The 143,946-nt window shown below is 45.5% G+C and overlaps 1 protein-coding gene across 1 annotated transcript; it reads left to right on the forward strand.

The window, feature by feature from the left end:
* Nucleotides 1–21,328: 21,328 nt before the first annotated feature.
* ETNK2 (ethanolamine kinase 2) lies at nt 21,329–108,432 on the forward strand. The gene is made up of 8 exons (XM_040424007.1): nt 21,329–21,636; nt 63,532–63,791; nt 74,572–74,703; nt 97,091–97,233; nt 97,314–97,397; nt 99,746–99,906; nt 104,538–104,611; nt 108,345–108,432. The coding sequence occupies exons 1-8, from the start codon at nt 21,472–21,474 to the stop codon at nt 108,415–108,417; spliced, it is 1,092 nt and encodes a 363-aa protein (XP_040279941.1). The 5' UTR covers nt 21,329–21,471; the 3' UTR covers nt 108,418–108,432.
* Nucleotides 108,433–143,946: the final 35,514 nt, after the last annotated feature.

The raw sequence follows: 143,946 nt of genomic DNA on the forward strand, positions 1-143,946 counted from the left end.
GATCCTGGCTTCGTCTGTCTACCCTTCTGGTTCCTGACCTCTGGCTTCGCAAAGACTCTGCTCGGTTTCACCATCCGTTTGGACTTTTGCTTTACAGCTTTATTTTCAATAAAGCCTTCTATTTTCACTTATCTCTTGTTGTACGTCTGGTTCATGGTTCCGTGACATTAGGACCAAGCCATGAATTCTGACGGTACAGGGCCATCCTCGCTACCCACGCTGGTTGCCAGACTTGATCAGCAGGATCACCTGTTGGGTCGGTTCGCTGTGGCGTTGCAAACCCTGCTTGAACGCACGGCTCATTTCGCTCCCATTGCCGATGGGTCGGTTGTCGCTCCTGGGCTCGCTCCTACTGCTGCTCCGGTTGTTGCGCCAGAGTCTACCCCGACACCTGTTGTTGCACCTGCGGTGTTTCGGGGTATGACCGGTTCTGCCCCTCTTCCACAGCGCTTTGGGGGAGAGCCAACTCAGTGCCGAGGTTTCCTTAACCAGGTGGGCATTTATTTCGAGTTGCTGCCACATGCCTTTCCTACTGAGAGATCAAAGGTGGGCTTCTTGATCTCGCTGCTCTCGGACAAGGCCTTGGCCTGGGCCAGCCCTTTATGGGAGAACAACAATCCGGTGGTTGCCGAGTTTTCCGGTTTTGTTGCTTCTCTTCGGAAGGTATTCGATGTGCCGGCTCGTGCTGCCTCTGCTGCGAAGCTCCTTATGTCCATCAGACAGGGTTCACGATCCGTAGCTGAATACGCCATTGAGTTTCGTACCCTGGCAGCAGAGGTGGGCTGGAATAATGAGGCTCTGGTCGCTGCTTTCTCTCATGGTCTCTCGGATGCCTTGAAGGATGAGGTTGCAGCTAAGGACCTACCAGTTGAGCTCGAGTCTCTTATTTCTTTCCTGATTTTGATTGACACCAGACTCAGGGAGAGACCTTCCTTTAAGGAGAACCTGCGGAGGTCTTCTAACAGATTGGTGCCTACGTTTGCTGTCCCACCCGTGCCTCCCTCTCCTCCCACGCCTCCTGGGGATGACTTGTCTGGGGGTGAACCCATGCAGCTGGGGTTTGCTCGCCTGTCCGAGGGGGAGAGGGCACTCCGGAGACGTGAGGGCCGATGCATGTACTGTGGTCTCGGTGGGCATTTTCGGTTGGCATGTCCGAACCGTCCGGGAAACGCTCGTACCCTGAGATCCTGTCGGGGGCAGATCTTGGGTGGAGTCTCCTCGTCCCCGGTTTCCCGTGTTGACAAACCACTGATCACTGTTGTCCTCTCCTGGGTCGGGGGCTCGGTGACGACCCAGGCGTTGGTGGACTCTGGTGCTGGTGGTTTGTTCATTGATAGTGTGTTCGCTGCCGCCAATTCCATTCCTCTGCAGGCTCGAGGTTCCCCACTGGCTCTTGAGGCGATAGACGGCAGACCCCTTCTGCCGCCACACGTGACTCATGAGACCCTTCCAGTGGGGATAGCCATTGGTGCCGTTCACAGAGAGTCGGTCTGCCTCCAGGTTATTTCGTCTCCACACTACTCGGTGGTCTTGGGGTACCCCTGGCTCCAGAAGCATAATCCGACTTTCGATTGGAGATCGGTCGAGATCCTCTCGTGGTCACCGCAGTGTGGGGCTAGTTGCATCCATGGGTCTGTCAAGTTGCTGTGTACTTCCTCGGACTCTCTGTTGCCTCCTGAATACGAGGAGTACCGGGATGTATTCGATAAGGTGCGCGCGGTTGCCCTACCTCCGCACCGCCCATACGATTGTGCCATAGAGTTACAATCTGGTGCCGTTCCTCCTCGTGGCAAAGTCTATCCACTGTCGGTAGCGGAGAATGAGGCCATGGAGGAGTACGTGAGGGAGGCGCTTTCACGCGGACACATTCGCAAATCTTCGTCCCCGGCAGGGGCTGGATTTTTCTTTGTGAAAAAGAAGGGCGGTGAGTTGAGGCCTTGCATCGATTACAGGGGTCTCAATCGCATCACGATCAAGAACGCTTACCCGATACCCTTGATTTCCGAGCTGTTCGATCGCCTTAAAGGGGCCACGGTCTTTACCAAACTCGACCTGAGGGCGGCATATAACCTGGTAAGGATCAAGGCGGGCGATGAGTGGAAGACCGCGTTTAACACCAGGACCGGTCATTACGAATCCTTGGTTATGCCCTTTGGGTTGTGCAATGCGCCCGCAGTCTTTCAGGAATTCATCAACGATGTTTTCCGTGACCTGTTGCAGCAGTGTGTGGTAGTCTATTTGGATGACATCTTGGTATATTCTGAATCCATGGAGGCCCACATTCTGGATGTCAGACGAGTGTTGCAACGGTTACGAGAGAACAAGCTGTTCGGTAAGCTTGAGAAATGCGAATTTCACCGATCCCAGGTAACCTTCTTAGGTTACATCATTTCCGCTGAGGGGTTCTCCATGGATCCTGAGAAGGTTTCGGCTGTCTTACAGTGGCCCCAGCCCAGTGGTCTTCGTTCCCTGCAGCGCTTTTTGGGCTTCGCCAATTATTATCGGAAGTTCATCAGGGACTTTTCCATGCTGGCCAAGCCTCTCACGGATCTGACCAGGAAGGGCAGTAATTCCCAGGTCTGGCCGCTCGAGGCCATCCGAGCTTTTGAGGCCCTAAAGTCCGCCTTTGTGTCGGCTCCGATTCTGTCGCATCCCAACCCTGGGTTGCCCTTTGTCCTCGAGGTGGACGCGTCTGAGACGGGAGTAGGCGCCCTTCTGTCTCAGCGTAGAACACCAGAGGGTCCTCTGCTTCCTTGTGGGTTTTACTCCCGGAAACTGTCTTCCGCGGAGTGCAACTATCAGATTGGTGACAGGGAGTTATTGGCCATCGTGCAGGCCCTTAAAGAATGGAGGCACTTGCTCGAGGGTTCGGTGGTTCCGGTTCTCATCCTGACGGACCACAAGAATCTGACCTACCTTTCTGAGGCCAAGAGATTGACACCACGTCAGGCCAGATGGGCTCTGTTCTTGTCACGTTTTAATTACGTGGTCTCCTACCTACCCGGTTCCAAGAACATCAGGGCGGATGCCTTATCACGGCAGTACTCCGAGCTGTCCAGGGAGGAGTCGATTCCGACTTCGGTCATACCTCCGAATCAGATCCTGGCCGCCATTCGCACCAGCCTGACCTCTCCCCTGGGTGAGCAGATTTTGGCGGCTCAATCTGGTGCTCCCTCTGGGAGACCCAACGGCAGATGTTTTGTGCCTGAGGAGTTGCGCACTCGGTTGTTGCGAACCTACCATAACTCCAAGACCGCGGGGCATCCTGGAAAGAATCAGCTGTCCTGGGCTGTTTCACGTCTGTTCTGGTGGCCTTCCCTACGTTCCGACATCGCCGCATATGTAGCGGCATGCTCCGTTTGTGCCCAGAGTAAGTCCCCTCGGCACCTTCCGTTGGGCCTTCTGCAACCCATAGCCACCGGGGAGCGCCCATGGTCACACCTGGGGATGGATTTCATTGTGGACCTCCCTGCATCCCGAGGCCATACGGTCATTCTCATGATTGTGGATCGGTTTTCCAAAATGTGCCACTGTGTTCCTCTCAAGAAGTTACCCTCTGCACAAGAGTTGGCCACGATTTTTGCCAGGGAGGTCTTCCGGTTGCACGGTTTGCCTAAGGAGATTGTGTCGGATCGGGGGAGTCAGTTTGTGTCCAGGTTCTGGCGCGCCTTTTGCTCCCAGTTGGGGATTCATCTCTCCTTCTCCTCGGCCTACCACCCTCAGTCCAATGGGGCCGCAGAACGATCCAATCAGGCCTTGGAGCAATTCCTTCGTTGCTATGTCTCCGATCACCAAGACAATTGGGTTGACCTCCTGCCTTGGGCTGAGTTTGCCAGGAACACGGCGGTGAACTCTTCCTCTGGGACGTCTCCCTTCATGGCCAATTATGGGTTCCAACCTGCCGTGTTACCGGAGGTATTCTCTCCCCAGGATATTCCGGCTGTGGAGGATCACCTTTCCGTCCTACGTGCTTCTTGGGTACAGATCCAGAAGTCCCTTGAGGTCTCTGCGCAGCGCCAGAGATTCCAGGCTGATCGCAGACGAGCGCCTGCTCCTTCCTACCAGGTCGGAGACCGTGTATGGTTGTCCACCCGCAACCTCAACCTTCGAGTGCCCACTCCCAAGCTGGCGCCTCGCTTTGTTGGTCCCTTCCGAGTGCTTCGCAGGGTAAACCCGGTAGCCTATGCCCTTGCGCTTCCTCCTGGCATGCGGATCTCCAACGTGTTTCATGTCTCCCTGTTGAAGCCACTGGTGTGTAATCGTTTCACTTCCTCGGTTCCTCGGCCTCGTCCGGTCCAAGTGGGCAATCGTGAGGAATATGAGGTGAGCAATATCCTGGACTTACGCCTGGTCCGCGGTCGGTTGCAGTTTTTGGTCCATTGGCGTGGTTATGGTCCAGAGGAGCGTTCCTGGGTTCCCTCCGCAGATGTCCATGCTCCTGCCTTGCTCCGAGCCTTCCACGCACGCTTCCCTCAGAAACCGTTTTGTGCTCCGCGGAGGAGGGGCCCTTGAGGGGGAGGTACTGTCATGGTCTTACCTGCTTGCTGCTCTCCTTCGTTTGACATGTGCTGGCGGCCATCTTGGGTCCTGGGTTTCTTGTAGCCTTCCACCCTGCGGCTCCTCCTTCCCCTGGGAGGAGCTGGATGCCTAGCTCATATATATAGGAGGTCTGTGGCTTCAGTTCCTTGCTTGGTCCTCTTGTGTTCACATGCTTCTAAGACTGCTGCTGCTTCTGGTTCCTGATCCTGGCTTCGTCTGACTACCCTGCTGGTTCCTGATCCTGGCTTCGTCTGACTACCCTGCTGGTTCCTGATCCTGGCTTCGTCTGACTACCCTGCTGGTTCCTGATCCTGGCTTCGTCTGTCTACCCTTCTGGTTCCTGACCTCTGGCTTCGCAAAGACTCTGCTCGGTTTCACCATCCGTTTGGACTTTTGCTTTACAGCTTTATTTTCAATAAAGCCTTCTATTTTCACTTATCTCTTGTTGTACGTCTGGTTCATGGTTCCGTGACAGGGGGACCAGGCAGGGGTGCCAGTTATCACCCTTACTATTCGTTATTGCTATTGAACTATTGGCTGCGGAGGTGGGGGGAAAATTGTCACTATATGCAGATAATATGCTTTTATTCTTGGATGATGTGAATATCTCTGTGGTTAGGGTAATGGAGATCATAGATCAGTTTGGGAAATACTCGGGACTGACTATTAATTGGACCAAATCTGCATTAATGTTGATGTCCTCTCAGGAGGATAGGAGATGTGTAGAGAATATCCCGATCCCGTGTAGATACCTTTAAATATCTGGGCATATGAATTACTCGCAATGTACATGACTATAACACCTCTAATATTTACCCATTGTTAGAGAAAATGAAGCAGAAGGTAAATACATAGGTTAAATTACCTCTTTCAGTAATGGGGCTGCCAATTTAGCCAAAATGATTTTAATGCCACAATTATTATATGTCTTGCACAATGCACCAGTGTGGCTCCCAAAGTGTCTGTTCCATAAAATTAATGGTATATTTAGAGATTTAATATGGAAAAAGAAGAATTCCAGAATAGCACTATCAAAGTTACAACTGCCTAAAACAGAGGGAGGAATATCCTTGCCTAATCCATGGGTATATTATATATTGGCACAATTGCAGCATATGCAGGGATGGGGATAGAGGATGGAAGCAATGCCTTTCAGTGCATAAGAATGATTGTGCAATCCTTAGTATCAGAAAAATCTCTCGTAGGGGCACTGGAGTCACATAGACTTCGTTTGCGTTCTCCTGGATTACCTACCTTACTCCTTATACATAAAGTATGGTGGAAGGTGAGAGAATTATTGGGGATAATTGGATGTACGAAATATACTCCTATTTGGAGGAATGCACAGTTATGGGAGATTTTTAAGCTGGAAGGATTTGATAATTGGGAAAGAGCTGGGATTACTAAAATATCACAACTGTATTTAGAAGGGACTCTTAAATCTTTTCAACAACTGCAGACAGAGTTCCAATTACCAAACCGGGTGTGTTCTACCAGTACTTACAGCTGAGGCATGCCCTGCAGAGTCAGGAACCAGGAAGCCCATGCCAGTGATTGTTCACTGGTGCAAGCCATGGCGTATGCCACTTTATTGGATAAGGAACTGCATAATCCGCTTGCCGGTCTTAGGGGTAAATGGGAGAAAGACATGGGGGAGATAACAGATGAGCAGTGGAGGGATTTTTTAGGGGCAGTGCCCACAATATCTATGAGTGTGGCGCATATGCGCTTACAATTGTTTCTATTACACCGTGTATATAAGACACCATGGCTCATGTTTAAGATGGGTCTGCGAGCGGACTCTAAATGTCCAAGGTGTACTGCCCCAGAAGAAGACTTGATTCATATGTTCTGGTCATGTACGGAGCTGGAGCATTTCTGGAATGCAATGTATAAGCAAATAGAAGAAAGTTATGAAGTTACGGTACCAAAGGTTCCACTAGTGGGGTATCTTGGGTATGTAGAATATTTGACAGTCTCTATAGATCATAAGTTGGCTATTGCTAAATTATTATATGTTACACGTAAATCAGTTTTATGACCATTAGGCCTCATGCACACAACTGAATGTGTTTTGTGTTCCACAAATCATGGATGCGCGAAACAAGGATATCGGATGTATGCGTCCTGCATTTTCCCGTTCTGCACATCCTGCCTTACTTTAAAAATCCTATTGTCCGCAAAATGGACAAGAATAATACATGTTCTATTTTTTTTTTGTGAACGTATATATAGCCGCACTGATATGGACAGCCAACTGATGATTTCCTTGTTTTTTAAGGCCCCATAGAAAGAATGGGTCCATATGCAATCTGCAAATAATGCAGATCGAATGTTGACCAAAAATATGGTAGTGTGCATGGTACCTTAAATGATTCTGTAAAATCCCTCATCTTCACATGTAGCGCACAGTCTTTATATATTATATCATATCTTGTGGTGTCTGTACTGATTCATCCTGTCATATATCCTACAGCATGAAGACCATGAAGACTGGACCTGCGATTGGCACTGGGCTGAAGAAAAACAACATCTGGAACACACTTGGTGAGAGAGGACACTGGTCCTGGAGCTCACAGATCAACGCTGGATGACTGTGAGTATGTGTACAGGCATTTGATCCAGGGACTATATTCCCACTGCCATATTTGCAGTCAGGAAGGAGTGTTTTTCCCCTTAGATCAGGACAGATTGGCAAATGTCATAAAGGGGTTTTTCTCACCTTCCTATGGAGCAACGCAGTTGCCCTTCCCCCAATTCAGCCATTCCCCTAATCAAAAGTACAATTTGGCCAACCTTCTGTGGACAGATTTTTTAGTCATTGATTCAGGGACTAATCTGACTGCCATGCGTGGAGTCGGGAAGGAATTTTTCCTCATGTGAAGCTGATGGCTGAGGCTCAGTGAGGTTTTTTCGCCTTCCTCTGGATTAATAATATCTGATCCAGGGAAATAGTCTGACTGCCCTAAGCGGAGTCGGGAAGGAATTTTTCCCCATACAGGTTTTTTTTTCGCCTTCCCCTGAATCAATAAAAGTCAATGGATCTAACATATCCTTGACTTTGATTTGGAGTTTACACCAAATCATCTGTCCCATCATTAATAAAATTATAAATGAAATAAAATTCTCTATTCCCCCTATATTGTTGTGTGCCTGGTTTTATTTCCACTGACGAGCCATGTGCTGCTCAGGGCTGTATTTCACTGGTCTTACTTTCTGTAAGTAAAAAGAGAACATAAGAGTTCATAGTGAAGAAGAATAATATCCATACAGAATTGTCTGTCTCTTCATAATGGAGACACATGAACAAAGTGGAAGAGAAGATCTTCATAAATTATTCCTGCCTTTCAAATATGGAGAGTAAATATCAGAGTCGCTATCTAGAACACACTAGCCTTGCTAGGGTCTCAAAAGATCTGGGCCCAATCCCCAGTGCATACGGCCCAATTCTCTAAGTCGACTATCTCCACCCCCCTCCCCACACAGTCAATGGCGGATCATAATAGGGGTGTTTGGGTCAACAGCCCCGGGCCCTATGTCTCTTTGGGGCCCATTGCACCCACATGTTCTTGCAAACAATCAGAAAGGGGATAGAGAACTCACTGCGTTGTGCCGCGTTCTGCACAGAGACCAAGACAAGACCAGGCAGTGAGGAGGAATCCATCTAATGAAAGCACAGCTAACTTTTCTGCCTGCTGCTTTGCCGTGCAAGGCCTGTCACTCCCAGAGCAGCAAGGCATGCAGTGTCCCTACTCGTGATCGTGGGCACCACAAACTAGTTTGATTGTGTTTAATTGTCATATATTATGCCTGTATGCTGTACTTCATCTCATGTCATATTCTCCCATGTCACTATGTGATTCTATATGTAAGATCCTTTATACAGGCCTAGTTGGGGTGCACTACACTAGTTTCTCCACTAGATGGGGCAGTGTTACAGTGTATATATAGCTTAGCTTAGGCCTAGTTAGGCAGTGTTTAGACTAGTCTAGTCAGTGTGCAGCCATAATGTAGCTGCCTGCTGGAGGGAGGCCTCCTGCCTCTCTGCTCTCTCCCTGTTGGCTCCACAGTCCAGGGTTAAAGCCTACAAGATTCAGCCTAGAGGTGAGAAATCTACTTCTATAGCTCGCTCCTCCCGGGTGACCAGTGACAAGCTGAAAACAGCAAGTATTCAAGGGGATTAGTGTATTTTATTCAAGTCAAAGGATAACATACTCAAAGGCTTCTCAGGCACCTTTGGAATTAGGTGTAGGACACAGCTTCCGACATCCACACCTCCAGTTTAAATCCTGAGGACAGTTAGGCCAACTATCAAAAAGCACTGGAAATAGAGGTTCAAGGAATCTGAAAACCACCTTTAATTCAGGTTAGAATAAGGCGAGAGTTAATACCAGCCTAAGACTGTTATACTTCAAAAGCCTAGTCTGAAGCAGTAGCTTTCATATATATAAAAGACAAAGAGCCTGTTTTATCTGAGGACTTACAATATCCTACCCCCGTATGCATGAGAGACTGTATTTCATATCTGGATGTACTAGAGACTGTTTAATACTTGGATGTAACCATTATTAGGAGCAACATTCAGTAAAAGTTATAAGCTGGATTGCACCATCCTTGTCTCAGTCTCCAATTCCTCAGTTAACACTACAGTAAATGGTTGTACCACCATAAAAGGTACTGGCGTCACGACTACAAGGGACCATGCCATAGGCACATTAATACAGACCATCAAGGGCACCTCAAACCACCATCTGGCCTTAGTCCCTTACACCAGAGTGTGCCCCAGAGAATTCCTGTGCCGTTCTCATTACTTGTGCAGGCCTGCCCAGGGACGACATAACCGTGAGTAACCAGAACTGTATTTACCTTGGCCCACCTAATGCTCACACCGTGACCTCACATATAATTCCCCTGTTGGTCTGGCATACTGCAGGCACACAGTGCTCAGCTGGGTCATGCAGCCCGGGAAGACAACATAACAACCAGTCAGCCACAGAGACAGAGGAGGCGGAAACTAACCTTGCTTGCTCAAGCAGAACATATGAGCACACTTCCAGGCCCCCGGCCCCCTTCTTGGCTGGTGGGATTCAGCAATGACAGATACAAGAATACTAGCTAAGGCCTTGTTCACATCTGTGTTGCACTTTCCAATCTTTTGATTTGTCAGAAAAACTGAATTTTAAAAAGTGTCAGTTTTATGCCCCATTTGTTTGAATGTGTGCTTTAGTACATCCATTATGCTCCACTCTGTCATGTAAACACTATTTATGGCGGAAGAAAAAGTCCTGTCTGCAGGACTTTTCTTTCCGTCAAAAATAATGGAAGCATGACAGAATGGAGCTTTCTTTTTTTATATAAATGAATGACACATACAAACAGGGCCAGATTTATCATTCCTCTGACAGCTCACTCCACTTTCACATATGGCTAAAGTCAGTTTTAGCCAAGTCAGATTTATGATCGGCCCTTTAAGACTGTAATAAATGTGGTTTGACGGTAGCAGTTTATCCGTCAGTAAGCAGCTTTACAAAAGTCACACGTCTTTACGAAAAAGTCGCATGTTCTATTAAAAAGTCTCATAAGATACGCATGGTCCGCACTGGAGTGAAATTGCGCATTTTTTTGCGACTTTTTAAATAGTCCCAATAGTAAATCTGCCTAGAGATTAATTTACATAAGAAAACACGCCCACTTTCCAAAAACTGGCGAGCATAGTGCAGAGCAGAAAAAAGTCGCAAATTTGTGCACAGTTTTAGCGATTGCGCAAAAAGTTGCGACTTTTTCACTCCATTATTCTGACTTGAGCTAATGATAAATCTGGCCCAATGTGTTCTGTTTGCATCTGTCAATTGTTGGATCCACATAATGATTCCTTTTTTTCCCCCTTTTTTTTATTCTTCTGACAGACCAGAAGCAAGAAAAGCTCAAGGCAGATGTGAATAAGACCTTAAATGATTAAGTGATTCCATTAGGTCACTCTGCACAATTCCCATTAAATACTGTGGAGTATGTCATCTGGGTCTAAGGGTGGCTGCAGACAATGTGGATTACGTTAGTTTTTTCTGCGCAGATTTTGTGCGGAAAAACCACAGCGTAAGGGCTTGTTCAAACGACCGTTGCCCCTCCGTTGCTTTATTGCGGCCCGCATAAGGCAGGTCACCAATACACGGGGCACAGGCCGTGTGCATTCCACATCACAGATGCGGACCCATTTACTTGAATGGGTCCGCAAATCTTGAGATGCGGTGCGCAACGGAACCCTACGGAAGCACTACAGAGTGCTTCCGGGGGTTCCGTTCCGTGCCTCCGCACCGCAAAAAGATAGAACTTGCTCTATCTTTTTGCGGAACGGACGGATTGCGGACCCCATTCAAGTAAATGGGGTCGCAATCTGCATGCGGCAGCCCCATGGCCGTTGCCCGTGCATTGCGGACTTCAATTTGTGGTCCACAGCACGGGCACGGAGGGGCAACGGTCGTGTGAACAAGCCCTAATACAGTACAAGCAAAGTGAATGAGATTTGACAAACCTCCTGTACCCTTCACTTTTTTTTTAGGGGAAAACCACTCCACATGCAGGTCAATTTCCACACCTGGTTTTCCCCATAAACTTCAATGGAGTTATTAATATAAACAGAACAAATGCACGAAAATCCACAACAAAAAGTGATGAAAAACACTCAAAAACCCCACCAAAAATGCAATAAATGGTGAGGATTTATGTATGTTTTTTGTGCAGTTTTAGTGCAGATTTCTTGCAGATTATATAGGTCAATTATGTTATTTCACATTAATACAAATATTTGAAATATTTCTCTACAGATGTCTGAATATCACAAAGGGGCAAGGCGCCATCGGATTGAAGAAGTTGTAAGTACATGCTAGTGTACCAGCGTGACAGCGTGCAGTATACATTTTTCTTTATAATGTTATAGTATAATGTCAACTTTGCATCATCCACCACTGTCTCACTGTATACTGTGGGCCCCACACCGTACAATGCCACCATGTGGGCCCCATACCGTACAATGCCACCATGTGGGCCCCATACCGTACAATGCCACCATGTGGGCCCCATACCGTACAATGCCACCATGTGGGCCCCATACCGTACAATGCCACCATTTGGGCCCCATACCGTACAATGCCACCATGTGGGCCCCATACCGTACAATGCCACCATTTGGGCCCCATACCGTACAATGCCACCATGCGGGCCTCATACCGTACAATGTCACCATGTGGGCCCCATACCGTATAATGCCACCATGTGGGCCCAAAACCGTATAATGTCACCATGTGGGCCCCATACCATATAATGTCACCATGTGGGCCCCATACCGTATAATGTCACCATGTGGGCCCCATACCGTATAATGTCACCATGTGGGCCCCATACCGTATAATGTCACCATGTGGGCCCCATACCGTATAATGTCACCATGTGGGCCCCATACCGTATAATGCCACCATGTGGGCCCCATACCGTATAATGCCACCATGTGGGCCCCAAACCGTATAATGTCACCATTTGGGCCCAATACCGTACAATGCCACTATTTGGGCCCCATACCGTATAATGTCACCATGTGGGCCCCATACCGTATAATGTCACCATGTGGGCCCCATACCGTATAATGCCACCATGTGGGCCCCAAACCGTATAATGTCACCATGTGGGCCCCAAACCGTATAATGTCACCATTTGGGCCCAATACCGTACAATGCCACCATTTGGGCCCCATACCGTATAATGTCACCATGTGGGCCCCATACCGTATAATGTCACCTTGTAGGCAATGACCATACAATATTATCATCTTTTTGACCCTATTCTTTTATAACTTCCAAATTTAGATTATTAACTACACTGCTCAAAAAAATAAAGGGAATACAAAGATAACACATCCTAGATCTGAATTAATTAAATATTCTTCTGAAATACTTTGTTCTTTACATAGTTGAATGTGCTGACAACAAAATCACACAAAAATAAAAAAATGGAAATCAAAATTTTTTAACCCATGGAGGTCTGGATTTGGAGTCACCCTCAAAATTAAAGTGGAAAAACACACTACAGGCTGATCCAACTTTGATGTAATGTCCTTAAAAAAGTCAAAATGAGGCTCAGTAGTGTGTGTGGCCTCCACGTGCCTTTATGACCTCCCTACAACGCCTGTGCATGCTCCTGATGAGGTGGCGGACGGTCTCCTGAGGGATCTCCTCCCAGACCTGGACTAAAGCATCTGCCAACTCCTGGACAGTCTGTGGTGCAACGTGATGTTGGTGGATAGAGCGAGACATGATGTCCCAGATGTGCTCAATTGGATTCAGGTCTGGGGAATGGGCGGGCCAGTCCATAGCATCAATGCCTTCGTCTTGCAGGAACTGCTGACACACTCCAGCCACATGAGGTCTAGCATTGTCTTGCATGAGGAGGAACCCAGGGCCAACCGCACCAGCATATGGTCTCATAAGGGGTCTGAGGATCTCATCTCGGTACCTAATAGCAGTCAGGCTACCTCTGGCGAGCACATGGAGGGCTGTGCGGCCCTCCCAAGAAATGCCACCCCACACCATTAATGACCCAATGCCAAACCGGTCATGCTGGAGGATGTTGCAGGCAGCAGAACATTCTCCACGGCATCTCCAGACTCTGTCACGTCTGTCACATGTGCTCAGTGTGAACCTGCTTTCATCTGTGAAGAGCACAGGGCGCCAGTGGCGAATTTGCCAATCTTGGTGTTTTCTGGCAAATGCCAAACGTCCTGCACGGTGTTGGGCTGTAAGCACAACCCCCACCTGTGGACGTTGGACCCTCATATCACCCTCATGGAGTCTGTTTCTGACCGTTTGAGCAGACACATGCACATTTGTGGCCTGCTGGAGGTCATTTTGCAGGGCTCTGGCAGTGCTCCTCCTATTCCTCCTTGCACAAAGGCGGAGGTAGCGGTCCTGCTGCTGGGTTGTTGCCCTCCTACGGCCTCCTCCACGTCTCCTGATGTACTGGCCTGTCTCCTGGTAGCGCCTCCATGCTCTGGACACTACGCTGACAGACACAGCAAACCTTGCCACAGCTCGCATTGATGTGCCATCCTGGATAAGCTGCACTACCTGAGCCATTTGTGTGGGTTGTAGACTCCGTCTCATGCTACCACTAGAGTGAAAGCACCGCCAGCATTCAAAAGTGACCAAAACATCAGCCAGGAAGCATAGGAACTGAGAAGTGGTCAGGTCACCACCTGCAGAACCACTCTTTTATTGGGGGTGTCTTGCTAATTGCCTATAATTTCCACCTGTTGTCTATCCCATTTGCACAACAGCATGTGAAATTGATTGTCACTCAGTGTTGCTTCCTAAGTGGACAGTTTGATTTCACAGAAGTGTGATTGACTTGGAGTTACATTGTGTTGTTTAATTGTTCCCTTTATTTTTTTGAGCAGTGTATATATATTCTTATCGTGATAAAATTTCTAATATGGTTATCATCGATATTGGACAACCTCCATAGTATACTCATCAACTTGTATTTTCATAAAACAGTCATTCTTTTTATATATAATTTTTTTTTTTTATAGTCGGCATCTTCTTCAACAACCAATTCAAAGGCAACAACCCCTAGGCCCTCACCAGCCAGGACCCATTCTTCTGGTGAAAGCCAGTGTTCACCACGGGGAGGTGGAGGTGTTATGGACCTGGACCGGACTGAAGTAAGAAAATTTCAATATACTTATATTATTTTCTAAATTTCATTTTTTAACCCAATATATTTTTTTGTTAAAGAAAACTTCTACACGATCCGCCAGACAGGATCCCCCAGTCCCCTCCAGAGGCCGTGGCGGTCGGGGATGTGTAAGTATCATATACTTTGGTTTTTAAAATTAAATTCCTTTGGTAGATTATCTAATTTCTTTCTTTTTTTTTTCAAGGTTTCCGCAGTCTCCACCAGGGAAGATAGGGAGTTTGTCATTCCCAGAAGTGAGAACAAACTACTTATCCAACTGGTGGAGGCACGTCCCTCACTATAGGACCCCTCCGACCGCCAACATGCAGACCATCATCTCACCCAGCGGCTCTGGAGGGATATTGCCGAAGCATTCTTCACTGGCTGGGAGGATCTCTCTGCAGCGGATAAAAAAGAATGTGGTAAGTACAACTATAAGTCATGTATAAGGTAAACCTACTCAACAATAAAATACATTACACTAACCCTTTTTTTTAATTTTTCAACAGTGGACAAGGTTATCACTCGGTGGCGGTCAATCCGGGACCGCTTCAAGAGAGAGTATAATAGGGAGGTTCACGCCCCGAGTTGTTCAGGAGCCAGCCGACAGAAGCCCTACGCTCATAATGCGGCGCTGGGGTTTCTTCGTCCGACGCTGGGCCTTCGAAGGTAAATTATTATTATTTCAAGTTTATTTTTTTTAAATGATTTGTCTTTATTGACCTTGTTTCCTGAAAGGTTTGTTTGAGACAAAGGATTCTCCCACCTTTATCTCATTCAACATCGTTCAGTCTAAAGGGACAATAGACCTTGACTTCTGTCTGTAATAGGATTTGTGAGTTAAAGGATTCTATGACAACTTTATCTCACTTGTCCTATTATGGTCAAAAGTTTCAAGAAATCAAGACTTCTGTCTTGAACGTTGTGCGAGACAAAGGAAATTCTTATTTCTTTATCTCATTCAACAAAAGGTCATAAAGGAACAATAGACCTTGACTTCTGTCTGTAATAGGATTTGTGAGACAAAGGATTCTATGACAACTTTATCTCACTTGTCCTATTATGGTCAACAGTTACAATAGATCCAGAATTATCTCTTGACAAGGTTGTGTGAGACAAATCATTCTCTGATTCAGTTATCTAATTTGTCAAGCAAAGGTCACAAGGGACAATAGATCAGGTCTGGCAAATGGATCTCCAGCTGATGAAAAATTTAAAAATTTCCACATTGCGCTGCTGTATGATGGTAGTTTCAAGGAATGTATGGGCATGGCTTGAAATAGAGTTTTGCATCAGCTGAAGGAAGAGACACATGTTTGCCATTCCAATTAATAATTCCTTCTTCATAAAACGATTATTTATAAAAATGAAGCAAGCTCTGACCTATAGTAGCATACAAATTTTTGGCCCCATCTAGTCTGCCCAATATTCAGAATACTATGAATATCCCCTGGCCCTATCTTATATGAAGGATGGCCTTATGCCTATCCCATGCATGCTTAAACTCCTTCACTGTATTTGCAGCTACCACTTCTGCAGGAAGGCTATTCCATGCATCCACTACTCTCTAAAATTCTTGATATTAAATTTAAATATTTGTTGCTCATTTTAAACTATGTCCTCTTATAGCAGTTTATGTAAAATTTTCTCTCCTCTTTTCATTCTTTATTTCATTAATGTATTTTAAAGCTTCCATCATTTCCCCTCTGTCTCGTCTTTCCTTCCAAACTATACGTGTTGAAATAGTTTATGATTTTTTACTAATTTAATGCACTAGTTTTAGTAGCTCTTCTCGTAACTATCTCCTAAGTATATGGACGTTTCTCTCATGCAGCCATCTACATTATGAAGTAGAAAATGTTATTAGATACTGTATTTTTGACTAAAAGGCCTTTATGTATTTTTTTTCTCTCTGCAGAACTGCCAGCAGCACTCGGGAGCCTGAACCCTCTCTTGAAGCGGCCCCCGGACCGGCCGCCACCACCAGCCCTCCTGTCCCTCATTCACCTGTTCAGGTCAATCCTGGTCCCCTACCTGGTCCCTCTTTTCAGCGTACGCTCTCAACTTGGCGACAAAAGGTGAGAGCTACGCTGAATAGCAGGAGATCTGGTAGGAGCCGTCGGGAAGACTATGGGGACCTTGTAGAGATCGTTTCCGATGCTCTGGAAGGTTTTGCAGAAGAGATGCGTCGAGTTTTGGAAGACTTGGCACGCCGAGTGGAGGGGGCGGAGTCGGCACGTCAACTCTCCGAAAACAAATATTACCTGCAAACCTTTGTCTCCCGAATGAACCAAATGAATCCCGAACAGGTGCATGAGTTCCGTAATTTGATGGAGAATGGGTCGTGGGACCGCCCCCCGCTCACTACCTACCCCCCACCCACTACCTACCCCCCAACCCATGCGTATCAACATGGGCACAGTCAACCTTCCCATTTTCAACATCCTTCCCTTTCCCAACCCCCCGAGCATGGGTACAATCTACCATCTTTTTCTTCAACTTCCTCTCCTCCTCACTATTACGCTCCTACTTCTTTCCCCACTCATTCTTCGTCCCATGCTCGGGAACAATCAACTCCCGACCCTTCCACTCTCCACACCCCAAGAAGTATTAATCCTGCATGCTTTCCCACGGCCCGTCATTTTCAGTCCTCAACTGAAGACAGGGGGGCTACTGCTGCCGGTCCAGGACGGTCCACACCGCAATGCTCCACCTCCCCTCAACGTTTTTCCAATCTTTAAAATTATATTTTATGTTCAAAAATTGTTTTCTTTATTATTTAAAAAGTTAAAATATTTTATATGTTTTTATTGTATCTCATACACAATGTTCACTACAGCTGTGGGTAAAGTAAAATTCTTAAAATTACAAAAACAAAATAATTATATTTGGGTTATTAGAAAAATTATTTTGCCTCCACCTGTAGTACTGAAGGTATTAAATAAATTGCTAGAGTATAATCAATAACGGGCTTTCAAAAAGCTGTTTATTGAGCATATTCTAGCTCAGTGAGTGAAATTGGACCGGCACTCAAAACACCCAGAGAAATGTGGATCCAAACTTATTTATTTAAGTACAATAAAATAAATCGAGTGTGTATATTGACATCGAAAATACAATTTTATCGATAGAATATCGATTATATAAAAAATCGACTACAATAAATCAATCCAATAAAATCGAATAGGTTAAAATACATACATAAAATACAAATAAAATGCAATATCCTTAATCGATAGATACTCGATTTTTCTGGAGACCTAGGTGTTTTTCTCAATTAAAGTCCCAGTACAATAAACCCATATATATGGGTGAATCCCAATGGAAATAGTCAAAGCTGTGTCCCAGTGGAAGTAATCAAAGCTGTGTCCTCAGAGCTTTATGTAAGGAACATAATTTTACCTTTTCAGGCCTGCATAATTGATAAATGTAACCAGCTTTCACGATTAAATGTATATTTTTAGTTACTCACAACCTTTGGCGCTGATCGAGAGGTTCCTGTGCGTGAACTCGACTGCTATTTCTACATGGCCATGTATTGAAACCAACTACACAAGGAAAAATTTTTGTTTGACTCACGAAAACCTACAGACGAACCAAGTCCTGTGATATTTTGTGACGAGATCCTGAGAGCTGCTGCAGAGGGAAACCAATACTGCTGGACTGGGATGTGAATGGTGGGACGCCACCTGAAATAATTCCCATGCAAAGAACCTCTCGATCAGCGCCAAAGGTTGTGAGTAACTAAAAATATACGTTTAATCGTGAAAGCTGGTCACACATTTGGAAGGCTTCGTCCCCTACTACAACAAATGGAAGGGGAGGTCCCTGGCAACGGTCTTGCAGGCGGTAATCCAAATTGCTTGGAATACAGGAGGCGTCCCATAGAGGAGGTTTTGAAAGCCATGGAGTCATTGATCCGACCGTATGCTCCAATATCCACAGCAACAAATCGATATTCTGCATCTGCAATTGCTATTAAAATAATAGAGAAATATTTTTTATAATTAAAATATTCTGATCCACTTCCTGACGGCTTAACAATCCGTATATGTTTGCCATCCACTGCTCCTACACAATTCGGGAATTGGCAGGTTTGCATAAACTTGTCCGCTATTTGAAGCCATCGTTCAGTTGTTGGATGCGGGATATAGTCTTCATGCAATAATGCCCCCAGTGCACGGCAAGTATCCTTTACTATTCCACAGAGTGTCGAAATTCCAATACGATATTGGTAATGTAATGACGTAAGGGTTTCTCCGGTAGCAAGAAACCTAAACCCCCCAAAAAAATATATATATTTAAAAAAATAAATAAATATATATATATATATATATATAAATATACAATATATAAAATGTTTTTTTTTTTTTTTTACCTTATTGTCACCATTAGCCTCTCTGATATGGTGAAATGGGCCTTCTGATTCGGGTATCCTGCCTTTCAATGGTTGAAGTAATGCGCTGCAGAAGCTGGTCATAACTCTCAACTGTCATGCGCATATAATTGTAAAAGTTTTCAGGATTTGAACGCAACTCCAAATAAAGAACAGAAAAAACACCTCTGGTCATCCTTTTTGAACTTATTGGGTGTATCCAATACCGATGTCTTCTTCTTTCCCGGTCTCGTCTCATCCATCTCGCTTTCAGAATTTGAAACCTCAGTCGGAGACGCAAGTGTGCAGGCAACATGCTTCCAATACACAATGAGTCTGAATAGAGGTGTACTTGGTTCTAATACATTAAAGTGGGAGGACTTTGTGAGGCATACCTACAATGACCATGAATAGAGGTGTACCTGGTTCTAATACATTAAAGTGGGAGGACTTTGTGAGGCATACCTACAATGACCATAAATAGAGGTGTACCTGGTTCTAATACATTAAAGTGGGAGGACTTTGTGAGGCATACCTACAATGACCATGAATAGAGGTGCACCTGGTTCTAATACATTAAAGTGGGAGGACTTTGTGAGGCATACCTACAATGACCATGAATAGAGGTGTACCTGGTTCTAATACATTAAAGTGGGAGGACTTTGTGAGGCATACCTACAATGACCATGAATAGAGGTGTACCTGGTTCTAATACATTAAAGTGGGAGGACTTTGTGAGGCATACCTACAATGACCATGAATAGAGGTGTACCTGGTTCTAATACATTAAAGTGGGAGGACTGTGTGAGGCATACCTACAATGACCATGAATAGAGGTGTACCTGGTTCTAATACATTAAAGTGGGAGGACTTTGTGAGGCATACCTACAATGACCACGAATAGAGGTGTACCTGGTTCTAATACATTAAAGTGGGAGGACTTTGTGAGGCATACCTACAATGACCATGAATAGAGGTGTACCTGGTTCTAATACATTAAAGTGGGAGGACTGTGTGAGGCATACCTACAATGACCATGAATAGAGGTGTACCTGGTTCTAATACATTAAAGTGGGAGGACTTTGTGAGGCATACCTACAATGACCACGAATAGAGGTGTACCTGGTTCTAATACATTAAAGTGGGAGGACTTTGTGAGGCATACCTACAATGACCATGAATAGAGGTGTACCTGGTTCTAATTCATTAAAGTGGGAGGACTTTGTGAGGCATACCTACAATGACCATGAATAGAGGTGTACCTGGTTCTAATACATTAAAGTGGGAGGACTTTGTGAGGCACACCTACAATGACCATGAATAGAGGTGTACCTGGTTCTAATACATTAAAGTGGGAGGACTTTGTGAGGCACACCTACAATGACCATGAATAGAGGTGTACCTGGTTCTAATACATTAAAGTGGGAGGACTTTGTGAGGCACACCTACAATGACCATGAATAGAGGTGTACCTGCTTTTTTTTAATTATTTTTTTTAAGTGGGAGGCCTTTAGGAGGCACACCTTAACACCTTTAATAGAAAAACGGATCCGCTGAGCGCATGCCAAAACGGATGCAGACGCAATGGACGGAGCCGTTTTACAAGCGGATCAGTTCGAACGGATCCGCATAATAGGTCAACGTTTGCAACCGTCTATCAAATCCTTCTGACGGATCCGTTTAAAGCGGATCCGCTTAACGCAAGTGTGAAAGTAGCCTAAGGGGGCGGGTTATTGTGGAAATCACTGTTGATGAGACGGGGTACTGTGGAGGTCACTAATAAAGGGGCAGCCACTGTGGAGGTCTCTGTTAAGGGGGCAGGCCGCTGTGGAGGTCACTGTTAAAGGGGCGGGGTACTGTGGATGTCACTGTTATAGTGGATACTGTCAATATCTTTTAACGACACACACAAACATTAAAGGGAATCTGTCACCTGGTTTGACCATATTAAGCTCTCACCATTGCCATGTGTAATAAAATACCTTACCTTATGCTAGCAAAATGAAAGCATGAATATAAGAAAGAAGACCACTGCAGGAGATAAGGTATTTTATTACACATGGCAATGGTGAGAGCTTAATATGGTCAAACCAGGTGACAGATTCCCTTTCAATGAAATAGATGAACTATACCCGTGCGAAGCCGGGTCCTTCTGCTAGTACAAAATGTAATTGTTATTAAATATCTTATTATGTGTTTTTATTAGCACATACTTAATAACGATTATATTTCATACATACTTTTGGTTGTTGGTGCTGTTTTTGTAGGCGTTATATATGGCATTGGTTGGCACCATTATGACACACATTTAGGTTTCTGCCAATTGGACAGGTTATATCCCGTTATTTATGTGCACAGTATGGCGACAATGGTTAGGTGTATAATATGGCAGCATCTGTGGTGACAATTGTGACCCCTTCAAAATCCAGCAAACAATCCTGTGGCAAATCAGTCTTCTCACACCCATTTGGTTAGCAGTATAAGCTTTGAGGGTGAGGGCTGTTTCTTGGCCCTAATGTTTCAGGATGGAAGCTGTAGTGATGTCAGCCAAACACAAGGGGGCGCCACTTGGGTGACGACTGACAACTACAAATAACTATGACTCAATCTTTGGACTTTGTAAACTGAGTAAAGTGTATTGCACATAGCTGCCAGAAGGGGGAGCTCTGTCGTATCTGCTCGGGTTTGTGTACTCTCCTCCTCCTCCTGAGACAGCCCTCTCATCGCACTGTGACAGGGAAGGGTGACACTGGGTGACACGTGCCGGCCCACTCCCCCCTCCAGTGGGTATTTCCCACCTGAAGAGGGTACCCAGGTCTCAGAGCGAGCAGGGAATGGGTGAGCAGCAGTGTCACAGCCTGTCGCGGCACTCTCCCAGTGACAGCTCCACAGTGCCCGCCCTCAGCATTGCTGTGGATGAGCAGAACGTCGTTCCGGGCGCCCTGAGTCTCATCCGGGAGCTCAGACCCGACTGGGACCTCCGCCATGTGCAGACTAAGGTAATAAAGCCGTGACGTGACGGGACTACTACTCTCAGCAGGCCTACAGCTTCCAGCTGTCACAGGTGCCCCTCAGCCCTGCCACCTGTGCCAGCACCACCTCCCCTGCCCTCCTGCCACCTGGAGGTGGGAAAATCGCTTAAAGAACAATTCCCCGCATATTTTTCTAGCAGTCACACTCTTTAGGGCGCATCCATTTCTATTTTTTTATTTTTTATTTTCCGGCAGGTAAAAAGCGATATGAAATTTTTGCCGTGGTGTTTTTTTGCGACATATTTCTTTTCCTATAGAGAAGTCTATGGAAAATGCCTGAAAAAAGGCAACGGTCAAACACGAAGGGGCAGAAATGACAGGAAAAAGCCTCATTTATAGGGTGTGTTATCATTTCCCGCTGGCCGGCATGTAACATCTGTAAAAAACGCCATGAAATACGTGTGATCTGAAACTAATGCCAAGTGACAAAGAAAACCAGGAAACGAAAAAATCTCCGCACAGTGGGGGTCATTAACGAAGAGCGCTGTGTCTGTTTTAAGCGTAAAAGCCAAGGGGGGAAAAAAAACGTGCGACAGTATTTTGTCACATAGGTGATTTAATGCCTTGGGAGCGGAGGCGGCTGGGGCATTGACAGTAACGCCTGTAAATGGCATCAGGGAGTGGAGTGTTTTTTCTCTGCCCGAGGTGCACCTAATTTATCATGAGGCACACACCTCGCCATAAATGAGCGCAGATTGGAAAGAAAGACCGGTGTAAAAATCTGGACTTTGTGAATGACCCCCATTGTACTCGTAGGATCGCCGCTGCCTTCTCAAACAGCTGTTCGGCGGGGTCCCGGGTGTCAGATTCCCACCAATCAGATACTGATGACCTGTCCTGACAGCTGGGGGCCACTATGGGGGACATTAATACAGCTGGGGGCCACTATGGGGGACATTATTACAGCTGGGGGCCACAATGAGGGACATTATTACAGCTGGGGGCCACTATGGGGGAAATTATTACAGCTGGGAGCCACTATGGGGGACATTATTACAGCTGAAAGCCACTATGAGGGACATTATTACTGCTGGAAGCCACTATGGGGGACATTATTACTGCTGGGGGCCACTATGGGGGACATTATTACAGCTGGGGGCCACTATGGGGGACATTATTACTGCTGGGAGCCACTAGGAGGGACATTATTACTGCTGGGAGCCACTAGGGGGGACATTATTACTGCTGGGAGCCACTATGGGAAACATTATTACAGCTGGGGGCCACTATGGGGGACATTATTACAGCTGGGAGCCACTATGGGAGACATTATTACTGCTGGGGCCACTATGGGGGACATTATTACTGGTGGGAGCCACTATGAGGGACATTGGGGGCCATTATAGGTGACATTATTAATGCTGGAAGCCACTATGGGGGACATTATTACAGCTGGGAGCCACTATGGGAGACATTATTACTGCTGGGGGCCAATATGGGGAACATTATTACTGCTGGGAGCCACTATGGGGACATTATTACAGCTGGAAGCCATTATGGGGGACATTGTTACAGCTGGGAGCCACTATGGGGGACATTATTACTGCTGGGAGCCACTATGGGGGACATTATTACAGCTGGGAGCCACTATGGGGGACATTATTACAGCTGGGAGCCACTATGGGGGACATTATTACTGCTGGAAGTCACTATGGGGAACATTATTACAGCTGGAAGCCACTAGAGGGGACATTATTACAGCTGGAAGCCATTATGGGGGACATTGTTACAGCTGGGAGCCACTATGGGGGACATTATTACTGCTGGGAGCCACTATGGGGGACATTATTACAGCTGGGAGCCACTATGGGGGACATTATTACAGCTGGGAGCCACTATGGGGGACATTATTACTGCTGGAAGTCACTATGGGGAACATTATTACAGCTGGAAGCCACTAGAGGGGACATTATTACAGCTGGAAGCCATTATGGGGGACATTGTTACAGCTGGGAGCCACTATGGGGGACATTATTACTGCTGGGAGCCACTATGGGGGACATTATTACAGCTGGGAGCCACTATGGGGGACATTATTACAGCTGGGAGCCACTATGGGGGACATTATTACTGCTGGGGGCCACTATGAGGGACATTATTACAGCTGGGAGCCACTAGGGGGACATTATTACAGCTGGGAGCCACTATGGTGACATTATTACTGCTGGGGGCCACTTATGGGGACATTATTACTGCTGGAAGCCACTATGGGGGACATTATTACTGATGGGAGCCACTATGAGTGACATTATTTCAGCTGGGAGCCACTATGGGGGACATTATTACTGCTGGGGGCAACTATGGGGGACATTATTACAGCTGGGGGCAACTATGGGGGACATTATTACAGCTGGGGCCACTATGGGGGACATTATTACAGCTGGGGCCACTATGGGGGACATTATTACAGCTGGGGCCACTATGGGGGACATTATTACAGCTGGGGCCACTATGGGGGACATTATTACAGCTGGGGACCACTATGGGGAACATTATTACAGCTAGAAGTCACTATGAGGGACATTATTTCAACTGGGGGCCACTATGGGGGACATTATTACAGCTGGGGCCACTATGGGGGAAATTTATACAGCTTGGGGGCCACTATGGGGGACATTATTACAGCTGGGGGCCACTATGGGAGACATTATTACAGCTGGGAGCCACTATGAGAGACATTATTACTGCTGGGAGCCACTATGGGGGACATTACTACTGCTGGGAGCCACTATGGGGGACATTATTACAGCTGGGAGCCACTATGAGAGACATTATTACTGCTGGGAGCCACTATGGTGGACATTATTACAGCTGGGGCCACTATGGGGGACATTACTACTGCTGGGAGCCACTATAAGGGACATTATTTCAGCTGGAGGCCACTATTGGGGACATTATTTCAGCTGGGGGCCACTATGGGGGACATTATTACAGCTGGGAGCCACTATAAGGGACATTATTTCAGCTGGAGGCCACTATTGGGGACATTATTTCAGCTGGGGGCCACTATGGGGGACATTATTACTGCTGGGAGCCACTATGAGAGACATTATTACTGCTGGGAGCTACTATGGGGGACATTATTACAGCTGGGAGCCACTAGGGGGACATTATTACTGATGCGAGCCACTATGGGGAACATTATTACAGCTGGAAGCCACTATGGGGGACATTATTACAGCTGGGGGCCACTATGGGGGACATTATTACTGCTGGGAGCCACTATGGGGGACATTATTACTGATGGGAGCCACTATGGGGGACATTATTACAGCTGGGGGCCACTATGGGGGACATTATTACAGCTGGGGCCACTATGGGGGACATTATTACAGCTGGGGCCACTATGGGGGACATTATTACAGCTGGGGACCACTATGGGGAACATTATTACAGCTGGAAGTCACTATGAGGGACATTATTTCAACTGGGGGCCACTATGGGGGACATTATTACAGCTGGGGCCACTATGGGGGAAATTTATACAGCTTGGGGGCCACTATGGGGGACATTATTACAGCTGGGGGCCACTATGGGAGACATTATTACAGCTGGGAGCCACTATGAGAGACATTATTACTGCTGGGAGCCACTATGGTGGACATTATTACAGCTGGGGGCCACTATTGGGGACATTACTACTGCTTGGAGCCACTATGGGGGACATTATTACAGCTGGGAGCCACTATAAGGGACATTATTTCAGCTGGAGGCCACTATTGGGGACATTATTTCAGCTGGGGGCCACTATGGGGGACATTATTACTGCTGGGAGCCACTATGGGGAACATTATTACAGCTGGAAGCCACTATGAGGGACATTATTACTGCTGGGGCCACTATGGGGGACATTATTACTGCTGGGGCCACTATTGGGGAAATTTATACAGCTGGGGGCCACTATGGGAGGCATTATTACAGCTGGGAGCCACTATGAGAGACATTATTACTGCTGGGAGCCACTATGGGGGACATTACTACTGCTGGGAGCCATTATGGGGGACATTATTACTGCTGGGAGCCATTATGGGGGACATTATTACAGCTGGGGGCCATTATCAGGGACGTTATGTGTACTGCAGTGGTTGGGATTTTATATAAAAAAAAGCCAATGAAATTCAACCATTTTTAGCGACCATGAAAAACGGACAGACGACCAGAAAATGGATGCACAAATGGTTAAAAAATGGTAGGCAGACTGAAATGTTAGCAGCACGGAATAGTTACTCTTCACCTCCTGCATTATCTTCCCGTCACCCTTCACGGTCATTTGTCATTGTCAAGTAGAAACTCAGGCTTGTGAAGTGTCATATAGAGAAATATGCGTATTCTTCCATTGCCCAAAGTGTTTAAATCATGGAGTTTGGTTGCAATTGTTCTGTCACGGGGTTCCGAAGGTGCACTCGGTCCCCCATTGCCCGCAGAACTGTTGCTTAGCTTTTGGAATGAGGTTCTGTGTTTGACCTCATTCCCAGGGCGGCTTTACTAGCTGGGTGGCTCCCTGCTCCTAGTCTGCCTTGAGCGACAAGCTGATCACTCGGTGCTCGACTGGTTGGTCTGTCGGTCATGTGACGCTGGCCACGTCACATGACCCTCACTCCCCACTATAAATACAGGCAGCCTGCTGGCTACAGGTTGCCTGTTAATTTCTAGGTTCCTGGCTATTTGTTGGACTACTGAATATTTACCTGATCCTGTTCCCTGACGATCCTCTGCCTGCTCCTCCTGTACTGCGCATACATCCTGGTATTGTGACCTCGGCTCCCACCTGACTACTCTCTTAGGACTCCTCTTGTACTTCGCTACTCTCCTGGTATTTGACCCCGGCTTCTCCTGACCATTCTTTGCTTAATCCGTTGTACTGCGTAGCTCTCTTGGTTCTGACCCGGTCCGTTCATGTTCCGTATTTTGTCTTGTCTGTCTTCCCCGCACATATCCTAAGTTAGGGACTGCCGTCCAGTTGTCCCCTGTCATCAGGACTCGGGAGGCAAGTAGGCAGGGCCAGGGGTGAGGGTGGAGCGCAGTGGTCACTACCCTTCCCCCTGTGTGTGTGTGGACGTGACCGTTACATGTTCCCCAAAGTTTATCATAAAGAGTGTATAATAGAAAATGTGTAAAACCTACACCAGGGGTAGGCAACCTCCGGCACTCCAGCTGTTGTGAAACTACAACTCCCAGCATGCATACTTGTTCTGCTCTTCTCAGACGTCTCATAGAAATGATTGGAGCATGCTGGAAATTAACAGCTGGAGTGCCGAAGGTTGCTGACCCCTGACCTACACTATGAAGACTAGAACCTTCAGAATCACAGGTGCATATCCATGAAACAAGCATGATTATAAAGAAGAAAATGGCTGCACGCCATTATACATACAAACAATAGAGCTAGAAAATGGGGGTCATTCTAAATAAAAGTGGTACAATACCGACTAGAAATGAGTCAATGGAAGCTCTAGCGCACATATTTGATCAAACGTGTGTCGGGCCCATCTACCAGGTGTCACCATGTGTCAAGGTGGCTTCTGCAGAGCTTCCATTGACTCATTTATAGTAGGTATTGTACCAGTTTTATTTAGAATGATCCCCATTTCTTAGGTCTACACTAAGAAGAGTCAGTGATGCCACTAGAAACCAGTCTGCCTTTATATTTGTAGCTATTTTAGCATTTAGCGTCTGCCACTCGCACACCGCCTCCACATCCCGCACTCTGTCCTGAGACTCGGGGACGGACTGTTGTCTCACCTCATCAAGTTACATAACATTGATATAAGTAACTTACTAATGTAGATGCATTAGCAGTATTGGCTCTGGTCCCCGCTGTCTTCTTTCTGCTCGTCTCTAGGGGTTATTACGGCCACCGCTGCAGTGCAGCAGCAGTGGCCGCGGTTGCGCACAGAATTGATGGAGGATACGGAGCCGCCTGCATTAGCTCCCATACCCGGCCACATTCTCAATCTTCACTGTCATTTCATATAAGAAACAGATTGCGGCAACCTCAAGGTCTGCTCCACTGAGACCGCTAGCAGCTTCAGGAGCGCACATGTACAGGCAATGGGCTGGATTATTTTATCCTAGCACTGCTTGCCTGCTGCATCACGCACAGTAGAGGCATCGCCCCCACTACAGCTCAGGAAGGGCCCCGGGAGCCGTGCAGAGGACTGGAATGAGGAGGTGGGACAACACAAGTAGGGGAGGCCAGAAATACTGTAGTGCAGCACAAAATACCGCCCCAGCAGAACCAAATACAACTGTGCAGCATAAAATATGTCCACCCCGCTGCAGTATCAATGTGTATCACCTTCCTGAGGCTGCGTTTAATTCAGAGGTCAGGCACATAAGTACCTGATTCTCCTAGTATTAATTAATGCTGAAAGCATCAGAACGTTATGTATCGGGTTGGCGGCCATGATGAGGGATCAGGAAGCCTCCTGTGCATTGGCTCATCAGGAAATTTTCCTGTGGCGTCTATGGCCAGTCTGCCCTTGCTGAGACCCCTACTCTTTAGTTAATAGCGCCACGCTTTCCCCAGTGTCAGAAATTCTCACACTTGATTCTACCCTGTCCTTCTAATCACATATCCAAGCCCTTACCCTTTCAGGCCTTCTCCAACTCCTTCCTGAACCTGGAGTCAACAACAATGCTAGTGCATTCCCTTGTCAACTTCCACCTTGGCTACCACATCCTTGTCTGTGGCCTACTATCTAAGGCTACTTACACACATGCATCAAAGCCTGCCGGAGTTCTCTGGATACGGCATAGCCGAATAATGCCGCGTGCCCGCTGGACCCCATTGGCCATAATGGGATGAGGTGGGGATCCGCCTGGATCCCTGCCACGTGCCATTATAGTCAATGGGGTCCAGCGATTCCAATGGCTCTGCCCACACCATGCCTCCTTTTTGGAAAGTGTCAAGGGTGGTCTAAAAGCAGTATCTGTGCAAAATGTGTGTGTGGATGGTGTTTAATCAGCAAACCCACAGGATGCAACTTTATTACACCAGTTTCCTGGTTGATAAATCTCCACCGTGTGTAAATCTACCGTTAGGTTTTCTTCACATACACTTTTTTGTGGCTTTTTTGAGGAGGGGGTTGCAAATTTGTGCACACAATTTTGATGTGTTTTATCAGGCTTTTTTTCTTATAGAGAAGCCTTTGGAAGAGAGCCTGAAAAAGGCGACAGCTAGAGCATACGATGTTCTCTGTATGAGAATGGGCATTCTCTAGTTTGATCCTTCATCCCCACATACATTCATTCTTTCTGTGCAGCAGATCGCTGTTTATACAGAACGCTCTACTGCCCAGAAACAGTGATTATGGCTGCCGTATCAACAATGTATTCACCCAGTGGACGATCAGGGGATCTGTGACACCTTAAAGAGGACCTGTCACCGCTCCTGACATGTCTGTTTTAATAGCTACTTTCATTCCCCATGTAATAACCATTCTGGAGCGTCTATTCTTATGTCTCTATGTTGTGCCATTCCTCTGTTATTTATACTAGAAGTTATGAATGAATTACTAGCAGTCTGCAGTAAGGGTACAGAGGGGTAGGAACCAGTTGAGGGTCTGTACCTGCACAGTCTGACAATGGCAGTACTGATTGAATAGAGTGAGTCTGTGCAGGTACACACCCCCAACTGGTAACGCCCTTCTGTACCCTTACTGCAGACTGCTAGTAATTATTCATAACTTCTAGTAGAAATAATAAAGTAATGGCACATCATAGAGCCATAAGAATAGATGCTCCAGAATCGTTATTACATGGGGAATTATTGTTATTTATTATTAAAGCGCCATTCATTCCATAGCGCTGTACATATGAAAAGGGGTATACATACATAATGCAGACAATGGTACTAAGCATAAACAAGACGAGTTACAGACTGGTACAGAAGGAGAGAGGGCCTGCCCGTGAGGGCTTACAATCGACATGGTATGGGAGAAGGACACAGTAGGAGAAGTATGCATGAAGCTTTTTAGGGTCCATTCACATGTCTGTATGTGTTTTGCGGTTCCGCATTTGCGGACCGCACATCGCCGGCACTCTAATAGAAAATGCCTTTTCTTGTCCGCAATTGCCTCCTTCCCCCCTCTCTGGATCAGCACTCCTCCCCAGTTCAGCACCTCCTCCACATGCGGTGCTGGACGGTGGCCGTCGCTGCTTTTGTGCCGTGCTGGTGGAGTAATGGGACCCGGGGCCTTGGTGGCTTTTCTGCACAGTGGGTGCTGTGTGGCTACTAGGTCCCATTGCCTGCTGGAGCGGTGTGGGGGCGCGATGGTCGCCGCACTGCGCCCAGCCATAGTTAGAGTAGGTCCCCACTTGAAAGGAGGCGACCTTGTCGTGGTAAGTGGGCCTATGCTCTTTGATCAAACTGTATACTAATGCCTCCTAATAGTGCATAGCAAATCTATGATAATAGTGCTGTATAGCCATTGTTTATCTTGCTTAAAATTAAAACAGTTGTATCAAAAGCATAGTAGTGAGGATGTGCGATTTAGATTCTTTCTCACATATTGGATGATTTTTTTTTGTTTCAAAAATAATATTATTGTGTAAAACTTCCATAAATAAAACAAAAGTATACATATTAGGTATCGCCGCGTCCGTATCGACCGGCTTTATAAAAATATCACATGACCTAAACCCTCAGGTGAATACCGTAAAAAAAAAAAAAAAAAACAGTGTAAAAAAAGCTCTTTTTTGTCACCTTACATCACAAAAAGTGTAATAGCAAGCGATCAAAAAGTCACACGCACCCCAAAATAGTGCCAATAAAACCGTCATCTCATCCCGCAAAAATCATACCCTACCCAAGATAATCGCCCAAAAACTGAAAAAACTATGGCTCTCAGACTATGGAAACACTAAAACATGATTTTTTTTGTTTCAAAAATGAAATCATTGTGTAAAACTTACATAAATAAAAAAAAAAGTATACATATTATATTTGTTTGGCTGTTAACTCTTGCTTTGTAACTGGAAAAAAATTATTAAAATTTTTTAATTGTATCTCTATTTTCCATTAATTCTTGTGGAACACCTAAAGGGTTAACAAAGTTTGTAAAATCCGTTTTGAATACCTTGAGGGGTGTAGTTTCTAGAATGGGGTCACTTTTTTGGAGTTTCTACTCTAGGGGTGCATCAGGGGGGCTTCAAATGGGACATGGTGTCAAAAAAACAGTCCAGCAAAATCTGCCTTCCAAAAACCGTATGGCATTCCTTTCCTTCTGCGCCCTGCCGTGTGCCCGTACAGCGGTTTACGACTACATATGGGGTGTTTCTGTAAACTACAGAATCAGAGCCATAAATATTGAGTTTTGTTTGGCTGTTAACCCTTGCTTTGTAACTGGAAAAAAATTATTAAAATGAAAAATCTATCAAAAAAGTGAAATTTTGAAATTGTATCTCTATTTTCCATTTATTCTTGTGGAACACCTAAAGGGTTAACAAAGTTTGTAAAATCAGTTTTGAATACCTTGAGGGGTGTAGTTTCTAGAATGGGGTCATTTTTGGGTGGTTTCTAGTATGTAAGCCTCACAAAGTGACTTCAGACTTGAATTGGTCCTTGAAAAGTGGGTTTTTGAAAATTTCTGAAAAATTTCAAGATTTGCTTCTAAACTTCTAAGCATTGTAACATCCCCAAAAAATAGAATGTCATTCCCAAAATGATCCAAACATGAAGTAGACATATGGGGAATGTAAAGTAATAACTATTTTTGTAGGCATTACTATTTATTATAGAAGTAGAGAAATTGAAACTTGGAAATTTTCTAATTTTTCCAAATTTTTGGCAAATTTGGTATTTTTTATAAATAAAAAAGAATTTTTTTGACTCCATTTTACCAGTGTCATGAAGTACAATATGTGACGAAAAAATAATCTCAGAATGGCCTGGATAAGACAAAGCATTTTAAAGTTATCAACACTTAAAGTGACACTGGTCAGATTTTCAAAGAATGGCCTGGTCCTTAAGGTGAAAATGAACCCGGTCCATAAGGGGTTAAAGGGTCTTTTGGGTGCCAGCAGCAGATTTGCAGGCACATTGGCTACCTGGCTTGTGGGATTTTGCTAGCAAATTCATATGGGCCCCTCTGGACATTTTAGCAACTTTCATAGATATTCTTTTAGTAATGTATCATTAACAAATATTGCAAAAGCCTCTTGTTATCTCAACATTGTGGACAGGTAACTAAAGACCTTGGTCTCATGTGCATTTTACTATTAATAACAATCTGGTGCATTGCACTCTGTACATTAACGCAGTCCTCCAAGAACCTAATCTGGATGTGTGTAGAACATTGACTTTTGGATAATAACTGGAATTTACTAAAAGACAACAGTACGAAAACAGGCACATAGTCCACGTTTCTGCAGTCAAATGACATGTCAAGGCCAGTACATAATGGCATTTCCTGTGCTTGATGTATCATGAGAGAAGAAAGCAGTGGGCTTGGTGGGTATATAAGGTGTGCGACAGGCTGTCTGCACACATATCCCTTGTTGTCATGGGTAAAAGGGTCATTTTATCAGATTTGCAAAAAGGGATAACTATTTACTTTTGGGCCAAGGGTGGCAGTATTTCTAAAACAGCACAGTTTGTGAACTGTTCACATGCTGCTGTGGTGAAAGTGTATCGTAAGTGATCAAATGGCACTATTGCGAATAAGCGACTCTGAAACAGTAAAGCACCACGTGCCATTGATGTGAGAGGTGAACGTCGGCTATGAAGGTCAGCGAAGGCAGACCAACACGCTACAGTGGAGCAGCTCACCACCAAATTGAACCAGGGGGCTACCAGACAAGTGTCTAAAGCAACCTTCCTGTGTATGAGGCTCCTAAGAAGATAGGTGGTCACTGCACCTCTGCTAACAACTTTGCATTGGCAGAAAAGGCTTCAATTCTCTAAGCAGTATTGGAATTGGACCTCTGCTGATTAGGAAATGGTTGCCTTCTCGAATGAGTCACGTTTTCTGCTTCATCAATCGGATGGACAATGGCGTGTCAGCCGAGAAACATCAGAAAACAAACATCTTGCAGTCATTGCTGGAAAAACACAAGCTGGTGGTGGCAGCTTTATAGTCTCTGGAAAGTTTTTGTTGCATTCCCTGGGCCCGCTCATCCATAAGGAAGGCACTCTCAACTGATATCGGTATGAATCCATGCTTGCAGATCACGTACACCGATACTTGCTGATTGTCTTCCCTGGGGCAGAAGGAATCTTCCAGCAAGACAATGTGACAAGTCACATGGCTAGAAATGTCCGAGATTAGCTGGAAAAGACTTCCAATTACTACCCTGGCCACCTAGTTCCCCAGACTTGAACCCAATTGAGCATCTGTGGACCACCTCAGTCGTCTTGTTTGTTCTGTGGATCCACCCTCCAGCAGCTGTAGGATGCAGCATGGCTCCAGATACCTGTGACAACCTACCAGGACTTATTGAGTCACTCCCAGCCTGTCTAGCTGCTGTCCGTGCTGCACATGATGGTCAGTCTGGATATTAGTTGGTGGTCATGGACTTATGCATGAGTTTCTACTTAAACTTCTGGAGTCTGTGTTGCGCCAGATTTATTATGTCGCACAATATTTGAAAAATTCCGTGCATCTTTAAGTCTAATGTTGCATTTACATGCAGCGATCAAACACACAATTGTCGGGAAGGAAGCCTGCTCATTAGTGGATGTGAAGCGCTGCATTTACACGCAGCAATGACCTCCAATGTATGCATTTTGCTTGTTCATTGGGTGATCTGCAGCACCTTTATACGGGCTGATTATCTGGAACGAGTGTTAATCGGCCGAACTATTGGGCTGTGTGAACCCACCTTAACACTACTGTCTTGTGAAGATACTTCACTTTCTTCTCCACCCCGTTACTAGAGTAAGGCTAAAACCATATTTGTAAGTTTTTCAAAAGCCGCAGTTGATAAATATGGCTTCTGTCACCACATACTAGTAGGCAAAACGGTTGGCTTCTGTAGATCTGTGCTTGTCAGCAGTCTCATGATATCTGTGGCATTTCCATATGTGCCAGCAGTCCGGAGAAAAATGACTTTTTGTGGTATGCAAATTACTCTTTAGGTGCAATGACAGTGGTGCCGTTGCACCCAGAGGCTTTATTCAATGTCCGCAATGCCTTGCCCCCACTGATTTGACTGAGAGGCCAGGCAGTAAGTGCCTGACACTGAAGTCTTAGGGGAGCGCGTTTGGCGCACGCATTGTACAGGGATGGAGACCACTGGGATATGTTTTCGCTGCCTGGTATGTCAGTCAAAGTGTAAGTACGGTACACATGGGGAGCAGGGGGAGCGCATCATTATTCAGTTTAAAATAGCAGAAGCCACGCGGCTAAGGCGCCCGCTGCACGTGCGAGCGGGCGCCATGTTTAGGGATCGGACCCATGAGGGTTAAAGAAAATTTACATTTTATTGAGTCCTAGAAAATAGACTTTTATGTTTACTGTGTATTTGTCTTTTGAATCACATAGCTAGAGAAAATCACTACCAAACAATAGGTAGACCTGTAGCTTACTGGTGGGTTGTCTGACTGTCATGCACCTACTAATTGACCGAAGCCTCAGGCCTCTTGCACACAAACGTGTGCGCCCCGTTGCCGTATTGCGGTCCGCGATCTGCTGCGGCTGCCCCACGGACTGTGCTCGTGCATTGCGGCCCACATTTTGCGGGCCGCAGCACGACCACGGGGCGCACACCTTCGTGTGCAAGAGGCCTCAAGCAGGCTTCAGAATCAATTAGATGTATATATCAATACATGCCACTAGGTGGCAGCCTTGTAATGATATAGTGCAAATGAAGTCTTAAATGATGGCTATTTAGACATCACTGAATACTATGGGCAATCGAATGATTGCCAGTATTGTCAAATAAAAAAAGTAAAAAAAAGTTTTTTACAAAAAAATAAATATATATATATATATATATATATATATATATAAATAAAAACGTTCAAATCAGCCCCTTTCCTAAAAATAAAAATACTTAACTAATAAAAAAATAAACATCATGGGCATCGCCGCGTGAAAATGCCCATACTATTAAAATATAACAATATTAATGGCATACGGCAAATGGCGTAGCGGTAAAAAAAAAAAATACAGCCAATTTGCCATTTTTTGTCACTTCAACTACCCAATAATGTTTTCATAAAAAGTGATCAAAAAGTCGCACACACTTAAAATTGGTATCACTAAAAATAACAAACAGATCGTCCGGCAAAAAAATTAGCCCTCACACAGCCCCGTACACATAGCTACTAAAAAGTTATAGGGGTCAGAATATGGTTATGAAAAAAAAAAATTTTTCCTCAAAGGTTTCAATTTTTTTTTCAGTATTAAAACGCAAGAAAAATTATACAAGTGTTGTATCGTTGGAACTGTACTGATCTGGTACATCTGATCAATTTTACCGCATAGTATACAGTGTAAAAAAATAAAAACCTTTATCAGAATTTAGTTTTTCCCAATTCTACCCATTTGGATTTTTTTCCCGCTCCCTACTACATGGTATGCATCTGTAAATGGTGCCATTAGAAAGTTCAACTTGTCCCGCAAAAAATAAGCCCTCATAAGGCTATGTGAATGGAAAAATTAAAAAGTTAGGACTATGGGAAGGCGAGGAGTGAAAAATGAAAAAATCTAAAATCCCAGGGTCCTTTAAGGCTGATAGCAGCTTTGAACCCAAGCACACTGCATGCAAGGCAAGCATCTAACCAACTGAGCTATAGCTTCAGAGAGCAAACTAAAGGATTTTCTTTATCTATGTGATGGAGTAGATTAAAAGTACAATGAAGCTAAAAGTCAATGCGACGCTGACTAGTGAGAAGAGAAAAGTCAGACATCAGGGTCACACATCACTTATATTTGTCTCTTTTCTAGGGCTCAATAAAATGCCAACTTGTTTTAAAGACTGAAAGGGGCTTTGAACTCAAGAACACTGTGTGCAAGGCAAGCATCAAAACCACTGAGTTATAAGCTGTCATACAACTCATTCTCACTTTGACCCTGACCTATGAAGATGTCAGAGTCAGGGTCAGGTGTCATGGTCAGGTGTCACACTGGCATTATTCTAATACTTGACAATGATATCTGATGTCCTAAAATGAAAACTGTACTACTGGTATGTAGTGACAGATGCCATTTAAATCAGCTCTAAAGGCTAACAATGGCCACTTTCCCACCCATTTTTACAAATTGGAGTCAGTACAGTAAAAATGCAAAATGTCACAAATTTTTTTAATGAGCCCAGAAGGTCACGAGGCCCTATTTTGCAACTTTTTGAAGTGCAGGGCTTGATAAATTCTCCTCAGTTTTGTTTATAGGGTTTTGTCCTCTTTATTTTCAGGATTCTGCGATGGAGGCTCCTGTAGTGAAATAATATAAACACGTTTTTGAACCTTCACTTGGGAATTCAGTTGAAGGCTCTTTGGAAAGGCGTTTAAACAGTAAGAGAGACTGACTTAGGCCTCATGCCCACGAACATATTTTGTTTCCGTGTCCGTTCAGTTTTTTTTTGTGGATAGGATGTGGACCCATTCATTTCAGTGGGTCCGCAAAAAAAATGTGCTGTCCACATCCGTATGTCCGTTCCGTAGCCCCCCAAAAATATAGCGCATGTCCTATTCTTGGCTATTTTGCGGAAAAGGATAGGAATTGTTACAATGGATCCTCAAAAAATGGATGTCACATGGACATCATCTGTATTTTTCGCAGATCTGCATTTTGCCGGCCACAAAATACATAGGGTCGTGTGCATGTAGCCTTATGATAAAAACCTGACAACTACGGTGCATGTGCATAGGCAGATGATCAGGTCAACTATCAGGAATGAACATATATACGAATGATCATTCCCAATAATTTGCCAGTGTAAATGTGCTGGCGATCAGCCAGTAAACATGCTAATGCTCATCTGTTGGATGACCCAATATTCTGTGTGGCACAGTACATCATTGTGAGCAGTACATCACCGTAAACATGGATGTGCTGACGACAAACAACTTGGGAAACAGGCTCCAGTTTTTAGGCAGGAAGGTTAGATAGGGATTTAAAAATAAATGTTTTCAAGTATTTAGAGTGCAGCTAGCCCTTCGGGGATGACATGGATTAACATGTAAATTACATATTAGCACTAGAGACCATATCCCGCAACTAACCCACTCCTGAGAGGTTTAACCATTTGATCCCAAGAGGTGTATATGTGTATTTTAGAAATTATAATAAAGAATTCGTTTTAGTAACATTTTCAGTGAGGTTGCAGAAACACGCTAAGGTCCAAGTGACCATCTAACTTCTTTTCCGACGACAAACAATGACACCGTAGGCGGATGAATGGTCATAGCAATAATTATTCATCCTCATACAGCATCAATAATTGCTTCATGGAAGTGCAGCCACGGAACAGTTAATGATCAGGAATGAATGTTCCTAACGTTCGTTCCCCGTTATTGACTGCTCTTTTGGTCTATGTAAATGGGTGCTAAGATAGACGGCCAGCTGATGAAAACCTAAAGGGGTATTCCCATCTTAAAAAGTGATGGCATAATGCTAGGGTATGCCTTCACTTAAAAGGAGTCTGTCACCTCCATATGGCCATATACAGTGCTTACATGGCTCTGTAGCAAGCCTATACAGGATTGTAACGGTACCTTTGTTCTTTTCTTTAGACTTGCACAAGCAGGAAAAACAAAGTTTAATTCATATGCAAATGAGCACTCGCAAGTGCCCAGGGGCGGCGTTCAGTGTGTAGGTGCCCAGGCTGCCCTGCCTTCTTTTCACTTTATTCCTCCCCAGTCTCTGCCTTTGCCCGCCCTCCAAGTCTCTTGCCTCATCGATAGGGCAAAGGCAGAGGCTGGGGAGGAGTAAAGTGAAAAGAAGGCAGAGCAGCCTGGGCACCTAAACACTGAACGCCGCCCCTGGGCACTTGCGAGTGCTCATTTTCATATGAATTAAACATAGTTTTTTCCTGCTTGTGCAAGTCTAAAGAAAAGAACAAAGGTACCGTTACAATCCTGTATAGGTGTGCTACAGAGCCATGTAAGCACTGTATATGGCCATATGGAGGTGACAGATTCCCTTTAATGATCATTGGAGGTCTGACTTGGGACTGCCACCAATACTGAGAATTGAAGGCACTGGTATAGCACTGTAGCCCCTTTACTGTTACCCTGCACAGCTGCAGTCCCGGCCACTTAACTGTGCTGGGAATTGCAGATAGTCCCAGTCCCAAATGAATGGAGCTGGCTACAGAATTAGAAGGGACCCATGCTGTGTCTAGGAATAAAAGGGGAGCCATGCTGGGGAACAAGAGTGAGAGGGGAGTCTTGCAGGGGATAGAAATAAGACACAAAGTTACTGTATGCCTGGGGCCAAGAATAAAAAGAGACCCATCCTGGGGTCTAGGAATCAGAGGGGAGCAATGCTGGGGACCATGAATGAAAGGAGAGCCATGCTGGAGACCAGGAATGAGAGGGGATTCTTGTGGGGGATCAGGAATGAGACACATATGTCTGGGGCCAAGAATAAGAAGGAACCCATGCTGGGGTCTAGGAATAAGAGGGGAGCAATGCTGGAGACCATGAATGAAAGGAGAGCCATGCTGGAGACCAGGAATGAGAGGGGAACCATCCTGAGGACTAGGAATTAAAGTGGTGCTATGTTGGGGACAAGTAATATGAGGGGAGCCATGCTAGAGACCAAGATTTAGGGGGCCGCAGTGCTGGAGACCAAGAAGTAATAGACTTGTTCTTGGAACCAAGAATGATGGAACCATCTTGAACTGGGTCATAAACAACATTTTGGGTTTATTAATCATTATTTGTATGTGTTTGTTTTCTGTACATTTTTGCCAACTCCATTAAACACACTTCAGTCTGCATACTTTTTTCTTTGAGAAACATTTGTTTGGTTGGCTCATGGATGTTTCACTGTATATACATCAGTTTCTCTTAGGGCTCTTTCACACCTGCGTTGTTGTGTTCCGGCATAGAGTTCCGTCGTCGGGGCTCTATGCCGGAAGAATCCTGATCAGGATTATCCCCATGCATTCTGAATGGAGAGAAATCCGTTCAGGATGCATCAGGATGTCTTCAGTTCCGGAACGGAACGTTTTTTGGCCGGAGAAAATACCGCAGCATGCTGCGCTTTTTGCTCCGGCCAAAAATCCGGAACACTTGCCGCAAGGCCGGATCCGGAATTAATGCCCATTGAAAGGCATTGATCCGGATCCGGCCTTAAGCTAAACGTCGTTTCGGCGCATTGCCGCATCCGACATTTAGCTTTTTCAGAGTGGTTACCATGGCTGCCGGGACGCTAAAGTCCTGGCAGCCATGGTAAAGTGTAGTGGGGAGCGGGGAGCAGTGTACTTACCGTCCGTGCGGCTCCCCGGGCGCTCCAGAGTGACGTCAGGGCGCCCCAAGCTCATGGATCATGTGATCACATGGATCACGTCATCCATGCGCATGGGGCGCTCTGACGTCATTCTGGAGCGCCCGGGGAGCCGCACGGACTGTAAGTATACTGCTCCCCCGCTCCCCACTACTACTATGGCAACCAGGACTTTAATAGCGTCCTGGGTGCCATAGTAACACTGAACGCATTTGGAAGACGGTTCCGTCTTCAAATGCTTTCAGTACACTTGCGTTTTTCCGGATCCGGAGTGTAATTCCGGCAAGTGGAGTACACGCCGGATCCGGACAACGCAAGTGTGAAAGAGGCCTTAGTGGGACCACAGTGTGAACTCTCTAAACCAGACAACTGTTTTATTTTATTTGGCCACATAATTTCAGAAGGCACCTAACCAGCCCTGTGACCCCCATATTAGTTTACTGCTAGTAAAAAAACATAACTGTTTTCTGTAAAAAGTAAAAAGCATAGATCAATACAGATCCAGAGCAGATATTTTCTTTGCTGTGGAAAATAGTATAGTAAATAACCTATTAACTTCACCAATAATTAGCTAGGAGCTGTACAAGGTCCTGTTTCTTATTAACTTGACTATAAACATACAGTGAGGTGGAATAAATATGTAGCTTTCTATATGCAAGAAATATCATTCCCAAGTCCAGTGCCCTCTCTATACCAGGCTGGGAATTTAGCGCCAGGTATAATACAGACTAAATAAGTAAAGAATATGGGGCAGATTTACTAATCCCATCTGAAAATGTAGGCAGTGCAAACTTACGGCTGTATTACACTGGCCGATATTTCCGACGATAATCGCTAACAAGCATTCACATGAACGCTTGTTAGCAATCATCTTGGACTGTAATCCTGCCGCCAATTGCCCGGTGAACGAGCAAACACTTGTTCATCGGACAATTCAGATTTTTAAGCATGCTTAAAAATCAGCACTTGCCGGCAGCAGATTGTGCTGTCTAATAGCGATCTGCCGCCAGTAAACCACTAGGCAGTATGGGGGGGAGCGATGACATAGCTATCACTTCTCCCCATGCTGCAGAGGAGATCGCTGCATGTAGAAAGTGATTGCCAGAAGGGAACACTTCCCTCCCGACATTCTTTTGCTGATCTGCCTGTCTAAGGGTGCAAGCACACGACCGTAAGTGTTTTGCGGTCCGCAAATTGTGGATCCACAAAACACGGATACCGGCCGTGTGCACATGGCCAGCGCTATATAGAGAATGCCCATTCTTGTCCGCAAGCGGGCAAGAATAGGACATGCTCCATATTTTTTGTGGGACCGCGGAACGGAACAACGGATGCGGACAGCACACGGTGTGCTGTCCGCATCTTTTGCGGCCCCATTGAAATGAATGGGTCCGCATAATTACACCCTAATACAGACTTTAGACTAGACACTAGGGATGAGCGAACCCGAACTGTATAGTTCGGGTTCGTACCGAATTTTGGGGTGTCCGTGACATGGACCCGAACCCGAACATTTTCGTAAAAGTCCGGGTTCGGTGTTCGGCTTTTTCTTGGCGCTTTTTGAAAGGCTGCAAAGCAGCCAATCAACAAGCGTCATACTACTTGCCCCAAGAGGCCATCACAGCCATGCCTACTATTGGCATGGCTGTGATTGGCCAGTGCAGCATGTGACCCAGCCTCTATTTAAGCTGGAGTCACGTAGCGCCGCACGTCACTCTGCTATGATCAGTATAGGGAGAGGTTGCAGCTGCGACGTTAGGGCGAGATTAGGCAGATTAACTCCTCCAAAAGACTTCATTCTGTGATCGATCTGCAGCTGTGGTTCATTGAAGTGCTATTATTGACTTGCTCACTTTTTTGAGGCTGCCCAGAGCGTTTTTAGATCACTTTTTTTCTGGGGTGATCGGCGGCCATTTTGTGACTTGTGGTGCGCCAGCACAAGCTATCACCAAGTGTATTTAACCATCGATAGTGTGGTTATTTTGTGCTATATCCTACATCAGCTGCAGGCTGAGCCTGTGTCACCGAAGTGCATTTAACCATCGACAGTCTGATTATTTTTTGGCCATATACTACATCTGGTGCAGGCTGAGCCTGTGTCACCCAAGTGCATTTAACCATCAACAGTGTGGTTATTTTTTGGCCATATATTACATCAGGGGCAAGTTGAGCCTGTCACCCAGCGCCTAAAAAATAGACCTGACATTTCTATTCAACCAAATCTGTACTGTTTTAGCTGGTCAAGTTATTTGTAGTGACCGTAAAAGCACACTTTTTTTTCTGGGTTGAAAAACCATTCCCAAATTTGCCATTCTCAAAATAACTAGTTTCTGGTATTTGAGGCCTACTTGAAATCTATCCCAAAAAGAATATCTTACATTGAAGCTAGTGATAGTGTCATTCAGAAAAACCTAAGACACACGCTAGCGTGCTGATAGAAATCTGATTCTGTGATTAAACCTATACCTGTCACACAGCGCAAATAAAAAACAGGCCTCACATCTCTATTTAACCAAATCTCTACTGTTTTAGCTGGTCAAGTTATTTGTAGTGACCGTAAAAGCACACTTTTTTTTCTGGGTTGAAAAACCATTCCCAAATTTGCCATTCTCAAAATTGTGGTGAACGGGAACAATGAGGAAAACATCTAATAAGGGACGCGGACATGGTCGTGGTGGTGTTAGTGGACCCTCTGGTGCTGGAAGAGGACGTGGCCGTTCTGCCACAGCCACACGTCCTAGTGAACCAACTACCTTTGGTGGGGCCCAATGCCGTTCTAAGGATGGTAAGGCCTGAGCAGGTGCAGGAATTAGTCAATTGGGTGGCCGACAGTGGATCCAGCACGTTCACATTATCTCCCACCCAGTCTTCTGCAGAAAGCGCACAGATGGCGCATGAAAACCAAGCCCATCGGTCTGTCACATCACCCCCATGCATATCAGGGAAACTGTCTGAGCCTCAAGTTATGCAGCAGTCTCTTATGCTGTTTGAAGACTCTGCTGCCAGGGTTTCCCAAGGGCATCCACCTAGCCCTTCCCCAGGGGTGGAAGAGATAGAATGCACTAACGCACAACCACTTATTTTTCCTGATGATGAGGACATGGGAATACCACCTCAGCACGTCTCTGATGATGATGAAACACAGGTGCCAACTGCTGCGTCTTTCTGCAGTGTTCAGACTGAACAGGAGGTCAGGGATCAAGACTGGGTGGAAGACGATGCAGGGGACGATGAGGTCCTAGACCCCACATGGAATGAAGGTCGTGACACTGACTTTCACAGTTCGGAGGAAGAGGCAGTGGTGAGACCGAGCCAACAGCGTAGCAAAAGAGGGAGCAGTGGGCAAAATCAGAACACCCGCCGCCAAGAGACTCCGCCTGCTACTGACCGCCGCCATCTGGGACCGAGCACCCCAAAGGCAGCTTCAAGGAGTTCCCTGCCATGGCACTTCTTCAAACAATGTGCTGACGACAAGACCCGAGTGGTTTGCACGCTGTGCCATCAGAGCCTGAAGCGAGGCATTAACGTTCTGAACCTTAGCACAACCTGCATGACCAGGCACCTGCATGCAAAGCATGAACTGCAGTGGAGTAAACACCTTAAAAACAAAGAAGTCACTCAGGCTCCCCCTGCTACCTCTTCTGCTGCTGCTGCCTCGGCCTCTTCTGCTGCTGCCTCGGCCTCTTCCTCCGCCTCTGGAGGAACATTGGCACCTGCCGCCCAGCAAACATGGGATGTACCACCAACACCACCACCTGCGTCACTAAGCATCTCAACCATGTCACACGGCAGCGTTCAGCTCTCCATCTCACAAACATTTGAGAGAAAGCGTAAATTCCCACCTTGCCACCCTCGATCCCTGGCCCTGAATGCCAGCATTTCTAAACTACTAGCCTATGAAATGCTGTCATTTAGGCTGGTGGACACACACAGCTTCAAACAGCTCATGTCACTTGCTGTCCCACAGTATGTTGTTCCCAGCCGCCACTACTTCTCCAAGAGAGCCGTGCCTTCCCTGCACAAACAAGTGTCCGATAAAATCAAGTGTGCACTGCGCAACGCCATCTGTGGCAAGGTCCACCTAACCACAGATACGTGGACCAGTAAGCACGGCCAGGGACTCTATATCTCCCTAACTGCACACTGGGTAAATGTAGTGGCGGCTGGGCCCCAGGCGGAGAGCTGTTTGGCGCACGTCCTTCCGCCGCCAAGGATCGCAGGGCAACATTCTTTGCCTCCTGTCTCCTCCTCCTCCTACTCAGCTTCCTCCTCCTCTTCTTCCACCTGCTTATCCAGTCAGCCACACACCTTCACCACCAACTTCAGCACAGCACGGGGTAAACGTCAGCAGGCCATTCTGAAACTCATATGTTTGGGGGACAGGCCCCACACCGCACAGGAGTTGTGGCGGGGTATAGAACAACAGACCGACGAGTGGTTGCTGCCGGTGAGCCTCAAGCCCGGCCTGGTGGTGTGTGATAATGGGCGAAATCTCGTTGCAGCTCTGGGACTAGCCGGTTTGACGCACATCCCTTGCCTGGCGCATGTGCTGAATTTGGTGGTGCAGAAGTTCATTCGCAACTACCCCGACATGTCAGAGCTGCTGCATAAAGTGCGGGCCGTCTGTTCGCGCTTTCGGCGTTCACACCCTGCCGCTGCTCGCCTGTCTGCGCTACAGCGTAACTTCGGCCTTCCCGCTCACCGCCTCATATGCGACGTACCCACCAGGTGGAACTCCACCTTGCATATGCTGGACAGACTGTGCGAGCAGCAGCAGGCCATAGTGGAGTTTTAGCTGCAGCACGCACGGGTCAGTCGCACTGCGGATCAGACACACTTCACCACCAATGACTGGGCCTCCATGCGAGACCTGTGTGCCCTGTTGCGCTGTTTCGAGTACTCCACCAACATGGCCAGTGGCGATGACGCCGTTATCAGCGTTACAATACCACTTCTATGTCTCCTTGAGAAAACACTTAGGGCGATGATGGAAGAGGAGGTGGCCCAGGAGGAAGAGGGGTCATTTTTAGCACTTTCAGGCCAGTCTCTTCAAAGTGACTCAGAGGGAGGTTTTTTGCAACACCAGAGGCCAGGTACAAATGTGGCCAGACAGGGCCCACTACTGGAGGACGAGGATGAGGAGGAGGTGGAGGAGGATGAGGATGAAGCATGTTCACAGCGGGGTGGCACCCAAAGCAGCTCGGGCCCATCACTGGTGCGTGGCTGGGGGGAAACACAGGACGATGACGATACGCCTCCCACAGAGGACAGCTTGTCCTTACCTCTGGGCAGCCTGGCACACATGAGCGACTACATGCTGCAGTGCCTGCGCAACGACAGCAGAGTTGCCCACATTTTAACGTGTGCAGAATACTGGGTTGCCACCCTGCTGGATCCCCGGTACAAAGACAATGTGCCCACCTTACTTCCTACACTGGAGCGTGATAGGAAGATGCGCGAGTACAATCGCACGTTGGTAGACGCGCTACTGAGAGCATTCCCAAATGTCACAGGGGAACCAGTGGAAGCCCAAGGCGAAGGCAGAGGAGGAGCAAGAGGTCGCCAACGCAGCTGTGTCACGTCCAGCTCCTCTGAGGGCAGGGTTAGCATGGCAGAGATGTGGAAAAGTTTTGTCACCACGCCACAGCTAACTGCACCACCACCTGATACGGAACGTGTTAGCAGGAGGCAACATTTCACTAACATGGTGGAACAGTACCTGTGCACACCCCTCCACGTACTGACTGATGGTTCGGCCCCTTTCAACTTCTGGGTCTCCAAATTGTCCACGTGGCCAGAGCTAGCCTTTTATGCCTTGGAGGTGCTGGCCTGCCCGGCGGCCAGCGTTTTGTCTGAACGTGTATTCAGCACGGCAGGGGGCGTCATTACAGACAAACGCAGCCGCCTGTCTACAGCCAATGTGGACAAGCTGACGTTCATAAAAATGAACCAGGCATGGATCCCACAGGACCTGTCCATCCCTTGTGCAGATTAGATATTAACTACCTCCCCTTAGGGCACTTCCTCATTCAATACTATTTTTAATTTCATTTTACCATTATATTGCGGGGCAACCCAAAGTTGAATGAACCTCTCCTCTGTCTGGGTGCCGGGGCCTAAATGTGTGACAGTGGCCTGTTCCAGTGGTGGGTGACGTGAAGCCTGATTCTCTGCTATGACATGAAGACAGATTCTGCGCTGACATAAGGCCAGATTCTCTGTTACGGGACCTCTCTCCTCTGCCTGGGTGCCTGGGCCTAAATGTGTGACAGTGGCCTGTTCCATTGGTGGGTGACGTGAAGCCTGATTCTCTGCTATGACATGAATACAGATTCTGCGCTGACATAAGGCCAGATTCTCTGTTACGGGACCTCTCTCCTCTGCCTGGGTGCCTGGGCCTAAATGTGTGACAGTGGCCTGTTCCAGTGGTGGGTGACGTGAAGCCTGATTCTCTGCTATGACATGAAGACAGATTCTGCGCTGACATAAGGCCAGATTCTCTGTTACGGGACCTCTCTCCTCTGCCTGGGTGCCTGGGCCTAAATGTGTGACAGTGGCCTGTTCCAGTGGTGGGTGACGTGAAGCCTGATTCTCTGCTATGACATGAAGACAGATTCTGCGCTGACATAAGGCCAGATTCTCTGTTACGGGACCTCTCTCCTCTGCCTGGGTGCCTGGGCCTAAATGTGTGACAGTAGCCTGTTCCAGTGGTGGGTGACGTGAAGCCTGATTCTCTGCTATGACATGAATACAGATTCTGCGCTGACATAAGGCCAGATTCTCTGTTACGGGACCTCTCTCCTCTGCCTGGGTGCCTGGGCCTAAATGTGTGACAGTGGCCTGTTCCAGTGGTGGGTGACGTGAAGCCTGATTCTCTGCTATGACATGAAGACAGATTCTGCGCTGACATAAGGCCAGATTCTCTGTTACGGGACCGCTCTCCTCTGTCTGGGTGCCGGGGCCTAAATGTGTGACAGTGGCCTGTTCCAGTGGTGGGTGACGTGAAGCCTGATTCTCTGCTATGACATGAAGACTGATTCTGCGCTGACATGAAGCCAGATTCTCTGCTATGGCATGAAGAGACTGATTCTCTGCTGACATGAAGCCAGATTCTTTGCTATGGCATGAAGAGACTGATTCTCTGCTGACGTGAAGCCAGATTCTCTGCTATGGGACCTCTGTCCAATTGATATTGGTTCATTTTTATTTTTTTTATTTTTATTTTAATTCATTTCCCTATCCACATTTGTTTGCAGGGGATTTACCTACATGTTGCTGCCTTTTGCAGCCCTCTAGCTCTTTCTTGGGCTGTTTTACAGCCTTTTTAGTGCCCAAAAGTTCGGGTCCCCATTGACTTCAATGGGGTTCGGGTTCGGGACGAAGTTCGGATCGGGTTCGGATCCCGAACCCGAACATTTCCGGGAAGTTCGGCCGAACTTCTCGAACCTGAACATCCAGGTGTTCGCTCAACTCTACTAGACACGATGAGTGGATGATGCAATATATTTGGTACATGGCTAGGCACTTTGGTTTAACTTTATACCATCTATTAGTTGGTTTATTTTGCAACAGAATTTTGTGTTCAAATTGTGGGGGATCTTAGGGTACAACCACACACTCAGGTTTCTGCATGCAGTTTTGGAAGCCAAAGCCAGGAGGGAAAAAACGAGGAGAAATCGTATGCATCCTTTATCATATCACTCCTTTTATGATCCACCCCTGATTTTAGCTTCCAAAACTGCATCGTACCCTAAGTCCATCCTCTATTTCTTGCTGAGCCACCCCAGAATAAAAGGTGATAGCAATTAAAATCTTACTGATGTGTACCTAGCAGCCCTCCAGCTGTTGCAAAACTACAACTCCCAGCATGCTTGGACAGCCTCCAGCTACGAGGGCATGGTGGGAGTTGTAGTTTTGGAGCAGCTGGAAGGCCACAGGTTGAGCATCCCTGTGCTAGAAGGTGTGCACCTTTAAATAATTCTGGTGCATCTCATACAAATTTGGAATACATGTCCCAAAATATGTTTTTAAATAATGATATTGTTTATTGAAGGGAAATGCCGTTCAGCCCTACCTGTCTATATGTGAAGAAGTAATTGTTCCCTCAGGTACTAAATTAACCAAATTCAATTGACAACTGGGTTCAGTATCACTAGGCACACTTAAAACCTGTCAATGTGACTCAAAAGGCAGTATGATGTCACATTCCAAAGAAATTTAAATACAGGTCCCAAATAAAGTAATTGAAATCTACCATTCTAATAAGGGTTAAAAAGCAAAGGGGTTAAAGGTGGATTTAGATGGGATGATTCTGCAGCCGATTGTCGGGAAGTAAGCGTTCCTTTCCAACAATCGGCTGCTCGCTGCTTTACATGCAGTGATCTCCTTCACTGTATGCGGATGAGGGATCACTATAGCAATCCCCATACAGAATCATGGTTTCTGAGCAGCAGATCGCTGTTTAGACCACACGATCTGCTGCCCAGAAACTATGATCTGTGGTGCCTGCATAAGCAACAGGATCATCCAATAAACGAGCGAAACAGGTGAACGGTGGCACATTTACATGGGCAGATTGTCAGGAACGACTATTCACACAAACGTTCGTTCTTGATAATTTGCCCGATTCTCGATTCTCCCAGGGTTCTTTGGTAATTAAGAAAATGAAAATATTTAAATATTACTTCATTATAAATATTTTCCTATATGCCTTTCATTAGTTATAATGGCTCGTTTTGTCTAGGGGCAATCATTAGGAAAAACTAAATGGCCGCAGTCCTATTAGTGCACACAAAACCTGTCCTAATCACACAGGAGGACAAGTTACTTCACAACGCTGAGCTAAAGGGCTGCCTCATCCTCCTCTCTGCTCTACATTTCAGGGATTATGATCCTGAATACAGTTTTAATATGGTCATCAGCTGAATCTCTGTAGGAATAGAGTTCATGAGTAGCAGTACTTGTATGCAGTCTCCATTACCACAGCTATGTAACCCTTACAGTTCGGGAATGCATTAGATGACACTGACATAATACTATTTTGTGGACTGATGAGTGAGAGGTGGAACTTTTTGAAAGACATGGGTCCTGTTAACTAACACTCCATTCCACTGTAAGGGTAGTTTCACATGGTGGATTTTGACACTGTCAAAATTAAACATTTACTCTGCGACAGCTGCACTCAAGCACACTTCAGGCTCTTCTAACCAGGCCCCGACCAGATGTTTCCGCTTATACACTACTCAAAAAGTTAGAGATATTTGGCTTTTGGGTGAAATTTCAGGATGAACCTAAAATGTACTCTAACCTTTACAGGTGAACTTAATGTGACCTTCTCTAAACTTTTGAATGCACATGTCCAACTGTTCAATGTTTTAGTACTTTTTGCACAACTTGCTGTTCTCTAACAAGGAGCTTAATGGCAAAATTCACAACAGGTGTTTGATCCATGAATCTTCCAATAAATTTCCTGGTTCAATTAGAATTGATATTTAAACTGTCCTCCTAATTATGCTGTTCACATTTTGACATCATAAGACCAAGACGACACCTAACAATTGATCAACAGTACCTCACTATTGCGAGGCTTCAAGCAGGATGTTGTCAGATGGACGTGGCTCCTGAGCTTAGAATGTCATCAGCAGGTGTGACTGGAAGAGTCACAGAAAGGCATAGAAGTGGACATCCTTTGGCCACATCCCACACTAAAGACTGCTTTATTTTGAACAATGCCCTGCAGAACCGGATGATAAATGCCACACAACTCCAGGCAGATTTGAAGTGAGGTGAGAGGCACCCAAGTGTCACAGACCATTTGAAACTGTTTACACCAGCATGGTCTGCATGCTAGACGGCCTGCAAGGGTACCTGACCACAGGCGTCATTATCTTACATGGGCCAGGGAGCAGCTACGCTGGACAAGGGACTAGTGGTCCTCAGTGCTGTACACTGATGAAAGTCAGTTCATGCTGAGCAGAAATGATGGCTGCCAATGATGTTGGAGACGTCAAGGAGAACGCTATACAAGAGCCACTGTTGTCACCAGACGAGCCTTTGGTGGTGTTACAGTGTGGGCAGGTGTGTCCAGTCAATACAGAACTGCCCTACACTTTGTTAATGGTACAGTGACAAGCTCATACTACTTGAATAACATCATTAAGCCAGTCATTGTGCCTCTGCATGAACAACACTGGCCTAATTTCATCTTCATGGACGACAATGCTCCAGCTCATCAAGGTCGCATCATTAAGGAACGGCTGCTGGAGACTAGGGTACTTTCTCCAGACCTGAATCCTATTGAAAACCTATAGGATTAGCTGAGTCTTAACTCTGTACCCCAGAACCTCAATGACCTGAGGGTCCCCTTCAAGAAGAGTGGGATGCCATGCCTCAGCAGACAATAAGTCGACTTGTGAACATCATGAAACATCGTTGTCAAGCTGTAATTGATGCTCAAGGCCACATGACACTGACATTTTTGTGGGGGTATACCCACCACTGTTGTTGGCTTTTGTTTCAAATAAATTGTTTGAGATGAGGAAATCACCATTGCATGCTTCTACTTAAATAACCTACTTTCATGATATAATATCAATGTAGCATGAACTTTTTAAATTTTCCATAAATTTCACCCGAAAGGTTAGTGACAAGCGTTAAATTAGGGAAAGTGCCCTGAGAACCTCTTTAGGGAGAATGTCCGGACGTAATTGGGGTATGTGACAGGACAATGATCCTGAATGGCTTGTCCTGGAGGACAAGTTTACCCCTGAATGGCTCAAATGAAACAAAATTAAGGTTTTGGAGTGACTGAATCAAAGTCCTGACATTGAGATGCTGTGGCAAGACCTCAAGCAGTTCATGCTTGAAAGCCCCCCAATGTAGATGAATTAAAACGATTCTGCAAAGAAGAGTGGGTAGAAATTCCTCCACAGCAACGTAAAAGACTCATCACAAATGTTTGATTGCAGTTATTACTGCCCTGCAGGGTGGCACATCGAGTTATTAGGTTTAGGGGGCAATTACTTTTTCACATGGTAGTATACGCTTTGAATCAATCTTTATCTTCAAAAAATTGAATCATCATTTAACCCCTTCCCGACATTTGACGTAATAGTACATCATGGTGGCCGCATTTTGAGGTACTATTACCATACGTCATGGTGATCGGGCGGGCACTGCAGGGGCCCTGCAGTCCCTGAGAGCCGGGCCCCTTCTGTATCTACCGGCATTGTTTTAAAAGCCGATACCGGCGGATTAACCCCTTCTATGCTGCTGTCAGCGCTGACCGCGGCATAGAAGTGGTTTGCGGCAGGTGATGGAGCCCATCAGGTCCCCTCGCTGCTGTGGCGGGGACCCGATGGGTGACAAGGCAGCCTGATGCATTGCACAGGCTGCCCAATGCCTTGCACGGCATCGGGACCTGCCTTCTACAGAGGCCGAGGAGATCCAGCCCCAGGCTGGGTCTCCTAGGCAACCTGTTAGTGTATGCATTACAATACAGATGTATTGTAATGCATTGCAGAGGGGATCAGACCCTCAAAAGTTGAAGTCCCAGAGTGGGACAGAAATAATGTTTTTTTTAAAAAAGCAAAAAAAAGTGTTTTTAATAAAAAAAATAGTTTCAAGTAAAAAAAGAAAAAAACGCTCCTTTCCCTGAAAATATATAAATATATCACATGATCCACCCCGTCCGATAAACACCATAAAAAAATAAAATAAAAACTGCAATTTTTGTCACCTTACATCACAAAAAGTACAACACCAAGCGATCAAAAAGGCGTTTGTGTGCCACAAAATGGTACCAATAAAACCATCACCAAATCCCGCAAAAAATTAGCCCCTACATAAGAAAATCGATTTAAAAAAATATAGCTCTCAGAACATGGAGACAATAAAACATAATTTTTTTTAAACATATTAGGTATTGCCACATCTGTAACAACCTGCTTTATAAAAATATCACATGACATAATCCCTCAGGTGAACACCGTAAAAAAATAAATAAATGGAAACAGTGCCAAAAAAGCCATTTTTTGTCATCTAACATCACATAAAGTGCAACACCAAGGGATCAAACAGGCATATGCCCCCCAAAATGGTACCTATTAAACCGTCACCTCATCCCGCAAAAAATGAGATCCTACCTAAGATAATTGGTCAAAAAATAAAAAAGCTATGGCTCTCAGACTATGAAGACACTAAGACATAATTTTTTGGTTTAAAAAATGCTATTATTGTGTAAAACTTAAATAAATAAGAAAAAGTATACATATTAAGTATTGCCACATCCGTAGCGATCTGCTCTATAAAAATGTCACATGACCTAACCCCTCTGGTGAATGCTGTAAAAATAAACAAATAAAAACTGTGCCAAAACAACCAATTTTTTTGGTCACCTTACACCATAAAGTGTAATAATGAATGATCAAAAAATCATATGTGCCCAAAAATGGTACTAATAAAAACGACAACTCTTCCTGCAAAAAATGAGCCCCTGCACAAGACGATCGGCAGAAAAATAAAAAAATATAATGTTCAGAAAATGGAGACACAAAAACATAATTTTTTTTCAATAATGCTTTATTATGTAAAACTGAAACAAACAAACAAAGAAAGTAGACATATTTGATATAATTGCGTCCGTAGCAACCTGCTCTATAAAAATAGCACATGATCTAACCTTTCAGATGAATGTTGTAAAAAATAAAAACGAAAAGCAGCCATTTTTTGGTTACCTTGCCTCACAAAAAACATAATATAGAGCAATTAAAAATCATATGTACCCCAAAATAGTACCAATAAAACTGGCACCTTATCCCATGGTTTCCAAAATGGGGTCACTTTTTGGGAGTTTCTACTGTAAGGGTGCATCAGGAGACTTCAAATGGGACATGGCATCTAAAAACCAGTCCAGCAAAATCTGCCTTAAAAAAATCATACTGCGCTCCTTTTCTTCTGCGCCCTGCCGTGTGCCCTTACATCAGTTTACGACCACATGTGGGGTGTTTCTGTAAACCGCAGAATCAGGGTAATAAATATTGAGTTTTTTTTTGGCTGTTAACCCTTGATGTGTTAAAGAATAAAATGGATTAAAATTTAATCTCCATTTTCCTTTAATTCTTGTGGAACACCTAAAGGGTTAAGTAAGTTTGTAAAATCAGTTTTGAGTAACTTGAGGGGTTTAGTTTCTAGAATGGGGTCATTTATGGGGCGGTTTCCACTATGTAAGCCCCACAAAGTGACTTCAGACCTGAACAACTGGTCCTTAAAAAGTGGGTTTTGGAAATTTTCTTAACAATTTTAAGAATTGCATTTTAAAATTATGTTAAGTAATAAATATTTTATGAGGTATCACTTTCTGTTTTAAAGGCAGAGAAATTGAAATTTAGAAAATTGCGAATTTTTCAAAATTTTTGGTACATTTTGGATTTTTTCCTAAATAAAGGTGAAATATATCACCTCAAATTTATGACTGTCATGAGGTACAATGTGTCATGAGAAAACAGTCTCAGAATGGCTTGGATAAATAAAAGTGTTCCAAAGTTATTACCACATACAGTGACACATGTCAGATTTGCAAAAATCGGCCTGGGCAGAAAACTGGCTCGGGGTAGAAGGGGTTAAAAGCTGCATTTTGTGTTTACTCATGTAGCCTTATATTATAATTTGTTGGATGATCTGAAACATTTAACCTCTCAACGAATAATTGTAACAAGAGCCAAAAAATTATATCATATCCTCGTTTCCAGTCTGTTAGTACAAAAATCTAAAAAAAGGGGAGACAGACAGTGGGGGCACACGTGGGAACAAACTATCCCTACGAGGACCCTGATTAGTACCTCAACCCACAGGAACACCCTGATGGTGGGTGGCCCGTGGTCTCGTGCCTGCCCTGACTCACCCTCATATTACCCTAAACATCCCAACGCGTTTCCCCAAATATAGGTTCATCAGGGGAGAAATACTGGGTAACAATAAACCAAGAATAGAAAGATTATAATAAATCCAAAATTAACCAACCAAATAGAATGAAAATCAATACATACCGTATATACTCGAGTATAAGCCGACCCGAGTATAAGCCGAGGCCCCTAATTTTACCCCCAAAAAATGGGAAAAATTATTGACTCGAGTATAAGACTAGGGTGGGAAATGCAGCTATAATGCAGAGTGTATGTGTATATAATGCACACACTCTACATTATATACACATATCTGCAAGAGGGTGACTCAGATTGATGGGAGTCTGACTCTGACTCCCTGTATTTAATGCAGAGTGTGTGCATTATATACACACACACTCTGCATTAAATACAGGGAGCCATCCACAGATCTCCCCCCTAAACAGTGCCATCCACAGATCTCCCCCCTAAACAGTGCCATCCACAGATCTCCCCCCTAAACAGTGCCTTCCACAGATCTCCCCCCTAAACAGTGCCTTCCACAGATCCCCCCCTAAACAGTGCCATCCACAGATCCCCCCTAAACAGTGCCATCCACAGATCCCCACTAAACAGTGCCATCCACAGATCCCCCCTCCCCTAAATAGTGCCATGATGGCACTGTTTAGGGGAGGGGGGATCTGTGGATGGCACTGTTTAGGGGGGATCTGTGGATGGCACTGTTTAGGGGGGAGATCTGTGGATGGCACTGTTTAGGGGGGAGATCTGTGGGTGGCACTGCCATCCACAGATCCCCCTACAGTGCCATCCACAGATCCCCCTCCCCGACGCTCACAGCAGTATATTTATAAAATAATCAGTAACTACTTTAACTTTAATCATTGCTCATTGCCGAGCTCTTTACTCTGATTATTTGGATATCTTACTTTGTTTTAGCTCCGGTAATAGCAGGCAGTGCGTGCGGGCGGCGCTCACTCACTGACGTCACGCGCCTGCTTCTCCCACTAGGCGGAGCAGGCGCGTGACGTCAGTGAGTGAGAGCCGCCCCCCGCACTGCCTCCTATTACCGGAGCTAAAACAAAGTAAGATAGCCAAATAAATAATCCAGGGCTTTACTCATTATCTCCTGGGGGGCCCCGTGGGCCCCCCTGACTTAGGGGCCCGGTCGCAGTTGCGACCGGTGCGACCCCTATAGCTACGCCACTGTTGGTCTGTATTATGGCAATGTAAGTTGCCATAATACAGACCTAGACTCGAGTATAAGACGAGGGGGCTTTTTGAGCACAAAAATATGTGCCAAAAGACTAGTCCTATACTCGAGTATATACGGTAATTGTTAATGCACCAGATAATTAACAAAGGTGATTTCTCAATGCACAGGCAAATTATAGGCCCACATGATTAGTGCCAGACTGATCAAGACTCCGTGATTCCTTAAAGATAATTGAAGTAAACCATATATGCATAATTCATGACGTGTATCACTCATGGATCTGCACAGACGGATCCGTTCAGATAACACAACCTTCTGCATCCGTTTAGAACGGATCCGTTTGTATTATCTTTAACATAGCCAAGACGGATCCGTCTTGAACACCATTGAAAGTCAATGGAGGACGGATCCATTTTCTATTGTGCCAGATTGTGTCATAGAAAACGGATCCGTCCCCATTGACTTACATTGTGTGTCAGAACGGATCAGTTTAGCTCAGTTTTGTCAGACGGACACCAAAACGCTGCAAGCAGCGTTCTGGTGTCCGCCTCCAGAGCGGAATGGAGACGGCGCGGAGGCAAACTGATGCATTCTGAGCGGATCCTTTTCCATTCAGAATGCATTAGGGCAAAACTGATCTGTTTTGGACCGCTTGTGGGAGCCCTGAACGGATCTCACAAACGGAAAGCCAAAACACTAGTGTGAAAGTAGCCTAAGACTGATGTGGATCCTGATCAGTCAGAAAAATGCATTGAAATGCCGGATCCGTCTTTCCGGTGTCACCCGGAAAAACTGATCCGGCATTTTTTTTTTTCACCCTTTTTTTTGGTCTGCGCATGCGCAGACCGGAAGGATGGATCTGGCATTCCGGTATTTGTAATGCCGGATCCGTCACTAATACATTCCTATGCATTCAGGCAAGTCTTCAGTTTTTTTGGCCGGAGATAAAACCGTAGCATGCTGCGGTTTTATCCTTTGCCTGATCAGTCAAAAAGACTGAACAGAAGACATCCTGAACGGATTGCTCTCCATTCAGAATGCATGGGGATAAAACCATCAGTTCTTTTACGGTATAGAGCCCCTAGGACGGAACTCTATGCCGGAAAAGAAAAACACAAGTGTGAAAGTAGCCTTACTGTAGTGTGGTGGGGTGATTCTTTTTATTTTCATTGGTCGGAGTGGCTGCAGTACTTGTCCGCTGGCTGTTTTCCTAGACAGTAACCTGTTAAGGAGTGCAGTAAGTACACAATGTAGGTCATGTGAATAGACTTTGCAACCCTCTGCTGATGCAGTCATTTCTGTTATAGTGACACCAGTACAAAGGTTTACTTAAACAAAAATAAATACTTTTTTGGCATCACTCGTGAATTCCTGTACACAATCATGGGTACCCTGGACGGTTCAAAGCAACTTTACCTTGGATGGCCTGTTCAGAGTATCCTTCCACTAATGAATATAACTAGAAGGGTAGAAGTGACACAGCCAATCAGTGTCCACCAATCACAGAAGGACTGGCCAGATAATGTGTACAATGTCAGGCTTGAGGACAGTATACAAGGGTTGCACCACAAACATCAGCATATCTGACACAGTGATGATCTCCTTGAATTTTAGAAGCACTTATATGGAAGAAAATAATGTGATATCGTTTGTAGCTCCACGTACAGGTAACAATGGCTGCCTAGTAATTAAGTGAAGTTTTCATGACTTTTTTGCGATTTTGACTTATTTTTCCATTTGTTTTTACTCTTTTTTACATTCACTGCTAGCCATTTTGACCCCAGTTTCAGATATTTATCTATGTACACTACCAGAAAATGTAAAAAGGACACCTGGAAAAGTCTACATGCTCTTCAGGGTATCCAGCAGTTCGATCTCCAGATCTCCTCCCCTCATCGAGAATGAAATTGGATGGGGTGACAGATCCTCCATGTACATCAGCCAACAGCCACCTTGGCTGAACTATAGGTCCACATTGAAAAGCTTGGAATGACAGACCTCAGGAGGATATCCAGAATCTGTAGGACCGTTACCAGGCCAGGGTGGCAGCCTGCATCGCATCAAGGGGAGATGCCACCCAGTGTTAATGTGACCCTGCCCCAACATATACCCTGCTGCAGAACCCAAACCCTTGTGTGATCATTCACCAGGCACCACTAGCAGTTTATACTTCTGTCAATCGCAGCTCAATCATATTACGTTTTCCAGGTGTTATTTTTCCATTTTCCAGTAGTGTATTTGCTTTTGTACCGCTGACATATTCTGTAGAGCTGCTCACAGATTATCATTCACATCAGTCCTCGTTCCTAGTGGTGCACACAGTCCAATTTCACAATCTTACAGCCATCTGGGACTTTGGGGTGTCTGATTTGTTAGAAACCTCTCATCACACTTGCAGCCCCTAAACTGCTAACATCCACAGGATGGTAATATGTTTCAAAAACTGTAACTCTGAAGTGTCCCTTGCAAAACAGAAGAAAAAATATAGTTATAAAGTAGCAGACAATTCCTGAATCCTGTGGCCAGACCCAGTACTCTGACGAATCATGCCCTCCCCTGCCCATACTGGCTGGATTGAAGTCTTACAGGCTGGCATACATAATTACAAACTAGCAACGTGCATCTGGCACATGTGCACTTAAGCAAGGTGCACTGGCTCCAGCTTTCTTTGCACACTGCGCATGTGCTGAGTGCCCCTGGAGCTGACTTGTAATGATATATCCCATACCCCTGTAGGCCAGGACTTAATGACTCCTGAGGAGACTGGGCCTCCCACATGACTTCTAAGAGGTAGTGGGCGCATTTCTGATGCTGACAAACATCTTTAGAAAACTATCCTGTATGATGCTATGGTAACTGTTTTGGGATTGGAAATCTGATGACACATTGATACTGTAGGTTCATTAAAGCATCCCTAGTCGATAGCACATAAGTATACAAATAGCAAGATTATGAATACCTGATACATGCAGTGCGGACTAATTTGGTTATTTGCTGCTTTGCAGCAGGTATTAGGATGTCTTTAACCCCTTAAGGACACGGCCATATTTCACCTTAAAGAGGACCTTTCACTAGTTTAAAAACTAAAAACTAACTATATCAGTGGGCAGAGCGGCGCCCAGGGGTCCCCCTGCACTTACTAGTATGTCTGGGCGCCGCTCCGTTCGCTATGAGCTGTGCACTACGATTGGCCAGCGCTGCAGCAAGGGACAACCCTAATACAAAAACTCCGCCCAGTACAACAGAGGGAGCTGTAGACACCGGAGCCTATACCGGGCGAATGGAGCGGCGCCCAGACATACTAGTAAGTGCAGGGGGACCCCTGGGCGCCGCTCTGCCCACTGATATAGTTAGTTTTTAGTTTTTAATTTAGTGAAAGGTCCTCTTTAAGGACCAGGCCATTTTTTGCAAATCTGACCAGTGTCACTTTATGTGGTGATAACTTTAAAACGCTTTTACTTATCCAGGCCATTCTGAGACAGTGTTTTCGTCACATATTGTACTTCATGCCACTGGTAAAATGAAGTAAAAAAAAATAATCATTTTTATTTATAAAAAAATACCAAATTTACCAAAATGTGGGAAAAATTAGCAAATTTCCAAGTTTCAATTTCTCTACTTCTATAATACATAGTAATACCTCCAAAAATAGTTATTACTTTACATTCCCCATATGTCTACTTCATGTTTGGATCATTTTGGGAATGCCATTTTAGTTTTTGGGGACGTTACAAGGCTTAGAAGTTTAGAAGCAAATCTTGAAAATTGTCAGAAATTTTCAAAAACACAATTTTTTGGGACCAGTTCAGGTCTGAAGTCACTTTGTGATGCTTACATAATAGAAATCACCCCAAAATGACCACATTCTTGAAACTACACCCCTCGAGGTATTCAAAACTGATTTTTACAAACATCATTAACCCTTTAGGTGCTCCACAAGAGTTATTGGCGAATGAAGATGAAATTTCAGAATTTAAATTTTTTGCCACATTTTCTATTTTAATCAATTTTTTCCACTAACAAAGCAAGGGTTAACAGCCAAACTAAACTCTATATTTAATGCCCTGACTCTGCGGTTTACAGAAACACCCCATATGTGGTCGTACACTACTGTACGGCCACACGGCAGGGCGTAGAGGGAAAGGAGCGCCGTGTGGTTTTTGGAAGGCAGATTTTGCTGGACTGGTTTATTTACACCATGTCCCATTTGAAGCCCCCCTGATGCACCCCTACAGTAGAAACTCCCTAAAAGTGAAACTACGGGATAAGGTGGCGGTTTTGTTGGGACTATTTTAAGGGTACATATGATTTTTAGTTGCTCTATATTACATTTTTGTGAGGTAAGGTTACCAAAAATAGAAATTTTATCTCCATTTGCCATAAACTGTTGAGGAACACCTAAAGAGTTAATAAAGTTTGTAAAATCAGTTTTGCATTCCTTGAGGGGTGTAGTTTCTTAGATGGAGTTATGGAGTTTCTACTCTAGGGGTGCATCAGGGGTTCTTCAAATGGGACATGGTGTCAAAAAAATGATCGTTCCTTTCCTTCTGCGCCCTGCCGTTTGGTCATACAGCAGTGTACGCCCACATATGGGGCGTTTCTGTAAACTGCAGAATCAGGGTAATAAATATTAAGTTTTGTTTGGCTGTTAACCCTGGCTTTGTTACTGGAAAAAATGTTACTGGAAAAAATGGATTAAAATGGAAAATGTGGCAAAAAACTTTTGGGGACCGTGTTAATCTGGGGGGTTAGGTCATGGGGTATTTTTTATAGAGGAGATTCTTATGGATGTGGCGATAGCTAATATGTGTACATTTTTACTTTATTTTAGTTTTACAAAATCTCATTTTTGGAAAAAAAATTTTTTTGGGGTGTCTCAAGTCTGAGAACCATAGTTTATTTTCGATAGTCAGTGGCTAAATTGGGGAAGGGGATTATAAATTTAGTACTCCATGGAAGTGTGGTACTCCCTAAAGCAACCAATAATGCAGAGGCCCGGATGATCGGGGCACGTGTCACACTGAGTAGTGGTGTCCTTCCGTATCCCCCTCCTGTGACACACTCTGCACCTTTTTTGGGTCCGCCCCTTTTTTCCAGTATTGGGGGACCACACCTGGAAAGTGTTGGCCAGGGACAATCCAGGCGCCTCCAGTTCCCGAGGTACTCCCGCCTGCTCTTTTCCAGTCAGAAAAGATCAGGGCCTTGAGGGCTGCCTCATAGAACTGAAGGAATGTCCCTGTGTTGCCAGCGCTCTGGGACAGCACAAAAGAGTGGTACAAGGCAACCTGCACCAAGTAGACCACAACTTTTTTGTACCATGCCCGGGTTTTTTGCATGGCGTTATATGGCTTGAGGACTTGATCAGAGAGGATCAACTCCTCCAAAATACCGATTGTAGTCGACTATACAATCGGGCTTGAGGACCGTTGCCACAGTACCTCGCACATGGACATGGGTGATGCCGTTACCGTGAATTGTGGACAGTACAAGGACATCCCTCTTCTCCTTATATCTGACCAGCAGCAGGTTTCCACTAGTAAGGGCACGGGTCTCACCCCTTGGGACAGGTACCTGGAGGGGGTAGGTAGGGAGGCTGCGCAGATTTTTCCGCACGGTCCCACAAGCGGACGTGGATCTGGCGGCGAGGGACTGGAAGAAGGGGATACTAGTATAAAACGTATCCATATACAGGTGGTAACCCTTATCAAGCAGTGGGTGCTTAAGGTCCCACACAAGTTTCCCGCTAACACCTAGAGTGGGGAGACATTCTGGGGGTTGAATACGGGAATCTCGCCCATCGTACACACGAAACTTGTAAGTGTACCCTCATGTACTCTCACAAAGTTTGTACAGTTTCACGCCATACCTCGCCCGCTTAGAGGGAACATACTGGCGGAAAATGAGTCTCCCATTGAAAGCAATGAGAGACTCATCAACCGCGACCTCCCTTCCAGGTACATAGGCCTCCACAAATTTCGCCCCAAAGTGATCAATGACCTGCCTGATTTTGTACAGGCGGTCATAGGCAGGATCACTTTGGGGGGGGGGACATGCTGCATTATCTGCATAATGCAGGTATTTCCGTATGGCCTCAAACCGGGTACGTGTCATGGCCATACTGTAGAGTGGGGTCTGGTAGAGGACGTCCTCACTCCAGTACTGCCTGACACTAGGTTTTTTGATTAGACCCATGTGCAGCACGAGGCCCCAAAACGTCCTCATCTCGGCTGCACTGACAGGAGTCCAGCAACCGGCCCTAGCCAAAAGGGAGCCTGGGTGTTGAGCAACGAACTGTTGGGTGTACAGGTTAGTTTGCTCCACCATCAGATTTACAAAGTGGTCATGGGTGTAGGAACCCCCAAAAATCTGGGGGGGACAGCATTTTTGCTCGCCAGGTATATTCTTATTCAGTAAACTGCGAGTTGTTTATATCGTTAAATTTCAAGTGTGTGTGTGTGAACGCCCCCCCCCCCCCCCCCCCCCCACACACACACACACACACACACACACACACACACACACACACTTACAGTTCTGAAGAGAAGACTCAGGGGTGCTGGCTGGCTTGCCTGAGGTGCTGGCTGGCTTGGCCGGGCAGAAGGAGTGTGGGAGACTGTGAGGCCTTTTTCTCCAAGTTGCTCCGGATCAGTGCTCTGGGCAGCTGGGCTCCGGGCTGGAAGTGGGCACAATAAGAAAAAAATATTTTTCATTACACCTCAGGTCAGACCCCCAATGTTAATCAGACCTCAGCTAACAGCCCCAATAAGATCCCCAATGTTAATAAGACCTCAGATCACACCTCAGCTCAGACCCCAATATGAATGACCCCCAATCAGACCTCAGATAAGAGCCTCAGTGCCTCTCATCAGCCCCCCAGTGCCTCTCATCAGCCAGTAATAGCCCCCCCAATCATGTGCCAGTAATAACAGCCCCCCCAATCATGTGCCAGTAATAGCCCCCCAATCATGTGCCAGTAATAGCCCCCCAATCATGTGCCAGTAATAGCCCCCCCAATCATGTGCCAGTAATAACAGCCCCCCCAATCATGTGCCAATAATTGCCCCCCCAATCAAGTGCCAGTAATAGCCCCCCCAATCATGTGCCAGTAATAGCCCCCCAATCATGTGCCAGTAAAAGGCCTCCCAATCATGTGCCAGTAATAACCCCCCCAATCAAGTGCCAGTAATAGCCACCCCAATCAAGTGCCAGTAATAGCCCCCCCAATCAAGTGCCAGTAATAGCCCCCCCAATCAAGTGCCAGTAATAGCCCCCCCAATCAAGTGCCAGTAATAGCCCCCCCCAATCAAGTGCCAGTAATAGCCCCCCCAATCAAGTGCCAGTAATAGCCCCCCAATCAAGTGCCAGTAATAGCCCCCCCAATCATGTGCCAGTAAAACAAAGTATTGTATATATAAAAAAAATAATAATTAACACTTATACTTACTTCTTTAGATCAATGCGATGCAGGCCTCTTCCGGCCTGTCACTGTGTCCCGACTCCAGCGCTGTACGGCTCAGGCGGCGCGATGACGTCATCGCGCCGCCTACGCCGGCCTCTGATAGGCTGCCGGCCTAGTAGTGCCGGCAGCCTATCAGAGGAACAGAAAAAGGGACACACCTCCCTGCCCTGCTCCTCCGCAGCCTTCTGTTTGTATCGCTGTCCTGAGGACGGCGATACAAACAGATCACTATGGAGATGAAGCGCTCATCTCAGTGCCTGCCCCGCCGCCGCACACATTGCCCCGCTGGCGCTGGGGGGGATTTGACCATACCTGTCCCCCCCGCATTATTTCCTGGGGGGGATCCGTCCCCCCCGCTTCCTACGCCCATGAAAGTGGTCACTGAAAAAAGACTAAAGTAGTCGTATTCAGTGAAGCCCACTGTGGGAATCTGGATTCCTGGTTGGCCTACAAAATCAGGAATCACGGGCTCAAAATACTCTGGGGTACACCAGACAAGTTCACCGGCAGGGGGCTCAGGTGGACTGATCTGGTGGGCCGGAAAACTAGTACGAGCCCCAGAGCTGCTCGTACTAGCGTGGGCCACAGGGTCCCGGGCATGAAGGTCCTCTTGATCCGCCTGGCGGAGTCTCCACCGCCTTGGGGGCTCATCATCATCCCTGGCATGAAGGTCCCCTTGATCCGGCTGGCGGCGTCTCCGCCGGCTTGGGGGCCAATCATCATCGCTAGATGATGAGGAGGATGCAGATGACAACAGGAAAGTGGGGTCATCATCGTCCTCACTGGGGCTCTCGGACTCGGAGGCAAGCAGGGCTTATGCCTCCTCGGCCGAGAACGTCCGGCGGGCCATAGGGGAGTGTGTGTGCGTGCGTGTAAATCTTTATTTAGTGTGTGTGGGGGCATGGGTGTTCGCGAACTTTGCCCTACAGCTAAAAAATAAAAAAAAATAAAGAAAAACGAACTAAATATTTTTCGAAAAAAGTGTAAAAAAAAAAAAAAGAAAGATACAAATGTGGGGTGGGGTGGGCGATGCGCTAACAGTGGCCAGACGCAAAGTCATGCAAAAAAAACAAAAAAAAATACTTTGTTCCAAAAAAATAAGTGCTGTGGACTCCAGACACCCGATTAAGGTGCTAAAAGTGCTAAAATTTTCCCCCTATCTATCCCTCACTATCCCTGCCGAAATCGCCTATCCCTACCTGTCCCTACAGACTACAGTGCTTGATGGCACAAAAAACACACTTTTTTTTGGGCAGCACAGCCGGAGCTCCAGTCTCTCCCGCTCCACGGACCGGTATGAGCGGAGAGAGGAGCTCCGGCAATTCAAATTTGCCGCTCCGCCTGCCCAGCCTCCCTGCCAGCCAATCAGATTCGATCCTGAGAGGTGGCGTGACCGCCACCTCTCAGGCGTGCAGAATGGTGATTGGTGGTGTATTATCACACCACCGATCACCGTCCTTTCCATGTTATTGGATCATCAGAGACTCGAATAACCCCGAAACGCAGAAAACCGCAGGTCTGAATTGACCTGCGGTTTGCTGCGATCGCCGACACGGGGGGGGAGGGGGGTCACAGGCCTTGTGCCACGGTGCCTGCTGATTGATTTTAGCAGGCCCCGGGTTCCGATCACCGCCGGCCTGTGTGGGACTGATGTGTGCTTAAGTACCGGGACATCATGCCGTACCGGTACGTCATATGTCCCTAACAGGTTAAAGAAGACTGACAATCAGTCCCACACAGCAATAATTAAATCTATCAACAGCCTTCATGTTGATGACTTCCATTTAGCAACAATGATAATATAATTATTTATGCACAAGTTAGTTTTTTAGTGTTTTTTATGGATGAGTTTATTATTGTATTGATTTTTTTTTTCTTTTGTGTTCACAGTTGTTCACTGACGGCATCACAAACAAGCTGCTTGCCTGCTATGTGGATAAGTGTATGAAAGATGCAGTACTTGTGCGTGTCTATGGCAAAAGGACTGAGCTGTTTGTGGATCGAGAAGATGAGGTGACAAGTTTCCAGTTGTTGCGAGCTCATGGTTGTGCCCCAGAGCTGTTCTGTACTTTTCAAAATGGACTGTGCTATGAGTTCATGCGTGGCTTGGCACTTGGCCCGGAGCATGTGCGCCAATCTCAAATATTACGGTAACATTTGCTATTTAACCAAGCAGTGACTAGATATCAGAGAAAATTTTTAAATGGGTTATCTCATGAATAATGGAAAAAAAATTAACCTCAGACATATAGTACATGACAATCTCTTTCTAACAAAGCTAGAACCAGCCCTGTACCTCACATGGGTCCAGAGATCTCCCCATTCATTGTTCCCAATCCTCTGATAGATTTATATGAAGCTGGCAGCTCAGGATGTGTGTTCACTAGGGATGAGCGAATCGACTTCTGATGAAACATCCGAAGTCGATTTTCATAAAACTTCGTTCTAATACTGTACAGAGCAGGAGCCAATACATTATAATACTGTACGGAGCTCCTGCTCCGTACAGTATTAGAACAATGTTTTATGCGAATCGACTTCGGATGTTTCATCGGATAGTCTATTCGCTCATTCCTAGTGTCCAGGGGCGTAGCTATAGGCTCATGGGCCCTGGTGCAAGAGTTCAGTTTGGGCCCCCCCTACCCTCAATACCGTTTCATAACACCAACAGACCCATGTACGCCTAATGGCAGAACTAAAATCTCACAGAGAAAATACATTTTGATCCAATAAATGCATAATAATAAGGATGCCATTTAAAAGTAGTAAAAGTTCTTATTTTTTATTGAAAATATAAAATCTGAGTGAGATAACGTGTAGTGGCACGATTACGCACAGTGGCAGACCTAGGAGCAGAAAAAAATGTTTGCAGTTAGTATTGTTAATAGTATTTGAAAGTGCTCACTTTAATGTATGATATAAAAAACCTCTCCCTAAGGCCACCCCTTGTGCTGACCAGATTTCAGTGTGTACACAGTCCTATCATATCTCACTGTCATAAAGCTAAACTAACAGGAATGTGCTCCACACCCGGAGAAATGTACCACAATGTGGTGTCTGAAGAATTTTTTTCACTGCACATTTATCAAATTTATTTTGCCCTGATTTTAATTGCTAATATATTTACAAATTAAATTCAGGGCGAAATTTGATAGATGTGCAGTGAAAAAATTCTTCAGACAGCACATGGTGTGCAATAATGCTGGACTGACCCATCAACCGGCTATATATGGACGGACTGGTAATATCGTATATAGCCGATGTATGGGTCAGTCCAGCATTATTGCACACAAGGCTCACAGTCACTGCCTACCCCAGGGCCAGTGCTCGTGCCTGGCGCAGGCGCACACACTGCCTGCCTGTGGCCTGCCCCCTGGCACACACACACTGTCATTAATTTAAGTGCCCAGCGCCAGTCAGCAACAGACAATGGGCATCATGCTGGGGGCCTGGGCCGCTGCCTGCAGCCTGCCACTGGCAGGCTGGCACAGTGGCATGCACCCACACTTGCTTGCAGTGCACTGCTTCTCCTGGCTCACAGTAACAGCAGTCACTGCCTGGCCTGCCCAGGCCAGGGGCCAGTGCCCCTGCCTGGTGCAGGCCCACACACTGCCTGCCTGCGGCCTGAGTCTGACCCTTGGGCCTGGCACACACACACAGTAAGTAGTGTGTGTGCCCAGTAACCACTTCAGCCACAGAGACAGATTCCCACAGAATTCAGAGTCCCAGACTCCCACTGTCCCACTCACTCCATGATCCCATCCCATTCTATTCCCATCCCATCATCAAGCTGGGCTGGGCTCTGCTCTGCGCTGCCGCCGCCTGCCACTCAGAGTAGAGACTAGTCACTACTCAAAACTCACCTCGCCGCCAGCCACCGCACGTCCGCACTGCCGCCTGCTTCTGAGTGTCTGACTGGGAGCCGGAGATACGCGGAAACCACGCCTCCGGCTCCTCCTCACTCAGTCAGACCTCACTCAATGTTGCGGCCGCCCCCTCTGACACGTGAGCTGCCAACAGCCTGCGCTGCGCCGTGCGCACTGCCCCCGGGGCAGGACCCTATTAGATCACAACTTAGTGGCCTGGATTTTGAATAGGAGGCGGTGAGGGGGCCGTGGGCCCCCCTGGCTCAGGGGCCCGGTCGCAATTGCGACCCCTGTAGCTACCCCACTGCTAGTGTCCACCACAAAAGTACTCAGATCCAGGTGCTGGTTTGAAAACTGCAGAATATTTTTTTGTGGGGCCACCCCTTTAAAATATAGGTCTAAATGGTTATAAAACCTTGCTGATAAAAACTTTGGGGGTCATTTACTAACAGAAATTCATCTATTTTTGGTGTATTTCTGCGACTTTTCCCCACTTACGTCAGGTCTAAAAAAAGGTGGGCACAGCGTTTGCGGTCTGCCTCATTTATCAATTTCTACCGGCGGTGGATACGCCAAAGTTATGTAGCGACCGGTGCCTCTTCATAACTTGGGTGGATCCAACACACAGGGTTATTAAGACCGGCATCTAAAACGCTGGTCTTAATTGACCCCCTTTATTTTTGTGTACTGATCTACATCATTCCACAGTGTAAAGTGTAACTAGCATTTTTTTTTTGTTCAATGTGTAGGGCAATTGATAATAAACATTTTTTCAATACATTTTTATTTATTGATTTTGCCATTTTTATGAAAAAACTGACCCTGAAGTTAATTTTTGGCAGTGAGCTGCAAATCTTCACTGTTCTGCACAATACTGAGATACAAAAAAGTTCCTCACTCACTGCGCTCCCTGCCCTCATATATTCCCTAAAGCTGGCCAGTTTATATGTCTGTATTCTGCCTGGCCTAACATTGGTGAGTACCCGCAGTGTCCATGAGATCTGTATGCCCAGCGTTCTTTCTAATTATCTAGCTGCTTGGAGATGCAGGAGATCACTTCCAACTTTCCTGCATTTCCCGGGGGCTCATTAGTCAGTGCGCCTGGCATACAGATGGTACAGACACTGTCACATATAATATAGAAGGAGGGTGATGGTTGAAAAACTTAGTAAACAATAGTTTCTCAAATGCAGCCATACACATCTTAGTCCATACTGGTCATTACATTTGACTAATCTGACCATACATATTCAGTGACACCGGATCTTTCTGGAAACATTCTGTCAAAAAAGATCTTTTGTCCACAACCAGTCTTTCTTTGAAAGAATGATCTTTTATTAGACATTTGGGGAAAAAATTCAAACACGGCTGACTTCTTTTCAGGTGGCAGGTGGCAATGGTCTGTCATTATTGGGCTAAAGTGATTGTTCATTGTTAAATTTCACCTGATGAACAGTCATTTGGTTTTTATTAGCTTTTAGACTAATGTGTATAGCCATTTTAGGTAAAGCATAGCCAACAATTGTAATAAAATAATGCGTACTCCCACCACCAGTGGGAGGGTGCCTGAGTTTTAGGTTTCTATGTTGCTAGTTGACCAGCAGAGGTTTGCTATTTATTCTGTTTACCCATGTACCAAACCTCTGCCTGTTATATGTCCCTGGTGCCTGCCCTGACCTTAGCCTGTTCTCCGTTTTGACTCACTGCTGCCCTGACTTGACTCGGACTTGGCTAACAGATACACACGGACTCTGCCTGCCACGATCTTGGCTTGTTTCCTGCCAAGTACTGTTTGACCACTTGGTGCTTCACATCTGTGTTTCTGACCTCCAAAGATTGAAAACCAGGGAACCGCCAGGACAATGCCCTTAGGTTTAGCCCTAAGTCAAACTGGTTAGTTGGCTGTCTGTAACAGTTTGGCTGCAGAGATGGCATGCCCGAATACTCCACATAACCACTACAGCCAGTCTCTGGCCTAGGTGGTCATGTGCCGTATTCCGCTAAAGCCCATGATTGGCTGCAGCAGTGTCCAAGGTATACGCTGCAGACAAGAAGATGACATCACGCATGCATCAATAGGAAGGATCAGAGTGACAGTGTTAAAAGCAGGGGATAAAATGGGTGAGTATGCATTCTTTATCACTATTAGTGGGGGATTTTTTTTTAATAGGTTGGACATGTTCCAGAACGGTTTTCAGCCTGTGGATATAAACAAGAATGTTCCATTCACTGTCAGCAAGCAACATCTAGAAAACGGTGAGGAATGAAACCACAGCGTATGTTAAAAAGTTGCAGAACTTTTTTGTTGTATCTATTTTACTCACTTATACACTCACCTAAAGAATTATTAGGAACACCTGTTCTTTTTCTCATTAATGCAATTATCTAGTCAACCAATCACATGGCAGTTGCTTCAATGCATTTAGGGGGGTGGTCCTGGTCAAGACAATCTCCTGAACTCCAAACTGAATGTCAGAATGGGAAAGAAAGGTGATTTAAGCAATTTTGAGCGTGGCATGGTTGTTGGTGCCAGACGGGCCGGTCTGAGTATTTCACAATCTGCTCAGTTACTGGGATTTTCACGCACAACCATTTCTAGGGTTTACAAAGAATGGTGTGAAAAGGGAAAAACATCCAGTATGCGGCAGTCCTGTGGGCAAAAATGCCTTGTGGATGCTAGAGGTCAGAGGAGAATGGGCCGACTGATTCAAGCTGATAGAAGAGCAACGTTGACTGAAATAACCACTCGTTACAACCGAGGTATGCAGCAAAGCATTTGTGAAGCCACAACACGCACAACCTTGAGGCGGATGGGCTACAACAGCAGAAGACCCCACCGGGTACCACTCATCTCCACTACAAATAGGAAAAAGAGGCTACAATTTGCACGAGCTCACCAAAATTGGACTGTTGAAGACTGGAAAAATGTTGCCTGGTCTGATGAGTCTCGATTTCTGTTGAGACATTCAAATGGTAGAGTCCGAATTGGACGTAAACAGAATGAGAACATGTATCCATCATGCCTTGTTACGACTGTGCAGGCTGGTGGTGGTGGTGTAATGGTGTGGGGGATGTTTTCTGGGCACACTTTAGGCCCCTTAGTGCCAATTGGGCATTGTTTAGATGCCACGGGCTACCTGAGCATTGTTTCTGACCATGTCCATCCCTTCATGACCACCATGTACTCATCCTCTGATGGCTACTTCCAGCAGGATAATGCACCATGTCACAAAGCTCCAATCATTTCAAATTGGTTTCTTGAACATGACAATGAGTTCACTGTACTAAAATGGCCCCCACAGTCACCAGATCTCAACCCAATAGAGCATCTTTGGGATGTGGTGGAACGGGAGCTTCGTGCCCTGGATGTGCATCCCTCAAATCTCCATCAACTGCAAGATGCTATCCTATCAATATGGGCCAACATTTCTAAAGAATGCTATCAGCACCTTGTTGAATCAATGCCACGTAGAATGAAGGAAGTTCTGAAGGCAAAAGGGGGTCCAACACCGTATTAGTATGGTGTTCCTAATAATTCTTTAGGTGAGTGTATAGCGCTGATTTATTCCGCATCACTTTATAGACATTATCATCACTCACTGTCCCCAGTGGAGCTCACAATCTAAGTATAATCAAGGGGTTATAAATGTGCATCATGCCATCTAATGCTGCAAAATAAAACATCATTATATACCCATCTCTTTCTCCTGGTCCTCCTCCTGCTGTTTGTTTACAGGCAGCAGCAGTGATGCGCGTATGACCACTACAGACAATCATTGTACCTACAAGATTGCTAACAACAGTGATTGGCTGCAGCAGACATGCACATTACTGCTGCACCCTGTAAACAAACAGCAGGAGCAGGGCTGGCACAGGAGGAAGAGGTAAGTATGTAGTCATTTTTTATTTTACAGCATTAGGTGAGATGAAGCAAATTTATAATTAACTTGCATGTCCACTTTAAAGAGGAGCTTTCATGGAATTTTTTTTGTTAAAGGGGTTGTCCCACGAAAAATATTCTACAGTTTTCAAACCAGCACCTGGATCTGAATACTTTTGTAATTGCATGTAATTAAATTTTTAGCATAGCCACTAAGTTATTCAATAAAATGCATCTGTATAGCGCCGCCGCCACCTGATTTATTTCTTTGTCCTGCTCACTGAGAAGGCCGCACATGCTCAGTTTCATCCTTCAGCTGCCTCCTGAGCTGTGATAGGGAGAGCACAGACACGCCCCCTTAGCTCTAGCAGAAAAGACACTCCCCTTGAGCTGTCAGCTTGATATAAATCTAGCAGAGCAATGAATGGGGCGATCTCTGGATCCATGTGAGGTACAGGGCTGGTTCTAGCTTTGTGAAAGATTTGTCATGTACTGTATGAAGTCTGATTTTCATTCTTTACATTAGTCATGGGATAACCCCTTTAAGCACCTTTACTTTCAGGGCCATCCTTTTTTTTTTTTTTAAATAACCCTCCCATGCCCCACTGTGCCCCCTGCAGTTTTTACGGCAGTATGTACAGGGAGGAGGAAACGCCAGGGTTTCTCAGTGGACGTTTCCTCCTCCCTGGCTGTGCTGCAGTCCAATCGCAGCAGAGAGCGATTTTCTAGATCATAAATGCAAACAAATTTATGATCTAGTAAAGCACAACATCAAAAACTAGGGATGTCACAGCTAAGAAATCCATGGTCAGTAGTGAGTGCAGCACCTAAGAGGTTTTACAGAAAGGGTGCTCTTCTGTAAGCCCGTTGGCATCACCGTATCCTCAATCACCTAATCTATAAAATTGCTGCAAAAAACACGAAAGTCAATGCCAGAATTGTTATTTTTTTATTCATTTATTCATTTTTTTTTTATTTCTCCCCAAAAAATGAAAAAAAAAATAATCATAAAGCATTAGGTGTCCAAATAAAAACTACAGCTCACCCTGCAAAAAAAAAAGGCCTTATAATGTTACAGTACGTCGATGGAAAAATAAAAATCAGCAACACAAAAAGAAATTTGTTTTTTATAATAGTTTCTAATATAATTTTAATATCACTGTAATTGTATTACCCCATAGAATGAAGCTAATTTGTAATTTATTCCGCAAACAATGGTCGAATTGCTGTTTTTTTCTATTCTCTTCCAAGGTGTTAATAAAAGTTATTCAATACATAAATATAACCCAAAATGGTGCAATTTAAAAATACAACTCAAAAAAACAAAGGTAGTTAAAAACAAGGCACATCAAATGTCTTAAAACTCTGGTTGCCCGCAGCTCGCCTGGTTGCCCTATTTTTCCCTTAATTTCTGATCAACTAGAAGAGGTGAGGAGGAAAATGGGTTGGAGTCTACACAATGTCTGTCATCTGCATGGAGTCTAGCTTCCTCTTTGCTTTTGTAGGGGTTCTTTGAGACCGAGATCGCCTTTTGATATTGCCAGGCAGGAATTAAAAAATACTCATGACACTGGTGTCAGTGCGGCACTCCCTTCTCCTCCGCTTCTAGTCCCCTCTGGTGTGTGCAGGCATGGGCTGCCACCACTGAGGCCTTTGATGGCCAGCAGCGTGTCATACCTCTGGTCCAGAGAGGAGAAGGGAGCTTGGTGCTGGATCTGGAGCGCCACTGACAGGTGAGTTTTTTTTTAAATCCCTGCCTTAGAGAAACTCTTTAATTATTAAAATATTGCAAAGAACTACACGTAAGCGTGTTGTCAGGCACATTTGTAAATAGGGTTGTCGCAGGGATTAACCCTTTCAGTAACGAGCCACTTTTCACCTTAAATCCCAGGCCGATTTTTGCAAATCTGACATGCGTCACTTTATGTGCTAATAACTTTGGAACGCATTTACTTATCCAAGCCGTTCTTCAAATTTTAGAAGCAATTTTTAAAATTTTCTAAATTTCCCAAACCATTTTTTTAAGCACCAATTCAGTTATAAAGTGATTTTGAGGGGCTCATGTAATGGAAACCCCACATAATTGACCCCATTTTAGAGACTACACCCCTCAAATTATTCCAAACTGATGTTACAAACTTTGTTAACCCTTGATGTGTTCCACCAGAATGAAATTAAAATGGAGGTTAAATTTCAAAATTTCACTTTTTTGGTAGATTTTTTTATGTTAATCACTTTTTTCTTGCAACACAGAAAGGGTTAACAGCAGAATAAACCTCAATATGCATTACATTGATTCTGCAGTTTTGGGCATGTGCCAGTGGTCAGAAGGAAAGCAGCGCCAAACACTGGTGAGGGGACAGGTGCTGACAAGTTCACCCCCTCTTCCACTCCCCTGCAGCTTCCTGGATGAATGAAAAATCATCTGGAGCTGCGATTGGCCGGTCTGCAGAAATAAGCCAATCACAGCGATTGATGCTGCAGGGGGGCGTAAAAACCTCCCTCTGCCCCTTGGGAAGATGGCTGCCTGCCGTCCTGAGCAGTCATCATCACCCGGTCACCGAGCGATTTCGCTCAGGGATCGGGTGAACACAGTGCCGTAGCTCTACGGCGCTGGTATTTTGAACCTGGTTCCCAGGCGCTGGTATCCTACGGGTTAATCATGTTCATAACAAAACACAATGAGGGCTCATGCACATGACCGTATATATTTTGCGGTCTGCAAAACACGCATACGCAAAAAATACATATGACATCCGTGTGCATTCTGTATTTTGCGGAATGGAACAGCTGGCCCTGATAGAACAGTCCTATTCTTGTCCGTAATGCGGACAATAATAGGACATGTTCTATTGTTTTGCGGAACCGGAATGCACACGGAGGAACTTCCTCTTTTTTTGCGGACCCATTGAAATGAATGGTTCCGCATACGGTCCACAAAAAAAAAAACAGGAAAGAGAATACATTTGTGTACATGAGCACATCACATAATACCTGGTCAACATTGCCAGAAATAACACACCAAATAATACTACTACACTATGACCCAATCATTAATATTCCCATTTAGGTGTTGTCTCTGTTCGCTTTCCTTTTTTTATGTCAGTTCTGTCTCTTTAAATATAGTGTCCCCCTTAAATAAAGTGCCCCTCCAATATAGTGGCCTCATTAAATATGGCCTCCCCCCAGTAGTGCCCTCTTTAAACATAGTGCTCCCTCAGTAAATAATCCACCAACTCCTCCCCAAAAGTGCCCCAGTAGTGTTCACAAACCAAATTAAAACTCACTCCTGCTGACTGCGCATGTCATTCTTGTCATCTTCAGTCCTATGTAACACCCCAGATAACAGTGATAACTCTCTGAGTTCAGATAATGTAGTAGATGTCATCTGCAGTCCTATGTAACACCCCAGATAGCACAGTGATAGCTCTCTGAGTACAGATAATGTAGTAGATGTTGCCTGCAGTCCTATGTAACACCACAGATAAAACAATGACAGCTCTCTGAGTACAGATTATGTAGTAGATGTTACCTGCAGTCCTATGTAACACCACAGATAACACAGTGATAGCTCTCTGAGTACAGATTATGTAGTAGATGTTACCTTCAGTCCTATGTAACACTACAGATAATACAGTGATAACTCTCCGAGTACAGATTATGTAGTAGATGTTACCTGCAGTCATATGTAACATCACAGATAACACAGTGATAACTCTTTGAGTACATATGGTGTAGTAGATGTTGCCTGCAGTCCTATGTAACACCACAGATAAAACAATGACAGCTCTCTGAGTACAGATTATGTAGTAGATGTTACCTGCAGTCATATGTAACATCACAGATAACACAGTGATAACTCTTTGAGTACATATGGTGTAGTAGATGTTGCCTGCAGTCCTATGTAACACCACAGATAAAACAATGATACCTCTCCGAGTACAGATTATGTAGTAGATGTTACCTGCAGTCATATGTAACATCACAGATAACACAGTGATAACTCTTTGAGTACATATGGTGTAGTAGATGTTGCCTGCAGTCCTATGTAACACCACAGATAAAACTATGATACCTCTCCGAGTACAGATTATGTAGTAGATGTTACCTGCGGTCCTATGTAACACCACAGATAACACAGTGATAACTCTTTGAGTACATATGGTGTAGTAGATGGTACCTTCAGTCCTATGTAACACTACAGATAAAACAATGACAGCTCTCTGAGTACAGATTATGTAGTAGATGTTACCTGCAGTCCTATGTAACACCACAGATAACAGTAATAACTCTGAGTACAGATAGTAGACTCCGCCTCCTTCATAAATGGCTAGTAATTAGTAGTAATTTACTGTCATAAAATAGTAACATTACTGGAATACAATTTCTGAACGAAAAGTGCATGTGGGTCCTGCATTTCATATTTCCATAGACTTCTAGCCGTACCATTTTTTTTGCAGCTTTGTCACTTTTTTAAAATCAGGATCTCATGCACATATCATATAGCTCCATGCGACCTCCGTTGTAAGGCTACTTTCACACTAGCGTTTTTTTTTTCCGGCACAGAGTTCCGTCACAGGGGCTCAATACCGGAAAAGAACTGATCAGGCATATCCCCATGCATTCTGAATGGAGAGTAATCCGTTCAGGATGCATCAGGATGTCTTCAGTTCAGTCTTTTTGACTGATCAGGCAAAAGAGAAAACCACAGCATGCTACGGTTTTATCTCCGGCGAAACAAAACTGAAGACTTGCCTGAACGCCGGATCCGACATTTTTTCCCATAGGAATGTATTAGTGCCGGATCCGGCATTCAAAATACCAGAATGCTGGACCCGTCCTTCCGGCCTGCGCATGCGCAGACTTCTAAAAATGTGAAAAAAGATACAAGACGGATCCGTCTGTCCGCATGACAAGTGGAGAGACGGATCCGGATCCGTCTCAGAAATGCTTTCAGTCAGCGGCAGATCGGCGGATCTGGCGGGCAGTTCGGATGACGGAATCACACTGCCGTAAGTGTGAAAGTAGCCTTAGACATACATTTTTTTCTACAGGATTGCACTTAAACATTGAAAAAAATGTGTCATCCATTAGATGCATTGCATCTAGACAGGAATATGTTGAGCATACAGCAATGTACAGAGCACCATATGGTAAGATTGGATTCTCCTGTTTTTTTTACAGCTTGATTGCTCACGAGATGGCCAAATATCACTGTATCCCAGCCCATAATGGCTGCCTTCCAAAACCAGTCCTTTGGCAGAAGCTGAACAAGTACCTATGTATCCTGTATACCGAAGAAGGAATCCAAGACGGGTATGGCTCACAGAGTACATGGCAAAAGGAAATTCTGTAACATCCTTATTTACTATGGCGAACCTGGGATTAGCTTACTTCTAAATAACTAAATATATAGAGAGGACAAATAGATTAAAGATTGGAAAATGTTGTCTATTCCAGTGATGGTGAACCTTTTACAGACCAAGTTCCCAAACTGCAACCTTCATAATGCACCCTGCGCTGATGAATGGCAGGAGAGGTCTACGGCATATTGGTACACCATAGGTGCGGGTGCCCACAGAGAGGGCTCTGAGTGCCGGCTCTGGCACCCGTGCCATAGGTTCGTCACCACTGGTCTAGTCTCATGATTCCAATACTGCTGAATCATTCCTGATGTAAGATCAATACTCAGCAGAAGCCATATTAAGCCGGCAGCCATCCTGTCATATAAGAGAGGTTATCTTTAGGATATGTCATCACTTCCTGGTCTATGGCAGTCCGTCTGTCGGGACCCTCAGCAGTGTTCAGAACAGTCAGCTTGCAGCGCTATTGAAACCCTGCGGCTACTTCGCCGATTCTTTTCTGCACAATCCAGGAAGCTACAGCACAACTGTATTCCCACTGATCTGCAGAAAAAAAGATTAAAGTACCTTATTCCCTTCATTCTCAGGAACGCCCCATGATCATAATAGATGGCATTATTCTAGGTATATGCCATAACATTACAAGATGGAACTGAGGAACACCTGAGTACATTTTTGCCTTCGATGTACACATGTGCAGGTTTCTTGATGCTGTGTTTGAAGCCCCTGCTTGGGGACAGGTCACCGATAAGGCCAGTCATGGCTGCAGCAGCGGACATGACCTCGTCCATACCCTGGCCAGAGATAAACAAGCCAGGGACCAGAAGACTGACGAATCGAGCCAGGGTGCAGGACTAGAGCAGTGGGAAGCAGATGACTATAATGCTTTCATTAGGTCAAACACACTACGTGACCTAACTAAAAAAACAACCGAATCTTGGAAAACCCTTTTAAAGATTTTCTTACTGACTATACTGACTTTCTGAGTATCCTCAGGATAGGTCATCAGTATCTGATCAGTGAGGATCCAACATCGGGGACCCCCACCGATTAGCTGTTTGAGGAGGCACCGGTGATTGACAGCTAATGCTGCATGAGTGAGCATAGAGAGTTAGCTGTCAAACTATGAATAGGAATGTCCACATGACTCCTGGGCATAAAAAAGCAGGGATTTAAATAAGTCAATTTCAAGTTATACTGAATCTTTTCTCATAAAACCATATATACAATATATTATTCAGGTTCCCTTTAATGATACTACATTAGTATCCTGCGAGCCCATGCCTCTTTTAATACATGACAATTTTTGCAGAACCGACATGTGGACATATGGACACAGAATGCACAGTCATGGACACAGTCATTTTTTTTTTTTTTGGCCCCATTGAAGTGAATGGTTCCACATACGGCCTGCAAAAAAAAAAGACACAGACAAAAAAATACGTTTGTGTGCATGAGCCCTTACCAGTAGAAGTAACATAACTATCAGTAGCACCAGTAGTACCGACAGTAGTATGAGTGCCACCAGCCAGATCTTCCTCACTGTCTTTTATTAGCAGGGGTGGACTGGAAACTTAAAGTGGCTCTGAAGGAAAAAAAAAGAAAAAGTGGACCCATGTTGTAGGCAGGTCCAAATTGACAGAAGGCGGGACAACAGAAGCAATACTGTTGTGCAGAACATAATACCACAGTGCAGCACTAAATACTACCTCAATAGAACCAAATACCACAGTGTAGCACAAGATACTGCCTCAACAGAACCAAATACCACAGTGTAGCACAAGATACTGCCTCAACAGAACCAAATACCACAGTGTAGCACAAGATACTGCCTCAACAGAACCAAATACCACAGTACAGCACAAAATACTGCCTCAACAGAACCAAATACCACAGTGCAGCACAAGATACTGCCTCAACAGAACCAAATACCACAGTGCAGCACAAGATACTGCCTCAACAGAACCAAATACCACAGTGTAGCACAAGATACTGCCTCAACAGAACCTAATACCACAGTGCAGCACTAAATACTGCCTCAACAGAACCTAATACCACAGTGCAGCACAAGATACTGCCTCAACAGAACCTAATACCACAGTACAGCACAAAATACTGCCTCAGCAGAACTTAATACCACAGTACAGCACAAAATACTGCCTCAACAGAACCTAATACCACAGTCCAGCACAAAATACTGCCTCAACAGAACCAAATACCACAGTGTAGCACAAGATACTGCCTCAACAGAACCTAATACCACAGTGCAGCACTAAATACTGCCTCAACAGAACCTAATACCACAGTGCAGCACAAGATACTGCCTTAACAGAACCTAATACCACAGTGCAGCACTAAATACTGCCTCAACAGAACCTAATACCACAGTCCAGCACAAAATACTGTCTCAACAGAACCAAATACCACAGTGCAGCACTAAATACTGCCTCAACAGAACTTAATACCACAGTACAGCACAAAATACTGCCTCAACAGAACCTAATACCACAGTGCAGCACTAAATACTGCCTCAACAGAACCTAATACCACAGTGCAGCACAAGATACTGCCTCAACAGAACCTAATACCACAGTACAGCACAAAATACTGCCTCAGCAGAACCTAATACCACAGTACAGCACAAAATACTGTCTCAACAGAACCAAATACCACAGTGCAGCACTAAATACTGCCTCAACAGAACCTAATACCACAGTACAGCACAAAATACTGCCTCAACAGAACCGGATACCACACTGCATCTCAAGATACTGCCTCAACAGAACCTAATACCACAGTGCAGCACAAAATACTGCCTCAGCAGAACCTAATACCACAGTCCAGCACAAAATACTGTCTCAACAGAACCAAATACCACAGTGCAGCACTAAATACTGCCTCAACAGAACCTAATACCACAGTTCAGCACAAAATACTGCCTCAACAGAACCGGATACCACAGTGCATCTCAAGATACTGCCTCAACAGAACCAAATACCACAGTGTAGCACAAGATACTGCCTCAACAGAACCTAATACCACAGTGTAGCACAAGATACTGCCTCAGCAGAACCTAATACCACAGTACAGCACAAAATACTGTCTCAACAGAACCAAATACCACAGTGCAGCACTAAATACTGCCTCAACAGAACCTAATACCACAGTACAGCACAAAATACTGCCTCAACAGAACCTAATACCACAGTACAGCACAAAATACTGCCTCAACAGAACCAAATACCACAGTGCAGCACAAGATACTGCCTCAACAGAACCAGATATCACAATGCAGCACAAAATACTGCCTCAGCAGAACCTAATACCACAGTACAGCACAAAATACTGTCTGAACAGAACCAAATACCACAGTGCAGCACAAGATACTGCCTCAACAGAACCAGATATCACAATGCAGCACAAAACACAGGCACCCACGCCACTGTATGGCAATACAGTTGAATTCAGAAGGGCACCTGCCAGGCCAGGTACATAAGTGCCTGATGCTCCTACATTAATTAATTCTGTGAGCAACAGATCTTTATGTACCTAGCTGGCGCCCAAGAGGAGGATTTGGGTGGCTGTCTGGATATCGGCCCACCAGGGAATTTCCCTGTAGTGTCTATGGCCAGTCCACCCATGTTTATTAGCATACCATAAGGCATTTTTGTGGCAGAAGCAGCCATACTGATTGCTCAGACCAGACCCACCAAAACCAGACCTTCGAAAAAAACACAGACATCAGACGCCTTAAACAAATCCAGATGCTGGACACAGAAAAGATTATAATCTTCGACTCTGCGTACTGGCTTCAGGACCTGCAGACACAGGATCATGTGGCCTTATTTGTGCATGTCCTTCAACAGTAACAGGTCCTTCTCATATTTGTCCTTTATGCTACCCCTCATTCTGAATCTGCCATATTGGGTATCAGGGGCGGTTTGGCCATAGACCTTACAGGGAAATTTCCTGGTGGGCCGATGCCCACGGGGCCGCCTGGGCCCTCCTCATGTCCGGCCTGGAAGTGTTTGGGGATGTATTTTGTGCTGCTGGCAGTATTTTGTGATGGACTGTGGTATTTGGCTCTATTAGGGTACTATAATGTGCAACAACATGGTATTGCAGGCCCTGCCTTCTATCGATTTAGACCCGACTAAAAAATGGGGCCACTTTTAGTATTTTTTCCAGGGCCACTTTAAGTTCCCAGTCCACCCCTGTTGGGTATGTTCCCAAGATATAAAGGAGTTGTGCAAGAATGGTTGCCAACCTCACCCCCCACACACAATCTTGCCCAGACATGTAAAGGGAAACTTACTTATCTGCTTCCCGGCGCTTTCTCCACCCGGCTCTGCTGGGCTCCCTCGCGGAAAACATCTGGTTTCACATGGCTGCACCTAATCCTTGACCACGTCAGTGACCGGCTACCCTTACATCATGACAAATAGTCACATGACAGAAGGGGATCCAGTCACCGCCGTGGCCATTGACCGGCTGCAGCAGTGTTAAACCGGATGTTTTCAGCGAGGGAGCCCAGCAGAACATTGCAGGACGGGAGGAGAAGGAGCAGGGAGCCATCACTAGGAAGCAGGTAAGTAAGCTTCCCTTTACAGACCTGGCCAACCCTCCACCCCATTTCTGCGCAACCCCTATAGGCCATATACTATTCACTTTTCATTAATTAGACCAAAAGGTGCAAACCTCAAGAGTCCATACCCTGTGTGTAGGCATTAGGGCAGACAAAAATTGGAGCTGATGTCCATAGGTCATAAGGTAGAAAATGAGAATTGTAACTTGATTAGCTTCTGTGGGGAACAGTCCCACTTTATATTTGTACACATTTTTATATATAATTTATATAATAATATAGATTTCATTACCTTTGCCCGATGGCATATATCTGAATACGTCATACACTTTATAGTCCCTGAAGGAATGGTTCTAGAATATTCAATGAGATTATTTGCCGGCTTATTGGTTACCTGAGAAACTGCATTGTCTTTATCCAGATTATCCTAATGAGTGTTAGTGACTGCTATAGACAGTTAGCTAAGCTGTGGTATGAGGCATATGTGGCAAACCGGGTCATTACTGGTCTTGCTGCAGAAACCTAATAAAGCAGTAAAATAGGGGGATTCTATTAAGATTGGCGTCTCATATGTCAGTCTTAAAGGGAATCTGTCACCAGCGACGTCCCTATCAACACATAGCTATTAAAACACTGTTTTTCTTTTGTTGATCCTAGGCTCTGTTTCCAAGTTAGTCTACTCTCACACTGGCGTTTCGGCTTTCCGTTTGTGAGATCCGTTCAGGGCTCTCACAAGCGGTCCAAAACGGATAAGGCCTCCTGCACACGACCGTTTTTTTCCCCCATTTACTGGCCGTTTTTTGCGTTCCGTATATGGTCCGTATACGGAACCATTCATTCCAATGGTTCCGCAAAAAAACCGGAATGTACACCGTATGCATTCCGTTTCCATTTTTCCGTTCCGTTTAAAGATAGAACATGTACTATTATTGCCCGCAAATCAAGTTCTGTGGCTCCATTCAAGTCAATGGGTCCGCAAAAAAACAGAACACATACGGAAATGCATCCGTATGTCTTCCGTTTCGTTTTTTGCGGACCCATCTATTGAAAATGTTATGCCCAGCCCAATTTTATCTATGTAATTACTGTATACTGTATATGCCATACGGAAAAACGGAACAGAAACGGAAACACAACGGAAACAAAAAACGGAACAACGGATCCGTGAAAAACGGACCGCAAAACACTGAAAAAGCCATACGGTCGTATGCAGGAGGCCTAAGTTTGCATTCTGAATGGAAAAGGATCCGCTCAGAATGCATCAGTTTGCATCCGTTCAGTCTCCATTCCGCTTTGGAGACAAACACCAAAACGCTGCTTGTAGTGTTTTGCTGTCCCCTTGACGAAACTGAGCCAAACGGATCGGTCCTGGCACACAATGTAAGTCAATGGGGACGGATCCGTTTTCTATGACTCAATCTGGCACAAGAGAAAACGGATCCGTCCTCCATTGACTTTCAGTGGTGTTCAAGACGGATCCGTCTTGGCTATAATACAAACTGATCCGTTCTGAACAGATGTATTATCTGAATGGATCCATCCATGACGGATCCGCACAAAACGCTAAAAGTTTTGTGCTAAAAGTTCCCCAAGTTTCTTGCATAAATTATAGTGAATCTGTTGAGCCATACCACTTGCCCACATTTCTTTGACTTTTGTATGCCAGAAAATTGGTGTACAGCCTCTTATAAATTCACCCTATAGTCTATGGTCTCCGTACTAGTTTATTATAAAATACATAGTTAGGCTACTTTCACACTTGCGTTCGGAGCGGATCCGTCTGGTGTCTGCACAGACAGATCCGCTCCTATAATGCAAACGATGGGATCCGTTCAGAACGGATCCGTCTGCATTATCTTTCATAAAAAATTCTAAGTCTGAAAGTTAGTCAGACGGATCCGTCCAGACTTTGCATTGAAAGTCAATGGTGGACGGATCCGTTTGAAATTGCACCATATTGTGTCAACTTCAAACGGATCCGTCCCCATTGACTTTACATTGTAAGTCTGGACGGATCCGTTTGGCTCCGCGCGGCCAGGCGGACACCCGAACGCTGCAAGGTCAAACGGTGCCAGACTGAGGCATTCTGAGCGGATCCGCATCCACTCAGAATGCATTGGGGCCGTACGGATCAGTTCGGGGCCGCTTGTGAGAGCCTTCAAACGGAACTCACAAGCGGAACCCCGAACGCTAGTGTGAAAGTAGCCTTAATGTGTAATTTAAAGGGCTTGTCCAGCTGAAGATTTTGACAATATATCCTCAGTTCAGGTCATCAATATAAGTTTGGCGGAGGTCCGAATCCCGGGAACCCCCACCAGTCAGCTGTTTGAGGGGGCCGCAGTGCTTGTACGAGCAGTGCGTCCTCTTTAGTGTTTACCTTTACACCATCTACTTTGTGGCGGTAGTGCAGTGTAATTACTACTTCCTCTCCAATTCACTTGGGGCAAATAGCTGTAATTATCCTGCACCGCCACTACAAGGTCCCTTTCACACGGGCGAGTATTCCGCGCGGATGCGATGCATGAGGTGAACGCATTGCACCCGCACTGAATACCGACCCATTCATTTCTATGGGGCTGTTCAGATGAGCGGTGATTTTCACGCATCACTTATGCGTTGCGTGAAAATCACAGCATGCTCTATATTCTGCGTTTTTCACGCAACGCAGGCCCCATAGAAGTGAATGGGGTTGCGTGAAAATCGCAAGCATCCGCAAGCAAGTGCGAATGCGGTGCGATTTTCACGCACGGTTGCTAGGAGGCGATCGGGATGGAGACCCGATCATTATTATTTTCCCTTATAACATGGTTATAAGGGAAAATAATAGCATTCTGAATACAGAATGCAAAGTAAAATAGGGCTGGAGGGGTTAAAAAAAAATTAAAAAAAATTTAACTCACCTTAATCCACTTGATCGCGTAGCCCGACATCTCCTTGTGTCTCCTTTGTTGAATAGGACCTGTGGTGAGCATTAAATACAGTTACAGGACCTTTGATGACGTCACTCCGGTCATCACATGGTACGTCACATGATCTTTTACCATGGTGATGGATCATGTGATGACCGGAGTGACGTCATCAAAGGTCCTGTAACTGTATTTAATGCTCACCACAGGTCCTATTCAACAAAGGAGACAGAAGTAGATGCCGGGCCGCGATCAAGTGGACTAAGGTGAGTTAAATTTTTTATTATTTTTTTTTTTAACCGCTCCAGCGCTGTTTTACTTTGCATTCTGTATTCAAAATGCTATTATTTTCCCTTATAACCATGTTATAAGGGAAAATAATACAATCTACAGAACACCGATCCCAAGCCCGAACTTCTGTGAAGAAGTTCGGGTTTGGGTACCAAACATGCACGATTTTTCTCACGCGCGTGCAAAACGCATTACAATGTTTTGCACTCGCGCGGAAAAATCGCGAGTGTTCCCGCAACGCACCCGCACATTTTCCCGCCCGTGTGAAACCAGCCTAAGGGAGATGGTGTGCAGGTAAACATTGAAGAGGATGCCGCATTAGGCCCCTTTCACACGAGCGTGACGGATTAGGTCCGGATGCGTTCAGGGTGCGTTCAGTGAAACTCTCACTATTTTGCAAGCAAGTTCAGTCAGTTTTGTCTGCGATTGCGTTCAGTTGTTCAGTTTTTTCCGCGCGGGTGCAATGCGTTTTGATGCGTTTTTCACGCGCGTGATAAAAAACGTATTGAATGTTTACAAACGTTTGAATGTTTACAAACAACATCTCTTAGCAACCATCAGTGAAAAACGCATCGCACCAGCACTCGCTTGCGGATGCAATGCGTTTTTCACGCAGCCCCATTCACTTTTATGGGGCCAGGGCTGCGTGAAAAACGCAGAATATAGAACATGCTGCGATTTTCACGCAACGCAGAACTGATGCGTGAAAAACAACGCTCATGTACACAGACCCAATGAAATGAATGGGTCAGGATTCAGTGCGGGTGCTATGCGTTCACGTCACGCATTGCACCCGCGCAGAAAATTTGCTCGTGTGACAGGGGCCTTAGGCTGGGTTCACACGAGCATTGCGGGAAAATGTGCGGGTGCGTTGCGGGAACACCCGCAATTTTTCCGCGCGAGTGCAAAACATTGTAATGCGTTTTGCACTCGTGTGAGAAAAATCGCGCATGTTTGGTACCCAAACCCGAACTTCTTCACAGAAGTTCGGGCTTGGGATCGGTGTTCTGTAGATTGTATTATTTTCCCTTATAACATGGTTATAAGGCAGCGGTTCTCAACCTGGGGGTCGATCGGCCCTTTCCGGGGGGTCGCCTGAGGCTTCCTATTGTGGGTCGCCCGCACAACGGCAGCGGCCTCTTATCCTCGCGCACAGGAAGTGATGTCCTATCACTGCCTGTGCTTGAAGGAGCCTGACGTCTGGACGGTAAGTCGGGCCGCCTGTCTGCTGAGGTCCGAGTTTTTTCGTTAATGACACCGCCGCTGAGCACCACTGCCACCAATGATTTAATTGATCCTGGCTAATTTTATTTTAATTATTTGGCTGAGCAAGGCTTAATTTATTTGGGCGGACATGAAGCACTGCTGATTTATTTATTTGGGGGACCCTGAGCACCATTGATTTATTTATTTGGGGGAAACCTGATGCACCACTGATTTATTTATTTGGGGGTACCCTGAGCACCGCTGATTTATTTATTTGGGGGAGACCTGAAGCCCCGCTGATTTATTTATTTGGGGGACAATTATGTTATGTTCAATTTGTAGCAATAAAAATACATCCTGCATATCAGATATTTACATTACAATTCATAACAGTAGCAAAATTAGTTATGACGTAGCAAGGAAAAAAATGTAATGGTTGGGGGTCACCACAACATGAGGAACTGTATTAAGGGGTCACGGCTTTAGAAAGGTTGAGAACCACTGTTATAAGGGAAAATAATAGCATTCTGAATTAGAGTTGTTGCGATACCAAATTTTTGATTCGGTTTCGATACCATGAAAAAGTATTGCGATACTCGATACCATTCGATACCACGCGAAAAAAATAAACAAAAAAAGCCACGTGCATTCCTCATTTTTAAAAATGGCGAATCGCGCAGTTTTTATTTTATTTTTTCTGTTCCGGCATTCACCACCTAGATTTTTTTTTAATATTTTAATAGTTTGGACTTTTCTGACGTGGCGATGTAATATGTTTATTTATATATTTTATATGTGAAATTGGGAAAAGGGGGGTGATTTATACTTCATATTTTAGTGTTTGTTTTTTTTCACTTTTTATTTAATAACTATTTCCCCCCTTAGGGGCTAGAACCTGGGATCTTTCATCCCTTTTCCTATTCACCCTGATAGATCTCTATCAGGGTGAATAGGACTCCACACTGTCCCTGCTGCTCTGTGCTTTGTGCACACAGCATCAGGGATGTTACCATGGCAACCAGGGCTTCTGTAGCGTCCTGGCTGCCATGGTAACCGATCGGAGCCCCAGGCTTACACAGCTGGGGCTCCGATCAGAAGCTGCCACTGCACCACCAATGAGGGGGAGTGGAGAGGTCCCTGTGGCCACTGCCACCAATGATTTTAATACTAGAGGGTTGAGAGGGGCCGGCGCACTGTGCCACCAATGATTTTAATGGGATGGGGGGATTGAGGGGGGGGGGGGGCACACTGCACCACCAATGATTTTGGACCACCGCTGATCGCAGCTCCCTGTCAGGGGCAGGGTGCCGGCAATGCGATTCTGCTGCCGGCACCCGCCTCCTGTATGTGTTAAAGACTGACTACTGTATATGAGTCCAGACTTTCACTATTAGGCCACACAGAGCGGCGCCCAGCGATGTCTCAGCACTCACCATTTAGTCCTGGGCGCCGCTCCGTTCGCCCGCAGTGCCCCATTACTGTCTCCTCTCCTGCTCCACATGCTGCTGATTACTATCGGAGCGATGGGAGGAGACATCAGCTTCACTAGTGGGCGTTCCTTCTCCCTGGCTGTAGCGCTGTCCAATCGCAGCGCAGGGAAAAGGAACGCCCACTAGTGAAGCTGATGTCTCCTCCCATCGCTCCGATAGTAATCCTATCATTGGTGGCGCAGTGCGCCCGCCCCTCCTCCGCCCCTCTCTTCTCATTGCCGCCCCTCCTCCACCCCCTCTCTTCTCATTGCCGCCCCTCCTCCGCCCCTCTCTTCTCATTGGTGGCAGCGGCAGCAGCACAGGGGGAGGGAGGACAGCTTCCTTCTCCCCGTGCTGCTGAGAGAGAACATGAGCGCGCCGATAGCAGCGCGCTCATGTTCAGAGATACTAGACTGCGCAGCAGCGCAGCCCAGTATCGAAAAAACGGAAATCCCGGTATCGTATCGATACCGGGACAAAAGTATCGATTGGGTATCGAAATTTCGATACCCGCAACAACCCTATTCTGAATACAGAATGCATAGTAAAACAGCGCTGGAGGGGTTAAAAAATAAATAAAAATAATTTAACTCACCTTAGTCCACTTGATCGCGTAGCCGGCATCTCCTTCTGTCTCCTTTGTTGAACAGGACCTGTGGTGAGCATTAAATACAGGAACAGGACCTTTGATGACGTCACTCCGGTAATCACATGATCCATTACCATGGTAAAAGATCATGTGACGTACCATGTGATGACCGGAGTGACGTCATCAAAGGTCCTGTTCCTGTAATTAATGCTCACCACAGGTCCTATTCAACAAAGGAGACAGAAGGAGATGCCGGCTACGCGATCAAGTGGATTAAGGTGAGTTAAATTATTTTTATTTATTTTTTTAACCCCTCCAGCGCTGTTTTACTATGCATTCGGTATTCAGAATGCTATTATTTTCCCTTATAACCATGTTATAAGGGAAAATAATAATGATCGGGTCTCCATCCCGATCGTCTCATAGCAACCGTGCGTGAAAATCGCACCGCATCCGCACTTGCTTACGGATGCTTGCGATTTTCACGCAACCCCATTCACTTCTATGGGGCCTGCGTTGCGTGAAAAACGCAGAATATAGAGCATGCTGTGATTTTCACGCAACGCACAAGTGATGAACATATCCACAATTTGGGAGACTTGTTAATAAGCCAGTAGCTGGATGGTGATGATGGATTTATAATAATTCTTCCTGATTTGTGCTCACCTCTTTACCTGTCAGGCTCAGGTCTTTCTTTTCTCACAACCAGGAGATGGCAGCAGAAGACATGGCAGCAGAAGACATGGTAGCAAAGCTTCAGTTCTCCAGTGAAGCACTGCTTTGTAAAGCCTTTTTCACATGCCTGTGTTCATTTTGTGGATACAAAACCTCATACCGTTTTGTATTGTCATAAAAAATAAAGAAGATTTGTAGTTGCACAATCCCTCTAAAAGCGTTTTCTGGTAATAATGATTTTTTAGCAAGTGCCTGTAGATTCCTACTTACACGCTCCACGCTGCTCCGGTCTTCGACGCTGCCTCTGCTGTCTCCATCTTCTAGTCCCCCACTGTTAACATCCAGCAGGGTATGGTCATGGTCACAACACTCTCCGATGCGGCCAATAGCTGGCTTTAACGGTTATGTGGTGCATGAGGCCACAACACCGCTGAAGCCAGTTATTGGCTGCAGCAGAGCATGTGATCATGCCCTGTCGAATGTAAACAGTGCAGGGACCGGAGGTTGGAGGAGCGGAGCAGCGTGAAGCAGGTAAGGGTGGGTTCACATCTGCATTCTGGATTCAGTTATGGCTTTCCATTATAACATGGTTATAACGGAAGTAAAAAAGGAAGCCTTTAGAGACATTCCGTTTTGATCCGTCCTAATAGAAGTCTATGGGGAAGCATAACGGATCCGTCTGGGTCCCGTTATGCAAGACGGAAAACAAAGTCCTGTCGACAGAACTTTTTTCTCCATTCTGCATAACGGAAACCAGACGGATCCATTATGCTTCCCTATAGACTTCTATTAAGACGGAAAGCAAAACGGAATGCCTTTTAAAGGCTTCCGTTTTGCATTCCGTCATAATACAAGTCTATGGGCAGCATAACGGATCCGTCCTTCCGTCTTATTGATTCCGTTATAACCATTTTATAACGAAAATCCATAACTGAATCCAGAATGCAGATGTGAACCCACCCTAAGGGTCCATTCACACGTCCGTTTTTTCTTTCCTGATCTGTTCCGTTTTATGCGGAACAGATCTGGACCAGTTCTGTACCCATTCATTTTCAATGGGTCCTGGAAAAAATCGGGCAGCACAATGTGTGCTGTCCGTTTCCGTTGTTTGGTTCCGCATGTCCAAAAATATATAAAACTTGTCCTATACTTTTCCGCAAAAATCGGATCCTGGTACAATACAAAGTCAATGGATCCGCAAAAAAAACGGAAGACATTCGTATGTCATTACGTATGTCATCCGTTTTATGCGGATTCCGTTCCTGGAAATTAAATTTTTATTTTATAAACTTTTATTCACTTTTTTTTTTTCAATTTTTTTTCAAAGAAATTTAAACAACTTTATTTGCTTATTGAAATTTATACATGTTTCCGTTTTTTGCGGATCCGCAAAAAATGGATGACATACGGATGACATACGGAAACATTTTCAGGAACAACGGATCCGCAATAAACGGACCGAAAATCGGGATATAGAAAAATACTGACGTGTGAATGTAGCCTAAGTACGAATCTTCTGTTTCAGGAGGCAGGCTGCGGGCACTAGCTTAAAAATCATTATTCCCAGAAAACCTCTTTAAAAAAAACAGTATATGGCTTTCCGGATCTTAAAGGGGTTGTCCAAGTTATTTTTTTGTTCTTTCTATGTTCCTAACTAAGCAAATGTAACAACTTTCCAATTAAGGCCTCATGCACACGACCGTATTTTTTTCCGGTCCGCAAAACGGGGTTCCGTTTTCCCGTGATCCGTGACCGTTTTTTCGTCCGTGGGTCTTCCTTGATTTTTGGAGGATCCACGGACATGAAAAAAAAGTCGTTTTGGTGTCCGCCTGGCCGTGCGGAGCCAAACGGATCCGTCCTGAATTGCAATGCAAGTCAATGGGGACGGATCCGTTTGACGTTGACACAATATGGTGCCATTTCAAACGGATCCGTCCCCATTGACTTTCAATGTAAAGTCTGGAGTCCCTTTTATACCATCGGATCGGAGTTTTCTCCAATCCGATGGTATATTTTAACTTGAAGCGTCCCCATCACCATGGGAACGCCTCTATGTTAGAATATACTGTCGGATATGAGTTAGATCGTGAAACCTCATTTCCGACAGTATATTCTAACACAGAGGCGTTCCCATGGTGATGGGGACGCTTCTAGTTAGAATATACTACAAACTGTGTACATGACTGCCCCCTGCTGCCTAGCAGCATCCGATCTCTTACAGGGGGCCGTGATCAGCACAATTAACCCCTCAGGTGCCGCACCTGAAGGGGTTAATTGTACTATCATATCCCCCTGTAAGAGATCAGGGCTGCCAGGCAGCAGGGGGCAGACCCCCCCCCTCCCCAGTTTGAATATCATTGGTGGCCAGTGCGGCCCCCCCCCCCTTCCTCCCTCTATTGTAATAATTCGTTGGTGGCACAGTGTGCGCCCCCCCCCCTTCCTCCCTCTATTGTAATAAATCGTTGGTGGCACAGTGTGCGCCCCCCCCTTCCTCCCTCTATTGTAATAAATCGTTGGTGGCACAGTGTGCGCCCCCCATCGGCCCCCCCTCCCTCTATAGCATTAACAACATTGGTGGCCAGTGTGCGGCCTCCCATCCCCCCCCCCCCGCCCCTTCCCCCGATCATTGGTGGCAGCGGGTTACTAGCAATAGTACAATAGTAAAAGATTCATACTTACCGTGGGAGCTGCGATGTCTGTGTCCGGCCGGGAGCTCCTCCTACTGGTAAGTGACAGTTCATTTAGCAATGCGCCGCACAGACCTGTCACTTACCAGTAGGTGGAGCTCCCGGCCGGACACGAACATCGCAGCAGCAGCCAGCAGCAGGTAAGTATGAATCTTCTACTATTGCTAAGTAACCATGGCAACCAGGACTGTAGTAGCGTCCTGGTTGCCATGGTTACCGATCGGAGCCCCAGCGATTAAACTGGGACTCCGATCGGAACTCCTCTGCCACCAATGATGGGGGGGGGGGAGATGGGAGGCCGCACACTGGCCACCAATGTTGTTAAATGCTATAGAGGGAGGGGGGGCCGATGGGGGGCGCACACTGTGCCACCAACAAATTATTACAATAGAGGGAGGGAGGGGGGGTGCACACTGTGCCACCAACAAATTATTACAATAGAGGGGGGGGGAGGGCCGCACTGGCCACCAATGATATTCAAACTGGGGAGGGGGGGGGGGGGTCTGCCCCCTGCTGCCTGGCAGCCCTGATCTCTTACAGGGGGATATGATAGTACAATTAACCCTTTCAGGTGCCGCACCTGAAGGGGTTAATTGTGCTGATCACGGCCCCCTGTAAGAGATCGGGTGCTGCCAGGCAGCAGGGGGCAGTCTTGTACACAGTTTGTAGTGTATTCTAACTAGAAGCGTCCCCATCACCATGGGAACCCTTCTGTGTTAGAATATACTGTCGGATCTGAGTTTTCACGAAGTGAAAACTTAGATCTGAAAAAGCTTTTATGCAGACGGATCTTTGGATCCGTCTGTATGAAAGTAACCTACGGCCACGGATCACGGACACGGATGCCAATCTTGTGTGCATCCGTGTTCTTTCACGGACCCATTGACTTGAATGGGTCCGTGAACCGTTGTCCGTCAAAAAAATAGGACAGGTCATATTTTTATGACGGACAGGATACACGGATCACGGTCTCGGCTGCAAAACGGTGCATTTTCCGATTTTTCCACGGACCCATTGAAAGTCAATGGGTCCGCGAAAAAAAACGGCACAACGGCCACGGATGCACACAACGGTCGTGTGCATGAGGCCTAACTCACTTTATCTGCAGTGGCTGGTTTCTCAGATTTCACTGAGGGTCACATGACCTGTGATGTCAGCTTCTCTCCCTGCTCTGATAAAGGTCGTTTACAAGCCTGTAAACTAGACGTCACTGTGCTGGCCACGCCCCCCTTCACTGCTGTCTGCTCTCTCTCTCTCTCTCTCTCTCCTAAGATTCTTAACCCCTTCAGCTGCACATACTGGCTAGCTGCAGCAGTGACAATTCTGGGCACAGGATCTGACAGACTAGTGAGAGCATTGCACAAGAAGGTAGGGGGAAGATCCTGTGTGTATTAGCAATGTCATTATACAAGTGGAACTTGTAGTTCTACACATACAACATGCTGTTGATTCTCCCAGCACTCAGGGCAGCTCTTGTATCGACTCCCTTAGCAGTGTCATTATACAGCTGGGACTTGTAGTCCTACACATACAACATGCTGCAGAGTCTCCCAGCAGGCAGACATGTCACTCAGGGCAGCTCTTGTATTCACTCCCTTAGCAGTGTCATTATACAGCTGGGACTTGTAGTCCTACACATACAACATGCTGCAGAGTCTCCCAGCAGGCAGACATGTCACTCAGGGCAGCTCTTGTATTCACTCCCTTAGCAGTGTCATTATACAGCTGGGACTTGTAGTCCTACACATACAACATGCTGCAGAGTCTCCCAGCAGGCAGACATGTCACTCAGGGCAGCTCTTGTATCCACTCCCTTAGCAGTAATATGCAAAATAATTGTGGAGCCCCAGTTATGGGTCCTCAACACAGTGAAAGCCAGATATCCCTCAAAGGAAGGAAAACCGAGCAAAGGGGTGTCCCCATTACAGAGATCACCAAATCCACCATATTAAGTGGCCCCTATGTCAAGATCCCCCTCTTACACCCCTTTGCTCGGTTTTCCTTCCTTTGAGGGATATCTGGCTTTCACTGTGTTGAAGACCCATAACTGGGGCTCCACAGTTATTTTGCATATTACTGTTTCCCAGGGAGCTTTGCACTTTGGATTGCTGTGTCGAGACTCTTAATTGATGCTCCACAGTGTTTTCTGTAGCTTGTCTCCCTAAGATCAGCTATTGTTTTGTTTGAGTACTCCCTTAGCAGTGTCATTATACAGCTGGGACTTGTAGTCCTACACATACAACATGCTGCAGAGTATCCCAGCAGGCAGACATGTCACTCAGGGCAGCTCTTGTATCCACTCCCTTAGCAGTGTCATTATACAGCTGGGACTTGTAGTCCTACACATACAACATGCTGCAGAGTCTCCCAGCAGGCAGACATGTCACTTAGGGCAGCTCTTGTAGCCTCTCCCTTAGCAGTGTCATTATACAGCTGGGATTTGTAGTCCTACACATACAACATGCTGCAGAGTATCCCAGCAGGCAGACATGTCACTCAGGGCAGCTCTTGTATTCACTCCCTTAGCAGTGTCATTATACAGCTGGGACTTGTAGTCCTACACATACAACATGCTGCAGAGTCTCCCAGCAGGCAGACATGTCACTCAGGGCAGCTCTTGTATCCACTCCCTTAGCAGTGTCATTATACAGCTGGGACTTGTAGTCCTACACATACAACATGCTGCAGAGTCTCCCAGCAGGCAGACATGTCACTTAGGGCAGCTCTTGTAGCCTCTCCCTTAGCAGTGTCATTATACAGCTGGGATTTGTAGTCCTACACATACAACATGCTGCAGAGTATCCCAGCAGTCAGACATGTCACTCAGGGCAGCTCTTGTATTCACTACCTTAGCAGTGTCATTATACAGCTGGGACTTGTAGTCCTACACATACAACATGCTGCAGAGTCTCCCAGCAGACAGACATGTCACTCAGGGCAGCTCTTGTATTCACTCCCTTAGCAGTGTCATTGTACAGCTTGGACTTGTAGTCCTACACATACAACATGCTGCAGAGTCTCCCAGCAGGCAGACATGTCACTCAGGGCAGCTCTTGTATTCACTCTCTTAGCAGTGTCATTATACAGCTGGGACTTGTAGTCCTACACATACAACATGCTGCAGAGTATCCCAGCAGGCAGACATGTCACTCAGGGCAGCTCTTGTATTCACTCTCTTAGCAGTGTCATTATACAGCTGGGACTTGTAGTCCTACACATACAACATGCTGCATCGTATCCCAGCAGGCAGACATGTCACTCAGGGCAGCTCTTGTATTCACTCTCTTAGCAGTGTCATTATACAGCTGGGACTTGTAGTCCTACACTTACAACATGCTGCAGAGTATCCCAGCAGGCAGACATGTCACTCAGGGCAGCTCTTGTATTCACTCCCTTAGCAGTGTCATTATACAGCTGGGACTTGTAGTTCTACACATACAACATGCTGCAGAGTCTCCCAGCAGGCAGACATGTCACTCAGGACAGCTCTTGTATCCACTCCCTTAGCAGTGTCATTATACAGCTGGGACTTGTAGTCCTACACATACAACATGCTGCAGAGTCTCCCAGCAGGCAGACATGTCACTCAGGGCAGCTCTTGTATTCACTCCCTTAGAAGTGTTATTATACAGCTGGGACTTGTAGTCCTACACATACAACATGCTGCAGAGTCTCCCAGCAGGCAGACATGTCACTCAGGGCAGCTCTTGTATCCACTCCCTTAGCAGTGTCATTATACAGCTGGGACTTGTAGTCCTACACATACAACATGCTGCAGAGACTCCCAGCAGGCAGACATGTCACTTAGGGCAGCTCTTGTAGCCTCTCCCTTAGCAGTGTCATTATACAGCTGGGATTTGTAGTCCTACACATACAACATGCTGCAGAGTCTCCCAGCAGACAGACATGTCACTCAGGGCAGCTCTTGTATTCACTCCCTTAGCAGTGTCATTGTAAAGCTTGGACTTGTAGTCCTACACATACAACATGCTGCAGAGTCTCCCAGCAGGCAGACATGTCACTCAGGGCAGCTCTTGTATTCACTCTCTTAGCAGTGTCATTATACAGCTGGGACTTGTAGTCCTACACATACAACATGCTGCAGAATATCCCAGCAGGCAGACATGTCACTCAGGGCAGCTCTTGTATTCACTCTCTTAGCAGTGTCATTATACAGCTGGGACTTGTAGTCCTACACTTACAACATGCTGCAGAGTATCCCAGCAGGCAGACATGTCACTCAGGGCAGCTCTTGTATTCACTCCCTTAGCAGTGTCATTATACAGCTGGGACTTGTAGTTCTACACATACAACATGCTGCAGAGTCTCCCAGCAGGCAGACATGTCACTCAGGGCAGCTCTTGTATTCACTCCCTTAGCAGTGTCATTATACAGCTGGGACTTGTAGTCCTACACATACAACATGCTGCAGAGTCTCCCAGCAGGCAGACATGTCACTCAGGGCAGCTCTTGTATTCACTCCCTTAGCAGTGTCATTGTACAGCTGGGACTTGTAGTCCTACACATACAACATGCTGCGGAGTCTCCCAGCAGGCAGACATGTCACTCAGGGCAGCACTTGTATCCACTCCCTTAGCAGTGTCATTATACAGCTGGGACTTGTAGTCCTACACATACAACAAGCTGCAGAGTCTCCCAGCAGGCAGACATGTCACTCAGGACAGCTCTTGTATCCACTCCCTTAGCAGTGTCATTATACAGCTGGGACTTGTAGTCCTACACATACAACAAGCTGCAGAGTCTCCCAGCAGGCAGACATGTCACTCAGGGCAGCTCTTGTATTCACTCCCTTAGCAGTGTTATTATACAGCTGGGACTTGTAGTCCTACACATACAACATGCTGCAGAGTCTCCCAGCAGGCAGACATGTCACTCAGGGCAGCTCTTGTATTCACTCCCTTTGCAGTGTTATTATACAGCTGGGACTTGTAGTCCTACACATACAACATGCTGCAGAGTCTCCCAGCAGGCAGACATGTCACTCAGGGCAGCTCTTGTATCCACTCCCTTAGCAGTGTCATTATACAGCTGGGACTTGTAGTCCTACACATACAACATGCTGCAGAGTCTCCCAGCAGGCAGACATGTCACTCAGAGCAGCTCTTGTATCCACTCCCTTAGCAGTGTCATTATACAGCTGGGACTTGTAGTCCTACACATACAACATGCTGCAGAGTGTCCCAGCAGGCAGACATGTCACTCAGGGCAGCTCTTGTATTCACTCCCTTAGCAGTGTCATTATACAGCTGGGACTTGTAGTCCTACACATACAACATGCTGCAGAGTATCCCAGCAGGCAGACATGTCACTCAGGGCAGCTCTTGTATCCACTCCCTTAGCAGTGTCATTATACAGCTGGGACTTGTAGTCCTACACATACAACATGCTGCAGAGTCTCCAAGCAGGCAGACATGTCACTCAGGGCAGCTCTTGTATTCACTCCCTTTGCAGTGTTATTATACAGCTGGGACTTGTAGTCCTACACATACAACATGCTGCAGAGTCTCCCAGCAGGCAGACATGTCACTCAGGGCAGCTCTTGTATCCACTCCCTTAGCAGTGTCATTATACAGCTGGGACTTGTAGTCCTACACATACAACATGCTGCAGAGTCTCCCAGCAGGCAGACATGTCACTCAGGGCAGCTCTTGTATCCACTCCCTTAGCAGTGTCATTATACAGCTGGGACTTGTAGTCCTACACATACAACATGCTGCAGAGTGTCCCAGCAGGCAGACATGTCACTCAGGGCAGCTCTTGTATTCACTCCCTTAGCAGTGTCATTATACAGCTGGGACTTGTAGTCCTACACATACAACATGCTGCAGAGTATCCCAGCAGGCAGACATGTCACTCAGGGCAGCTCTTGTATCCACTCCCTTAGCAGTGTCATTATACAGCTGGGACTTGTAGTCCTACACATACAACAAGCTGCAGAGTCTCCCAGCAGGCAGACATGTCACTCAGGGCAGCTCTTGTATTCACTCCCTTAGCAGTGTTATTATACAGCTGGGACTTGTAGTCCTACACATACAACATGCTGCAGAGTCTCCCAGCAGGCAGACATGTCACTCAGGGCAGCTCTTGTATTCACTCCCTTTGCAGTGTTATTATACAGCTGGGACTTGTAGTCCTACACATACAACATGCTGCAGAGTCTCCCAGCAGGCAGACATGTCACTCAGGGCAGCTCTTGTATCCACTCCCTTAGCAGTGTCATTATACAGCTGGGACTTGTAGTCCTACACATACAACATGCTGCAGAGTCTCCCAGCAGGCAGACATGTCACTCAGGGCAGCTCTTGTATTCACTCCCTTAGAAGTGTTATTATACAGCTGGGACTTGTAGTCCTACACATACAACATGCTGCAGAGTATCCCAGCAGGCAGATATGTCACTCAGGGCAGCACTTGTATCCACTCCCTTAGCAGTGTCATTATACAGCTGGGATTTGTAGTCCTACACATACAACATGCTGCAGAGTATCCCAGCAGGCAGACATGTCACTCAGGGCAGCTCTTGTATCCACTCCCTTAGCAGTGTCATTATACAGCTGGGACTTGTAGTCCTACACATACAACATGCTGCAGAGTGTCCCAGCAGGCAGACATGTCACTCAGGGCAGCTCTTGTATTCACTCCCTTAGCAGTGTCATTATACAGCTGGGACTTGTAGTCCTACACATACAACATGCTGCAGAGTATCCCAGCAGGCAGACATGTCACTCAGGGCAGCTCTTGTATCCACTCCCTTAGCAGTGTCATTATACAGCTGGGACTTGTAGTCCTACACATACAACATGCTGCAGAGTCTCCAAGCAGGCAGACATGTCACTCAGGACAGCTCTTGTATCCACTCCCTTAGCAGTGTCATTATACAGCTGGGACTTGTAGTCCTACACATACAACATGCTGCAGAGTCTCCAAGCAGGCAGACATGTCACTCAGGGCAGCTCTTGTATTCACTCCCTTAGCAGTGTCATTATACAGCTGGGATTTGTAGTCCTACACATACAACATGCTGCAGAGTATCCCAGCAGGCAGACATGTCACTCAGGGCAGCTCTTGTATCCACTCCCTTAGCAGTGTCATTATACAGCTGGGACTTGTAGTCCTACACATACAACATGCTGCAGAGTCTCCCAGCAGGCAGACATGTCACTCAGGGCAGCTCTTGTATTCACTCCCTTAGCAGTGCGGGGGAGGGGCAGAGAGTGTTTTTATTGCAAGTAAACAAAGGGCCAGAAGAGAACCAGGGAAATGAGGAAATAGATATATTTTTTTTGCATAAAACTTGCTTAGCTCAGTTATATATTGCTGCCCATCAGATTTTCTGTGCTATATTATTTTTTTTCATAACTCGGACAACCCCATTAAAGGAATATTTGCATTCAGTAATATGTCATGACATTATGATCGGTATGAGCCTGACTTCTGGGACACCACCAGTCACAAGAACAAAGAGACCTGGGTCCTTTTGGATTGTTCCCTGCAGAAAACTGCAAAAAATCCATCTAGGAGCAGCAGTGCTTCTTCATTCTGAGTAGTAGTTGCGGTACCGTCATTTTGACCCCCATCAATCAGCAAGTGATGGTATAACCTATCATTACGGCGGATCAGTTGTCACGTGATGAACACATCATCCCCACCTACTTTTAATCAACAAATCTAAAATTGGATTTAAGACAGGTTTCCCAGGATGCATTTTAAGGTGTATTTTGGTTGATTCTTCCCTATTGTAAGTGGGTATAGAGAGAAGAACGCCAGTCAAAGCACCACTGTTGTTCATGAGACTGGCATTGATCTGTACACTTTGCTTGTGTGACTTTTTGATGCAGAACGTATCCAGATCAGATCGAAATCTCTCTACATATGCAGAATTATAACTCGCGTATATTCACTCACCTGTAGATTGCCAGCAGGGATTCCCAGCCTGAAGGTGTTGGAAGAGGAACTTCTCTGGCTACAAAAGTACTTGCCCTCCCTCGAATCACCTATTGTCCTTTGCCATAATGACTTACTATGTAAGAATGTTATCTACAATGAAGAAGAAGGTAGGGACACTGTAGGGACGTATGTGTTTTCACAAAAGTCTACCAGCGTTCGCTAAAATTCTCTATTGATTTCCCTACAGGTCATGTCCGATTTATTGATTATGAATACGCTGGGTACAATTACCAGGCCTATGACATCGCTAACCATTTTAACGAATTTGCAGGTAATATAAATGTTTTATACATATAACTTACTGCTACTGCTAGTTGGCTGTCACCTCTTCTTGCAGGAACTGTTGGCATAGTGTGCTATAGACAGTTACGAGTCCCGGAAAACCTATTAGGCCCCTTTCACACGAGCAAGTTTTCTGCGTGGGTGCGATGCGTGACGTGAACGCATAGCACCCGCACTGAATCCTGACCCATTCATTTCAATGGGTCTGTGGTACATGAGCGTTGTTTTTCACGCATCACTTGTGCGTTGCGTGAAAATCGCAGCATGTTCTATATTCTGTGTTTTTCACACAGCCCTGGCCCCATAGAAGTGAATGGGGCTGCGTGAAAAACGCATCGCATTCGTAAGCAAGTGCGGATGCGATACGTTTTTCACTGACAGTTGCTAAGAGATGTTGTTTGTAAACCTTCAGTTTTTTATCATGCGAGTTAAAAACGCATCAATGCACGTTTCACCCGCGCAAAAAAAACTGAACAACTGAACGCAATCGCAGACAAAACTGCCTGAACTTGCTTGCAAAACGCACCCTGAACACATCCGGACCTAATCCGTCACGCTCGTGTGAAAGAGGCTTTAGGATCAAGTGAAAGGCAAATACTGAAAGCCCAGCTTTGAGCCAGAGTCATTGAGACCCTCAAAGACCCTTCACTTATCTGAACAGTGGTCTTTTTCTATACTGCAGGTGACATTTGTGCCAACCAGGACAAAATAATTGGTTCTGTTACGGGCCATACAGGAGTTTGCGTACCACAAAGCTGACTACCGCTGGCCACAAATAAGGAGTCTGTTACTTATACATAGACAGTGTGGAGTTGGAGCTGGGGTGACCAAGCAACTTCATGCACCAAATACCATAAAGTGTAGTGGCGCATGCACAGTAGCTGCTCCAGTAGCGGAAGCAGAGGCTCTGTTCTTGTGCGGCTACTTGGAGTAGCAGTGCAAGCAGGGCCCTGTCAATCAAGCAGGGATTTCAATCCCCTGCAGGGATTTGCTCATCCCTAATGATAACACATCCATCCGTGGTTGGACGCTTTATCGGCAGCATATTCCTTATTACACCGGGGGATGTGCTGCCAATAATCGGGCTTCTTTCATCCTGATAGAAGGTGCCCATCAGCCGATAAACAAGAGTTCCTATGAACGCTTGTTCCCGATAGGTGGCCCGAATGTCATGCAGTCTTATAGGAACTTAAAGGGGTTGTGTCACTTCAGCAAATAGAATTTATTATGTAGAGAAAGTTAATACAAGGCAGTTACTAATGCATTGTGATTGTCCATATTGCCTCCTTTGCTGACTGGATTAATTTTTCCATCACATTATACACTGCTTGTTTCCATGGTTACCCTGTAATCCATCATTGGTGGTCGTGCTTGCACACTATAATAAAAAGCACCAGCCTATGTGATCTCCCACAGGCCCGGCCACCAGAGAGGCCGATGTTTTTTCCTATATTGTGCATGCACGGCCATCAATGATGGATTACAGGGTGGTTGTAACCATGGAAACGAGCAGTGTATAATTTGATGGAAAAATAAATCCAGTCAGCAAAGGAGGCAATATGGACAATCACAATACATTAGTAAGAGTTATCTTGTATTATCTTTCTCTACATGATAAATGCAATTTGCTGAAGGGAGACAACCCCTTTAACCAGCAAGGGAAACACGGATACATGGTGCTGCCTAATGTCTATGGCCATCTTAAACATTTGATCTTAAGTTATATAATTTGCAATTTCCTGCCCTCTCCTCTTGATAGCCACCTCTACATGCTTTAAACTTTACTAGGGAATTACCTCAAAGCAGCAGATACCAAGAACAGTGATGGTCAGTTCGCAGTGTTCGCCAGCGAACACATGCGGGCTGCCATCTTTAGTAAGGTAGACTCACCCGTCCAGCGATGCACAGGTAAGCCCTTACCTGTGCCTGTGCCAGGAGCTGGTCTGAAATCAAATGCGGTCACCGGGAGCAGGCAGTTCCGAGTTCCTGGTGACTGCATTTGATTTCAGACGGGCTCCCGGCACAGGCACAGGTCAGGGCTTACCTGTGCATCGCCGGACGCATGAGTCTACCTTACTAAAGATGGCAGCCCGCATGTGTTCACTGGCGAACACTGCGAACTGACCATCACTGACCAAGAAGTGTATGTTCAGATAACCAGACATATAAATTGCCAATGTTACTTGTCAATGTCAACCAGAAATAACTAAGTATTGCTTAGCGTAAGCTTGAAACTGGCACCATCTTTGAAGCACTTCACTGTATGGTTGAGATGTTTAAGGCGGCAGCATTATAAATGTGAGAGATAATAGTGTAAACTTCTGCCTGCATTTCTAGGAGTGAGAGAGCCAGATTATCGATTGTTTCCTGACAGAGAGACTCAGCTCCAGTGGTTGCGGCATTACTTGGGGGCCTGCAGAAAGCTGAAAGGAGTAGAGGGAGAGCCCCAAGACAAAGAGGTGGACAAACTTTGTATGCAAGTCAATCAGTTTGTACTGGTGAGTTTGCGGGGGAAGGGGGATTTCTATTCTAGCTATAAATGGGAACATTTGTGGATAATGACACGAGATGAGACAGCTAGGGCCAAACCCAGCAGTAAATCTTACAGCACAGCTAGGAAACTGCTAACATTTAGACCCCTTTCACACGGGCGAGAATTCTGCGTGGGTGCAAGGCGTGAGGTGAACGCATTGCACCCGTACTGAATCCTGAGTCCTGACCCACGCAAATTGTGGATGCGCAAAACACAGAAGCCGTCTGTGTGCCTTCCGCAATTTGCGGAATGGAACAGGCGGACCATTGTAGAAATGCCTATTCGGAGTGCTGTCCGCATCTTTTGCGGCCCCATTAAAATGAAAGGGTCCGCACCCGAGCCGCAAAAACTGCGGCTCGGATGCGGACCAGAACAACGGTCGTGTGCAAGAGGCCATATTCTGTGTTTTTCACGCAGCACTGGCCCCATAGAAGTCTATGGGGCTTCAGTGAAAAACGCATTGCATCCGGAAGCAAGTGCAGATGCGATGCGTTTTTTACTGATGGTTGCTAAGAGATGTTGTTTGTAAACCTTCAGTTTTTTATCATGTGCGTGAAAAACGCATCAAAACGCATTGCACCTGGGCTGAAAAAACTGAACCACTGAACGCAATCGCAGACAAAACTGACTGAACTTGCTTGCAAAATGGTTTCACTGAACGCATCCGGGGCCAATCTGCCACGCTCATGTGAAAGAGGCCTTAAGTGACCTGTACTATTATTTTTTATGCATTTTTGGCTCACACAAAAAAAAAAAAAACAATGATCCTGGTTCATGAAGTATTGTATGTCAAATATAAAATATCCGTACAGTCCTGTCATATCTACGAAGAGTGGAAGAAGAGAGGAGTCCTCTTGGGGGAGAAGAATGGGAGGTAAAAGAACTGAAAAATGGAGTGGAAGTCAGGGAAAATGTGAATGACACCTCAATACACACCTCTATCAACTTCTATGACACCTCACCGCTGCGATGTTGACGGCGAGCAAGTAAACGATGAAGTGAAGCCTGCCCGAGCCTTCTCTTCAAAGAGCTTATTGGCGGGGGTGCCAAGTGTCTGACTCCTGCCGATCTGATATTGATGACCTGTCCTGAGGGTAGTTCAGTAAAGTCCCAGAAAACCCCTTTAATTATACCACCAACTACTGTATGTATATTCCTTAGTTGCTGTCATTACATTCAGCGGAGCTAGACCTACAAGGAATTTTATCTGGTTTAGGCCTCTTGCACACTAACGTATTTTCTTTCCGTGTCTGTTCCATTAATTTTTTTTGCAGACCTTATGCGAAACCATTCACTTCAAAGGGTCCGCAAAAAAACGGAAGTTACTTTGTATGCATTCCGTTTCCGCATGTCTGTAATTCCGTTCCGTAAAAAAATAGAACATGTCCTATTATTGTCCGCATTACGGACAAGGATAGTACTGTTCTATGAAGGGCCAGCTGTTCCGTTCCGCGAAATACGGAATGCATACAGATGTCATCCGTATTTTTTGCAGACTGCAAAATACATATGGTCGTGTGCAAGAGGCCTTAACAGTAAATTTTGTGGCGACAGACTCCCTTTGTCTCAGCACCCAGAACATCAGCATTGGGATGCACACCAAGTGTCCCAGTTCTCAATATAGAACGCTATGTGCTAAGTTGCTATTAAAGTTCAGTCAGCTGGTTGGTTAAGTGATCCAAATCTGTGAGGTATTGGGGCACATAGGAGCAATAAAGCCCTTCTTTAGCAATGAAAATAGCTATCTGATATTTTCACTGCTGAAGAAGGGTATCGGCTGAGCTCTGATCCCTAGAATGATATTTTAAGGAACTAATCATTGCAGATTTTTATCCCTTCAATAGCTAGTGGTACAAGAAAAAGTAATCAGCATCATTCCTGGTTGCTGCCTGTATAATCCGTAGTGCAGCCAGAAACATTGGCCCCAGCGCAGGCAATGGGTTGCCCGTTTCTGGTGTAAATAATGATAAATGAGTCGGGGGCCTAACCTTGCCACGCCCACTTTTCGTAAAAAAGAAAAGTCACAATTGCATTGAAAAGTCGAAAAATCCAGTGCACCAAAAACAGTGCAGGGAGAATAATGAATTTCCCTCTCATATCTTTTCCTTACCAGCCCCATGCTGAGCAGGTGGGCTCTTCTTAGGGCTCATGCACACGACCGTATGCGCTCCGAGACATACGGTCCGTGAGCGGGCCATATGTCCCGGAGTGGCATACATCGTGCGCACGGGAGCGCACAGCATCATAGGTTACTGTGATACTGTGCGCTCCCGTGTGTAGCTGCAGTGCTCTGCTGTTTCCCTCTCCCCAATAACTCCCCTTCATTCCTGTCTCATATATACAGTTTTACACTAGATGGATTTTTTTGTAACAGAAAAGGTTCCTGAATATTTAGGCCTCTTTTACACGAGCGCGACGGATTGGCTCCAGACGCGTTCAGTGTAACTAGCGCCATTTTGCAAGCAAGTTCAGTCAGTTTTGTCTGCGATTGCGTTCAGTTTTTTCCGCCCAGGTGCAATGTGTTTTGATGCGTTTTTCACACGCGTGATAAAAAACTGAAGGTTTACAAACAACATCTCTTAGCAACCATCAGTGAAAAACGCATTGCATCCGCACTTGCTTCCGGATGCAATGTGTTTTTCACTGAAACCTCATTCACTTCTATGGGGCCAGGGCTGCGTGAAAAACGCAGAATATAGAACATGCAGCATTTTTCACGCAACGCAGAACTGATGCGTGAAATAAAAAAAACGCTCATGTACACAGACCCATTGAAATGAATGGGTCAGGATTCAGTGCGGGTGCTATGCGTTCACGTCACGCATTTCACCCGTGCGAAAAACTTGCTCGTGTGAAAGGGGCCTTACAAAGAGCCTGAAGAGAAAGAGGATCTACAGGCTACGGGGAAACGGAGAAGATGACACTTTCCCCTAATATTATGTATAACAAAGTTGTATATATTCACATGTACTACTGGCCTAATGATAGGGGTACGCCATATTGCTATGTGTAGATAGTAATGAAGTATGAAAATGTGGAGCATCAGATGGAATTGCTCACTCATGCTTATACATTATTTGCATAAAGAAGCAAATGACAGGTCATCTTTGCAAATTCCACTTGCGGGAAAAGGTGCAGGTGCGTTGCGGGAACATGCGCGATTTTTCTGTGCGAGTGCAAAACATTGTAATGCGTTTTGCACTCGCGTGAGAAAAATCGGCATGTTTGGTACCCAAACCCGAACTTCTTCACAGAAGGTGCTGGGTAGATTGTATTATTTTCCCTTATAACATGGTTATAAGGGAAAATAATAGCATTCTTAATACATAATGCATAGTACAATAGCGCTGGAGGGGTTTTTTTCTTCTGTCTAGTGTGCAGGAAAAGGACCTGTGGTGACGTCACTCCGGTCATCACATGGTCCATCACATGATCCATCACCATGGTAAAAGATCATGTGATGACCGGAGTGACGTCACCACAGGTCCTTTTCCTGCACACAGAAAAAAAGAAGACAGAAGAGAAGCCGGGCTGCGCGAGCAAGTGGATTAAGGTGAGTTAAATTATTTTTATTTATTTTTTAACCCCTCCAGCGCTATTGTACTATGCATTCTGTATTAAGAATGCTATTATTTTCCCTTATAACCATGTTATAAGGGAAAATAATAATGATCGGGTCTCCATCCCGATCGTCTCCTAGCAACCGTGCGTGAAAATCGCACCACATCCGCACTTTCTTGCGGATGCTTGCGATTTTCACACAGCCCCATTCACTTCTATGGGGCCTGCGTTGCGTGATAAACGCAGAATATAGAGCATGCTGCGATTTTCACGCAACTCATAAGTGATGCGTGAAAATCACCGCTCATGTGCACAGCCCCATAGAAATTAATGGGTCAGGATTCAGTGCGGGTGCAATGCGTTCACCTCACGCATTGCACCCGCGCGGAATACTCGCCCGTGTGAAAGGGGCCTAAAGAGGAGGAGGGGGTCATGAATGACCTCATGGAACACATAGAGATGATTTCTTTATGGAGATTTATTTGTGCAAAGGAAAACTAGCAACCAATCAGAATGATCCTTTCAATTTCCAAAAGAGCTCTGAGAAATGAAAGATGGGATCTGATTGGTTGCTATTGGCATTATAGCCAGTTTTCCTTTGCAGGAGTTTTGCTAAAACTCCCCAGGGTTTCTCAGTCTTAACTGTAAAATGAGACTAAATAGGATCGAGGCAAAGGAGGAGATAAAGGGAAGAGCTGCTGGGATATGTTTTTGTGCATTTCCAGTGTATCTTGTTCTGTTAAAGGGGTTGCCTGTGCTCTACATATTGATGACCTATCTTTAGGATAAGTCATCAACATCAGATCGGTGAGGGGCAGACAACCGACAGTCCCACCGTTCAGTTGTCAGCAGCGGCTGGCACTAGAAATTACACAGTGGACGGAGCTGGAAGCAGACCTCGTCGTCTACTGTGTAGTCACCATGCTGGGTTACTATAGCTCAGCTCTAGGAGAGGTCATCAATTTGTGGAGCAAGGACAACTCCTTTCTGAATGCAGTGTACCAGTACTTAAAATAACTACTTTTTCTTTTCCAGGCATCCCACTACTTCTGGGGTCTATGGGCTCTCATTCAGCATAGATTTTCAGACATTGACTTTAACTTTGCACAGTAAGTATCTTAAGGAAGTACTATATTACATAAAGAGCAGTTGGAATGATCTCTGATAAGAGCAGGAAAACCATTGCCGTTGAACAAACAGTTCCCTAAAGCCTTATTCACACATCAGTGTTTAGTCATTGATTTCCATCAGTGATTGTGAGCTAAAACCAGGATTGGAGCCTCCACAGACATAAGGTATAAGGGAAAGATCTGCACCTGTTCTATGTTTAGAGCCGCACCTGGTTATGACTCACAATCACTGATGGAAATCACTGACCAAAACACTGATGTGTGAATGAGGCATAAAAGTCATTAGCACATCAATAATCATTTTTCTGGAATGCATCTTGAAATTTACTCCATATAGTAGGTGCCAACTAAATGCCTCTTTAGATTGCCTGATGTTCAGGCAGATTATCGTGAACGAGCGTTCGGACGTGCCACTGCTTTCAGAAAATGGCGATGCAAAAACATGATTTTTCTTTACAAAAATGCTTTGTGTAAGGCCTCTTTCACACTACAGTATTTTGCGTTCAGTATACTGGACGTTTTTTGAGTTCAGTATACGGAACAGATACTGAACCATTCATTTCAATGGTTCAGCAAAAAATACTGAAGTGTCTCCGTGTGCATTCCGTTTCAGTATTTCAGTATTTCCGTGCCGTGGAAAGATAGAACATGTCCTATGTTTGTCCGCAAATCACGGTCCGTGGCTCCATTAAAGTCAATGGGTCCGCAAAAAAACGGAATGCATACGGAAGGCATCCGTATGTCATCCGTTTTTTGCGGATCCGTCATTAACAAATGCTAGGCCCAGCCCACTGTGGCCATGTGTTTCTTGTTGCCAAACTTTGGCTGAGCACAAATACAGGTGGCTTCCGTTTTTGATCCGTGAAAAACGGACCGTATACGGGAACCATACGGAAACCATACTGAAACGTTTTTGCGGACATACTGAACGGAAACGGAGACACAACGGAACCCAAAAACGGGACAACGGATCCGTGAAAAACGGAACGCAAAACACTGAAATGGACATACTGTAGTGTGAAAGAGGCCTAAAAGTGGTAAAAGGTACAAAAAACTATATAAAAATGGTGTCTCTGTAATCATACTGACCAGCAGAATAAAGATAGCATGTCATTTTTCCTGCATGGTGTACACCACAATAACAAAACCCAAAAAGCAATGGCAGAATTGCTGCATTTGTTTATCCTGCTTTCCAAAAAGCTAAATAAAAAGTGCTAAAGTTGTATGTGCCCCAAAATAGAACCAATGATGACAATCAACTCATCCCACTGAAAATAAGTCCTTACACAGCTCCATTGAGAGAGAAAAACGTATGGTTGTCATAAAATGGCTGAACTGGTACCCAGAGACTATTCAATACCAACATGGTGCCCGTAAACCAATCCATCAAAATCTGCTCTGCAAAAGCCATATGGTGCTCCTTGCCCTTCTGAGTCCTGCCATGTGCCCCTACAGCAGTTTACCACCACATATGAGGTGTTGTCATAATTAGGAGAAAAGGGATAACAAATTATGGGGTGCTTTTTCTCCTGTTTCACCTTGTAAAAAATGAAAAGTTTGGGGCTAAAGCAACATTTTATTAGAAAAAATAAAATTATTCATTTTCACAGCCAAGTATTTCTAAATTCTGTAAAATGTGGGGTCAAAGTGCAAAATGGGGTCACTTTTTGGGGGTTTCCACTGTACGCATACCTCAGGGTCTCTTCAAATACAACCTGCCCTCAAAAACCATATAGCGCTCCTTCCCTCCTGACCACTTCCATGTTCCCATAGAGCTGTTTATGAACACATATGAAGTATTTCTGTAAACTGCAGACTTAGGGTATTACATATTGAGGTTTGTTTTACTGTTAACCCTTCCTGTGTTGCAGAGAAAAAAATTATTAACATAGAAAATCTGCAAAAAAAATGAAATTTTGAAATTTCACCTCTATTTTCCTTTAATTCTTGTGGAACATCTCAAGGATTAACAAAGTTTTGAATAATTTGAGGGGTTTAGTTTCTAAACTGTCATTTATGGGGTGATTAATGATTAAGGGTCATTTATGGGTGGTTTCTATTATGTAAGCCTCTCAAAATCACTTTAACTGAATTGGTGATTAAAATAGTCGGTTTTGGAAATGTTATTGAAAATCTGAAAAATAGCTTCTATAATTCTAAGTTTTATTACTTCCTAGTAAAATAAAATGACATTTACAAAATGATGCCAACATAAAGTAGACATATGGGGAATGTTAACTGATAACTATTTATGAGGTATTACTATCTGTCTTAAAAGTAGAGAAATTCAAATTTAGAAAATTGATAATTATTTGAAATTTTCTGTAAATTAAAAAAAAAAAATAGAAAAGGAAAAAAAATATTTACCAAATTTACCGCTAACATGAAGTACAATTTGACAGTCTCAGAATCGTTTAGATTTTTATTTATTTTATCCACTTATATGGTGCTGACATATTCCGCAGCACTTTACAGACATTAGCATCCAACTGTCCCCAATGGGGCTCACAATCTAAGGTCCCTATGAGTATGTCTTTGGAGTGAGTGAGGAACCCCATGTAAACACGGAGAGAACATACAAACTCCATGTACATGTTGTCCTTGGTCAAATTCAAACCTAGGACCCCAGTGCTAACCACTGAGTCACAGTGCTGCCCATTCCAAACCATTCCAAAGTTATGACCACTTAAAGTGAGACATGTCAGATTTGCAAAAATAGGCCTGGGCAGAAAGGTGAAAACTGGCCTAGGGTAAGAAGGGATTAAAGGGGTTTTCTCACTTCAGCAAATGGTATTTATAATGTAGATAAAGTTAAAGGGGTTCTGCAGTTCTTTTAAACTGATGATCTATTCTCTGGATAGATCATCAGCATCTGATCGGTGGGGGTCCAACACCTGGGACCCCCGCCGATCAGCTGTTTAAGAAGGCAGCGGCGCTGGCATTAGCGCCACAGCCTTCTCGCTGTTTACTGCAGGCCTCGTGACGTCACGACTAGTATCACTGGCCTGGGTGCGGCTAAGCTCCATTCAAGTGAACAGAGCTTAGCCCCGCCCAGGCCCATGTTACTAGTTGTGACGTCACTGGGCCTGAGGGAAACGGAGAAAAGGCCGCTGCGCTACTGGAGCGCCTCTGCCTTCTCAAACAGCTGATCGGCGGGTGTCCCGGGTGTTGGACCCCCGCCGATCAACTACTGATGATCTATCCACAGCATAGATCATCAGTTTAAAAGAACTGCAGAACCCCTTTAATACAAGCCGCTTACTAATGTATTGTAAGTGTCCATATTGCTTTGTTTGCTGGCTTGTTTCATTTTTCCATCACATTATACACTGCTCGTTTCCATGGTTATGACCACCCATCGGTAGTGGTCATGCCTGCACACTATAGGAAAAATCTCTGGCCTTTCTGATGGCCGGAACTGTGGGAGCGCACATAGGCTGGCTATTTTTCCTATAGTATACAAGCACGGCCACCGCTGCTGGATTACAAAGTGGTCATAACCATGGAAACGAGCAGTGTATAACGTGATCGAAAAATGAATCCAGACACCTAGAGAAAGAGCCTTGTATTAACATCCTCTACATAATAAATGCTATTTATTGAAATGAGACAACCCCTTTAAGGAACATTTCTGTCTATGTTCTTTCTTTCCTTTCACTAGGATACTTGTTATCGTGGTAGTCATTTGATTCTTTGTTTCCTTTTTCATCAGGTATGCTAAGTTAAGGTTCCAGCAATACTTTCAAGTGAAGCCTCATATGACTACACTGCAGGATGTGAAGTAAACAAAACACTGGAAACAAAAGCAAAAACAGGATAATCTGGTCAAAATCTGCAGTGTCCTCTACATACAAACACTAACATTGGAACAGTGACACTATATTGGCTAATAATCAGAGTGTCCCCTAACCCAGTTACACAAACTTAGGCCGAATGTACACGGCCGTGTTCCGCAGCCGAGAGCGGTCCGTGGTATGTCGGGCTGGATTCCTGTTCGGAGCAGGAGCGCACGGCGTCATTGGTTGCTATGACGCCGTGCGCTTCATGCCGCCGCTGCTGTACAGTAATACACTCGTATAGATCATACGAGTGTATTACTGTAGTGCAGCGGCAGCATGAAGCGCACGGCGTCATAGCAACCAATGACGCCGTGCGCTCCTGCTCTGAACAGGAATCCAGCCCGGCATACCACGGACCGCTCTCGGCCGCGGAACACGGCCGTGTGCATTCGGCCTTAGCTTGAGAGTAATGCTATGTCTAAACGTGAATGATACACATTTTATTGCGGGTTATAAGTAAAGGATATCTTTATTAGGCTACTTTCACGCTTGCGTTCAAAGGTCGCACTACATTTTTTCCAAAAGAGTAAAAATACTCCTCTTACCGTTTTTGAGGAGTATTTTCAGCTGAAGAGGAGTACGAAAGTTGAAGTAATCAATATATATAATACATAGGTCTAAATAACATTAACAGGCTGCTATTTATGCAGGAAACCGTTACAAGTCTACTCTAGAATTGTCTTCTATACATAAATAGCAAATTTAGACAATTTTACATTTCTGACTTTTGTGCAATTTAAAAACTCGTGTTTTCTCCATCATATTTAAATATAACGCAGCCAAAATGGCAAATTATCAGTGCTCTGCATCTCCAGTATTACATTGGCCCATCAGCACCATGATTATCCCCACAATGTTCTGCTGTGTAGATCCAGTGCCCACACATGAGATGACCGAGCAGTGCAGAAATGTCTTTGCTGGGATGATGCTGATGGGGCAGAGGCAAATACACTGACTCACTGATCACTGCACCAGCAGGCTCTGGCTGAGCACCTAACACAGGGAGAACAAAGGAGAGTTTAGCGTTGTACTTTACATTACGGTGTCAAGACTCCCGAGAGGTATAATGACCTCTTGTCTGGCAGTCACCTCCTCACCTCTGATGTCGGCAGCCACTAGTTAGCCTACACAGTCAGGGACTCTGGAGCAGCAGTACGCCGAAACTGGTCAATGAGCAGCCTCTCTCCCTAATAACAAGCTCCTTACTTGCTGCCATCCCTACACCTGCGAGTAAGGAGCTTAGCTATTGGATGTTTTGGGTAACAGCAGTATTGCTGTGCTGCCCATGAGATTCACAGCGTGCAGTGCGCTGGTTAACGACATGAAAAGCCTTAATGCGTATTCATACGCATTAGCCTTTTTTCAAAGCGTAAAATTGGCTATGACGCTTGTACAGGCGTTATTGCGACCTCTGCTTGCATTGTTGTTTTCCAGTATTGAGGTCCGGCAGAGGATCTCAATACCAGAAAAAAAACGTTTTCGTCTAGTCCTTATGCATTCTGAATGGAAAGAGATCCATTCAGGATGTCTTCCGTTCCAGCATCATTCCATTTTGTAATCGGACACAAAACCATTGCGAGCTGCGGTTTTGTGTCCGGTCATAAAAAAGGAAAAAAACGGATCCGGCACTGAAAACAATGTCAGTTAATCATGACAGATCAGTTTTTTTTAGGAGCCTAAAAAACAGATCTGTTAGGCCTCTTTCACACTGCCGGTTTTTTTTTCCGTTTTGCGGTCCGTTTTTTGCGTTCCGTATACGGTCCGTATACGGAACCATTCATTTCAATGGTTCCGCAAAAAAAACGGAATGTGTTCCGTATGCATTCCGTTTCCGTATTTCCGTTTTTCCGTTCCGTTGAAAGATAGAACATGTCCTATATTTGGCCGCAAATCACGTTCCGTGGCTCCATTAAAGTCAATGGGTCCGCAAAAAAAACGGAACACATACGGAAATGCATCCGTATGTGTTCCGTTTCCGTTCCGTTTTTTTCTGAACTATCTATTGAAAATGTTATGCCCAGCCCAATTTTCTCTATGTAATTACTGTATACTGTATATGCCATACGGAAAAACGGAACGGAAAAACGGAACCGAAACGGAAACACAACGGAAACAAAAAACGGAAAAACTGATCCGTGAAAAACGGAACGCAAAACACTGAAATGGACATACTGTAGTGTGAAAGAGGCCTAAGGCTACATGCACACAACCGTATGTGTTTTGCGGTCCTCAAATTGCCATCCGTTTTTTTTTTGCAGATCCATTGTAACAATGCCTATAACGGACAAGAATAGGACATGTTCTATTTTTTTTTGCGGGGCTACGGAACGGACATACTGATGTGCACAGCGGCACAACGGTTTGCTGTCTGCATTTTTTGCGGACCCATTGAAATGAATGGGACCGCATCCTATCCGCAAAAAAAAAACGGAACGGACACGGAAACAAACAACGTTCGTGTGCATGTAGCCTAACCCACTGACTTTCAGTGTATTTTAAGACGGATCCATTTTTTTCTGTTTTGATTTTACACAGCCGCATCCTAACAGAACAGATGCATCCTGATGTGCAAAATCAAAACAGATACGTTTAATTGCGGTATTGAGATCCTCTGCCGAATCTCAATACTGGAATTAACAACACAAGCGTGAATTAGCCCAAGTGGCTCAAAAAAACATTTCGCTAATAGGAGCTATGAAAGACAGTAGGTGGAGAAGTTGTGGATTGACCTAGTATTCCGAGGCAGAGTATTCCAGAGAGTAGGTGCAGCTCGAGAAAAATCTTGAAGACGGGAGTGAGAGGTACGAATTATGGAGGTTATTAATCTTAGGTCGCTAACAGAATGGAGAGCACAAGTAGGGTGGTAGATGGAGATGAGGGAGGAGATGTATGGAGGTGCAGCACTGTGGAGAGCTTTGTGGGTAAGGGTGAGAAGTTTGAACTGTATTCTGTGGTGGATGGGCAACCAGTGAAGTGACTGGCACAGGCTAGTAGCATCAGTGTAGCGGTTGGATGGATAGATGAGCCTGACTGAAGCATTTAGGACAGACTGAAGGGGGGAGAGTTTAGTGAGAGGGAGACCGATTAGTAATACGTTGCAGTAGTTAAGATGAGAATGAATCAAGGCAACAAGAGTTTTGCCGTTTCCACCGTAAGTAAAGGGCGGATTCTGGCGATCCGCCCATAATAATTGTTCAACCCTAAGCAATAATGCCATCCTCAATAAATGTTAGCAAATAGTCATCAATAGTCACCATCCAAAGCTTAAAGCTGGACCTGGGACTACTTGAAATTGTCTTTTCAGTATTAGGCTACATACACATGACCGTGCCGTGTTTTGTAGTCCGTAAATTGCGGATCCGCAAAACACAGATGCTGCCTGTGTGCGTTCTGGAACGGACAGCTCATTAAAGAAATGCCTATTCTTGTCCTCAAAATGGACTAGAATAGGACATGTTCTATTCTTTTTGCAGGGCTACAGAACAGAGCAGCGGATGCGGACAGCAAACGGCCCCATTAAAGTGAATAGCCGCAAAAACATCTGAGCCGCAAAAAATAAAATGTGGCTCGGATGCAGACCAAAACAACTGTCGTCTGCATGTAGCCTTAACCAGCTTCTTGGTGCATTTTTCTTAAAGGGCTCACTTACATGTGTATTACAGATCCACATTATGTCTGTTGATTTCATTGAAAATAAATGTTGCCAATATACAGTATTTCAATAGTTTTCTTCACATTTTTTTTTTTTGTAAACGCATTTTTTATGTGCATGGAGTTTTTTTCAATACCCTGCATATTCACTGTTTTTAGTCCATAGAAGTCTCTGAGTTGGATTTAGAAATGTGTTTCTGTGGCCTTCCAGGTCTGTTACTCCATGCGGCGAAAGATTGGACATGTCCTATCTTTCGCCGCATCTTGCAGATCACAGACCCATTGAAGTCAATAGGTCCACACCAAGATGCAAAGGGCACACGGCGGTTCCAGTTTTTTGCTGAACCACCCGTGGTCTTGTGCATGAAGCCATAGGATTATTTGCAGCCAGTAGAGTATGTAATTAATGAAACTACACTTAGTACATAAAAAAAGCTATAAAATGTAGTGGACAAGTATGGGAATTGTTATCATGTGACTATTATGTGCAAATGTCATGGACTGGCCGATAGAGTGTATGAAAGCATCTGTAAAAAAGAACTGTACTATAACATGTAGAAATCTTGCCCAGACTGTGGTATGTGCCAAACTGGAGACTTATTTTGTATGATAGGTAATTTTGCAAGAGCTGTGAATTCAGTTGTCCACTGGATATTGTAATAAAACTGAGAAAAGTTAGACTAAATCTACTTTGTGATGAGGTTAAAATCTCAATAAATACATTAATAAAGAATATAGATGAGATTCTCTTATTTTCATATAAAGTGATTTAGGAAATGTCAGATTCTTTGTCTGAGCTCTCAATGTGTGCATCGATACACACAACTAGACCGTACAGACTCTGATGGAGCCAACATAAAATCAGCTCTATGTGTCAGGATTATACTACAAGTGTGCAGTGATTCATTCACTCAAGCAAATCATCCTGTCCGGACAGCACCCAGACAGAAATATCAGTCACTCGTTGGGCGAGAAAATATCACTGTGTAGCAATGCAGCCATTGAACTCACACGCAAGTTACCGCGACCCCAGAATTGCAAGAAATCAATTGCTCCAGGGTGCAAACAAGAGTACCGTTCATGTACCAGTATGCCAACGAACAGCACATGCGCAAGAATTCAGAGCATGGTGATGTACTATGGGCTAGCGCTATCCATGGTCTAAGGGGACAGGCAGGCCAGAGAAAGGGGTTGTGCCTGGGTGCAATTGTGACGCAAAAAAAGACTTTGTGTACGGGCTCTTTCACAAGAGCGGATGCCATGTGTGGGAATCCGCTGGGTGAAAGACAGCCAAGCCCCGCTCCGGACAGCAGGGACACACATAAGAGCGCGAAGCAGCATCTTTACTTGGACACCTAGCGTCAGACTGGACGCGGAGTCATGCGGCCCCTGCCCACTGGTAGTTAGGCTACCTTAGCTCCTTGTTACCTTTAAGTCCCTTATCACTATAGGGCACCTTAGGGATTCCTTTTGTGTCCCGGCTACTTGCACCTGTAGCAGGGGACCCCCTCCTTTATTGGTGGTAATCCTTTAATCTTGATTTTTGGTTGGAGTTATCCCCTCTTATACCTAGCAATATTCAGTGCTCAGCATTTCATGCAATTAGCAATTTGTATATTCAGCATCTCAACCTAGATTGCGTATCCCCTGATGAGTTACTGCAACGAAACGTGGCATGTCGGGAACTTCTCTCTAGGGTACACTAGGGACTCTGCCCGGGTACAGGGATAGGTATCCGGGCGCGGTCGCCCTTTTCGGGTGCTCTGCATAGGTAGGTAGGGTATTTATAGCTCCCCTCCCTTCATATGGCATTATAGGGATAGCTGTTCCTGCTGCCGCCTCTGCATAAACGTTCAAGAGCCACCCTGCTTCGTTTTTGTGATGTATTGGATAACTCCTATTTTCCGCCTGGGTGTACACGGATAACGCACCTGAGAGAGTGTATCTGGCACTAACAGCAACGTGGGGACCTTTGAACGATTCACATCCGAAGTAACCATTTATTGCATCCGGACCGGTGAGATTGTTCAATATTTTCTTCCCCTACGTTGTATCCTATGGTCCCAACTCTGCCTGGTGACGTATTTTATAATTTTGCAGCCAAAATGTGTTTTTTTCACACACTTTTTCTATATTCAATGTATGTCTCTATGGTGTTGAGATTTTTTTTAATAATCACTAGTAAAGGTTATGTCTTAAATTCCCATACCTTTGGTCTTGGAGGTTTCTCAAATTTTTTGAAAAAACAAGTACCACTGTCCTAGTTGCTGTCTCAGACTCAAGGAAACGAAATTTTCAGGTAACTAAATTTTATTCATATTCCCTATGGCCCTGGGAAGAAAAACTGAACTATCATTTTGTAGTGGGAAGCCTGCACACGTTGGATGTTAAATTTTGGTTGTAATACTGCCAAGTTTCAAGGCGAAATTGTGCCTCAACCTGCCTGGGTTAAGGCAGGGTAAGAAAAGGGAGGGGGTAAAATATGTGCTTTATATGTTTATTTTTGGCTGTGGTATAAATACACTGGTGTTAATTCAATTTATTTACATATGCGATGGTAGATTTTTTTTTTTATGATCCCTAAACTGGAGATCTAACCATGTTGTCTGCAATGCTCCCAATCTTAAAATTTTGTCTAGGGGTAAAAGAATGAGAAGACATGACTTATTTGTATTTCAGTCATCCTCCACCTCTTCCAACTCCAAACGGCAGAAGACTCCCTTTATTAGCAAAGCCCCTAATGTCAACCTAAAAAAAACAAATGAACCAATAGGAATGTGTCGTGGTTTAGCAAAGAGTGACGTATATACCCTCATAGTATGCATCTGGACGCAATTAGGATACTCCAAGCAGGAAAACCAGCAGAGGAATTCCTTGTCTAGATACATTATGTCCCTTCTGTAGCCATCTAGCTTTTATACCAAATAGTATATCCAAGATTAAATTATGTTTAAAATAATCCTACTATATCACATGGTTTATGTGCAATTAGTTCCCCCTGTGCTGAAACATCAAATTACATGTTTAATGAGCAAGAAACCCATATTTTAGCATAGTCATCTAAATATTCAAATGACTGCAAAACCACTTTTCTCACCACTGGGAATATCCAGGGGTGAGCATCCTAGTTCATAGATCCATTCCATTCATGTGTATCACTTAGGAACAGATGATGAGGGCAGAAACATATGTTTACATTGCATATTATTTGTGTTGGAGTGTACTATAATTGCTTTATATACCCCTCTCCTGTACTTCAGTGTAGTTATGAAAAAAGTTCTTATATTTATAGAACTTATACCAAATGTTCCATTCATGATTATGGGTGACTTCAATAATGTAGCTCATTCATATTGGGATAGGTTGCGCGCAGACTGGGCATTAGTGACGGACGAACGTTGGCCGGGACGGTTCGCGAACGCAAATGCGCGGTTCGCGATCAAATGTTCTCGAACCACGCATTCGCGGCAGGCCCCATTGACTTTAATGGCAGGCGAACCTGAAAAATCTTCAGGTCATATTTGCAGCCACTAAATACTTACTAGAAGTGCAGAAATAGTCCCACAACATGGGCAGTGACATACAAAAGGGGGATCATTGGCAAAAATTCCCACAACAAATATTTATTTTAATCAGGGGCCATTTTTATGCGTCTTAAAGGGAAACTCTCAAAAATGTGCCCTGCTGGAGCCCAGAAATTTTTTATTTTAGGCCACTGGAGTACAGGCCCCAAAAATTAGGCATTCACCTGACAGAAAAGAATTTTTGATTATGTGGCTGGAGGTACATTAGGCGGTCACTGGCTAAAAATGTTAGTGTAGGCCAGTACAGGCCCCAAAAATTAGGCATTTGACTGACAGAAAAGAACTTGTGATTACGTCGCTGGAGGTACATTAGGCGGTCACTGGATTATTTTTTTTACTGTAGGCCAGTACAGGCCCCAAAAATTAGGCATTAACCTGACAGAAAAGAACTTGTGATGATGTGGCTGGAGGTACATTAGGCGGTCACTGGTTAAAATTTTTACTGTAGGCTACTGGAGTACAGGCCCCAAAAATTAGGCATTCATCTGACAGAAAAGGCCTTTTATGCAGCTGTTTATACATAAGACAAGGACCATTCTTTGTTCTGGGTTGTGGCGGATATGTGTTGGCTGGCATGAGGAAATTCAATTACACGTGGTCGTCACAGGTGTTGAATTCCTCCTTGATCCATGCCTCATTCATTTTTAGAAATGTGATATAGTCTACACTGTCGTGAGCTAGGCGAGTGCGCTTATCGGTCACGATTCCCCCTGCTGCACTGAACGTCCTTTTGGACAGGAAACTCGACGAGGGGCAAGCCAAGAGTTCCATGGAAAATTGTGCCAGCTCTGGCCACAGGTCAAGCCTGCACCCACAGTAGTCCAGGGGTTCCTCGCTTCTCAGAGCGTCCACATGGGGCGTTAACCCGATGTAGTCGGACACCTATCGGTCTAGGCGTTCTCGGAGGCTGGATCCGGAGGGTGGCTGTCGATGGGTTGGCTGCAAGAATGATCTTATATCCGAAATGACCTACACATCTTCAAACAACCCTCTCCTTGCAGACGCGGTAGGATTGGTACCCGTACCTGTTTCGCTGTGGGTGGAAATTCCTCTGCCAGCGCTCACAACAGTAGAATGCAGCAATGCCTGGAAATGCTGCATTCTGCCAGCCCTCTGTGATGCTGGTAACATGTCTGCCATTTTGTGTTTGTACCGGGGGTCTAAGTATGTTGCCACCCAGTACTGGTCCTTGCCCTTTATACTTTTTATACAGGGGTCCCTCTTCAAACACTGGAGCATGAAGGCCCCCATTTGCACTAAATTGGAAGCGGTGGGGCTCGGTCTCCTCCTCCCAGCCACGGACAACACCTGGGATCCCCGAAAAGTTTAAAGTCCCCCCTCAAACCCTGCTCTTCTTGCTCCTCCCCCCAGCCACTATCCTCCTCTGACTCCTCTTAAGACTCCTGCTGATTTGTCTCAGATAGAGGAGCCCCCCCCCCCCCCTTCCCTGGAAATTCATTCAGCATTGCGACTTCCATATATCACTGAAAAAATGGGCACCACAATAATATGCGACTGACCATACTGGCTAGACCCTGACGCTGATGTTAAAAGCTGAGACTTTAGCCAATATGTAAAGAAAAATCACTGAATAAAGTGGCCTAAATGGGAGGAAATGCTCAACCCCAAACACTGTAGCGTGTTTATAATCGGGGGACCAATTCCTCCGCAAGTGATCCGTTGCTAATGGCAATCCCCAGCAAAAATGCATACAATGGAGGATGCCGGCAGTGGACAACATGCACCACAAATACATCCTACACAATATGAAATAATGTGTGGATGAAAATATAAAAATGCATATATCACTGAAAAAAGGTGTACCACAATAATATGTGACTGACCATACTGGCTAGACCCTCACGCTGATGTTAAAAGCTGAGACTTTAGCCAATATCTTCCAGTCAGGAACATATCGGAGCCCTGCGCACCCCGTCAAGGTATCTCAGTGTGGCTTGGTTCCTACCGCTAAACTACCTATCGTGTGTGAATACAGTCTGAGAGGTGATAAGGACCGACTCACAGCCAAGCTCATACATACCTCCATAGTAAGATCCCTAAAACAGTGGGAGGGAGGAGGAGTCTGCGAGCCCCACCTATAAAAGGCCATGTAACACAGGCTACCAGGTGCACCAGAATGCTACCAATGACAAGTATTAGCACATTCGATACATGTAAAGAAAAATCCTCATCTTCCAGCTCCTTCTCCTCGATGGCTTGTACAATGACACGACACAATGCACGCTCCAGAAAAAAGGCGTAAGGTACGATGGCGCCCTGGCTGCGACTGGCCAGTTTGGGGATCTCATCAAATGGCCACAGAAGTCTGCATGCATCGCGCATGAGCAGCCACTGGCACGGTGAAAAGAAACCAAGCTCCCCAGAACCTGTCCTGCTGCAGAGTTCGTACAGGTAGTCGTTAACGGCACGTTGCTCCTGGAGCAGCCTATCAAGCATATATAAGGTGGAGTTCCAGCGCGTCGGGCTGTCACAAATCAAACGTCTGTCGGGCAAGTGGTGTCGCCGCTAAACGTCAGCAAGGCGAGCCATGGCCATGTAAGATCTAAAATGGCCAGAGATTTTCCTGGCCTGCCGCAAGACGTCCTAGACCCAGGGTATTTGGCAACGAATCGCTGCACGACTAAGTTCACGGCGTGTGTCATTTTGCACTGTTTCAGCATGCTCAGCAGATTGGCACTGTTGTCGCACACCACTTTACTAACTGTCAAATTGAGAGGGGTTAGCCACTGATCGGCCTGTGACCGCAGAGCTGAAAGCAGTGCCGGACCGGTGTAGCTCTTGGCTTCCAGGCACAACAGCCGCAGCACAGCATGGCAACATCTCACCTGGGATGTCAAATAGGTTCTGGGGAGCTTGGGGGCGCAGCGGAAGAGGCAGTAGCAGTGGAAAAGGAGTCAGCCGAGGAGACGGAGGATGGAGTAGGAGGAGAAGAAGAAGAGGCAGGCCTGCATGCAATCCTTGGTGGTAACACCAAATCCACACGGGAGCCACGGGTTACATGCTTGACGGGCGTCAGAAGGTTCACTCTGTGGGCAGTAAAAGTTATGTACCTTCCCTGCCCGTGTTTGCTAGACCACGTGTCTGTAGTCAGATGTATCGTGGCACTGATACTGTGTGCCAGAGATATATTCACTTGCCGCTGAACATTCCCATATAGCTCTGGGATGCCCTTCTGGGAGAAATATTCCCTTCCAGGGACCTTCCATTGCGGTGTGCCAATGGCCACAAAGTTTCTAAAGGCCTCCGAGTCCACCAGTTTATATGGCAGTAGTTGGCGGGCTAGCAGTTCTGACAAGCCATCGGTCAGCCGTTGGGCAAGAGGATTATCCGGTGTCATCAACTTTTTACACTCAAACATTTGGGCCACGAAAGCCTGCCTTCTGCCAGATAAACGCGACGACGGCACGGTGGAAGGTGGAGTGGAGGACAAATGGGAGGAGGAGAAGAGGCAGGACGTGGAGCACAGGGAGTGTAGCTTTGTGGGTTCTGACAGCGTTGCTCCCACTGGGCTAGGTGAGTGTTGGGCTTACCGCGACTTATGCATTGACAGCCCAGGCTGACACGTTAAAAAAAGCCCACACTGCAGAGCCATGTGCCGGCGTTCTGGGAGCGCCAGAAGTGACGGTGGATGGCTCGCTCCAGATACATTTGCAGTCTGCTTTTTGCCTACTGTGCCCTGCGAGCTCTGCCTGCTTCTCCCCCCTTTCTGCTGCTCCCCCTCCCCCTCTGAACTCCCCTCCTCTTCCTCTCTTGTGGGCACTCACTTGACGTCCATCGACACGTCATCATTGTCACCTTTACCACCACTGACATTTGAGTTCTCAGAGTAGGCAGCAACAGCGGGGACCACCCTCCTTGGGCTGATCTGGGTACTGTCGTCAGACCGCTGGGTGGCGGCCGTTGCTACCTCCTCTTACTCATCCGATGTCAAGAATGGCTGTGCATCGGTAATGTCTGGAAATGGATGGGAAAATAATTCCTCTGACTCAAGTGGAGGGGCTATGTTGGTGGTAGTGGTGTATTTGGGGGTGCACACAGCAGAGAGTGAGGTGGGTACAGATACAGAGGATGAGGAGGGTGCAGAAGTGGAAGGCTGAGTGAGCCACTCAACCAACTCTGGTGCGCCCTTTGACGTAATCACACGTGCCTTCTCCAACTTCCCATTTAGGCTCCTGCCTTGTGCACCTGCCCGACCCCTACCACCCCTGCGGAACGGCCTGCCTCTTCCTCTGCCTGTCATTTTCAAAATGACCCTGTGCCTAAGTCCCTAGAGAAGAGCAGTATTTGCGGAAGCAGGTATATCGCAGACCTCAATCAATATTTTGTGGAAGCAGGTATATCAAACCCCTTAATCAGTATTTTGTGGAAGTAGGTATATCAAACCCCTTAATCAGTATTTTGTGGAAGCAGGTATATCGCGGCCCTCAATCAATATTTGGAGGAAGCAGGTATATCAAACCCCTTAATCAGTATTTTGTGGAATCAGGTATTTCACACCCCTCAATTATTATTTTTTGCCACAACAGTTATATCACACCACCCTGTTTATTTAGGGCAACAGGTATATCGCAGCCCTCAATCAGTATTTTGTGGAAGAAGGTATATCACACCCCTCAATCAGTTTTTTTTAGGGCAACAGGTATATCACACCCGTTGCAATTAGTTGTTCCAAATCAGTTTGTCCCTCTATATACCTGCGGTATCGCAGAAGAACTGCACACAACTGCTGCACAATACAAATGCATTATAATATACTTTCTATGTTAGAAAGTATATTATAAGTATATCACACCTATCAATAGCACACCTATACCAGTCCTTAAAATGACTTTTGTGGCCCTATTAGCTAGCGTTTGGTGTCCCGAACAGCCTGTCCCTGCTCCACAAAGCAACCTCTCCCTACACTGGCAAAACAGAATGTAAAATGGCTGCAGTGACATGTTCCTTGTAAATGAACTCCTATTACCAAATGTCTGTGCATTGAATGTTTAACGAGAATCTCCAGTATTGTTGAGGGCGTGGAACCTAAATTATTTTTGGCTTCCATTATTAGATGATACTACTGTAGCTAACCACATTAAAGAATACTTTCACATAAATGGAGGATCGCCAAGCCAGGAGGTGATGTGGGATGCTATGAAGGCATTTCTTCGATGCAATTTGATTGAACTCATTAGAGCAACTGAAATGGAGGAAGCCTTTGACCAGCCCCTAGATGAACTACATAGTGCAAATTAGAGGGAGGCATGGCAAGCACATGTTCTTGAGTTGGCTAAGAACAGGAGGATCTCTACCAGACAGTTTTATTATGAGGAAGGAGAAAGAGCTGGTCATATGCTTGTGACAACTGAGAAATCTTAATCTACAAAAATAGATTATTCATTACCTCTTTAAAATCCCCAAATGGTTAAAGATACTAAGGGAAAATGAGAAGTTTTTTATGATTTGTATAATGATCTATATAAATCCAAATTGCAAATTTTCTCTGAGTACATTACAGTAGATCATACTTAGAATGTATTTCGCTCTTAGCACTGTTAATGGAAGATAGAGTCTTTCTTAATTCCCCATTAAAAATTGGAGGAATCTCAAGAGGCCACATAATCTCTTGCGAACAATAAGGCTCCTGGCTTCAATGGTTTGCTTGGAGAAATTTATGAGGCGTTTGGCACTATACTGTTGCTCAAACTACTTATAGATTTCTAAAAGCTCTGGAAAACAGATTGTATGTATGAAGCTTTAATTGTAGTCCTCCATCTAATGTTCCTATCGACCGATTTCCCTGCTCCCAGTGTATATTATGATAGTGGTGAAAATTGAATGATTTTCCTAAAATATGACGTAAAGTCATGATTTTATGAAAGACACGGAGGCGAGTATTGCTTAACCCTTTCTTTACTACACACAATAGCAGCAAAGAATTCAACAACAAAATCCACCAATGGGCACACAGCCCTCCCCTTAGTCACAGTATAAAGGGAGCACCCCTCAAGTCCTTCCTCCTCTTTCTTTGTCTTCACAACTCCACCAACGAAACAAACTGGAACAACCGGAACCAGGAGAACTCCAACAGGAAGTCCAACACGTCTTGAACCACCGACTCAAAGGAAAGGCGGCAAACAGAAACTGCAGAAGATCCTCTCCACTCTTCACCGAAGTCGATGAGGTCAACCTTAAAAAGAAACAAACAGATAATCTCCAGCAACGCAAAAGCGTAAATCCTATTGATGTCAAGTAGCATCAGACAAGGTAAGAAAAACCTCAATAATTTAACCATATTCACAAAAGTCATAAATAACAATAATGACAAAAGATATATACATAACAATAAACATATCACATAACACCAGGGAGGGATAATACATGGGAGGGGCAATACTCGCCTCCGTGTCTTTCATAAAATCATGACTTTACGTCATATTTTAGGAAAATCATTCAATTTTATCTCAAGACACGGAGGCTCATATTGCTAGTTTAAAGTCGATTCACAATAGAAGCGAAAACATGTGAATCCGGTCTAAAGTAAAATTCCCTAAATGTGGAGACAAGCGACCAGTCTGCCAACTTCATGACGTCCTCCAAGCGCGCACCGGACAGAGTCAAGGAAGTCGCGGAAGCGCCTCGAACAGAATGTGCCGTAAAAATGGAAGTGTCTATACCAGAGAGAGATAAAATCCACTTCACCCAACGCGACAGAGTTACCGCGGCAACCGGAGCAAAAGGCCTACAGAAAGAAATAAACAACTGGGAAGCAGAGGAGGACCTTAAGGACTGAGTTCTGGAGTCGTACTCCTTCAGACATGCGACAGGACAGAGCGCCACTGAAGAAGGAAAAGTGGGATAAGACACAGACGTGATATTAGTTTTGGTACGCCGGGAAATATTAAATGTTACACCCTCTGGAGTAAAGGACCGGGCGTCATGATCTAACGCCCGGACGTCCTCTTACAAGAGATTAGGCAAAAAAGAGTAACCAAATTGGCCGATAACTGGCGAAGGGACAAATCTTCATTGGCATGCCTGGCTGACCGGAAAGATAAAACGGATGAAACGTCCCAAGAGCTAGAAAACCGAGGTCTGGGAGGCCGCGCAAAGCGGGAGCCTTTAAGTAACCGGCACACCAGAGGATGACGTCCAGCAGAACAACCATCAAATCCCCTATGTCCGGAGGAAATGGCCGATCGAAACACATTTATCGTCCGATAGGCTTTACCTTCTTCGAAAAGAGAACTGAGAAACTGAACCACATTGCCTACAGCGGCCGTAGTGGGATCCAAGTTCCGAAGGCTGCACCAACCAGCCCAAGATCGCCAGGCCGTCCTATAGGCTCTTCTGGTCCCTGGGGCCCATGCGCTCTCCAATAGGAAAATAGCAGTCTCCGAAAGTCCCTCGGTCTGCCAGGGCAACCCGACACTCTGCAGGCCAGAAGACGTAGGGACCCCTCCAGCACCAGCGGATGAGGATGGTTCAGTGGATCCAGAAGTAGCGATGTCCGGAGAGGAAGTAACAGGGGAATCTCCACCAGAAGTTCCAACAGTTGAGGAAACTACGACTGAGCGCTCCAGAAAGGAAGAATCAGCACCAGCTCCGAAACTTGTAGACGTATCTTGGCCAAAATCCGAGGAATCATCGAGAACGGTGGGAATGCATACATCACGTCCTCCGACCAATGCTGGAGAAAAGCATCTACTGCCTCCGCGGACGGGTCCGGTCTCCAACTGAAGTACCTGGGAAGTTGGGCGTTCCAGCGTGACGCGAAAAGGTCGATCGAAAACGGGCCCCAAAGAGATTTGATGGTAGAAAATATCTCCACGTCTAACCTCCAGTCGCTGGCGTCTGAGATGTAGCAAGAGCTCCAATCGGCCAGCGTGTTGTGTAATCCTGGTAGGTATTCCGCCACTACAGATACGCCATTGGACAGGCAATAATCCCAGAAATCCTTGGCCAGGTGTGTCAACATCCTCGAACGGGTACCTCCCATGGAATTGATGTAACGGACGGCCGAGACATTGTCCATGCGAAGGCGAATACAAGCCTTGGCCCTCCCACTGGTGAAGCTGTGGATAGCAAAGGAACCCGCCAGAAACTCCAGAGCATTGATGTGTAAGTGGGACTCTACTGTGGACCAAGGACCTCCCGTGGAAACATCCTCGCAATGGGCGCCCCAACCGTGAAGGCTGGCGTCCGACTCTATCACTATATCCGGACGTGGGCCGAACAGAGCCCTGCCATTCCAGGCAGAGAGGTTGGCAATCCACCATTCCAACTCGTCTCTCGTTTCTGGATCCAGAGAGATAAGGTCCGCATAAGAAGCACCGGCATGTAGGTGTGCGATTTTGAGCCGCTGAAGGGCCCGATAATGTAGGGGAGCCGGAAAGATAGCCTGAATGGAAGATGACAAGAGACCTATCACTCTGGCCAAATGACGCAGGGAAATCTGTGGCAGGGATAGAGTGCGACGTAACTCCCTGCGGAACGACCGCACCTTCATAGGCAGGAGACTGAGAGTCAAGGACCGAGAGTCCAACTGGAATCCGAGAAACTCCATGGACTGAGAAGGAATTAGACAGGACTTCTCGCGGTTGATTACGAAGCCCAGAGCTGAAAGAAGATGAAATGACATCTGCAGGTGGGACAGCAGAGAGGAACGGTCCTCCGCCATAATCAGAATATCGTCCAGATAGATTATGAGTCTCACCCCCCGATAGCGGAGCCATGCCACTACTGGACGCATCAGTTTGGTGAAACACCAGGGGGCGGACGAGAGACCGAAGGGGAGGCACGAGAAGCGCCAAACCGTCCCCTGCCAATGGAAACGTAGAAGATCCCTGGAAGGAGGTGCTATCGGAACCGTCAAGTAAGCATCCTTGAGGTCTAACTTGGCCATCCAGTCCCCGGGCAGTAGCATGTCCCTTAGAAGATGGATGCCCTCCATCTTGAAATGTCTGTACTTGACGAATGCATTGAGGGCCTTGAGATTGATAACGGGACGGAACTGGCCTCCCTTCTTTTCCACCAGGAAAATGCTGCTGATCACCCCTTCGTGATCGAGAGGGGCCGGTTCTACAGCTCCCTTGAGATACAAAGCCCGTAGCTCCACGTCTATGAGGCTCTGAGATTCCTGTGAACGGAACGTGGAAGGAAGCGGGGATGGAATCACAGGAGGGGCGACTAGCTCTATGTGGAAACCCCGAACCGTGGACAACACCCAGGGGTTGTTGGTAATGAGCGCCCAAGCATGAATAAAATGTTGGAGTCTGCCCCCTACACAGCTTTCCGAAAAAGGGAGAAGAGGAGGTAGACTTACCAAATGGGCGTCTGAGGTTTGGGTTTCCTCTGTAAGGTCTTCCCCGTCCGGAAGCACCACGGGAAGGGAAGAAGGACGGTTGGTGTCTCTGATCGTGGGTAGGCGGGCGGTAGGACGAGAAGGAGCCTCGACCCGAACCTCGGGTCTGGAAAGAGGAACGGCCGGACAGACGGCCCCTGGTACTGCCGGCCCTAGTGGAAACCCTACCACTGAATACCCTACGCATTGACGTTTGGGCTTTATCCAATGCGGTAAAGGTCCCTACAAACTTCCCTAGTTCTTTAATGAAGAGATCCCCAAACAGGAAACCTTGGGCATCCTTACCGGATTCTGACAGAGCCAAATTAGTCAGTTTAGGCTCGATTTTTAACAAAATGGCTTTGCGCCGTTCAATACTAAGGGAGGTGTTTGCATTACCTGCCATGCAAATGGCTCTTTGGGCCCAACCACGGAGTTCATCCGGGTCGACCATATGGCCTTCAGCCTTGGCGGATTCCGCCAAATCAAAAATCTTTGTTAGGGGCCCCATAATATCCAGTAACTTGTCCTGACAAGCTTTAAGGGCCGAGTCTAGGCCTCTCTTAGGGCTAAATCCTGTTTTGGACAGGAATTGGACCATCTTTGGGTCCACGACCGGTGTTTCGCATACCTTATTAGGTATCGCCGGGCGAGGGCATTCTGCCCGGAGTTTGTTCCGTGCCTCTTTGCTAAAGGGCTTACGGACCATGGACTCCAAGTAATTGGCAATGTGGGGTGCCGGAAGCCATTCCGCGGACCTGGGGTGATGCAGGGAGTCCGGATCAAAGAGAGCCTCCCCTGCCGGATCCATAAGGGAAACGGATTGGGCCGGGTCCGCCGGGTCGACCTCTAACGGTCGCCGGGGCAACGATGAAAAAGAGACAGATGTCCCTTGAGCAGGTGACACATCATCGTCAAATTCCTCTGAATCATTATAGGATTCAATCAAAGCCTCCTCCTCAGATTCTCCATTAGAATCAGAATCTAGCTCGGGGTGGGACCGGGCAGATTTCCAATGCCGTGCTTTTTCTGCCTGGCGCGGACAGGCTCTTTTGCGCGACTGAAGCGCGCTGTCATTGGATGGGACAAGGCCATCATTCATATCATTTCTGGAGGCAATAGGGGCTGGTATAGGAATGGGGTTAGGGGCCACCGTAGATGAAGTATTGGCGATTAACACCTGGGATATAGAGTGTGTTAATACTGAGGACATGGAGCCCATGGCAGAGATAATGGCCTCAGAAATAGATCTCTGCAGGGTCAGGGCCTGAGGATCAGACGGCACAGGAGTAGCCCCCCCTGTAGATGGGATAATCCCCATATTATGTGGGGGACAGGGGGAGTCCCCATGAGAGGGGGTCCCTAGGGCCGCAGGCGGAGCCTTCTGGGCAGACATAATCATGTACAATATAGTAGGCAGTACTGCCTAAGGTGAACAATAATAGTAGGGAAAACTACCTGAAACTAGGCTAAAACTAACCCTAAAACCAAAGGCTGGCCAGGAGAGACAGTAAGCAGAGTTAGTCACTCTGCAGGAAGAGGAGCCGCCGTTCCGAACTGCCGCTGGAGAGACCGCTCACCGAGTGAATACAGCGGTGCGGCTCACCTCAGATGACGTCCGAAATCCCGCGAAGCAACGCGAGATCTCGGACGTAGCAGCAGGAGTGGCGGGAACAAGCGGCAGGGGAAGACGAGATGGCGCCCGAGACCCTGCGAGAAGCCGCGAGATCTCGGACGCGACGGTGCAGCGGTGGAAAAGGTAAGAGCGCCGGCACAGAATACTAGGAGAAAAACACAAATAAAAAACCCCCGATCCTCACAGTAAGAGGAATAAGGGGGGGGGGGGGGAACAGAAAGGAGACCTGTAAGGTAAGAGGCAAAACAAATCTCATAGAAAGCGGTCCGAACAGTTCAGACGGACTATAACAACCAGGGGGACAATAAACCACAATATAATGGAAAAAGAACGATATACCTAAATAAAACAATACCACCAACCCCTGCAAGCAGGAGGGTGGAATACTTAGCTTGTGTGCAGCAGCAAAGAAAGAGGAGGAAGGATTTGAGGGGTGCTCCCTTTATACTGTGACTAAGGGGGAGGGCTGTGTGCCCATTGGTGGATTTTGTTGCTGAATTCTTTGCTGCTATTGTGTGTAGTAAAGAAAGGGTTAAGCAATATGAGCCTCCGTGTCTTGAGATAAAATCTTGGCTATATGTCTCTCTAAAGCACTGTTCCCCAACTCCAGTCCTGAGAGCCCTCCTACCGGTCATGATTTGAGTATATCCCACAGAATGAATACCTGTGGTAAGTCCTGATGCATTGACACTAATTTTATCACCTGCTCAATACTAAGGAAATCTTGAAAACATGTCCGGCAGGTGGGCCCTGAGAACTGGGATGAGGACAATTGCTCTAAAGCGTTAACTCTTATGCACCAAGATCAAACCAATTTTTGGGCAGCTAAATCAACACCAATGAATATAAATTGGTTATATCACAATTTACAGCTATCAGTGGATAACTGGAAGAGACTTGTTCATTCATTGGACGTTGTCAAGGCCTTCAATACTATAGAGTGGGAGGTTCTGTGGGTGGGTACTGACAAATATGGACATTAGAATTAACTATCTCTTCATTAACAGACTTCATTAAGGAGAACCTAGGGATAAGAGGATTAAGGTGGCACTAGTCAACTTGACATTAGTGTACAGTTGATCAAAATGGACGACTTCACCAAAAATGTATGTTTGTTGGTTAAAATTTAACAACAATTGTTTTAGCCAACAGATGACAGAGCACTATCATCTGAAAAGAAGTCGACCATGTTTAAAATTTCATTTAAAGAAAGATTGTTTGTGAACAAAAGATATTCTTTGAAAGAACATTCCCAGAAAGATCTTAAATTGAACATGTATCGCCACTTTCAAGAACTGTAAAGGCCAACATGGAGTAAATGTTTATGATCAAGTCTGCGAAATGAATATTCACCAAATGTTTGTTCAACTCCTGTTCAACCGTCTTCTATTTAACCACCTCCGGACCACCTAACGCAGATTCGCGTTCCGGAGGTGGCAGCGCTGCGCACAGTCACGCATATACGCGTCATCTCGCGAGACGCGAGATTTCCTGTGAACGCGCGCACACAGGCGCGCGCTCACAGGAACGGAAGGTAAGAGAGTTGATCTCCAGCCTGCCAGCGGCGATCGTTCGCTGGCATGCTGGAGATGTGTTTTTTTTAAACCCCTAACAGGTATATTAGACGCTGTTTTGATAACCGCGTCTAATATACCTGCTACCTGGTCCTCTGGTGGTCCCCTTTGTTTGGATCGACCACCAGAGGACACAGGTAGCTTAGTAATATGTTGCACCAAGCACCACTACACTACACCCCCCCCCCTGTCACTTATTAACCCCTTATTCACCCCTGATCATCCCATATAGACTCCCTGATCACCCCCCTGTCATTGATTACCCCCCTGTCATTGATCACCCCCCTGTAAAGCTCCATTTAGACGTCCGCATGATTTTTACGGATCCACTGATAGATGGATCGGATCCGCAAAACGCATACGGACGTCTGAATGGAGCCTTACAGGGGCGTGATCAATGACTGTGGTGATCACCCCATATAGACTCCCTGATCACCCCCCTGTCATTGATTGCACCCCTGTCATTGATCAACCCCCTGTAAAGCTCCATTCAGATGTCCGCATGATTTTTACGGATCCACTGATAGATGGATCGGATCCGCAAAACGCATACGGACGTCTGAATGGAGCCTTACAGGGGCGTGATCAATGACTGTGGTGATCACCCCATATAGACTCCCTGATCACCCCCCTGTCATTGATTACCCCCCTGTCATTGATCAACCCCCTGTAAAGCTCCATTCAGACGTCCGCATGATTTTTACGGATCCACTGATAGATGGATCGGATCCGCAAAACGCATACGGACATCTGAATGGAGCCTTACAGGGGCGTGATCAATGACTGTGGTGATCACCCCATATAGACTCCCTGATCACCCCCCTGTCATTGATTACACCCCTGTCATTGATCAACCCCCTGTAAAGCTCCATTCAGACGTCCGCATGATTTTTACGGATCCACTGATAGATGGATCGGATCCGCAAAACACATACAGGCGTCTCCCTGGAGCCTTCCAGGGGGGGTGATCACCCCATATAGACTCCCTGATCACCCCCCTGTCATTGATCACCCCCCCCTGTCATTGGTCACCCCCCTGTCAGGCTGCATTCAGATGTCCGTATGATTTTTACGGATCCACGGATACATGCATCGGATCCGCAAAACACATACGGACATCTGAATGGAGCCTTACAAGGGGGTGATCAATGACAGGGGGGTGATCACCCCATATAGACTCTCTGTTCACCCCCCTGTCATTGATCACCCCCCCTGTCATTGATCACCCCTCTGTAAGGCTCCATTCAGACATTTTTTTGGCCCAAGTTAGTGGAATTATATTTTTTTTTTCTTACAAAGTCTCATATTCCACTAACTTGTGTCAAAAAATAAAATCTCACATGAACTCACCATACCCCTCACGGAATCCAAATGCGTAAAATTTTTTAGACATTTATATTCCAGACTTCTTCTCACGCTTTAGGGCCCCTAGAATGCCAGGGCAGTATAAATACCCCACATGTGACCCCATTTCGGAAAGAAGACACCCCCCAGGTATTCCGTGAGGGGCATATTGAGTCCATTAAAGATTGAAATTTTTGTCCCAAGTTAGCGGAAAGGGAGACTTTGTGAGAAAAAAATAAAAAATATCAATTTCCGCTAACTTGTGCCAAAAAAAAAAAAATTCTATGAACTCGCCATGCCCCTCATTAAATACCTTGGGGTGTCTTCTTTCCAAAATGGGGTCACATGTGGGGTATTTATACTGCCCTGGCATTCTAGGGGCCCCAAAGCGTGAGAAGAAGTCTGGTATCCAAATGTCTAAAAATGCCCTCCTAAAAGGAATTTGGGCACCTTTGCACATCTAGGCTGCAAAAAAGTGTCACACATCTGGTATCGCCGTACTCAGGAGAAGTTGGGGAATGTGTTTTGGGGTGTCATTTTACATATACCCATGCTGGGTGAGAGAAATATCTTGGTCAAATGCCAACTTTGTATAAAAAAAATGGGAAAAGTTGTCTTTTGCCAAGATATTTCTCTCACCCAGCATGGGTATATGTAAAATGACACCCCAAAACACATTCCCCAACTTCTCCTGAATACGGCGATACCAGATGTGTGACACTTTTTTGCAGCCTAGGTGGGCAAAGGGGCCCATATTCCAAAGAGCACCTTTAGGATTTCACAGGTCATTTACCTACTTACCACACATTAGGGCCCCTGGAAAATGCCAGGGCAGTATAACTACCCCACAAGTGACCCCATTTTGGAAAGAAGACACCCCAAGGTATTCCGTGAGGGGCATGGCGAGTTCCTAGAATTTTTTATTTTTTGTCACAAGTTAGTGGAAAATGATGATTTTTTTTTTTCTTACAAAGTCTCATATTCCACTAACTTGTGACAAAAAATAAAAACTTCCATGAACTCACTATGCCCATCAGCGAATACCTTGGGGTGTCTTCTTTCCAAAATGGGGTCACTTGTGGGGTAGTTATACTGCCCTGGCATTCTAGGGGCCCAAATGTGTGGTAAGGAGTTTGAAATCAAATTCTGTAAAAAATGACCAGTGAAATCCGAAAGGTGCTCTTTGGAATGTGGGCCCCTTTGCCCACCTAGGCTGCAAAAAAGTGTCACACATGTGGTATCTCCGTATTCAGGAGAAGTTGGGGAATGTGTTTTGGGGTGTCATTTTACATATACCCATGCTGGGTGAGAGAAATATCTTGGCAAAAGACAACTTTTACCATTTTTTTATACAAAGTTGTCTTTTGCCAAGATATTTCTCTCACCCAGCATGGGTATATGTAAAATGACACCCCAAAACACATTCTCCAACTTCTCCTGAATACGGAGATACCACATGTGTGACACTTTTTTGCAGCCTAGGTGGGCAAAGGGGCCCACATTCCAAAGAGCACCTTTCGGATTTCACCAGCCATTTTTTACAGAATTTGATTTCAAACTCCTTACCACACATTTGGGCCCCTAGAATGCCAGGGCAGTATAACTACCCCACAAGTGACCCCATTTTGGAAAGAAGACATCCCAAGGTATTCGCTGATGGGCATAGTGAGTTCATGGAAGCTTTTATTTTTTGTCACAAGTTAGTGGAATATGAGACTTTGTAAGAAAAAAAAAAATCATCATTTTCCGCTAACTTGTGACAAAAAATAAAAAGTTCTATGAACTCACTATGCCCATCAGCGAATACCTTAGGGTGTCTACTTTCCGAAATGGGGTCATTTGTGGGGTGTTTGTACTGTCTGGCCATTGTAGAACCTCAGGAAACATGACAGGTGCTCAGAAAGTCAGAGCTGCTTCAAAAAGCGGAAATTCACATTTTTGTACCATAGTTTGTAAACGCTATAACTTTTACCCAAACCATTTTTTTTTTACCCAAACATTTTTTTTTATCAAAGACATGTAGAACAATAAATTTAGAGCAAAATTTATATATGGATCTCGTTTTTTTTGCAAAATTTTACAACTGAAAGTGAAAAATGACATTTTTTTGCAAAAAAATCGTTAAATTTCGATTAATAACAAAAAAAGTAAAAATGTCAGCAGCAATGAAATACCACCAAATGAAAGCTCTATTAGTGAGAAGAAAAGGAGGTAAAATTTATTTGGGTGGTAAGTTGCATGACCGAGCAATAAACGGTGAAAGTAGTGTAGGTCAGAAGTGTAAAAAGTGGCCTGGTCTTTCAGGGTGTTTAAGCCATGGGGGCTGAGGTGGTTAAGGTGTATGGCCACCTTGTGAGTTAATAGTGCTCTGATGCAGATGTTTGCTTTGGGCAGTAACACACACCAGTGCTACCCTGTCTTTCCCAGCTGGTCAGGATTACTCGAACCATTGGCCACATTTAAGGGCACACGCCACATGACGCCAGTATTGTGTATTTACAGTGTGGAGACTTTGCATAACAAAATAGCACTTTACAGTGGTATGTTGATTTTGGGTGATGCCAGGGTATCACTGCATAATGACACGTCCACTCTTGAAACATATGAGCAATATTTGGTACTGTCCATTAACTGGAACAAATCAGAGCTGTTACCAGTGGATGAGCAATCCACTGAATTAAATATCTTTGGAATGTACATCTCTTAGCAAAGATCTAGGAAGTCCACCTCAATATTGTAGTATGAACAACTACATTTGCACCTCTGACGCAAAGTTTAAAGAAATGGATGTTTGGTGTGGGCCACCATTATTGGTGGTAGGCTGGACCAAGCATACTAAAATGATATTACACAGTTGTTATATGCTCTTCATAATTCAAATAGAAGCACATACATTGAAATACTCCCACAATACACTGCGTGCAGAATTATTAGGCAAATGAGTATTTTGACCACATCATCCTCTTTATGCATGTTGTCTTACTCCAAGCTGTATAGGCTCGAAAGCCTACTACCAATTAAGCATATTAGGTGATGTGCATCTCTGTAATGAAAAGGGGTGTGGTCTAATGACATCAACACCCTATATTAGGTGTGCATAATTATTAGGCAACTTCCTTTCCTTTGGCAAAATAGGTCAAAAGAAGGACTTGACAGGCTCAGAAAAGTCAAAAATAGTGAGATATCTTGCAGAGGGATGCAGCACTCTTAAAATTGCAAAGCTTCTGAAGCGTGATAATCGAACAATCAAGCGTTTCATTCAAAATAGTCAACAGGGTCGCAAGAAGCGTGTGGAAAAACCAAGGCGCAAAATAACTGCCCATGAACTGAGAAAAGTCAAGCGTGCAGCTGCCAAGATGCCACTTGCCACCAGTTTGGCCATATTTCAGAGCTGCAACATCACTGGAGTGCCCAAAAGCACAAGGTGTGCAATACTCAGAGACATGGCCAAGGTAAGAAAGGCTGAAAGACGACCACCACTGAACAAGACACACAAGCTGAAACGTCAAGACTGGGCCAAGAAATATCTCAAGACTGATTTTTCTAAGGTTTTATGGACTGATGAAATGAGAGTGAGTCTTGATGGACCAGATGGATGGGCCCGTGGCTGGATTGGTAAAGGGCAGAGAGCTCCAGTCCGACTCAGACGCCAGCAAGGTGGAGGTGGAGTACTGGTTTGGGCTGGTATCATCAAAGATGAGCTTGTGGGGCCTTTTCGGGTTGAGGATGGAGTCAAGCTCAACTCCCAGTCCTACTGCCAGTTTCTGGAAGACACCTTCTTCAAGCAGTGGTACAGGAAGAAGTCTGCATCCTTCAAGAAAAACATGATTTTCATGCAGGACAATGCTCCATCACACGCGTCCAAGTACTCCACAGCGTGGCTGGCAAGAAAGGGTATAAAAGAAGAAAATCTAATGACATGGCCTCCTTGTTCACCTTATCTGAACCCCATTGAGAACCTGTGGTCCATCATCAAATGTGAGATTTACAAGGAGGCAAAACAGTACACCTCTCTGAACAGTGTCTGGGAGGCTGTGGTTGCTGCTGCACGCAATGTTGATGGTGAACAGATCAAAACACTGACAGAATCCATGGATGGCAGGCTTTTGAGTGTCCTTGCAAAGAAAGGTGGCTATATTGGTCACTGATTTGTTTTTGTTTTGTTTTTGAATGTCAGAAATGTATATTTGTGAATGTTGAGATGTTATATTAGTTTCACTGGTAAAAATAAATAATTGAAATGGGTATATATTTGTTTTTTGTTAAGTTGCCTAATAATTATGCACAGTAATAGTCACCTGCACACACAGATATCCCCCTAAAATAGCTAAAACTAAAAACTACTTCCAAAAATATTCAGCTTTGATATTAATGAGTTTTTTGGGTTCATTGAGAACATGGTTGTTCAATAATAAAATTAATCCTCAAAAATACAACTTGCCTAATAATTCTGCACTCCCTGTATATAGTATAGGCTTACACTCAGTTTACCCCAATTTGAGGTATTCCATGGCATTAGCAGATGGAAATTCAAGGGTACACATTATACTGTATTTCACATGTTTTCAAAGATGGAGAGATTAAATTTTCCGCATAGTCAATTCTATAAGTACTAGGCTGTGAATAAGTATTTGCCCCTTTTTAGTTTATTTTATCCTTGCATATTTGTCACACTTGGATGTTTCAGATAATCAAACTACTTTTAATATTACAGTATGACAAAGATAACCCAAGTAAACCCAAAGGACCACATTTATCAGTCGTAGCTTTGTTTGTGTCATCTCCCACCTAGATTACTGTAACATTCTCCTCTGTGGCCTCCCATCTAGCACCCTCGCACCCCTCCAATCTATCCTCAACTCTGCTGCTCAACTAATCCACCTCTCCCCCGTTACTCCTCTGCCTTCCCCTCTGACAATCTCTTCACTGTCTCCCCATTGCCCAGGGAATTTAGTTTAAAATACTAAAATACATATAAGGCCGTCCACAACCTGTCCCCTCCAGCCCGGCAGACGGGCTCAAATAATTTTGTACAAAACGACTTGCCAAGCATCTCTAACTTATTAGTTCAGCATTTGCAATTATGATGCAATTTTGTACTTTATTTGGTTTGCAGTGAGCTGTTGCATTGCATGTTTTGTATAACAGTCTTGTTCTCAGCCATAGCAACGTGCCCCTGCGCTTTGGGATGTGCTGACTGACCCCCTTTTTCTTTGCAGCTTGTGCTGGAGGTGTGGCTGCCTCCTTAGTCATGCACTCCTGACCAGCTCGTCTGCCCCATTGGCTGATTTTAATTAGTGTTAGTATATAGCTTGGCCTGCTCCCCCTCACTCACTGAAGCCATCTGGCACCAGGAGAGAGATGGTGTGTGGACTCTCATTGCAGTCTTTGGTGACCTTTTGGCGCCAGGGGTGGTGTGGAGTGGGCCCGGCATGCATGCTGGTAACTGCTTTCCGTGGATATAATGGAGGCCATTTTGGCACCAAAAATGACAGAAATTCAGGCAGATCCAGCATGCATGTGGAACCTGCACTTTCTGAATTATATGGTAGCCGTCATGGCACATAACAGGTAAAATTTAGTGTTAGGAACCCGTCTAACTAGAGATCGCCTTGACGTGCGGCAGGCAGCCTCAAATAATTTTGTACAAAACGATTTGCCAAGCATCTCTAACGTATTAGTATAGCATTTGCAATTATGATGCAATTTTGTACTTTATTTGGTTTGCAGTGAGCTGTTGCATTGCATGTTTTGTTTAACTGTCCCCTCCATACATCTCTGTGCCACAATACATCCTCACATGTAATCTCCAGTCTTCACAAGACCTTCACTAGTCTCTCCTTATCACCTCTACCCACAATTGCCGCATCTCCTATTCTATGGAACTCTCTAACCCAGCATATGAGACTCTCACCTACAGTGGAAACCTTCATAAGAAACCTGAAAACCCACCTCTTCAGACAAGCCTACAACCTACAGTGACCCAGCTGCTGCTGGTAATATGATGGTCTGCGACTCCTTTGCTTCTGCACGACCTGAACGACTGCATTATTCTGGCATTTTGCCATTTATCAAAAATCCTGAAAGAGAGTGTCTGCCCTTATGATCTAAAGCTCAAGTGTAGTTGTGTTATTCAGCAGGACAATAATCTGAAGCACACAAGAAAGTCCCCTACCGAATGGCTGAAAAGAAACCAAAATACACTCACTGACAAAATAGAAATGTCTGATTGCTGCAAAACTTGGCATGCAGTTATATACTCCTGATCAAAAGTTTAAGACCACTTGAAAAATGGCAAAAAATCATATTTAGCATGGCTGGATCTTAACAAGGTTCCAAGTAGAGCTTCAACATGCAACAAGAAGAAATTGGGGTGAGACAAAACATTTTTTTGAGCATTCAATTTAATGAAAACAACGAATAAACTGAAACAGGCTATTTTTCAGCTGATCAAAAGTTTAGGACCACACCTCCAAAAAAAAACTAAACCCCCCAAAACAGAAATCCAGCTTCCAAACATGAACTCAGTAATGAGTAGCTCCGCTGTTATTGTTTATCACTTTGAAAATTTGTTTTGGCGTGCTTGATGCAAGCGTTTCCATGAGGTGAGTGGGAACATTTCTCCAAGTGGTGAAGACGGCCGCACGAAGGCCATCTACTGTCTGGAACTGTTGTCCATTTTTGTAAACTTCCCTTGCCATCCATCCCCAAAGGTTCTCAATTGGATTTAGATCAGGGGAACACGCAGAATGGGCCAAAAGAGTGATGGTATTTTCCTGGAAGAAGTCCCTTGTCCTGCGGGCATTGTGTACTGTAGCGTTGTCCTGTTGAAAAACCCAGTCGTTACCACACAGACGAGGGCCCTCAGTCATGAGGAATGCTCTCTGCAATATCTGGACATAGCCAGCGGCCGTTTGACGCCCCTGCACTTCCTGAAGCGTTATTGCTCCACTGAAGGAAAAAGCACCCCAGACCATTATGGCGCCCCCTCTATTGTGGCGCGTAGAAAACATCTCAGATGGGATTTGCTTGTCATGCCAGTAATCTTGGAAACCATCAGGACCATCAAGGTTAAATTTTTTCTCATCAGAGAATAAAACTTTCTTCCACCTTTGAATGTCCCATGTTTGGTGCTCTCTTGCAAAGTCCAAACAAGCAGTTCTGTGGCGTTCAAGGAGACGAGGTCTTTGAAGACGTTTTTTGTTTTTGAAGCCCTTCAGTCTCAGATGCCGTCTGATGGTTATGGGGCTGCAGTCAGCACCAGTAAGGGCCTTAATTTGGGTCAAGGATCGTCCAGTGTCTTGATGGAGAGCCAATTGGATTCTCCGGCTCAGTGCTAATGAAATTTGTTTGGGTCTTTCACTTGACTTTTTTGTTCCATAACCCTCAGGATCATTTAAAAAATTCCAAATGACTGTCTTACTGCGTCCCACCTCAGCAGCGATGGCGCGCTGTGAGAGACCCTACTTATGCAGTTCAACAACCTGACCACGTTCAAAAAGGGAGTTTTTTTTGCCTTTGCCATCACGTGTGACTACCTGACAGAAAATGACAATGAATCCACATCTTTGCACAGATTTGGCCTTATAAAAGGCATGTGGTCCTAAAATTTGGATCAGCTGAAAAACAGCCTGTTTCAGTTTAATCGTTATTTTCAATTAATTGAATGCTCAAAAAATGTTTTGTCTCACTCTCATTTCTTCTTGTTGCATGTTGAAGCTCTACTTGGAACCTTGTTAAGATCCAACAATGTAAAATACACTGCTCCAAAAAAATAAAGGGAACACAAAAATAACACATTCTAGATCTGAATTAAATATTCTTCTGAAATACTTTGTTCTTTACATAGTTTAATGTGCTGACAACAAAATCACACAAAAATAAAAAAATGGAAATCAAATTTTTCAACCCATGGAGGTCTGGATTTGGAGTCACACTCAAAATGAAAGTGGAAAAACACACTACAGGCTGATCCAACTTTGATGTAATGTCCTTAAAACAAGTCAAAATGAGGCTCAGTAGTGTGTGTGGCCTCCATGTGCCTGTATGACCTCCCTACAATGCCTGTGCATGCTCCTGATGAGGTGGCGGACAGTCTCCTGAGGGATCTCCTCCCAGACCTGGACTAAAGCATCTGCCAACTCCTGGACAGTCTGTGGTGCAACGTGACGTTGGTGGATAGAGCGAGATATGATGTCCCAGATGTGCTCAATTGGATTCAGGTCTGGGGAACGGGCGGGCCAGTCCATAGCATCAATGCCTTCGTCTTGCAGGAACTGCTGACACACTCCAGCCACATGGGGTCTAGCATTGTCTTGCATTAGGAGGAACCCAGGGCCAACCGCACCAGCATATGGTCTCACAAGGGGTCTGAGGATCTCATCTCGGTACCTAATGGCAGTCAGGCTACCTCTGGCGAGCACATGGAGGGCTGTGCGGCCCTCCAAAGAAATGCCACCCCACACCATTACTGACCCAATGCCAAACCGGTCATGCTGGAGGATGTAGCAGGCAGCAGAACGTTCTCCATGGCGTCTCAAGACTGTCACATGTGCTCAGTGTGAACCTGCTTTCATCTGTGAAGAGCACAGGGCGCCAGTGGCGAATTTGCCAATCTTGGTGTTCTCTGGCAAATGCCAAACATCCTGCACGGTGTTGGGCTGTAAGCACAACCCCCACCTGTGGACGTCGGGCCCTCATATCACCCTCATGGAGTCTGTTTCTGACCGTTTGAGCAGACACATGCACATTTGTGGCCTGCTGGAGGTCATTTTGCAGGGCTCTGGCAGTGCTCCTCCTGTTCCTCCTTGCACAAAGGTGGAGGTAGCGGTCCTGCTGCTGGGTTGTTGCCCTCCTACGGCCTCCTCCACGTCTCCTGATGTACTGGCCTGTCTCCTGGTAGCGCCTCCATGCTCTGGACACTACGTTGACAGACACAGCAAACCTTCTTGCCACAGCTTGCATTGATGTGCCATCCTGGATAAGCTGCACTACCTGAGCCATTTGTGTGGGTTGTAGACTCCATCTACCACTAGAGTGAAAGCACCGCCAGCATTCAAAAGTGACCAAAACATCAGCCAGGAAGCATAGGAACAGAGAAGTGGTCTGTGGTCACCACCTGCAGAACCACTCCTTTATTGGGGGTGTCTTGCTAATTGCCTATAATTTCCACCTGTTGTCTATCCCATTTGCACAACAGCATGTGAAATTGATTGTCACTCAGTGTTGCTTCCTAAGTGGACAGTTTGATTTCACAGAAGTGTGATTGACTTGGAGTTACATTGTGTTGTTTTAGTGTTCCCTTTATTTTTTTTAAGCAGTGTATCTCTTTTTGCCATTTTTCAAGTGGTCTTAAACTTTCAGGACTGTATCTCAGGCAGATAAGTAAATGATTACAGGTGTGGTGTGCTTAGATTCTGGGGCTTGCCACAAAAAGGAATAAAACGTGCTCTTTCCGCTGCCCTATAAAAAGACTCACAGAGGCTACTTTTGGGTAGTGTATTTCTTGCTGATATTTTGCCCAGTTGACAGACTGAGAGTTGGCATATCATTGGGCTGAGAGAAGCAGGATGGTCGTTTTTATCAATTGCCTGTGATCTAGGCCTTTCTGGCCAAGATGTTGGGAGCAGTGTTACATAAGGGCATGCACACATAGTGAACAGACTCCAGATGGGTTGGGCAGACCACCAGTAGAGAGGATTGGTTGATCGACTGACAAGCAGGAAGAGTTCCCATAGTTTCGTTGTCTACCATTCAGACACAGGTGGCACCTCCATTATACACCCATCTCTGCGAAGACCATTACCAGGCCCTTAGCGAAAGGAAATGTGGTGTCACAGCACCCATTACGTGTCCTGCTATTGACAGTCAGCCACGGTCACCTTTGTTTTCAGTAGTGTTGTGAACAAGAAAACTGGAATGTTACAGACTAGAACCGTATCGTCTTAGGGACGAATCCAGATCCTGTTTGGAATCTCATGATGGTTGGGTTTGATTATGGAGGCCTCCTGGTGAGCACTTCAATCCTGCCTTTGCTGTGGAGCAATACAGGGAGTGCAGAATTATTAGGCAAGTTGTATTTTTGAGGATTAATTTTATTATTGAACAACAACCATGTTCTCAATGAACCCAAAAAACTCATTAATATCAAAAGGTGAATATTTTTGGAAGTAGTTTTTAGTTTGTTTTTAGTTTTAGCTATTTTAGGGGGATATCTGTGTGTGTAGGTGACTATTACTGTGCATAATTATTAGGCAACTTAACAAAAAACAAATATATACCCATTTCAATTATTTATTTTTACCAGTGAAACCAATATAACATCTCAACATTCACAAATATACATTTCTGACATTCAAAAACAAAACAAAAACAAATCAGTGACCAATATAGCCACCTTTCTTTTCAAGGACACTCAAAAGCCTGCCATCCATGGATTCTGTCATTGTTTTGATCTGTTCACCATCAACATTGCGTGCAGCAGCAACCACAGCCTCCCAGACACTGTTCAGAGAGGTGTACTGTTTTCCCTCCTTGTAAATCTCACATTTGATGATGGACCACAGGTTCTCAATGGGGTTCAGATCAGGTGAACAAGGAGGCCATGTCATTAGATTTTCTTCTTTTATACCCTTTCTTGCCAGCCACGCTGTGGAGTACTTGGACGCGTGTGATGGAGCATTGTCCTGCATGAAAATCATGTTTTCTTGAAGGATGCAGACTTCTTCCTGTACTACTGCTTGAAGAAGGTGTCTTCCAGAAACTGGCAGTAGGACTGGGAGTTGAGCTTGACTCCATCCTCAACCCGAAAAGGCCCCACAAGCTCATCTTTGATGATACCAGCCCAAACCAGTACTCCACCTCCACCTTGCTGGCGTCTGAGTCGGACTGGAGCTCTCTGCCCTTTACCAATCCAGCCACGGGCCCATCCATCTGGCCCATCAAGACTCACTCTCATTTCATCAGTCCATAAAACCTTAGAAAAATCAGTCTTGAGATATTTCTTGGCCCAGTCTTGACGTTTCAGCTTGTGTGTCTTGTTCAGTGGTGGTCGTCTTTCAGCCTTTCTTACCTTGGCCATGTCTCTGAGTATTGCACACCTTGTGCTTTTGGGCACTCCAGTGATGTTGCAGCTCTGAAATATGGCCAAACTGGTGGCAAGTGGCATCTTGGCAGCTGCACGCTTGACTTTTCTCAGTTCATGGGCAGTTATTTTGCGCCTTGGTTTTTCCACACGCTTCTTGCGACCCTGTTGACTATTTTGAATGAAACGCTTGATTGTTCGATGATCACGCTTCAGAAGCTTTGCAATTTTAAGAGTGCTGCATCCCTCTGCAAGATATCTCACTATTTTTGACTTTTCTGAGCCTGTCAAGTCCTTCTTTTGACCCATTTTGCCAAAGGAAAGGAAGTTGCCTAATAATTATGCACACCTAATATAGGGTGTTGATGTCATTAGACCACACCCCTTCTCATTTCAGAGATGCACATCACCTAATATGCTTAATTGGTAGTAGGCTTTCGAGCCTATACAGCTTGGAGTAAGACAACATGCATAAAGAGGATGATGTGGTCAAAATACTCATTTGCCTAATAATTCTGCACGCAGTGTACACTGCCCCAAATACTGGTATGATGATCTGGGTGGATCGCATTTGACAGTCAGACTCCGCTAGTAGTGATACGAGGTACACTAAAAGCTTAGCGATATACAGTATGCAGGTCATCCTGCGGCCACATGTATCACCTCTATTGGCAGGGATTTCAACTGGTATTTTCAGCAGAACAATGCTCGTCCACACACAGCAAGGGTTTCACAGAAACGTCTCAAGTCCAGATTGCAAACTTCTTTAGCCTTCCCAATTACTAGATGTATCGCCAATAGAGCATGTATAAAACCAGCTGGAAGACCAGCTTAGGAAACTTACGAGTGTATGAAATCTACAGACCCAGCTATAAACATCTGTGGGCAAGTATGCTGCAGGTTACCATAGGGCACCTGTATGCCTCCATGCCCAACTGCATCTCATCTTGTATCCAGGCTAGATGAGGCCCAACAGGGTACTAGACCCTCTTTTCATTTGTAGTTTTCCCCCATAAACTTATCATTCCACTCTAATATTGTAATCACACATACTGTATATCATTACATTCACAAATAGAAACTTTCAATTACAACAACTCCTTCTTGGTGTGTTATTTTTGTCAATGAGTTCTAGACTAGAACCCCAGTAAAAGAGATATTATTTTGGGTGTGGATCACTTGTGTGCCATGTGGTAAGGGAGTATTTGCTGCTTTGTTACTGTAAAATTAAAGTTCAACCAAAAAAAAGGAAAGCTGGCCATACACGTTAGACAGAAGTTGATTGATGGTTGAACAGCAGTTGAACAAACATCTGGAGAATGTTCCTTTCACAGACATTACTATACACATTTTAGTTTATATTGGACATTACAGTTGTTCAGACTGCACACATACGTTCGATGAAACTGGGCGATGGACAAAAGATCTTTTTGGGAACATTTTTTCAAGGAAAGATCTTTTGCCCACAACCAATCTTTTTTTGAACAAAAGATCTTTCGTCTATCAGCCGAAAATAATGAACATGACCGACTTCTTTTCAAATTATAACGATCTGTTATTGGTTGACCAAGTTCTTTCACATCTGCGTCAAGAGCTCTCCAGCAGGCTGTTCCAAGAGAGAATAGCCTGCCATAGCTCTCTGGATGCAGCATAGCCAGATGCCACCTCAATGCTTGTCAGCCCTATTGACTATAACCAATTCGGCCACTCAGGGCCGTTGCAAGGATTTTTGCCAACACAAGCGAAGCTACATTTTGGCGCCCCCTGCCCCAGAAGTTGAACTGTATGGTTTAGAGTTGACCCATTGTTGTCCGTTTGTTGCAGCCGTAATACAGACGCTAAAATGCTCCAATAGTTCGGCCATGTGAAAGCAGAGAGGTTTTCATGTTTTATGTAAATATGGCTTAAAAATCAATGAAGAACCATAAGAAGGCAAATAGCGCATGCACACAACCGCCATTTTCTGACCCATTCATTTCTATGGGGCTGAATTTTTGCAAATGTTCTGCAAATTACAGAGCAAGTCCTATTCTTGTTCATACTTTCAGACGATAACAGCCCTCGCAATTGATGGGTGTAAGAAAAATACAAAACGCACGCAGAAGGACCCCCCCCACACACACACTCACCTGGCCTTGGTCCCGTCTGCAGCAGCTGGCTTCTCCTCTGTGTGGTCCTGGTATCTTCTCTCTGCTTCAGACAATCGCTGGTTTAAGGACCGTATTTTTCGCCCTCTAAGACGCACCTAGGTTTTAGAGGAGGATGATAAGAAAAAAATATTTTCCAATACACCTCAGGTCAGACCAGCAATCAGACCTCAGATCAGACCCCCATGTCAGCCATCAGCCCCCATCCATTAGCCCCCCATGTCAGCCATTAGCCCCCATGTCAGCTATCAGCCCCCCATTTCACATTTCCCCCTCCTTTTTACATAATCCCCTCTGTCACATCACTCCTATGTCACATTTCTCCCCCCATGTCACATTTCTCCCCCTCCATGTCACATTTCTCCCCCTCAAGGCCTCAATGTCACATTTTTCCACCTCCATGTCAAATCACCTATGTTACATCAACCCTCCATGTCAAATGTATCCCCCTCCTTGTCACATTTCACCCCCTCCATCCATGTCACATCACCCCCTTTGTGTCACATCATTACCCCCTATTGTGTCACATTTCTCCCCCATGGCACATCATCCCCCCAACCCCGGCCGGCCCTGGCCCCATGTCACAGACTACAGACATTGTCCCCCCCCTCCCATCATGTCATGGTCACCATCCCCCCCCCCCCTTTCATTTACGATTGTTTGATTGTTGTTTAAAAACAGATTTATGCCGTGCACTCTGGTGCTAGTGCGCTCATCACCTACCCACCTGTCCTGCTGCTACGTCAATCTGGCTGTGAGTCAGACTCACAGACACAGTCTGCTCCCTGCTGCCGCCACTCACACCCCCTGGCCTGACCCTGTGACCGTGTTGCCGGGCCCGTGCCGCTCTGTGAGTGAGGGCTGTGGCCGCACGGCGCACGCAGGCTGGGGCGGGTGGCTGGCGGCGCAACTCACAAGTACTGTAAGTGATTTAAAAAAAATATATATGAAAAAAAAAAAAGAAGGTTCATTTTTCCTCCCTCCCCCAGGGTGCGCCCTAAGGCAGCCGCTTGGTCTGCCTTATGGTAGCACTGGCCCTGCGGCCTCTACCCGGATCTCCGCCGGGCAAAAACCTCTGCATGCTGCAAAAATACCCTTAAACGATCATTG

The sequence above is a fragment of the Bufo bufo genome, chromosome 3, assembly GCF_905171765.1.
Source record: "Bufo bufo chromosome 3, aBufBuf1.1, whole genome shotgun sequence".
NCBI classification, from domain to species: Eukaryota; Metazoa; Chordata; class Amphibia; order Anura; family Bufonidae; genus Bufo; species Bufo bufo.

Coding starts and splice junctions, on each gene's coding strand:
- ETNK2 (XM_040424007.1), top strand. CDS start 21,472: ATGGGTGAGCAGCAGTGTCACAGCCTGTCGCGGCACTCTCCCAGTGAC. Junction 97,234..97,313: donor TATCTACAATGAAGAAGAAG/GTAGGGACACTG, acceptor ATTTCCCTACAG/GTCATGTCCGATTTATTGAT. Junction 99,907..104,537: donor AAGTCAATCAGTTTGTACTG/GTGAGTTTGCGG, acceptor TTTCTTTTCCAG/GCATCCCACTACTTCTGGGG.